Genomic DNA, 141,230 nt, shown 5'->3' on the forward strand with positions numbered 1-141,230 from the left:
ACTCCTCTCTCTGTGGAAATGGAACTGAGCTTAACCAAGGCAGTGGCAGGTAGGCATTCTAGCTGCCCTAGCAGGGTCACACTGCTTGGAGTTAATTCACCTGGGTCCTGGCCCCTCCTCTTCCCTCAGACTTGCTCTTGTCATCCTGGGTTACAAAAGTTACAAAAAGACTCTAGTTAAGAAGGCCCAGGGGCCAGGCTAAGGGGAGGTCACACCACTCCCTTCCTCCAGTGTGACGGATATCCTGTCATCCGTGTGCACATGCATGAACTCAAAGCACCTGTGGCCACCAGGTGACGCTGGTTCTCTGTGTTTCCCTTCTGGCTTCCCTGTGAGGACAGAAGGTATCGCAAGACAGGGAGTCCAGAGATACTACCACCCTCCTGGCCAGTAAGGGCAGAGATCCAGGAATCCCCACCCCTCCTTTTTGCCCAAAGTTTAGGAAGAAAAGTGAATAATTAGACACTTATTATTCATGAGATATGTACTGTCTACCTAGCTGGGGTGGGGGGAAAAGAGTGGGCACTGTGGATAGAATGTGAGTCATGTTGATGGTGACACTGCTCTGGCTGCATGTATCCCTTCCCTGCCCATAAGTCCATGGTTTGAGAGAACAATGTCCAGAGAGAAGATGAGAGCAGAAAGAACCATAGTCAGAGTAGACAAATTGATACCCTCACGTTCAACACACCTCCAGGGCCCAAGAGTCCTGCTTCCTAATAAGCAACATGTATTTTTGAGTGTCCTCCTTCCACAAAAATCACAGCAGCCTGTACTGAATCAAGTTCAGGTGACTGAGCTGGGGGTCCAGACAGGTAGGGGTGAACAGCAAGACCAATAAAGATCATTGGTCTGGGAGTATAGATACCAGGGCTCAAGTCAAGGCTCTCTGATAATTTGTTCTGTGAATTGGAGCAGGAACCTGAGTCATCTTGGACCTCAGGTTTTATCATCTGTACAAAGATGCAAGTGGGGATGCACTCTTACCATGCACCTTATACTGTCCTAAATCCTGTAAATATATTATTTTGCGTAATCTTCACAAAATTTACCATAAGGTATCTATTATAATGAGCTTCCCAGGTGGTGCCAGTGGTAAAGAATCCACCTGCCAATGCAGGAGATGTAAGAGACTCGAGTTCGATCCCCGGGTCGGGAAGATCCCCTGGAGGAGGAAATGGCACCCCACTTCAGTATTCTTGCCTGGAAAACCCCATGTACAGAGGAGCCTGGTGGGCTACAGTCCACGGGAGTCACAAAGAGTTGGACACGACTGAGCATCTGAGCATAACTATTATAATCTTTTGCTTAAAAAATAAATAAATAATGCACAAATAGGGCAAGCCATTTGTCTAAAGTCTAAGGGTTAGTAAGTGATATGACCATGATTTGAGAACTGAAAGTCTGACTTTAGTACCAGTCTACATGTCTAACCACAGTAAGACCGAAACTTTTCTATAACTAGAATCAAGTGATCAGATGACCCCTAAAAATCCTTCCTGCTCAGACCTTCTAAGATTCTCAAAGTTGAGAGTTCTCTGCAGGGGTTGTAAAAGGCTCCACTTTTCATATTATTTGAAGGCGATTCAAAAGCTTTGGCAAGTAGAAATGAGCAGCAATAAGGATTGAAGTTAGACCTCAGGAGGGACTTCCCAATCCTCAGTCACTGGAAAAAATGACTCAAGAGGACACGGGAAACCCTAGAGTCTGAGAACAAACGGGACACATCATAGCGAGAAAGTAACCCCCTCCTCTCTCACCCTCAACAGCCCCACACATATACCCCACCCCTAATCTCCATAGGCGCTGAGTGAGGGGAAAAGAGAAGGAAGATTATGCCTCAGGCTTGTTCTCTCTCTTGCGTGTGTGCACGGCGCGCGTGTCCACGCACGAGGTCCCTCGTGGTGCGGAGCTCACGCGTATCTCGGGCAAGTGTATGCATTTGTCTTGGGGAACTGTTTCACGGGGGCCCTCCTGAGGGTGTCAGTGTCGGTCTCTCTTTTTTTTCTTTATCTCTGTCAGTCTCCCGCCGGAGCCCCAGCTCTATCGCTGACTTTCTGACGCTATCTCGCAAGGCTTCTCTTTGTCTCTCTCCATCTGTCCGTCTCTCCTCTACGCTGTCTTCAGCGCTTGTACCTCCGTTATCGCCCTTTTTTCTCCGCAGCTCTTTCTCTCGCGCCTGCACCCAGCCCGCTCTCCCCCGCCCCCTCCCCTATCCCCCGCCCCTGCAGCTCTCGCTCGTACGCACACTCTCTCTCTTTCTCTGTCTCTTACAGGCAGATTTATGGTCAGCCCAGGGCCTTTCATTGGCCAAGCGCTGACAGGACTTGATTTAACGCCGCCTCTCATTGGCTGATCTTGACAGGCCGATTTACGAGTCACTCTACCATTGGCCAAACCGCCTTAGCTCTGATTTATGGCTCAGTGGCGGCGGGGAGAGGGGGGCGCTGCTTGGGGAGTGAGGACGCCCCTCCCCTCTGCACCGCTTCCGTCTCCCTCTACCCTGCTTTTTCTCTCCTTGCTCTCCCTCCCCTCCTGGAACCGCATTCCCTATACCTATTCCTCAAGCTTTCTCCTCCTCTTTCATCCATTGGGAGAGGAAAATGGGGTGTGGTGGTGGTAGTAACTGAAGCAGATGAGGGGGTCTGAAGGGGTAAATAGGACCTGAGGAATCCGCTGGGTAGGATGGGGTACAGTAGGGAGAGAAAAGAAGACTGGAGAGGGAGAGAGAATCCTGAGCTGAAGGGGAAACTGAGGAGGCGAAGTGAGTGACAGAGGAAAAGGAAGACTGAGGAGAAAGGAAGGCGGAAGGAGAGAAAGGGAGGGTGTGAGAAGACTGAAAAGGGCGCGTTTGAGGGAGCTAATGGGCAGAAGCGGGGAGATGGGGGCACAGAGGGGGACTTTTCTCTTCAAACCTCACTATCCAGACAGAACAAGGGATGAAAATTTTCTCTTCAAACCTCACTATCCAGACAGAACAAGAGATGAAAATTTCCTCTTCAGACAATGGTTCTGAAAAGGGAGAGACTTGGAGGAGCAAAGGCGTAGAGAAAAGCGCAGCAGAGAGGCAAGAGGGGCGCAGGAAAGAACTAGAAGGTAGTAGCAAGGAAAGCGGGATGGAGAACTAATCGAGAAGACAGAACTAAGTTTGGTTTTTATTTCGGGGCGGGGAGTGAGAAAAGGCTAATTCCTAGAGGAAATATTGAGAGCCGCAACTCCTCCTCTCAACGAAGACCCACAGGCGTCAGCCTGGGGATAAGTCAGACACCGCCCCCAGGAGATGTTCGGTTTCCTCAAGGCTGCAGTAGGCTCCCCTTCCCCACACCTCACTCCTCCCCTTGCCCACCTCCCCAGTTAAATTTATGAGTTCAGGGCTGGCCTTCAGGAATTAGGAATATTTATGCTTCTTTGAGAGTGAGGTTTGGAAGGTGATAAATAAGGGGCCGTTGGTGGGGGGTGCAGCTGGGGGCTCCTATTTTTAGAGTGGCCACTTTCCCAAGCCCCCCCACCTACCAGTTCTCTCTCATCCTGAGCCAGAGAAGGGAACACTGAGTGAGGTGGGGAGTGGGTTTCAGATATCAGGAAGGGGCTTTGACTATCCTGGAAAGCCCCTCAGAGGACTGCAGAGCTTTGCAGCAGAAAGGATTGAAGGCTGATGGGGGAGGAACTTTCCAATCATCCTGGCATTCTTATAGCCCCTGGAGTGCAGTTACAGCATTTTCTGTAGAAGATGGAGAGAAATGGGGAGAAGCCAGTTTCCCCTGTTACCCCCTAAACTCAGTTGCTGAGGAATAAAAAAGAGGAGCCAGTAAATGTGGAGGCAGCTTTCTCTGGCTTGTCATTTTCCTCACAGAGAGAGGAAGATTTGAAATGCCACCCCACCACCACCACCACAGCCTGGGTCCCTGGGAAAGGAGGCCAGGAATGTGGGGCTCAGGGCATCTCCTAGGAGTCTCAGCCTATCCACCCCCGCTGCTGGCTGAGAATTAAAAACAGCCAGTAATTCAGGATACCCCTTGCCCTGGGCCTCCAGGAAATGAGAGAGGGAGAGAGGATCTTCCCTGTGGATCTACATGACTTCTCCAGCCCTCAGCTTTAGGAGCCATGTCTGTGACTCTCAGCTCAACTGGAGGGCTTTCTCTGGGCTTGGGGAGGTAGTGAACAAAGATGGGGGTCCCTGATATAGAGGAACCTAAAGAGACCAGAGGGAGCTAGGGAAGAGCTGCCCCCTCCCTCCACATGTACACAGTGGGCCTCCCATCCACTCTGGCCTCAGCAAGGATGGCTGCACATAAACACACACACACACCCCCAGACTGTGCTGCCTGGAGTGTGAGAAGGGAGGGAGAGAAAGGTCTAGACTGGCCCTTTAAGAGCCACTTAGGGTCAGAAAGCCTGGGCTACAGAGAGGGGAAGGAGCTGATGTCAGAAGACGGATGGGCAGCAAGATGGGGATTGATGCTAATGGGGGAGTTAAAGCTAAGTACCCAGACACTCAGAGGGCAGAACTGCAGATCTGTCTTCCTTATGCTTACCCCCCTTCCCCAAACCAGGGCTGTAAATCTGCCTTCTCAATTGGGGGAAGGGGGAGCCAGGAAAAACGAGATGCTGGAGATGCTCACTTCTCCATTTTCCTATTTTTTTCCTTACCCTGTGCAAATCCTCCCACCCACCCACCCCTGCCCCGCCATTCTTTTGTCCTTTCCCAGTCTCTGCTCCCAACCCATGAGCCTTTCCCACTGAAATTTCCAAATTTGGGCTTTCCATTGAGAATTAAGAGGATGGTTTCAGCTTGCAGAATTTAAAAAGAAACCACGAGATGGTCTCCTTCATCAGCCCCTGGGTAGGAATGGTTTGGTGGGGCTGTGTTGAGAGACTGGTAGACAGACAAGAAGCTCCCAGTTGCCTTGGTTTCTCTTCCCTCCATCCTTTTTTCACTTGGAGGTAATTCATCCGAGCATCCTTCTCCTGAAACAGTGGGGTGAAGGCAGAAAGCAGGATGTCAGGGAGGGGGAACCAGGAGTTGGAAGTGGTGCAGCTTCAGAGTTGGGTTTTTGGAGGCCTCTGACATGCTGAGATTCTGGAGGGCTAGTGGGGCTCCAAGGGCGGCTAGGGAAGCTGCAGGAGCTGTCCACTGAAAAATATATGGTCTAGTTTCTCGGAAACTCCTGGATCACACCATTCCCTCTCCTTGAGCACACACCCTGCCTGCTGAGTAGAGACAGTTTCGGGCCAATAGTCTATTTACTGTAAAGGCAGGGTCCAGCTGCTCCGCATCCTCTCAGTAGGCAGTGGGGGATCTCAGGGAGGCAGGTCTTCTCAAAGGGACTGGAGCTAGCAAGTGTTAATTGCTCAGTCGTGTCCGACTCTGACTCTTTAGACTATAGCCCACCAGGCTCGTCCATAGAATTCTCCTGGCAAGAATACTGGAGTGGGTTGCCATTCCCTTCTCCAGGGGATCTTCCAGACCCAGAGACTGAACCCAGGTCTCCTGCTTTGCAGGCAGATTCTTTACTATCTGAGCCATCAGGAGCTAGTTACTCTTGGGGAATATTATTTCTTCCTTTGATTTCAGGTGAGATGGTATCTTCCATCTTTCAAGATCTACAGTCACCTTTATTCCCTCTTTGCTGGCAATCAGGGCCTGTTCTGGAGAAGTCCCTCTAGATTGGGGGATACGTCTCCATCTCATTTCATCTGTTGCATTACTAAACCTGAACTCCTTTCTAGTCCAGGAAATAATAGGAACCTGATTGCTGCCTGGTTTCCAGATCCTCCCCAGTATCCATAAGACATCCGTCTCCCGTCTTCTCTTCTCCCAGGTTGTTCTTCAAGGTCCTAAAATCACCTGAGGCCATCCTCTCTTTCCTCAATCTTCAAGAACAAAGGAGAAAGCAAGGTTTGAGTAGGGGAAAGGGTGAGGGGGCGAGTGTTGTGAGCAGGAGCCACTAGAACCCAGGCTTTCCACCTTCCAGCATCTGGCCAAGCACTCCCTCCCATCCAGGGAGGTCAGCCATTGCCCTCAGCCCTGGTCTCTGGCTGCTTCTCTATCCCGGTAATAAATCCTGTCTTTGTCTCCCCTCCAACCCAGGCCCCAGGCGGCTGGGGGTCAGAGGCTGGGGGAGGGGTCAGTGTGGAGGAGGGAGAGATACAAGGAGAGTGGGAGGAGAAGATGGACAGGAGCAGCTGGTGAGCAGGCATGGGGGTGGGCAGTGAGGTGATGGGGCCTCTTGATGCTACAGATCCTAACTGCACATTCCAGCAGGCCTGCATTCCAAGTGAAAAAGCCTGGATTCCTTGGAATCCTGGAAATACCTTGGGGATGGCTCCTGGAGCATCAGGAATACTGGTTGAGGGGTGTATAGGTATGGGGTGCCTCAAGGAAGGAGGCAGCTGAAAGAAATAGGAGAATAATATTGTGGGGATCATCTCTACCCTCACCAGACACCCCTCTACGCCTGTGCCCTGCACTCAGGCACACAGACGGACAGACAGACACACATGCACGCATACACAAGATTTATGGCCCAGCAGTGTGAGGGGGCCCAGGAGGGCCAGGCTGCTCCTTGCCTGGCCCCTCCCTAGCTGCCTTCTCTTGCTATGACTTTCCTGTCTCCATCTTTCCATTCCCCCTGCTCCCAGCTTTGCTCTCTTTGTGTGGGTTTCTCTTATGCAGTTTGCTATGCTGGCTTGCTGCTAACCCTCAACTCTCTTTGTGTCGCAGTCTTTTTCTCTTTCCATCTTTCTGTCCCATTCCTTCCACCTCTCCTACTTCCTTGGACCCTTCATCTGCCTGTCCTGCCTCTGCTGTTCTTCAACTCAGCCATCCTTTACCCAACCCCCACCTCAGAGCTCTCTGTCTGGCCCAGGGGGACTGTCAGATTGCAAAGAGGGATGGAAAGGAGAAATGAGTGACTTTGTATGAGTCTCTGCTTTGGTAGGAGGTCTGGGATCATATTGTGTTGTGATATGGGATGGATGGAGTTGGGAGAGGCCAGGTGACCGGGAGGGAAATTCAACAAATTGAAGAGGGTGAAATGGGAGGGAAGAGAGATTAATAGAAAAAAGATACTGAAGGGCAAACACTGAAGAGAGAAGGGTAAGGACTAAGGGTTCCCTTTAAGTGTGTTTTGGATAAGTCTGAAGGGGAGGAGCTGAAGGGCATTTACTGAGTCATATTGAGACACAGATCCAGACAAGATCTGGAGACCCAGCCGGAGACGTGATGTGATATCTACCAGGCAGCCACAATTCTGAGCTCTCCTGCCTACCTGGGGAGGTCTCACAGACCTCTGCAGTAAGTCTTGGAGTGCTAGTTCTCTCCCCGCTCACCCCCTCCTCCCCTCCCCACCTCACCAGTGAGAATGACATCAGCTCTGGCTGCCACTGTCCTCAGCCAAGCTGATGTACTCTCCCATGGGTGAAAAAGAGGCCAGTCACCTCTGCCCCACCCATTCATTCTCCAGTCCAGGAGCTGAAGCTTACCAGCTGAAGCTGAAGCCAGCACCCCGGGGTTGGGAGCAGGAGGAGGCTGTACCAGGTGGAAAAAAGTGGGAGCATGGGCACCAGGGGGAGAGCTAGGAACTGGAGGGGGCACTGAGGAAGAGGGGCTGCAGCACTAAATCACCCTGTAGGGGGGCTCCCTCTGCCTGAGCTCAGTGGGGTGGGGAAAGGATAGACATTTGGGGAGGAGGGAGAGAAGAATAGGGAATCGCCACATCTGGCAGGCAGGTGTCTGGCACTATTCAGGCTCTAGTCACTTTCCCAGCCAAAGGGGAGGAGGGGGAGACAGGAGGGAGGAGGGGTTCCCAGGATCCCCTGGGGAAGAGGGAAAGGCTCACAAACAGAGACAGAGGCCCAGAATCAGACAGAGAAAGACCAAGGGAAGGAGAGAATCAGACCCTACTCCTCAGTCTCTGCTTCAGTCAGTGTTGGGGGAGGGCTTGCTCATTGTTCTGAAAAAGCATTGTTGGCCAGAGGACTGTGTAGGCCAGGGCACCAGAGTTCCATTCCTAGTGCAAAACAGAAGGCAGGAAAAGTTCACAGCAGGCCAGGCTGGGAAAACAAGCTCAGAGAATTCCAAGTTTGAGAACTGGATAGAACAGTACTCTCCACACCATTGCTGATCTCGTGCATATTCAGTCGTGTCTGGCAGCCCCCAACTCCAGCAAGGTCCATGTTGGGTGATGAGTAGGAGGTTTAGGGTGAAAGTCGCTCAGTTGTGTCCAACTCTTTGGGACCCCACGGACAATTCTCCAGGCTCTTTGCAACCCCAGAGACAATTCTCCAGGCCAGAATACTAGAGTGGATAGCCCTTCCCTTCTCCAGGGGACCTTACCAACCCAGGGATCAAACCCAGGTCTCCCACATTGCAGGTGGACTCTTTACCAGCTGAGCCACAAGGGAAGCCCGGAGGATTAGGGTGGTAACTTTAATGCCTGAACACTGCTTTTCCCCCAGCTTAGATGGGCAAGACAAAAATCCCTAGCCTTAATCCAGCCCCCTGTACCCCAACTCTCAGTGCAGGATTGCAGAGTGCTATACCCAAGCATTTTTTTCTTCCCTCTTTGCTGAGGGGGACCCCGGGCCCTGGGGTCCCACAGTGGCTGAGCTGAATTGCTAGATTCTCAAAGAGCAGGCAAGACGACACCTCTATGTTTCAGGCATCATTGATGCTGGAGAGGCTTCTCCCTCTGGTTACCTTCCTTCCCTCAACCTTTCCTGTCTCTGTTGCCTAATCCTGAAGTTACAGGCCCATTCTCATGAGCAGTAGAGGTGACTGCAGAGACCCTTAAAATTGCAGTGCAGAGAAGGGCTCCCCACACTCCACCCCCCCTTCAAATCCTGCAGAGGAAGGGGGAAAGAAAACCAAAGCATTCTCCTGTCGCCGAGGCAACCATAAAACCCCCAGCTAAATCCATCTTGTGAGCTCACCGCCCCATTAAGATGCAGGGCCAGGCTCTGCGCCAGCCCAGCCACATTCATTTGTGCGAATAAAGGTGGAGGAGGGGGTGGGGAGCAGGCTCTGGAGGGATGGGGAAATGGCGAGGAGAGGTTATTTACACCACCGTCCTGACCTTCTGGAGCAGTGCTGGCTCCGATAAATAACCCGCTCAGCGCCATTTCGGAGCGGGAGAGGGAGGTGCAGGAAGGGAGCCGGGGCTGCAGGCGAGCCCCCACGCAGGTGCGCGTCTCCGGGTTACTAATGGCTGAGGCGGGAGCAGGCAGCTGGCTTTGGGGGTGGCGGGGGGAGCACTCCATTCCCTGGGACTCCCACTGAGAAAATACCATCCCCACCCCACCCCTGGCGCCAATTTCCAGGAGAGTGGACGGAGAGATGCCAAGGAGGCAAACAGCCCCGTAAATTAGGGATGGGGGCGCAGAATGCTGGGGAGTCTCTGAGGTAGGAAGGAAGAAATATTATAAGATGGGGAGCAAGGGGGGGTGGCGTTTAGAGGAACAGGAGCAGCTGCCAAAAAGAGAGGAAGGGGAACACAAACATCACACAAAGGCAGTTTGGAAAAAGAAATGTTTTATTCCTCTTTGCACAGAGCAGTATATGAAGGTGGCTACCATCCTGACTCCATGTATCTCTTACACAGAAATGCCCCCTCACGGATGGATGCCCAGTTATCCGCCCACACTCTTGGAGAATTGGCAGTTAGTCGGTGGGGCAGAACTCAAAGTCTCAGGAAGATTTCTTGAGACGTTTTTTGTGGAAAGTTCTGGGTCGGGGGAGAGATGAGACGAAACAGTGGCTGTTCCTTCCTCTGTCTTCCTGGGGGAATCCAAATCCCCAAGGTTTTCTGAAAAAAGGCGCCTCTCTCAGTGACCGAGGGAGGGGAGGCGCCCAGGCCTACTGCCTGGATGTAAGGCTGAGGCAGAGAGAGGACAGGGTTAAGCAGAAGACAGAGACTGCAGACCCAAGGCAGAGGAGTGAAATGCATGTGGGGGAGAGAAGGGGCTGAGAGAGCCCAGAGGCCCAAGTCATAAATTCCACCCTGTCCCTGTTCTGAGCAGAAACTCTCCTTCCCAAGACTAGAATGGAGTTTTAGTTCAGGGACTGGCTTTGCTCCAGGGCACAGAGAGAACAAGCCAGGCGGAGATCCCACGGGTAGTGAAGGTGGAGAGTTAAGGTACTGGCCCAAAAGACAGACCCTCCCACAACGGACACTCACAGACCACAGCAGTCTTGAAGTTACAAGCCAGGATCGGGGTAAAAAAAAACTCAGCTGTGTTTGAAATAAAGAATTTTATAGGCCCTCTCCAATAAAATTTAAATCACTGCTTCTTCCACGCTGTCCCCTGCCTATGAGTTGTTCCCAGTCTTTTTTCCCAAGGCTGGAGACCTGGGCAGTAAGAAGAAATGGGAGAAAATACCAAGCCCAGCCGGGCTGCGGCAGAGACCTGATATGCCTCTCCCCACCCTCACTCATTCTATAGAAAAGAATTCCCTTTCCCTCCCCTTGCTGGACATATGTGTTCGGATAGAGGCAAAGGGAGGAAAACACTCAGCACATTCTTTCTCCTGCTTTGAAGCGTAGCTGCAGCAAAGGGCACAGAAATGGAGGAGAAAATACAGGGGAGCCTAATCCAGGGGAGAAAGGAAGAGGGTGCTGCCCCTGCCCATGTCCAAATCCACTGAGAGCCTGATGGACTCCCAGAACTGCCAAAAGCAGGGAGAAGGAACGGGAAGTGCATATGGGTTTGGGGTGGGAATGAGGAGGTAACAACAGACGGGATGGAGATTTAAGGATCCCTGTGATCCCCGAGATGACCCTGAGAGCATCATTTGGGGGACTGCATGACAAGTCACAGCCGACGTGGATTTTTTGAGGGGGTGAGGAGCCAGGAACAGTGGGGTCTTCACCGAAGGAGGGACCACTTGATCTGTTCTTTGGCTGACTGTAGCACCTGCAGGGACAAGGGCGGCATTGAGGGGCTTGCTGAGGGGCAGGGTGGGGGTGGGGATGGGGCTCTCCTTCCCCTCACTTGCCTTCCCTGTCCTTAGAAGATTGGCAAATAGAAAATCCCCAAGGGTAGAGGGATGGGAAGAAGCTCTCTAAGGCCCTAGAGGACTGTCAGTTTGGGAAATTCCAAAAAAATTCAAGTCCACTGGGGGGATGAAGAGAGAAGAGGTATACCTGGGAGGAAAGAAAAAACTGGGGGTTACTGGATACATGTTAAAAGGAGGGGGGTTGCCACATCCAGATGGACTTCTTGGTGAGAATTCCAAGTGGGTAGAAAACAGAATCCCTCCCTGCCCCTCCCCCTCTGCCCCCATCAGGTAGACAATCTATCTGCAAAGTAGCAAGATGGATCTGCAAAACCTGCATGCATATTCTAGAGTATGCATTGCCAGCTTAGCCCTCATTTGAATAATAAGAGAAAGAGAGAGTGTGTGTGTGCATGCACACAGACCATCTGCTTAAGGCAAGCCTCTGCTGGGGAATAAATCACTGAATGAGGCATCAGGCAGGGAGGGTTTGAAGGGTGCAGAGCAAGGCTGACAGCCACTGCTCATAGGAAAAGTGGGATGGGAGTTGGGATGGGTAGGAAGCACTGGGCTGTATGAGCCATGAGCCCCAGTTCTCGGGATTAAGTGGGAGCCAAAGAAGATGTGTCTTCAGTCTCTAGTCTGCTGAGTTCAGGCCTGGTGGGCTGGGGTGGAATGCTACGCTGGCCTCTTTAGTGACCCGGTCCCTCTGGAGAGGAGGAAAGAAGAAAGTCATACCTGAGACACGGTCTGCTCCGTAAGGGGTACATCTTCTCCCTACAGCACAGCGAGACAAGCGTTCAGCGTGGAAAAAAGCTGGAGTGAGACCTGACTGAGGTTGGGGAGTGAGGAAGGAAGAGGTAGTCCTTTAAACTGAAGTGACGGGCACATGCCCTAACCTTCTCAGTCCCTCCTAGGGACTAGTTAGTGCAGCTACAATTTTACTTGGCTAGCCACAATTTTACTTGGCCAGAGGGACTGTGAGCAAAAAAAAAAAAAAAAAAAGGGTCATTTCATCCATCTTCTCTTTTAAGGCAGGAGGACTTCTTAAGATTTATTCCATTCCAGGTAATCAGCAGGTTATCTGATTCTCAACTTGGGGGTGGGAGACCTGATTCCCTAGTCAGAGAAGACCTTCCCTGAATATCAATATCGCTAGGGAGAGGATGAGGGGGAGCCCGGGGTAGTTTAATGGATCCCGCAAGGCCTGATGGGTAACGACAGCATGTTAATTTGAGAAATAAACTGCTGCAACAGCAGCCTGAGAAGGGAAAGGAGGGAGTCGGATGGGGGTGTGGGGGGACCTTCTCTCTTGCCACACAGAGACATATGTTAAAGGAGAAGATTAAACTATGCAAATGGAGCCCACGACAGTTAAGGGAGAAGATTTCCCATTACCCAGCACTGTCAGCCTTCACTCTGGAGGTCAGAGCCGGGACATTCTGTGAGTGGGGAGACTGGCTTTGCTCAGGCCTCCCTGTAGCCCTACAATTTGCTGGTGGGCTCTCTCTGCACCTCGATGACTTGAGGCTTTCTATGGTTAACTCAGAAGCCTCTTTCTGGTACCACTGGCACCAAAGAGGACAGAGGTTCCTGCAAATAAGTACTTCCTGATGGAGAGGTGCTGTCCTCAGTTTCCTGAGACTTTAAAAGACAAGGAAGACAAGCCTCTGCCTCAGATGATTGGATTCATTCCCCCAGGAAGAAGCAGCCAACCTCAAAGTCCTTTATCATTTTAGAACCATCAATATTCAAGTTCCCTTTATTTCATCTTTGATTTAAAAAGTATGTATTAAATGTCCACTCTGTGCAGACTATATGAGATGCTAGGTACCAGGTAAGGGACAGAAACACCTTCCTTCTGCTTCCCATCCTTGAGATAAGGACAATTTGAAAGGGAAGGAGACAGTTACATGTATTCTACCAGCCCCAACCCTTTAGATCATTGAGGAGGTTTGGTCCTGGAGGATGAGTGGATGGGGGCTGTGGGGAACAAGCACAGTCCTACTTACCCTTAATGCCACCCGGTGTACCACTTGCTGGGGATCGCTCTCTAGGATCACCCTGAAGAGACATAGAAAAGACCACTGTTCACTCTGTCCTGAAGGACCAACTTACTGTGGGGGAACTCTGGTCACTCAGCCCCCTTGCCTCAGGACAGGGGCAGTGGCCCCACCCGTCACCCCAGATCCAGGGAGGCCCGGGGAGGGCAGAGAACTCACCCTCCATCTACGATTTCATCCACAGCCAAGAAGAGCCCCTCCATGTTCTCCAGCAGAGCTCGCTTTTCTACATTTTTCCTGAGTCCCCAAGAGAAGAGAAAACCCAGCCTGGGTGTGAAAGGGATCCTAGGACATGGTCTGAGTTGCGGGAGCCTCAGCTAGACCAATGTATGTCTCCACTAAGCACACAAAGAAGTGAATAAGAACTTTCTGGCTAACCCATCCTAACACCCTTCCTACACTTCTTTGCTGAGTAAGGATCAGGAATGCCAAGAAAGAGATTCAAAATATACATACAGTCAATTTCTGCCTATTCGAGGGCTGATTTCCAGAGCTATGCTTTCTTTCCTATCTGCTATGATGCCGCTTACAACATTGCTCATGAACACTGACATTAGTGTGTGGAAAAAAGGAAATCCACAGAGCTAACACTCAATCTGGAGGTGGCAGGAGGTGAGGAGGGGCTGAGTGCAAACTCTATTCGCACTCAAGCTCTGACAAGCCTTCTAAGACTCTCCTTGCTCCCTCCCCTCCCCTGGTCTCCTTCCCCAGCTCTGCTCAGGCCTTGAAAAGAAGCCCAACTAGGGGGCTGGGAACCGCCAGGGCCCAGCATCCACCAGCCTCAGATCCGGTGGTTGGTGCACATGGCCAGTCACATCCGTCAGTTTGACTCTTTCACTAGATCACTGAAATGAAGCCTATTCATTCACCTGGCTGAGAAATAAATCATCCCCTTCCTGAGGAAATCTGAGCCATTCACCCTGCTGATTTTGTGGGGCTGAGAGCGCCTGCTGTTCTGCTCCGTCTGGATGGATGTCTGTACTGGGCTCACTGGGGAGCCCTGGATGTTTTCAGGAAAAGTATCTTATATCTCTTCTACGGCCCATCTACGTGGGGAGTAGAGGATGGCGGGGAGGTAGATGGGGAGGAGAGGGTAAAAGGCACATTCTTCCTGTTCTATAGAAGGAACAACTAAGGGCCGCATATGAAAAATTAGGAGTGGTGCCTCCATTCCCGAGGTGCTGATGTCGTATCCGGGACACTTCCCTTTCTCTATCTTGAATGTAAAGAATGAAGCCCAGGAGAACACTGTGAGGTGCTTGGAGCTCCGACAGAGCCACAGCAGGATGTGACAGGAGACACAGGGGCAAAGATTCTGCTCCCTCCCAATCCTTTCTCTCAGGAGAATTATTCCACAGGAGTAACACACTCCCCCATCCAGTCCTCCCCATCAGTGTAAATTACTCTGAAATAATAAGCCCAATTTCTCAAGGTAAATCAACTCCTTGCAGCCTCTGTTGAGCCCCCACAAATCCCTGGGCCCGAAGAAGAGCAACTTTCTCTCCCAAACAGATGTCAAGAATGGCCTGCTCACCTCAGCATCTGGCTCAATGAGTCGAAGAGGCAGTTCAGAACAGTCATGAGCATCAGCTATTTGGAGACAGAAGAAGCAGAAGGATAAAGTTCAAGGCCCCGAAAGCTGCTACCTGAAAACAAAACCCTCTAACTCATTAAGGATCAAAAGACACAGGCTTTCACAAAAGACCAGCAGCATATGGTGGAAGTGAGAGTAAAACAGGAAGAAGACAAAAATAAATTCTGCTTCATGATCTTGTAATTTGAGGTCTCTCTTTGACCAGACTGTTCAAACAACTTTCCTGTCAGTCTTCTGCGTGTATTTCCCAACTGTATATGTGTTACCCTATGTCTTAGAAAAATCATTAACCAAGCAATAGCTTAAGTCAGTTGTGCAGACAGCAAGGACTTTGGAGTCAGACAGATCTGGACGTGAATCCTCGCTGAAGCATTTCTAGATGTGTGACCCTGGGAAAGTTATCAGGTTGAACCACATGAAACAGCCACATCTGTAGTCCAACAGTGGTCAAATGTAAGTAATTTCATACAGTTCCTCAAGGTTTAGTTTAATCATCTATAAAACGAGGGCACTAGTGCCCAAAACTCACAGAGGTGCTACAAGGTTTAAATAACAATGCATTCTACAAAGCACTTACAGTGATAAGAATTCAGTAAGAACTGGTTTTCTCAAACTGTGACTTTTGCCTCAAATTATGTGGGGGCTTATTTTTACTTATCTACTCTCCTTAAAAGTTGTGACCTGAGGTAAATAGTTTTTCCTACATATGGGAAGAGGTTAGGGCTATACCCAGTCTTCAAAGAGCCACTCAGAATATATGGCTTCAATATGACCCGGAATATTGCCTAATTGGCCCAAACTCAGTCAGGTGTGGCTCATTCACAGGCGAACCCTGATCACAACTCAGAAATCCATCTTAAAAACACTAGGCAGGGAAGGCCATTGATAATGTATGTTAGTGTGTTATCAAAACATAGACGGTGTGTCCTAGGCGGACACAGAGAGAAAGCTGGGAAAGCTTGCGTTCCAGGTTGATTTAGTTGCTCGGCCATGTTTGTGAGGCTGACATGGATCTCGGACAACTTCATTAGCCAGTCAGAAGCCAAAGGCACACAGCAGTCCTTGGGCCCAGAACCAGTCACAAGGGCCTGCCAGCGGTTCAGGAGGTGAGAGCAGAGATGGCAGAGTGTGGGGATTCTCACCTCATTTTCATAGGAGCTGCCGATCACATAGAAATAGAGATCGATACTGCTTTTGTATACCACTGTCAGGCCTTCCAAGAGGGCAATTTCACCTGTGGGGATGGGTGGGGGGAACAAAGGTGGAAACAGTAGGTGGTCTGAGACTTGCAAGTAGGGCAGAGGCAGTTACCATGAATTAGTATTCAGCTATGTGGGGCTGAGAGAAGGTGGGTCTTAATGACCCCCACAAAGACCAAAGTTGACCTGCTTTTTATTTTCAGGTGATAGCAGAAGAAGGCAAGTATAAATGGGGGAGTCTAAGCATCTCCTTCTCTAACTGCTCCCCGCCCCTACTACCCTTATTTCCCTCCTTGTATATGAGACAGGATACTAGTCGATCCTTCGGAGGTGAAAATGCAGAGCGGTCACCTTTACAGACTTCCATTTACCTGCCCTAATGGATGCGGTACAATAAGCAGAGCTGCAGTTAAATTTGTCAAGTGAGGCTCATAAATCCAGGGACTAGACAGGTAGCTAACAGCCAACCTTCTAGCGCGGTATTCCCGCGTGAGGTACACTCACCTCCCCATTACATTTCTGAAGAGTTTATTATATGAGGGGAGGAGGAAAAAAAGAGAAAAAGGAGGCAGAGTCATTTCATCCTTCCTCCACAGTCCCATTGCTGCCCGCTTCCCGCTGTGGCTCCCCCCGGCCACCCACCATGGGGAGTAGGGAAAGGAAAACGACCTACTGTCAGTCCGATGGGTCTTGTTGAAAATGTTCTTCTCAAAGGCCTTTTGCTCCTTGACACTGGGGTAGGTGTCGTCATAGTACTGGTCAGAGGGAAGGAGACGGGTTGGGCTGTTAGAGCTGGAAGCCCAGGATGATTAGTGACTGTTTTGCCCTGGGTCTTGGATTGCTCCCCTTCAAGGGATGGGGTGAAGAGAAATACTGACAGGAAGAAGGGAGAACCACAGAGGTAGGGAATGGGCAGTGAGTAATCCGATAGAAAACAAATTTTTTAAGGACCCTGCTCTAAGCCACCCTACCTCATGGTTCCCAGGTTGGAAGGGCAAAAGGCCTAGAAGCCCTGTGAGGAGGCTCTGCCCCATCTGTACGCCAGGGCAGCAGCCCTGAGGCCATCCCAGGCGCCACCCCAGGTCAGGGAGCACTGCTAGAGAACACAGAAGGCACCAGCCCTCACTCACTGAGCAAGGCTAGGAATTGGGAAGGGCTGCAATACCCTCCTCTGTAGAAGGACAAGCTCTGCCTGGGCTCTCGGCTCTCTGGTATTTTAGCTTCCTTTCCAGCAAACTCAAAGAAGCGGGAGGCAAGCTAGCACACCATGGAGCCCACTCCCAAGCTCTCCCTGGCACGGGGGCGGAGACGCAGGCTGCTAAATCGCTCTGCTCTTTAGGGGCTAATCCGTCGCAGTCAGCTGAAGACCTATGACAGGTCTGGCATTTAGTAACTGGATAACTGTTTCAAAAGGTGTCCTGCATAGTTACATCCAATTACAGGGAGGAACAGCTGGTGAATTCTAAACTAATCTCTACCTGCTGATTGATTTATGCGATGCTTGCCCGGAGTTAATACACCAGGGACAGAAAAAATTTCTCTAGGAGGGGGAGAATATGGAGGGAGAGGAGAGGGGTGTCCTTCCTCTTCTCTTTCAATGGATTCAAAGTTAGAAACATTGGACCAGGAAAGTCAGGAAGTAGCAAGCTTGGTAGTGACTGTGGATGTAGGGCTGGAACTGTGGAACTGCACGAGAATTCCCCGGAAAAACTCAGGCAGGATGATGGGGTAGAAGGGAAAGGGACAGGGGTGATGGGCCTTTGTAAGAAGCAGGCTGCTTCTTACATCCATACACTTCTTTGTTCAGAAACCAAGCTCCAAAGCTTTTCTCTCTTCTGATGTTGATGACAAAGTCTAAGGATGGGCAGGTAGGGAAGCAGGGCAACTAACAGACAGGAGCAGTTTAGGTTTTATCTGGAGTAGTCAGATAGAAGAATTCTCAAAATTATTTGTGGATGAATAGGAGTGAGTGGGGCCAGTCCCAAGATCCAAAACTCTGTCTTGCTTCTCAACTAATCTGAAAGGGAATCTCACCTTGGCAAAAAGTCGATCTCCATCATTGTCCAGAATCAGGATGGCTTTGACGGTATACAGGGAGGGTTCCTGAAGAGATATGAACATAGCTTCAGTCCTGAAGGCTCTTGCCACCACTCACAAACCAGATACCTTCTCTTAATCCTACTGGGGCTGCAATGGGTTACAGAGATGCCTCTGTATGTCCCCTATCCCAACCTGGTTAGACTTTGACATTTCCCACTGAGAATGACTGAGCGACAAATGAACTGAATTGAGGGAGGGGACTTTTCAACAAAGGACCCGGAGCAGTGCCAGAGAAACAATTTCTATGAGCCAGACTCACAGAGGGCTTAATCAAAGTAGGTCATGCTGTTATTTCCAAATATTATGCTATAGTTATTTTCCAAATTACTCTCCCTCCTCCCTGGTCTCCTATGCACAGGTGGGTATGGAATGTGACCAGATTAATTAATAAGCACTGCACGGGGCTATAGGAAAACAGGGTTGAATGCCCTAGTGTACTTGGAAGTTGCTGCAGTGGCGATGCAGAGGCATAAAGCAAGCCCTCCCTAAACCACCCACTCACTGAGCAGAGGGGAAGGAGCAGGCATGCGCACACGTACACACTCACACACAGACACAACAGTTCTGAATGCAGCCCAGGGAGACATCCATCTTCTAAGACTTCTCCGAGGATCCCAACTCCTCTACTATACCCTGACCACCACCACTTAACTTGCCAAAACAAAAACCAATCTGAATTTGGGGTCGTTAAGAAGCAGTAAGAAGAGGCTCCATCTAAGAAACACTGTGAAACCTGCAGATAAGGAGCAGGAGAGGAGTGGTCCTTCACCACGAAGAATCAACCTTTGAGTAAACTGGCTCTCATAAAGAAATGAGGGACTTCCCTGGTGGCCCAGTGGTTAAGACTCCATGCTTCCACTGTAGAGGGTATGGGTTTGTCCCGGGTTGGGAAACTAAGATTCTGCATGCCACACGGCACGGCCACAAAAAAAAAAAAAAAAAAAGAAAGAAAGAAAGAAATCAAGTATCTCAGCCTTAATGGTTACACTCAAACTCAAAGCATGTCACTTTGTAAAAGCTCCTCCACTTCTGCAACTTCCAGGGAACCAACTAACAGGAAAGGAGAAGAAGGGAAGGGAGATAGCGGTACATGTATGAAAGTGTTTGCAGGCTCAGAGTCCTTGACTATCAATGTTACTTACCATACATATTCTTCCCCTGTGCTATGAGACAAGGCTGATGCTTTGCTACCTCCATTTCCTGATCCTACTTAGGAAACCCACAGCTCTCACAGGGCCAAAAATATTCTCTATTCTCCAAGCATACATTTAACAAAGACCCAAAGGTGAGGAGGAAAGAATCGCTGCCAAGGATCTGTAGCTTCTACCAAGGTAAACTATCCTATGAGGCGCCAGGAGGTTTATGGTTCCAAGCAAAGAACCAACCTGAGCTCAAGGAGTTAAGGAGGAGAGGAAAGGGAACCCAGTATTTTGAGAACAGAATGATGAAGAATGTAAGCTTTCCCCACTTGGATTCTTGAGGACAGAAAATTTTGTTTCATTCACTGATTTATTACAAGTGTCCAGAATAATACACATACTAAATTCTCAATATTTATTGAATGATTATGAGAATAAATGAAGTTTGAGAGTAAGGTAAAAATTTGTTGATGCAATAAGCACCTAGGGGATTTCTCTTATAATTAGGCTTCCTCATACAGGTAGATTTTCTGGTGTGGTCCTTTTGGGTGACATTACTACCAACTCATCCTCCTCTGACGAACACTCCTTAGAAATGCCCATGCTATACACATTACTTTCTGGAATACTCTCTCAAACTGAGACTCTGTCTAGAAGAAGGAAGTCCTCTAGAGTCTCATCTAAAAGGTCACAAATACAGCAGCTTTCCCAACTCCTAATTCCCCACAGAATGATCTTCCCATAAGCAGGCTCAATTCTGTAGAAACCTGGATCCTTGATTCACCAACAGGGAGACACTCAGGGATTCTTTCCTTAATGAAGGAAAAGAAGTCCATCCGGAAGGGAATTCAGAAGAAATCATTTTCCCCACAGCCTCTTCCCTGGAAATCCTTGGCTCTGTTCAGGCTATCTGCAACCTTAGAGAGCTTCCCAATGGCTTAAACGGGCATTGATCTGGCACAGGTAACTCGTGCTTGCAGCCGCAGGGTCTGGCATCTCTAGAAAGAACGGGATCCCAAAGCAGAGGAAAACGGTTACGGCCACCAGCCAAGTCAGAGAGCCAGACAATCCTCTGTGGCCAACAGGGAAAGAGAGTGCCTAAAACAACTGGCAAAGAGGGGACAGATGCCTGGGTCCTGCTCCCGGCTCTTTTCACTGGCTTCCTAGAAGGCGCCATCAAGGAAACCCCCAAAATAGAAACATGAATCTTCCTGGGAAGGATAAAAGACAGGGCAAAGGCAGGGGAAGGAGAAGACCAGATGTGACTGTAAGTCTGAAAGGGCTAAGAAGGCACTAGAGAAAAGGCTGGTCATTTCAAACTTCCAAAGGAATGACCACTCTAAATAAAGCCGAGAACTTGGCCAGAGCTTCCACGCTGCTTTAGTTCTCCACTCGGCTACAGCCAGCCCGGCAGCTTCTCCTTTACTTCTCCTGCCACCTCCTGACTACAGCTGGTTCCACTTCAGCCTGGGGCCTTTACCTCTCAGGACTGTGTGTGTGTGGGTGGGGAGGGGGTAGGCAGGGGAGGGCCTGAAGTTCCTCTCATATCATAAAACCAGGCTGTTTAAAGGGCCCAGAAGCCATTACTGATAATGTAATTTCATTTTAAGTTTTTTGCAAAGGGCAAGTTTATAAACAACTCCCAGCTACTGAGAAGCAGCATTCCTGGACAATGGACTAGGCCTGACCTTGTTAACACATTAAATGCTGATTATTGAGAAAGACCCTACATGCTTAGGGACACATTCAAAGGATTTTTAAAGGCCTGTTCTTCCCTCCCACTCCCAAATGGGTAGCTGCTAGAAAGCTTTCGAGACAAAGTTCTGTGATGCACTGACTTTCAGAGAGCCACAGCCTGAGTGTATAACAGAACTTCACCTCAAATGCTAACAGTGACTGGAAATGATATACAGGCAGATTGGTCTGTGGGAGGTTGGGTGGCTCGGATTTTCATGTCCCTTTTTATTATCAAGAAAACTAGACTGTACTCCTCAGGAGAGCTGAAACAACACTGAACAAGCAACGAGACTGCTACAAACAAATCTTTGATCTCAATCAGAGGCTTCTGAAGCTTGGTGAAAAACAACATCTCCTGGTACCCCCTACCCCATCACACAGAGGACTAAAAGGGAAGAGTCACTCCTAGTGCTGCCCCCTGTGGGTCTTCAGGTGACCTGCAGCCTCCTCAGAACTATAATTATTAGCAAAAATATTCAAAAGGCAGCACTGGAGAAAAGCTCTTATCCGTGTGTCTTTTAAGTCAAACTATAAGAAATGGGCCCTGAAAAAGCATGGAATTAAGTCTGTTCACAATGTACAGTAAAAGGATACTCTGGGATAAGATTGTGATATGCCACCAGAAGAGGACCAGGGTAGTGTTTGGAGCAGGCACAGGATATTTGGGGATTATGACTATTTTATTTGATCTTTGGTGGGGGCGGGGGGAGAAGGCAGAAGGGAGGGAGCCAAGAAGACTTTGCGGAGTTAGAGGATGAGATCCACAAAGCTGAAAGGACATAAGTAAAAAATCTGGTTGAGATTTCTAGAAAGTTCTTCATTCTCTACTTATAAAGAAATCTTTATGGCCATGCCAGAAAGTAGTGCCCTGGCTTGAAAATAGGTCTCAATCAACTAGAAACAAGATGCTCTTTCCTTAAATCTATTTTATAAAGTAAAACCAAGGCTATAAAAAAACTAGGAGAAATTTCTAGATACCACTCCAGCTCCACATGGCTGAGCAGGTATTTTGCTCCCTGATTCTGTGCCAATTTCTAAAATGAAAAGCTCCTGTAGGTTTGCAGGCTCCAGTTTGCCAGCCACAAGCCTAGGGACTTCAGATGAGAAGAACTAGCTAAAGGTTTTAGCCAGAGAAAAACCATTTTCACATCCTACCCAAGGGTTTACTTAGATTCAGACAACACAGCTCAGGAAAGAAGAGGAGCCACAGGTACCACAGAACATTCCCCAGCCGACATGAGACCAAATGTTGGTTATTAAGAGGAAAGTGAACCCAAGTGTCAGGAAGGAAGAACTGATGGTAGGAAGAGCCACCCGGAAAGACTCTTCGGATCTGACACAGAAACAAAACAGAAAACCATGGTCACCGGACGTCTGCCACTACAAGAAAAAATGTTTCGATAACCTGATGAAATCCATGGACCTTGTGACCAGGAAAACACACATTCACAAATTTTTATGAGTTCAAGGAGTTCATAGACCTAGATTTAGAATTACATGAGATTCTCTCTGCAGACAGAAAGATGGTGTGGAGAGGGGAGAAAAAAAGGATAAATGAGTGATACTTTTGTAAACCACCCCCTAGCCTCTGCCGGGCACCGAATAATGACTTCAATGAACATGCGTGTGGCCTTCATAAATAAATGATTGAGAAAACTAACACAGCCAGCAGGGGGAGCTAAGGTCAGCACCACACCCCTCCAGCTTTCAGTGAGTAAATCCAGCAGCTCTGAGACAGGCAGGACAAAGATAATCAGATCCCAAACTCTTCAGGAATGCAGTTTCAGGTCCTTTCTTAAAATTCTGAAAGCCCATCTGCCAGAGAATTTTTTGCACAGAGGTTACACAGTCCCTAATTCTTCAGCTATTCTGGAAATGGAAGAATTACAAAAATGAGAGTCAAAGCGAGGAGTACTGCTATGAAGAGATGAACTGACAAGCAGAAATAGAGTACTCCTCAGGTGTGAAATATCTGAACCCTGAGAGCAACATTAGAACTTCCTGCTTGCCCCGTTGGATAATCCAAGAGCCCTCATTTAAGTATCACACAGCAAAGGGAAAACTCAAATGGGGCTAGATCTATTTCTGATGAGTCCTTAGTCATGATTTGTATCGTGATTTATTCCCCCCACCCGTGTGCTCCTGAAAACAAAAAGCTAGTCTCTGAAAGACTGAACTGACAGCCTCTGTGTTCATCTTTCAAGCTACTTGCTCCCCCAAATCAACCCTGAGACAGAACTGCTATCTTCTCCCCTAGTTTCAGCCTCCCTCTAAAATCTACACAAATAAAAGAAGCTAGAGAAAATTGGTAGACAGAATTATCCAGGCCAAATGGCTGTGGATGGGGATACCTACTTTAATAGTGGGAAATTTTAAAAGCCAAGTAAGGAGACCAAGGTTTCATCTGCAGCATGTAAGACTTAGATTACACAATAGCAAAGACTTCCTGAAGAGATGGGGGTGGTCAAACATCAGAAAAGGTGACAGGCTTGGGAGTCTAAGAACAGAACTCCTCTAATAATCTGATCTAAGAGAAAGCATAAACTGTGTGGAATCAGCAGAGGGAGATATGAGGCTCTGGCCAGTACAGGTATCTCAACATGTGCATGGACTCAACCTCCCAATCCATCTTCATCAAAGCTGTCCATGGGCACGCTGCCTTCCATCTTACTAATTACTCTATCATAAGTGGGTAGGTAGGCACTGATTCTTTATCCCTGTTCCATCCTTTATTTGCTTCTCAGTTTTCTTGTCAGTATCCTGACTCTAACCAAGTCACGTTGACGGAGTAAAGCAAGAAAACAGTAGCAAGTATCTAGCTGAAAAAGAGACCCTAAATCTGCCACTAGGTTCCCTCAAATATCTGGATAATTGCATTCATCCTCCCAAGGAAGACCTGGCTTCTCAGGGGTCTGGCTTTCTTCACATGGAGGCCCCCTCCTCCTCCTTTGACCATGTGACAGCTCCCCTAGACCTCTGATATAATTTATACCTTGCCAGGGACCAACTCTTTCCCACCACTGTGAAGGAGAGGGAAAAAATATATATAAATACGTCGGAAATCTATAACGAGGTCTTCTTGGAGGGCAAGACATGGGGAGAGTTAGAAGCAGCGTCAATTGCTCTTTGGGGGTTTTAGTTCAAGCCGAGGTCTGCTTCCAGCAATCAACCATTAAAACAAGCCGGCCAGAGTAACAGCACAGTTTATTCTGATCATTTAATTTGAAGTGTCAATAAATTAAACTTCAATCAATTAAACTAGGTGTGCAATAACCCAGATGGACACCCCGACACCAACATAATCACAATAAAAATTTTTATGGCTGCCAGGGACCTCACCGGGGGCAGTGCTGGCACTGCTCACGCCCTAGCTGAGAAATATATCTCCACAGTGCAGGAATGAGGAGATTGCTTCTCCTAACGAAATGGACCAGCCAGGCACCGGCAAGGACGCAGCTGGGAGAGGGGCACAGGGGACTGCCAGGAATGAGATGGGAGTGCTTTGGGGGCTTAATGTAATTGATACCTTTGCCCAGAGCAGGGGAAGGGGGCATTTAGGCCAAGTACCTCTACTGTTAGTGCCAAAAGAATTTAACAAAAGCCCCATTAAGATGATTCAGGAAGCGAAGGCCATAGAGCAATATCAGCCTTTAAAAGTCATTGATGTATTCTGCATAGTTTCTTCCTCCAATATATACACATACTCCTGTGTGCACTCTGGATTCCCTGATTACTGAATGAGGCTTAGAATTCAGGATCTGGTCATTGTTTTAGGACAGAAATTTACAAAGGGGAGAGAAAGAATAGAATTAAGAAGTCTAGTCCATAAAGCACTGGAAAAGCTCTAAGAAAGTGAATCCAGAGAGGACTAAGAAAAATGAAACCTATGAGGAAGATTTAAAGATCTGGACTGCTAGAGTAATTCAGTTTTGATGAAAAAAAGGGTAAAAGAGGGAAGGAGGAAGGGGATACGTCATTATCTTTAAGATTCCAGAGGTTATTAATGGAGAATGGTGACCTGCAGAGATACCTCTCCATTCACAACAGAGAACCAACAGAAAAGAGCATGAAAGAGGAAGGTGTGTCCAGGCCAGGAGCATTAATATCAAGCACTAGGAATGGAAGATGAAAGGGTCTCTTTCCGTAGAAAAGAACCTGAGAAAGATTAGACAAATGTGCTTGAAAGGTAGGAACGGACCACTTAATTCAAGAAAGAAACGTGACCCATTGTAAAGTACATAAATGAAGGGAACGTATTAGCATCACTGACTCAATGGACCTGTTGTCGTTGCTGTTCAGTCCCTCAGTCGTCTCCAACTCTTTGCAGTCCCACGGACTGTAGCATGCTAGACGTGTGTGTCCTTCACTATCTTCCAGAGTTTGCTCAAGCTCTTGTCTATTGAGTCGGTAATGCCATCCAACCATCTCATCTACTGTCATCCCCTTTGCCTCCTGCCTTCAATCTTTCCCAGCATCAGGGTCTTTCCAATGAGTTGGCTCTTCATATCAGGTGGCCAAAGTACTAGAGCTTCAGCTTCAGCATCAGTCCTTTCAGTGAATATTCGGGGTTGATATCTTTTAGAATTGTCTGGTTTAATCTCCTTGCTCTCCAAGGGACTCTCAAGAGTCTTCTCCAGCACCACAGTTCGAAGGCATCAATTCTTTGGCACTCAGCCTTTTTTACTGTCCAGCTCTCACATCTGTATGTGACTCCTGGAGAAACCATAGCTTTGACTATATAGACCTTTGTTGGCAAAGTAATGTCTCTGCTTTTTAATACACTGTCTAGGGTTTTCATAGCTTTTCTTCCAAGGAGTAAGCTTCTTTTAATTTCATGGCTGCGGTCACCATCTGCAGTGATTTTGGAGCCCAAGAAAATAAAGTCTGTCACTGTTTCCATTGTTTCCCTATCTATTTGCCATGAAGTGACGGGACTAGATGCCACAACCTTCGTTTTTTGAATGTTGTGGACCTGAGTTTGAGCAAACTCCAGGAGATAGTGAAGGACAGTGAAGCCTGGTGTGCTGCAGTCCAAGGGGTCACAGAGTTGGACACAACTTAGCGACTAGACAACAACAACAATTGGTATTTAGAAATTTCCATAATCAGATCAAATTTCAAATGATGGTTCTTTTTGACACCTCCCCCCACTTTACTTACCCTTCTCCTTAGTATCCTATGGCTATGTGTCTTGTAAAGGTGAGGATTGAATACACTTTGATCAGATTTTCCCAGAGGGCCAGTCAAACCAGGAAACAGACATGTGAGAGGAAGTAGCCTAAAAGAACTTTAGAAGAGGTCTGCCTTCTCTAAGAAGCAGTTTGTTAAATACTGGTAGCTCAAACGGTAAAGAATCTGCCTGCAATGCAAGAGACCTAGGTTCAATCCTTGGGTCAGGAAGATCCCCTAGAGAAGGGCATGGCAACCCACTCCAGTATTCTTGCCTGGAGAATTCCATGGACAGAGGAGCTTGGCAGGATACAGTCCATGGGGTCACAAAAAGTCAGACACAACTGAGTGACTAATACTTTCACTTTCACCCAGATACAATCAACACTTTAGCTCAATAGGAAGCTCAGGTAAAAGTTCAGGGAATTCCTTATACTTTTCACAATGAAGATGGTGACCCAAGAATTAGAAGATGCCACTGAGCAGACAGAGAAGGGGATGAGATAAAAAGAACAGTGAGAAAGGGTGATTCTGAATCAGATGGAGCTGTATTTTGTGGATCAGAATGTGAGGGTAGTGAGAAGAGAAAAATTTAGGGAATACCACCTGATTCTCAACCAGGGTTCCACATCTGAAACACTGAATACTGAAAATTATTTAATACTATTTTTTTACTCCTCCCAAAGATAGTATTTAAAACTAGTGACACTGTGTATATAGAGAAGTTGATTCATTACATACAATGATGTCTTAGGGCATCAGGGCTTAATTCTCCCCTGGAACTCCAGTTGAGAAGGGCTGGAATGGTGAGAAAGATACATAAGTTCTTAATTGGGGGCCCAAAATATATTGAAAATAGTAAAGAGCACACACATTTAAAAATGTTGGGAAGCACAGACAAAGAGGAAAGAAATTACTAATATGATATTCTAAGAACTCTGGTGACCAAATCTAGCCATCTCATCCTCTGTCGTCCCCTTCTCCTCCTGCCTCCAATCCCTCCAAGCATCAGAGTCTTTTCCAATGAGTCAACTCTTCGCATGAGGTGGCCAGAAAGTGAAGAGGAACTAAAAAGCCTCTTGATGAAAGTGAAACAGGAGAGTGAAAAAGTTGGCTTAAAGCTCAACATTCAGAAAACTAAGATCATGGCATCTGGTCCCATCACTTCATGGCAAATAGATGGGAAACAGTGGAAACATGTCAGACTTTATTTTGGGGGGCTCCAAAATCACTGCAGATGGTGACTGCAGCCATGAAATTAAAAGATGCTTACTCCTTGGAAGGAAAGTTATGACCAACCTAGATAGCATATTCAAAAGCAGAGACATTACTTTGCTAACAAAGGTCCATCTAGTTAAGACTGGTTTTTCCAGTGGTCACTTATGGATGTGAGAACTGGACTGTGAAGAAAGCTGAGCACTGAAGAATTGATACTTTTAAACTGTGGTGTTGGAGAAGACTCTTGAGAGTCCCTTGGACTGCAAGGAGATCCAACCAGTCCATCCTAGAGGAGATCAGTCCTGGGTGTTCACTGGAAGGACTGATGCTGAAGCTGAAACTCCAATCCTTTGGCCACCTCATGCGAAGAGTTGACTCACTGGAAAAGACCCTGATGCTGGGAGGGATTGAGGGCAGGAGAAGGGGACGACAGAGGATGAGATGGCTGGATGGCATCACCGACTCGATGGACATGAGTTTGGGTAAACTCTGGGAGTTGGTGATGGACAGGGAGGCCTGGCGTGCTGCGATTCATGGGGTTGCAAAGAGTCGGACACGACTGAGCGACTGAACTGAATCCCTATATTTGCCATTTTGAAAGAGGGATATTGAAACCTGTTACTCTCTTTAACCCGATGAGGATCTGGAAGTGTACATGTGAAGAGCTGAAGGGGGGTAAAAAAGGCAAAAAATGAACATAGAGTTTATTCAATTAAGGAAGAAGCTGGGAGTTAAATTCCTATACATTACACATACATATATATGTTAACAACCCCACGTTTGAAACGGGTGGGGCACTTTTGAGTTTCTGCTCAGTTCTAAAGAAGAGGTAATAGTATTTTATTTTTTTGAACAAGCAAAAAGGATTATATGGACAGGGGATGTAACACGCCTCTTTAGTCACCAAAGTTCTTACATAACCAGAGAAGAGTTGGCATCCCAGATCCTACAGTAGTAAGAATTCCCAAAATTTAAATGAACCGGAAAAAAGAGAACAGAATAAGAAGTCTGAGAAAACATTCCACAATCCAACACTAACTCTTATCAGGTATTCCAGAACTCTAATGGAATACTGATTCCTTATGACGACAAAATCTACATAGTAGGAAATCGAAGAAGAAATAGTTTTAAGGTCTACGACAGGGAATTATCAACGGAGAGTTGCACTGTGACAAGTTGTTTGTGATGACAAACACCTGCACTCTATTCTTACAATTTGAGGCGAGTTTGGAGATTTGGGGGAACTCAAATCACAGTATCATCCACAATGCGCATAATCAGAGAGAATCTGAAGGACCCCAATGCAGTACGCTTATGATCCTATGTGTCCTAAGGACTCCATGTGCTCCCTTCAACTTTCCACCAACTCTGCCCTATCCCCGGCACAGCTTCCTACTCTAAACCGAGGCTTTAGCTCCGGCACTAGGCCACAGGCTTATTCCAGGGACCTGCAAAACGTTCGGACCCCGAGGATTACCCGGAACTCCCCTTTCTACCCCCTCCCACTCAGACTGAACCCCGACTCCCAGCCCCCCTGGACATTGCAGCATCTCGGCTGCCCCTCCAGCTCCTACCAAAATCAGCGCCTCCATCTTGCCCCGCAGCTGGTGCCGACGTGGAGCCACAGAGGCAACGCCGCCTCTGATTGGCCCTACGCCCTCATTAGATCCCGCCTAGAATGAAGGTTATTGGACGCCCAAATGTCATCTATTATTTTATTGGCCAATCAGTGTACTAGTTTGCTTAGCAGAAGCAAGGTGTCCAGCCAGAAGGCGCAGGTATTTGATTGTCAGTTTAAACATTCAATAAAACGACAAAACCTCACGGCTGAATGGAGCGGGAAGGTCAGAGGGGCGGGGTTGTTTCCATGGGGAACAGAGGAAGCGATTATTAATTTTCAATTGGCCTGGCGGAGGGCACGTGATATCGTCGGCCGGATTTAGTAACTTTAATTCGCACTCTCTTTAGGGGGCGCTGTGTCTCTTTGGCCCTTAACACTGGCAGGTCTTGATGTAATCCTACCGGAATCTTCATTCCGGAGCCTCCATTGGGTCCCCGATGTCCACGGTTGCTTTGGCAATCACTACTAGCTCTTCCTTCAGATTCTCTCAGATCACTTCAGTATACACAAAGTCTGCACAGTCATAAAGTAAAGCCACAAGACGACCAGCGTGTTACTTTGATAAAAGAAGGCCGCTAGAGGTTGATTGCTAACAGTAACAATCTACCCTAGGTGGAGTCCCAGACTTTGCTTGATCCAGAGAAGGACAAGAAGCTAGTGAGTTTTCTAAAAGCAGATTTTCTTTGGCCCGCCGTGAAACGGGCTTTGAGAGCTTTGGATACTGAGGGACACGGGGATAAAGGGTCCAGGATAAGGAACGATGTAGGGAACAGGGTATGCGGTTTTCCAGTAGGGACAAGCCGTTGCAAAATGAGAAAAGAGAAGTTTACTGTATGCAGAGATTTCACAATAGGGAGGGATTTTGATGAAGTTTAGCTTTCCTCACCCGTCAATTTCTTGGTCCCTGACGTTTCTTAGGTCAGGGACACCTTTATTTGCCTTATATGTGTGTTAGTCGCTAGTTGAGTCCAACTATTTGCAACCCCATAGGCTGTAACCCACCAGGCTTCTTTGTCTATGGAATTCTCCAGGCAACAATACTGGAGTGAGTAGCCATTCCCTTCTCTGAGGAATCTTCCTGGCCCAGGGATGGAACCTGGGTTTCCTGCATTACACTCGAATTCTTTACCATCTGAACTATCAGGGAAGCCCTTATTGCCTTATATTGTCCCTAAAGGTTTTTGTGGGTTTGGTTTTTTAAAATTCATCTCTAACAGTTATGTCTTTAGTAGCTCTCCAAAAAGAGTATCCAAACCCAGGAGTTTTTCTAAAAATTTCAGAGCAGAATCAGAGTGCCTAAGAGGAAAGTATGCTGCTGCTGTTAAGTCGCTTCAGTCATGTCAGACTCTGGGCGACCGCATAGACAGCAGCCCACCAGGCTCCCCTGTCCCTGGTATTCTCCAGGCAAGAACACTGGAGTGGGTTTCCATTTCCTTCTCCAAGAGAAAAGTATAAAGCAATACAAAACAAACTACAGAGCTAACATATGCTATGAAGGAAGGTGTCTGATTTTCTGGTAATGTCCCAGGAGACAAGCCCCAAATCTGGGAGAAGCAAAGGTTTAGCCTTTATCTATTTCCATGTGGAGTCATTCAAACATTTAGCATTGTGCCTGAAATCACAAGATAGTCTTTGGCTTGGCAGTTTAATGATATTAGTAACATTTACTGACTATGTACCAGGTACATCTACATCTTTAACTATGTTATTTAATATATTTTTTAAAAAACGTATAAAGTAGATGGTTACTACTCCCATTTTACAGATGAGAGAAGTGGAGCTCGGAGCAGTTAAGTAATTTACTTAAGGCCATACAACTATTAATTGGTAGCCATACATTTGATCAGGGGCTTCCCTGATGGCTCAGTGGTACAGAGTCTGCCTGCAATGCAGGAGTAACGGGTTCAATCCCTAGGTCAGGAAGATCCCCTGGAGAAGGAAATGGAAACCTACTCCAGAATTCTTGCCTGGGACATCCCATGGACAGAGGAGCCTTGTGGGCTACAGTTCATGGGGTCGCAAAGAGATGGACACAAATGAGTGACTAAACAGTGCATTCAAGCACAGGGGGTCTGGTTCTAAAACCGTGTTCTTATCCACGATCCACTCCTCTGACCTGTGATACAGCCTTTCTTGTAGCCTAGTCCTACCTAAAGTAGCCTATACCAGTGCCAGATGTTCTCTAGGGACCAAGAGGAAAAATATGTGATGTGGTTGGTTTGTGGGAGGTGGCTGACTCCTCTTTCTTTGTGGAGTAACTGACAAATTTTAACAGTTAGACATTGTTGCAGAAAATGGCTGATTCTTAGCTCTCCAGCCTCTTGAGTAACTGTGCTGCAGAGGGAAGACACCTACCTGGCTGGATGCGAGTCATTAGTTCTCGTCAGTGACTTTGTCTTAATAAAGTCCTTGTATCATCTCTGGACTATAGCTGCCACTTTGTAAAATGGCTCAGACCAGAGCTTTTTAGGGTCCAACATAGTGTTAAAGTTCTATGGTCATAGAACTTCGTGGTCATTGCTGTTCCTGCTTCCTCTCCTCTTTACCTGGAAAACCTTTAAGAACTAATCAAGTGGAAAATGCATGTTGCCCGCCCCCACACTCTCTCTATATATATGCATATAAAATCATGTATGCTGCTGCTGCTAAGTCGCTTCAGTCGTGTCCGACTCTGTGTGACCCCATAGATGGCAGCCTACGAGGCTCCCCCATCCCTGGGATTCTCCAGGCAAGAACACTGGAGTGGGTTGCCACTTCCTTCTCCAATGCATGAAAAAGTGAAAGTGAAGTTACTCAGTCGTGTCCGACCCTCAGCGACCCCATGGACTGCAGCCTTCCAGGCTCCTCCGTCCATGGGATTTTCCAGGCAAGAGTACTGGAGTGGGGTGCCATTGCTCCATGTTTTCTAGGTGTCCTAAAATGTGTGGGTGCTATTTTAAAAGGAGAAAAGTAAGCTATTGTATGTTTTTAAAGGGCAAAATCAACATCCTCTCCCCACATAGCCTTGCATGATATTCCTAGGTGAAGTTAGACACTTCCTCCTTGCCGCCATCCTTGGCTCTGGTCATAGTCATGTTGTAATGCATGCGTGTGTGTGTGTGTGTGTGTGTGTGTGTATGTTAGTCGCTCAGTGAGTCCAACTCTTTGCGACCCATGGACTGTAGCCTGCCAGGCCACTTTGTCCATGGAACCAATTCTCTAGTCAAGAGTAACTGGAGTGGGTTGACATTCCCTTCTTCAGGGGATTGTCCCAACTCAGGATTGAACCTCGGTCTTTGGCATTGCAGAGAGATTCTTTACCATTTGTGCCACCAGGGAAGCCCCCATATTGTAATACATCAATCTTACTCACCAGACTTGCCATCTAAGGCAGTGGTTTGTCCCATTCATTTTGTTTCCTTAGCATCTAGTCTTCAAATGGTAAATATTCCGTGTTTACCGAATAGAATGAATATTTGTGAAAATGCAAAAAACAAGGTTGAATGAGCAAGGTCAAAGGGGAGTTTACAATTAAATGCTGCTGGAAGAAGCACAAGCTGAAATCAAGATTGCCAGGAAAAATATCAATAACCTCAGATATGCAGATGAAACCACCCTTATGGCAGAAATTGAAGAAAAACTAAAGAGCCTCTTGATGAAAGTGAAAGAAGAGAGTGAAAAAGTTGGCTTAAAGCTCAACATTCAGAAAACGAAGACCATGGCATCTGATCCCATCACTTCATGGCAAATAGATGGGGAAACAGTGGAAACAGTGACTGACTTTATATTTTTGGGCTCCAAAATCACTGCAGATGGTGACTGCAGCCATGAAATTAAAAGACGCTTACTCCTTGGAAGGAAAGCTATGAACAACCTAGATAGCATATTAAAAAGCAGAGACATTACCTTGCCAACAAAAGTCCGTCTAGTCAAGACTATGGTTTTTCTAGTAGTCATGTATGGATGTGAGAGTTGGACTATAAAGAAAGCTGAGCGCCCAAGAATTGATGCTTTTGAACTGTGGTAGTGGAGAAGACTCTTGAGAGTCCCTTGGAATGCAAAGAGATCCAACCAGCCCATCCTAAAGAAAATCAATCCTGATTATTCATTGTAAGGACTGATGTTGAAGCTGAAACTCCAATCCTTTGGCCACCTGATGCTAAGAACTGACTCATTTGAAAAGACCCTGATGCTGGGAAAGATTGAAGGCAGGAGGAGAAGGGGACGACAGAGGATGAGATGGTTGGATGGCATCATGGACTCAATGGACATGAGTTTGAGTAGGCTCCGGGAGTTGGTGATGGACAGGAAGGCCTCGAGTGTTGCAGTCCATGGGGTCGAAAAGAGTTGGACACAACTGAGCAACTGAACTGAACTGAAGGAGCACAGATATTGAGAAGGAAGTGATCCCTAGGGATTTGGGGTTGAGGTCTTCAGGAGAGTTTCAGTGAGGTGTTCAGGATTTGGGGGTGAGGTTTTCAGGTGAGAGTTCAGGAGAAAAGGAGCTGTTGAGTTAGGACTTGATTCATTTATGCATTGATGGAGTGATAAGTAGGGTTTAGTGTGAATTAAGGGATAGAGGCTAAGACGTGTAAGAAATTTTTTTTTACTTTTTTAAATTTTAAAATAGGGGACTTCTTTGGCAGTCCAGTGGTTAAGAATCTACCTTCAAATGCAGGGGATATGGGTTTGATCTCTGGCTGGGTAAGTAAGATCTCACATGCCATGGAGCAATGACGCCTGAGTGCAGCAGCTAAGACCCAGTGAAGCCAAATAAATTAATTATTTTTAAATTGTAAAATACATGAAAATAGTTTATTTTTATTCATAATGTAAAATTTGCCATCTTAACCATTTTTAAATGGTTCAAGTTGAGTGGCATTAAGTATATTCATACTGTTACACAACCATCACCACTCTCCATCTCCAGAATTTTTATTATCACAAACTGAAATTCCTTAGCCATAAACAATGATTCTTCATTCTCTGTCATTCTCCCACCCCAGCCTTTGGTAACCACTGTTCTACTTTCTGTCTCTATGAATTTGATTATTCTAGTATCTTATATCAGAGAAGGCAATGGCACCCCACTCCAGTACTCTTGCCTGGCAAATCCCATGGATGGAGGAGCCTGGTAGGCTGCAGTCCATGGGGTCGATAGGAGTTGGACACGACTGAGTGACTTCACTTTCACTTTTCACTTTCATGCATTGGAGAAGGAAGTGGCAACCCACTCCAGTGTTCTTGCCTGGAGAATCCCAGGGACAGCGGAGCCTGGAGAGCTGCCGTCTCTGGGGTCGCACAGAGTCGGACACGACTGAAGCGACTTAGCAGCAGCAGCAGCAGCAGTATCTTATATAAATGAAATCGTATAATATTTGTCCTTGTATGCGGTTTATTTCACTAATATAGTGTCTTCATGATTGTGTAAATCTTTGAGGGGTTTATTTCATGGGACAGAAGATTCTAATAAAGAAATAAGAGAGAGGTCGGAGATGAAACTGGAAAGGTACCTTGTGGCCAGATTGTGAAATACCATGAATGCAAACCTAGATAGCTGATGTAGTGGAACCAGATGATTGTGCGAGTTGGGACTGTTATGCTCTTTGGGAAGTATTAGGGCAATATCCTTTAAAATTAAGCTTGGACACATCCTTTCCTAGAGAATTAAAAACACTGCCAGCACACAATGATACATACATAAGAAGGCTTATTGCTAAATTGTTTATAATGGTGAAAAAATTATTCTGTCAATAGGAGAATAGCTGAACAAATTATTGTATACCAGGACTGTGAAATAATATGCAGTTCATAAAAAAAGTATGTTAGAGCTATTGCATTTACCTAGAGAAATGCCAATGGCATGTTAAAGGACAAACATAAGTTGTAGAGGGGGACTTCCATGGTGGGCCAGTGGTTAAGACTCTGAGCTTCGTCTACAGGGAAATCAGATTCCATTTCTGGTCACGGATCCCACGTGCTGCTCAGTGCTGCCAAAAGGAAACAAAAATGCAGAGGAATTTCTGTGGTATGATTCCATTTTATTCACTAAAAAAGTATGGCTCTAATCATGAATAACTATGTTTGTAAATGTTTCTTTCTATTTATTCACTCATTCAGCAAACATTTATTGAATGCCATCCGTGGACCTGCCATTCATTCTGGAATACAAAAAAACAAGCATTCCTTGAATTCATGAAACTTGCATTCAAGTTAGGGAGCAGGAGCAGACAATAACCAAAGAAATAAGTAAACTATATAGGAGGTTAGGTAGTGATAAGTGTCATAGAGAAAATTAAAACTGAAAAAGAGGCTGGAGACAATCCCACTATGTTGCATAATTTGGAGTAGTACCACTCACATTTTGGAGACGCACCCTCACTTTTTTAATAGCCATATGAGTTGGGGGGCACACTGTGAGTCTTGTGGGATCTTAGTTCCCTCACCAGGGATTAAACCTGTACCTCTTGAAATGGAAGAGCAAAATTTTAACCACTGGACCGACAGGGAAATCCATGAAGTGGTGTTTCATTGTGATTTTGATTTGCATTTTCCTAATGACTAAGGCTCTGAGCATCTTTTCATGTGTTTGTTGGCCATTTGGATAATTTTATAGAAATGTACCCTACGTCCGAGGTAAGGAACAGCGGCTGTGCTTTGCTGGAGCAGCCATGAAGAGATACCCCACGTCCAAGGTAAGAGAAACCCCAGTAAGACCGTAAGCACTGAGAGGAGACATCAGAGGGCAGACGGACTGAAAATACAATCACAGAAAACTAGCCAATCTGTTCACATGGCCCACAGCCTTGTCTAACTCAATGAAACTAAGCCATGTCGTGTAGGGCCACCCAAGATGGTCAAGTCATGGTGGAGAGTTCTGACAAAGTGTGGTCCACTGGAGAAGGGAATGGCAAACCGCTTCAGTATTCTTACCTTGAGAATCCCATGAACAGTATGAAAAGGCAAAAAGATAGGACACTGAAAGATGAACTCCCCAGGTCAGTAGGTGCCCAATATGTCACTGGAGATCAGTGGAGAAGTAACTCCAGAAAGAATGAAGGGACGGAGCCAAAGCAAAAACAATACCCAGTTGTGGATGCGACAGGTGGTAGAAGCAAGGTCCAATACTGTAAAGAGCAATATTGCATAGGAACCTGGAATGTCAGGTCCATGAATCAAAGCAAATTGGAAGTGGTCAAACAAGAGATGGCAAGAGTGAACATTGACATTCTAGGAATCAGCGAACTAAAATGGACTGGAATGGGTGAATTTAACTCAGATGACCATTACATCCACTACTGTGGGCAGGAATCCCTTAGAAGAAATGGAGTAGCCATCATAGTCAACAAGAATCCAAAATGCAGTATTTGGATGCAATCTCAAAACAACAGAATGATTTCTGTTCGTTTCCAAGGCAAACTATTCAATATCATGGTAATGCAAGTCTATACCCTGACCAGTAACACTGAAGAAGCTAAAGTTGAACGGGTCTATGAAGACATACAAGACCTTTTAGAACTAACACCCAAAAAAGATGTCCTTTTCATTGCAGGGGGCTGGAATGCAAAAGTAGGAAGTCAAAAAACACCTGGAGTAACGGGCAAATTTGACATTGGAGTACAGAATGAAGCAGGGCAAAGGTTAATAGAGTTTTGCCAAGAAAACGCAGTGGTAATAGCAAATACCCTCTTCCAACAATACAAGAGAAGGTTATACACATGGACATCACCAGATGGTCAATACCAAAAGCAGATTGATTATATTCTTTGCAGCCAAAAATGGAGAAGCTCTATACAGTCAGCAAAAACAAGACTGGGAGCTGACTGGCTCAGATCATGAACTCCTTATTGCCAAATTCAGATTTAAATTGAAGAAAGTAGGGAAAACCACTAGACCATTCAGGTATGACCTAAATCAAATCCCTTATGATTACACAGGGGAAGTGAGAAATAGATTTAAGGGACTGATCTGATAGACAGAGTGCCTGATGAACTATGGACGTAGGTTCATGACATTGTACAGGAGACAGGGATCAAGACCATCCCCAAGAAAAAGAAGTGCAAAAAAGCAAAATGGCTGTCTGAGGAGGCTTTAAAAATAGCTGAGAAAAGAAAAGAAGTGAAAAGGAAAGATATACCAATTTGAATCCAGAGTTCCAAAAAATAGCAAGGAGAGATAAGAAAGCCTTCCTCAGTGATCAATGCAAATAGAGGAGAACAATAGGATGGGAAAGACTAGAGATCTCTTCAAGAAAATTAGAGATACCAAGGGAACATTTCATGCAAAGATGGGCTCAATAAAGGACAGAAATGGTATGGACCTAACAGAAGCAGAAGATATTAAGAAGAGGTGGCAAGAATACACAGAATAACTGTACAAAAAATTTCCTCATGACCCAGATAATCATAATGGTGTGATCGCTCACCTAGAGCCAGACATCCTGGAATGTGAAGTCAAGTGGGCCTTAGGAAGCATCACTACAAACAAAGCTAGTGGAGGTGATAGAATTCCAGTGGAGCTATTTCAAATCCTGAAAGATGATGCTGTGAAAGTGCTACACTCAATATGCCAGCAAATTTGGAAAACTCAGCAGTGGCCACAGGACTGGAAAAGGTCAGTTTTAATTCCAATCCCAAAGAAAGGCAATGCCAAAGAATGCTCAAACTATGACACAATTGAACTCATCTCACACGCTAGCAAAATAATGCTCAAAATTCTCCAAGCCAGGCTTTAGCAGTACGTGAACCATGAACTTCCTGATGTTCAAGCTGGATTTAGAAAAGGCAGAGGAACCAGAGATCAAATTGCCAATATCTGTTGGTTCATTGAAAAACCAAGACAGTTCCAGAAAAAACATCTATTTCTGCTTTATTGACTATGCCAAAGCCTTTGACTGTGTGGATCACAATAAACTGTGGAAAATTCTTAAAGAGATGGGAATAGCAGACCTGCCTCTTGAGAAACATGTATGCAGGTCAGGAAGCAACAGTTAGAACTGGACATGGAACAACAGACTGGTTCCAAATTGGGAAAGGAGTACGTCAAGGCTGTATGTTGTCACCCTGCTTATTGAACTTATACGCAGAGTACATCATGAGAAAAGCTGGGCTGGAAGAAGCACAAGCTGGAATCAAGATTGCCAGGAGAAATATCAATAACCTCAGATATGCAGATGACACCACCCTTATGGCAGAAATTGAAGAAAAACTAAAGAGCCTCTTGATGAAAGTGAAAGAGGAGACTGAAAAAGTTGATTTAAAGCTCAACATTCAGAAAACTAAGATCATGGCATCCGGTCCCACTACTTCATGGGAAATAGATGGGAAAACAGTGGAAACAATGACAGACTTTATTTTCTTGGGCTCCAAAATCACTGCAGATGGTGACAGCAGCCATGAAATTAAAAGACACTAGCTCCTTGGAAGGAAAGTTATGACCAACCTAGACAGCATATAAAAAGCAGAGACATTACTTTGCCAACAAAGGTCTAGTCAAGGCTATGGTTTTTCCAGTAGTCATGTGTGGATGTGAGAGTTGTACCATAAATAAAGCTGAGCACTGAAGAATTGATGCTTTTGAACTGTGGTGTTGGAGAAGACTCTTGAGAGTCCCTTGGACTGTAAGGATATCCAATCAGTCCCTCCTAAAGGAGATCAGTCCTGGGTCTTCATTGGAAGGACTGATGTTGAGGCTGAAACTCCAGTCCTTTGGCCACCTGATGTGAAGAGCTGACTCATTTGAAGAGACTCTGATCCTGGAAAGATTGAAGCCGGGAGGAGAAGGGGATGACAGAGGATGAGATGGTTGGATGGCATCACGGACTCAATGGACATGAGTTTGAGTAGGCTCTGTGAGTTGGTGATGGACAGGGAGGCCTGGCATGCTGCAGTTCATGGGGTTGCAAAGATTTGTACATGACTGAGTGACTGAACTGAACTGAACTGATTTAAGACATTTACCCGTTTTTGGTTTTTTTTTCTGATTTGTAACTTTAATTGAATCGTTGCTAATCATTTTTAAAGTCTTTCCTCATAAGCACCAAATTTTAATATCTATATCAATTTGGGTGGGAAAGAAACTCCATGAAGAACTCCCCTCCAGAAGAAAACAATGATGTTCACTCCTCCAAACAACCAAATTCAAATTCAAAGTCTACCAAAATGAAAACAAAACAAACAAACAAGAAAAAGTCCACACAGAAAAACAGAAACAAAAACAAAAATCACATTCTAGGGGTTCAGTGCATTTAGCAGCCTTCACTGTGCTGTCTAATCATCCTAGTTCATCAAAATATACATTTTTCCATTTGATTTTTAAATTAAAAAAATAATTAAAAACAGGAAACATGAAGGAATTCACAATCAATTGCCTGACTTGTTTCGATTTCACGTACAGCATAGAAAGGTCAGGAAGGCTATTTGCAGCACACGTGACTCGGGGACACTGATTTTCAAGGTTTAGCTTTCTTCCAAACAGTGTAAAATACCCACAATTCCAAGTACGAAGGGACACAGACGATCTCCTTCGAGAATTCCACAGGACAATACAGGCACCCCAGCTGTTCTTCATAGAGCGACAGGGCTTCTGTCAAATTGACACAGTTTCCCTGTGTAAAGTATTTCCCATCCTGTTTCAATACTTTAATTGAGAGGTCAAGAATCAGTCTGAGAAACTCCCATGTGGAATCTTCTTCCAGAGATGTGGAGATTGGAACAGCTGTCAAATCATTAATCACATAATCAAACTCTCTCCTTTCTTTGGCGTACCTCTTCAGTACTGGAATACAGTCTTCTATTAGAACCTGATAGCAAAAAAAAAAAGAACCTGATAGCAGTCTCCTTTAAGATTGTCTAAGACATCACCACACGTTTTTCACATGTATTTCTTACATCCGTCAATCACCATTTGGTCAATCTCTACCATAGTCACCATCTTTGGTTTCAGTTTGACTATTTCACATAATATGCCCCCATCTCCACCTCCCAGAATTAGTACATCTTTGCCACTGTAATCTTCTTTGCCACTGCCCATGATGGCCCGGGTATACGCTAAATCACTTTCCACCAAATTAACATCCCCACTGAGGATGATAATATTCCCAAATTGCTTTGAGAGTAAAATTTTAATGTTCTGGTAAGGTGAGTCTTCGTCATACACCACTTTATCTATGTCGTACTCAACCAGGCGACCATCCGCAGTGGGCCAGTATCTGTCAATGGCCCCTCCTCGAACTATGGGTGGTAATCGCTTTACCCGCTCAGTACTGTCCTGACTCAATTCTTTCATTCTTTCTTCTACTTTGTTCAAAAGACTATCGACTTCTTTGCCTTGTGCGTCGCCGTCGTAGCTCTGAAGATCCAGCAACACCAATCCATGCGGGTAGATTCTCAAATTGGCAAAGCTGCCGTTTTTGTTTATGTACGTCGCTAAATAGCCATGGTCCTGCCAGGTGTGCACTGACTTCGTCATCCCCTGCTCCTGGAAAATGGACTGGAGGCCTTTCAGAATGGTCTCACCATCAGCTTTGGCGCCGAGCATGAAGTCGAGGGTGCTGTGCCGTGCTGCTGCCATAGTGAGGCGAGGCCCTGGGCCATGCCTGGGGGAGACGGCCGGAGAGACTGGGGGCGCCGCGCGGCGTGTCAGGCTGCGGCCGGCGGGGAGTGCGCCGCGCCGGGGAGGCCGAGCTTTACCCGTTTTTTAATTGGATTGTTTGTCTTTTTGTTGGTGAGCTCTAAGAGTTCTTTATATAGTCCAGATACTAGACCCTTATCAGATATATGAGTTGCAAGTATTTTCTCCTATGTTGTAGGATGTTTGAAACAGATTTTAAGATAACTGATTTGACAACTGTGTGTACAGGAAAGATTGGAGGAGAAATGAAAGGCAGAAGGACCAACTAGGAAGCCATTGCATTTCTTCAGGTTGCAGTTAACCTGCAAAATAGTAACAGTAGGATAATGTACTCAAAAGATTGTGTACCACAAGTGAAATAAGGAAAAGTCAAAGTGTAATGGATGCGATCAGCCTTATTAGAAGTAGCAAATAACCTGGTGTAGTTTCAGGAAAGCATAATTCTATCAATATATCTAAAGCTGTAGCAGCCTAATCACTTAAAGTAAAATGGTTGAAGCCCTAACACAATCAAACTCTAACCCAATCAATTATAATAAAATGGCTGAAGGGAACAGAAACAGAATCAATTATATTAACTTGGCTGGAGCTGAAACCCAATCAGTTGAATTGCACCTTGTCTTCCTAGAAAGGGTAGATAGTCTGCAGAGAATTACCTCTCTCCAACCAAATAAAAAAAAAGTTGTCACTATTTCTCTTGTGATGTTTAGGGAGGAACATTCCCTGTTTGGCCAAGGGAATATCATATATTTACAAAGGTGAGAGATACAATTCTATTAGCCATCAAAATTATCCAGCTAATTTGAATCACTTGTTCACTAAACAACTTCTAATTATAACATTTGACTTCCAAATTGTCAACTGTTTTCATCAGTCAATAGGATTGCCTAGGCTACTGTAAGTTCTATGTCAAACTATGTAAATCCATGTAAAGTTTTCATTCCAATCCCAAAGAAAGGCAATGCCAAAGAATATTCAAACTACTGTGCAACTGCACTCATTTTACACGCTAGCAAGATAATGCTCAAAATCCTCCAAGCTAGGTGTCAACAGAACGTGAACCAAGAACTTCCAGATGGATTTAGAAAAGGCAGAGGAACCAGAGATTAAACTGCCAACATCCATTGGATCATAGAAAAAGCAAGCGAATCCCAGAAAAACATCTACTTTGGCTTCATCGACTATGCTAAAGCCTTTAACTGTGTGGATCACAACAAACTGTGGAAAATTCTTCAAGAGATGGGAATACCAGACCACCTTACCTGTCTCCTGAGAAACCTGTAGGCAGAACAAGAAGCAACAATTAGAACTGGACATCGAACAATGGACTGATTCAAAATCGGGAAAGGAGTATGTCAAGGCTATATATTGTCACCCTGCTTATTTAACTTATATGCAGAGTACATCATGCAAAATGCTGGGCTGGATGACTCACAAGCTGGAATGAAGATTGCTGGGAGAAATATCAACAACCTCAGATATGCAGATGATACCACTCTAATGGCAGAAAGTGAAGAGGAACTAAAGAGCCTCTTAATGAGGGTGAAAGAGGAGAGTGAAAAAGTTGGCTTAAAACTCAACTTTCAAATAACTAAGATCATGGCATCTGATTCCATCAGTTCAGTTCAGTTCAGTTGCTCAGTCATGTCCAACTCTTTGCAACCCCATGGACTGCAGCATGCCAGGCCTTCCTGTCCATCACCAACTCCCGGAGCCTACTCAAACTCATGTCCATCGAGTCGGTGATGCCATCCAAGTATCTCATCCTCTGTCGTCCCCTTCTCCTCCCACCTTCAATCTTTCCCAGCATCAGGGTCTTTTCAAATGAGTCAGTTCTTAGCATCAAGTGGCCAAAGGATTGGAGTTTCAGCTCTAGCATCAGTCCTTCCAATGAACAGTCAGGACTGATCTCCTTTAGGATGGACTGGTTGGATCTCTTTGCATTCCAAGGGACTTTCAAGAGTCTTCTCCAATACCACAGTTCAAAAGCATCAATTTTTGGGCGCTCAGCTCTCTTTATAGTCCAATTCTCACATCCATACATGGCTACTGGGAAAACCATAGCTTTGACTAGACAGACCTTTGTAGGCAAAGTAATGTCTCTGCTTTTTAATATGCTGTCTAGGTTGGTCATAGCTTTTCTTTCAAGGAGCAAGCGTCTTTTAATTTCATGGCTGCAGTCACCATCTGCAGCGATTTTGAAGCCCAAGAAAATAAAGTCTGTCACTGTTTCCATTGTTTCCCCATCTATTTGCCATGAAGGACCGAATGCAATGATTTTAGTTTTCTGAATGGCAAACAGATGAGGAAAAAGTGACAGATTTTATTCTCTTGGGCTCCAAAATCACTGTGAACAGTGACTGAAGTTGAAAATCATGAAATAAAAGATTGCTCCTTAGAAGAAAAGCTATGGCAAACCTAGGCGGCATATTAAAAAGCAGAAACATCACTTTGCTGACAAAGGTCCATACAGTCAAAGCTATGTTTTTTCCAGTAGTCATGGATGGATATTAAAGTTGGACCATAAAGAAGGCTGAGTGCTAAAGAACTGATGCTTTTGAATTGCAGTGCTGGAGAAGACTCTTGAGAGTCCCTTGGACTGCAAGGAGATCAAAACAGTCAATTCTAAGGAAATCAACCCTGAATATTCATTGGAAGGACTGATACTGAAGCTGAAGCTCCAATACTTCAGCCCCCTGCTGCAAAGAGGCAACTCTTTGAAAAAGACCCTGATGCTGGGAAAGATTGAAGGCAGGAGGAGAAGGCGACAACAGAGGATGAGATGGTTGGATGGCATCATTGACTTAATGGACATGAGTTTGCACAAACTCCAGGAGATGGTGAAGGACGGGAAAGCCTGGTGTGCTGCAGTTCATGGAGTTGCAAAAAGTCAGACATGACTCAGCAACTGAACAACAACGAACAATGTAAATCAGCTGTATGGCTTATGTTATGCTCTATTAAGTTTAGTCAGCATGAATGGGCTCTCCCAACGTGAATTAATTGACCAAGATCAACCTCTGGGCAAGCAAGTTGAGGTTTGGATCATCTTAAAGAAAAAAGTCAACAGTGTTTCTATCTCTTGTCACTCTAAGATCAACCTAGGCATGGAAGGAACTGTATTTCATGTACTCAGAGATATTGAGAGGGGTTTTTCGTTGTGCTTTTCCATTCTAGAATGGAACCAGAGACTCAGAAAAGTGATTGGAATTGCCTTAGATACAGCTCACGTAGACTGACTGAAGCTAAAACCCAATCATTTGAATTGTACTTTGTCTTCGTGGGAGGAGGCAGTCTGCACAGAATTCGCCTTCTCAACAACAACAAAAAGCTGTAAATATTTCTCCAGTGATGTTTAGGAAAGAAGATTCTCTGTTTGGTACATGAAAAGATGCTCAGCATTGCTAATTATTAGAGAAATGCAATTCAAAACTACCATGAGGTATCACTTCACACCAGTCAGAGTGACCATTATCAGAAAGTCTACAGATAATAAATGTGGGAGAGGGTGTGGAGAAAAGGGAACCCTTCTACATTGTTGGTGTGACTATAAATTGGTATATCTGCTATGGAAAACAGTATGGAGGTTCCTTAAAAAACTAAAAATTGAGTTAGTTACCACATATATTTCTGCAATCCCACTCCTGGGCAAATATCCAAAGAAAACTATAATTCAAAAAGATACTGCACCCCAGTGCTCATCACAGCACTGTTTACAGTACAAAAGTCAAGACATGGGAGCAACCTAAATGTTTATTGACAGATAAATGGATAAAGAAGATGTGGTACATAAATGCAATGGAATATTACTCAATCACAAAAAGAATGAAATAATGCCATTTGCAGCAACACGGATGAGAGATTATCATATTAAGTGAAGTAAATCAGACAGAGAAAGATAGTATCAGTTATGATATCGCTTATATGTGGAATCTAAAAAAATGAGACAAATGAACTTATGTACAAAACAGAAATAGACTCACAGACAGAGAAAACAAACGTATGGTTATCAAAGGGAAAAGGAGGTGGGGGAAAGGATAAATTAAGAGTTTGGAATTAGCATGTACACATTACTATACACATTAATAAAACAGATAACTGACAAGGACCTACTGTATAGCACAGGGAACTATATTCTTAAAAAGAAAGAAAAAAATTTAAAAATAAATAAGGGAATTCCCTGGTTGTCCAGTAATTAGCACTTTCACTGCTGTGGCCTGGGTTCAATCCCTGTTAGGGAACTAAGATCTCACAAGTCTCTCGAGGCCAAACACACACACACACACAAAGAAAATGAATGTAATTCTATCAGCTCAGCACTTTAACTCCAAGCCCAGGGCTTGTTCTGCCTCTTGCTAAAGCAATCATAGACTGCTTCTACTGCAGCCACTGCAGAATGGGAAACAGTACAAACTGCAGTAATCATGGAGAACAGTGTTGGCAGCTCCAGCTGTTGGCTAGATATGTGGGCACATGCCCTCCACAGGGTGACTGGTGAGGACACGTCACTTAAGTCTTGGGTGCTCAGTGAAGCAGGTCTTAAGGAGACAACAGAAGAAGGTAGCATCTTTCTGACCTAATAACAGTCTGGCTTTGTCTCCGACGTATAGGAAGTGTCTCCCCAACATACAGCTATGATGAAACGTAAGACCACAAAGATGAAGCTTCCTAGGGTTATATAACTCCTGCTTTCATCCAAGAGAATGGGTGGGGAGTTCTACCTGGGTGAACTCTTAAGACTACCACCTTGTGATTCAGCCCTGCCTCTGAATTATTTTATCAGTCTTCTCAGGACTGATCCATGCAGTCGGCTGCACTTTGCTATGGAGCAGAACTGAATTTTGCTATGCACCCAGAGGAATCTAATTTTCTCATCTTTTCAGAGAACTGAGAGGGGATGGCCTTACTTAGGAACAAGGGTACTTCTTTCATTTTAATGACGTAGAATGTCAAGCATGTAGATGCAAGTAAGCTGGAGGATTTCGTATTGGAAAAATAGGGAAGTCTCATCAGATTACATCTATGTTATCAATGAAATATAGGCAAGGTCAAAAGTGGAGGTGGTGTTAGAGATTTTAAAAGAGAGAAAGCTTGAAATAGTTATTGAACAGAGTAGAGTAGAAAAGAAAATTTACCACACACACAAAAAAGAAAAAACAAAAGAGGAATTTACCAGGTAAATATAGAATTAGTTGGCAACTAGTTGAATTTTGGAGGCATAACTTTGAATTAGTTGAGTTATAGGGCCATAAATTTGAAATATACTACTTAACAAGATTCTGGAATTTCCTCCATCAATATATATATTTTAAAATATGTATTATTTATTTGGCTGTACTGAGTCTTAGTTGCAGCATAAGGGATCTTCGATCTTCATGGTGACATGCAGTATCTTTAGTTGAGGTATGTGGGATCTAGTTCCCTAACCAGGACCTGAACCCTGGCCCCCTGGCCCCCCTGCCCCTCCCCCCTCCCCCCAACCTACATTGGTAGCAGAGTCTTCGCCACTGGACCACCCAGTAAGTCCTTCTTCCATCCATATTTAGCTGCCCAGGTATAGATGTGAAGAAGCTGAATCATTGGATTTAACCAAAAATGTTTTGTTTTGCAGGAAAGTTCAGTGGAGATTGAGAGGGGTAAGGAAGTTTACAGTGTCTGCAAGTTTATAGTTCTGGATATGAAGGGAAGTGGACGGATTATTTTAGAAATAAAATTGAGGTACTTCCCTGGTGGTCCAGGGGTTAAGACCACATTTCCAATGCAGTAAGTGCAGGTTGGATCTCTGATTGGGGAACTAAGATCCCCCACATGCCTTGTGGCATATCAAAAAAAAAATTTTTCTTTTTTAAATAAAGTTAAAATTAAAAGATAGTACTAATGGTTTATTGGTTCTTGAGGCAGGAGGGTATTAGGATGGGAGGAGGAGTGTTAGGGTATGAGAAGGAAAGGCAGATGGTAAACAGAGGATGATTCTTTCCTTTTTTTTTTTTTTTGGCTGCTCTGAGCAGCTTGAAGGATCTTAGTTCAAACCTAGGCCCTGAAAGTGAAAGTGCCGAGTCCTAAACCACTGGACCACCAGGGAATAAGTACTTTCAATTTCAGAGGATTTTGTCTGCATTGAATTGCTCCAGCTCTATCTTCTTTTCTAACCCTTGGTTTCCCCTTATTTCTTCTTTCCACTTCTCCTAACCCAAGAGAGAGAGAAGTGATGGAGTCCTCTTTTCATTTCCTGTCTGGACAACTGAGATGCTGGCTCTGCACCAATCAGATGGGTCTCTGTCTCTCCTTCTCTCTCTCCATTCTCAAAAAGGGAAGTTGATAGTTGGGGGATGATGGGGCCCATGAGCCCTCCACCTTCCTCCTTGTGGATATCTAATTCTCTGGCAAGTGATCTTGTTGAGGGAAAAAAAGGCCAGAGACTGCAGACACCAGCCTATGGGCATGGTTTTAGCTGCAACCAGAAAGAACACAGACAATAACCAGGGAAAGTCGGAGGCCCTGGTGTGGAGACAGCCTTCATGGGAAGAGCTTTCAACACAAGAGAATTTGGGAAGTGATCCAGAGACAGTGGGGCTTCCCAAGTGGCAAAGTGGTAAAGAACCCATCTGCCAATGCAGGAGACACGGGAGACTTGGGTTTGATCCCTGGGTCGGGAAGATCCCCTGAAGGAGGAAATGGCAACCCATTCCAGTATTCTAGCCTGGAAAATCCCATGGACAGAGGAGCCTGGTGGGCTATAGTTCATGGGGTCGTGAAGAGTCAGACATGACTGAGCGACTGAGCACAGAGACCAGACACTGAGCAAATTAGACAGTGCTCATCCTGGTTCTTCATCACCATACATAAGATATGGGGACTCAAAGGGACAACAGGGGAGAGAATCCCAGGATGCCCCCATCTTGTCGGTTTTGGCCAGAATAGTCACTCCAAGAGACTGGAAGCAATTTGGGAAAAACCCTCAGTGCTCCCAGGGGAGGTCAGCCAAACCTACCTCAGGGTCCTTGGAGGGAGAGGACTATCCCAAGAACTTTGATAGGCAGCTAGACTGCTGGCAGGGAGGGGGCCCTGGGCTTGGTCACCACGACCTACCCTACTTTCCCAGGAAAGTTCAGGAAACTACCCCTCCACCCAGATCTCCTTAAAAACACCCTTGGACCCCTAGACTCTGTAACTGACCAAAACTTTATATACTTCCCCCACCACTGTGTTTTACACATGATGTTTCTTCTTCCCAGAATGCTGTCCCCCATTTTTCTCCCTAGCAAATTCATATTCTTCTGTTTCTCAAGACTAGTTGAAAGGTTACCTCCTCTCTGAGGCCTTTCCTCTGAGGCTGCTTTTCCTTTGTTCCCCCTGAAATTAGCCATTCTTACTTCACATCACCATTTATCTGTTTATACATGTGTCTGCCCAAAGGCAAGGCTCACTCCTCAGTTATCTTGGTATCCTTCAAATTTAGCAATCTGTTAAATACTCTCAAAATATTTGATGAGTGGGTGACAGTATGCTGTACTCAGAAATAGACACCTTGAGATATATATACAAAAGACAAAACATGGGACTTCCTTGGCAGGCCAGTGGTTAAGACTCTGCCTTCCAGTGCAGGGGGCGCAGGTTCAATCCTTGGTGGATTTCACATGCTGTGGAGTATGGTTTAAAAAAAAAAAAAAAACTTAAAATGCAATCCCTCACAAGAAGTTTACCTATTAGTTAACAATAATTTAATTTAATATATTTAATATTTATTTTATAATAATAGATGTACCATATATGTGCTATTTAATAGTGTTTATTATATCCCAGGCATTGAATCACTAAATTAAACATACATCAGATCAGATCAGTCACTCAGTTGTGTCTGACTCTTTGCGACCCCATGAATCGAAGCACGCCAGGCCTCCCTGTCCATCACAAACTCCCGGAGTTCACTCAGACTCACGTCCATCGAGTCGGTGATGCCATCCAGCCATCTCATCCTCTGTCGTCCCCTTCTCTTCTTGCCCCCAATCCCTCCCAGCATCAGAGTCTTTTCCAATGAGTCAGCTCTTCGCATGAGGTGGCCAAAGTACTGGAGTTTCAGCTTCAGCATCATTCCTTCCAAAGAAATCCCAGGGCTGATCTCCTTCAGAATGGACTGGCTGGATCTCCTTGCAGTCCAAGGGACTCTCAAGAGTCTTCTCCAACACCACAGTTCAAAAGCATCAATTCTTCAGCACTCAGCCTTCTTCACAGTCCAACTCTCACATCCATACATGACCACAGGAGAAACCATAGCCTTGACTAGATGGACCTTTGTTGGCAAAGTAATGTCTCTGCTTAGTTGTTAACTTCTCACAATAATATGTAAGATAAGTATTGTAATTATCCCCAAATTACAGATGGATAAAATTAGGCTCAGAGAGATTAAAGAATTTGCTTGAGATCTCAAAGTGACTGTCAGACCCAAGGTTTGAATGAAGGCATTTCTGACTCTAAAACTTGTCTTCTTAACCATTATACTATGATGCTTGAGACAGGTTTTGTATAATACAGTTTTCATGCATGCGTGCTAAGTTCCATTAGTCTCTTTGTGACTCTGTGGATTGTAGCTCACCAGGCTCCTCTGTCCATGGGATTCTCCAGGCAGAATACTGGAGTGTGTTGCCAGGTACTCTCCAGGGGATCTTCCTGACCTAGGGATCTAACCCATGTCTCTTATGTCTTCTGCACTGGCAGGTGGGTTCTTTACCACCAGCGCCACCTGGGAAGCCCGCTAATATAGTTATATTATCACTATTACAGAATGATATAACAACACACAAAATCATATAGTTCAACTGGAAAACATTTATATGAGATTATTAGTTCTCTGGTACATAAAATAATTGCAAAAGGAGTTAGACAAAAAATTATGGGTAAGGGTTAAAGTAGCCCAAGAAAGTGGCGTGGAGACAGAACTTGAATGAAGCTGGATCTTGGACAGTGGATCAGAGGAAGGGATCCAACACTAAAGTCTTTCTGTATAAGCACTATATGTACATTTTCTTACATCCCTCACAAGAAGCTCAGTTCTCCCCACTTACCAAGGGGAAACCAAGGCTCAAGGAGGTTATATAATTTGCCCAAGTCTGAACTTTTAAGTGTGAACTGAGACTCAAACCCAGATCTCTCTTCCACTTTGTACTGCATCTGGTTGGTAGAAAGGTCCAAGGAGAGCATTCTGGTGCAAGGGAGCAGGTGGAGCAGAGAGAGGAGGCTGGAATGAGCAGGATGCCTGTTTGAAGGAGGAAATGAATAGTGAGGCCTCAAGCCTTCCATCCTCTTGAGGAGCAGAGGGTGGGACTTCCCAGGAAGCTCCGCCCACTGCAAAGGATTGCAACAGGGTGAGGTGAGGGGGAGGGTTCTGGGGTTCCTGGAAGGTGACTGAAGCTCATAAAGCTGGCACTGTGCCCATTGCGTGGCTAAAACTGGCCCTGCCCAATAGTGCTGGGGTGGGAAAGCCATGGCTCCAGAGCTAGTTCCTGAAAGTCTACCACCCAGCCCCACAAACACTGCTGCATTCTAGTCCTGGTTCTCTCCCAGAACCAGACTGCCTCCTGGCTTCAGTTCTGTTCCAGTTATCTCTCCACCAGAGTCTGACTTCCAGATAAGTAGACTCTTCTCAATTCCCAAGCCTCTGAAACACTCTGGTTTCCAGGTTTCTAAGCTTCTGAAGAATACACCTGCAGAGATGTGGGTTCGATTCCTGGGTTGGGAAGATTCCCTGGAGGAGGACATGGCAACTCAGCCCAGTATTTTTGCCTGGAGAATCCCATGGACAGAGGAGCCTGGTGAGCTATTGTCCATAGGGTCGCACAGAGTCAGACACAACTGAAGCTACTTAGCCTAGCCTGTCATTCCCCAGCCTTGCTTATTGATCTCCTTTAATCTTCCCCCAAACTTCACTGAATAGGTATTATCATCCTTATCTCCATTTTCCCTTGTAAAGAAACAAGGCTTAGGAAGGTTGAGTTGCCCAAAGTCATGTAACCAGTGAATGCAGGGACTCAAGTCCAGGTCTTAAGATTCAAGATCTGAACAACAACAACATCATTCTACTTACTCTACACCACAAAAAGGTGCAGAAGTCAAAGGTCAATACTGAAATCAGCTTGATTATATTCTTTGCAGCCAAAGATGGAGAAGCTCCATCAGCAGTCAGCAAAAAAAAAAAAAAAAAAAAAAAATTGGGAGCTGACTATGGCTCAGATCATGAACTCCTTATTGCCAAATTCAGACTTAAATTGAAGAAAGTAGGGAAAACCACTAGACCATTCAGGTATGACCTAAATCAAATCCCTTACAATTATATAGTGGAAGTGACAAATAGATTCAAGGGATTAGATATGATAGACAAGAGTGCCTGAAGAACTATGGATGAAGGTTCGTGACATTGTATAAGAGGCAGTGATCAAGACCATCCCCAAGAAAAAGAAAGGCAAAATGGTTGTCTGAGGAGGCCTTACAAATAGCTGAGAAAAGAAGAGAAGCTAAAGCCAAAGGAGAAAAGGAAAGATATACCAGTTTGAATACAGAGTTCCAAAGAATAGCAAGGAGAGATAAGAAAGCCTTCCTCAGCGATCAATGCAAAGAAATAGAGGAAAATAATAGAATGAGAAAGACCAGAGATCTCTTCAAGAAAATTAAAGATACCAAGGGAACATTTCATACAAAGATGGGCATAATAAAGGACAGAAATGGTATGGACCTAACAGAAGCAGAAGATATTAAGAAGAGGTGGCAAGAATACACAGAAGAACTATACAAAGAAGATCTTCATGACCCAGATAACCATGATGGCATGATCACTCACCTAGAGCCAGACATCCTGGAATGTGAAGTCAAGTGAGCCTTAGGAAGCATCACTATGAACAAAGCTAGTGGAGGTGATGGAATTCCACTTGAGCTATTTCAAATCCTAAAAGATGATGCTGTGAAAGTGCTACACTCAATATGCCAGCAAATTTGGAAAACTCAGCAGTGGCCACAGGACTGGAAAAGGCCAGTTTTCACTCCAATCCCAAAAAAAGGCAATGCCAAATAATGTTCAAACTACCACACAATTGCACATATCTCACATGCTAGCAAAGTAATACTCAAAATTCTTCAAGCCAGGCTTCAACAGTATGTGAAACGAGAACTTCCAGATGTTCAAGCTGGATTTAGAAAAGGCAGAGGAACCAGAGATCAAATTGCCAATATCTGTTGGTTCATTGAAAAACCAAGACAGTTCCAGAAAAAAATATCTATTTCTGCTTTTTTGACTACGCCAAAGCCTTTGACTTTATGGATCACAATAAACTGTGGAAAATTCTGAAAGAGATGGGAATACCAGACCACCCGACTTGCCTCCTGAAAAATCTGTATGCAGGTCAGGAAGCAACAGTTAGAACTGGACATGGAACAACAGACTGGTTCCAAATCGGGAAAGGAGTACATCAAGGCTGTATATTGTCACCCTGCTTATTTAACTTCTATGCAGAGTACATCATGAGAAATGCCAGGCTGGATGAAGCACAAGCTGGAATCAAGATTTCTGGAAGAAATATCAATAACCTCAGATATGCAGATGACACCACCCTAATGGCAGAAAGCGAAGAGGAATTAAAGAGCCTCTTGATGAAGGTGAAAGAAGAGAGTAAAAAAGCTGGCTTACAACTCAACATTCAAAAAATGAAGATTGTGGCATCCTTTTCCATCACTTCACAGCAAATGGATGGGGAAACAATGGAAACAGTGACAGACTTTATTTTCTTGGGCTCCAAAATCACTGCAGATGGTGACTGCAGCCATGAAATTAAAAGATGTTTGCTCCTTCAAAGAAAAGCTATGACCAACTTAGCATATTAAAAAGCAGAGACATTACTTTGCCAACAAAAGTCCATCTAGTCAAAGCTATGGTTTTTCCAGTAGTCATGTATGGATGTGAGAGTTGGTCTATAAGGAAAGCTGAGCACCCACGAATTGATGCTTTTGAACTGTGGTGCTAGAGAAGACTCTTGAGAGTCCCTTGGAATTCAAAGAGATCCAACCAGTCCATCCTAAAGGAAATCAGTCCTGAATATTCATTGGAAGGACTGATGTTGAAGCTCAAACTCCAATCCTTTGGCCACCTGATGCTAAGAACTGACTCATTTGAAAAGACCCTGATGCTGGGAAAGATTGAAGGCGGGAGGAGAAAGGGACGACAGAGGGTGAAATGGTTGGATGGCATCACCGACTCTATGGAGATGAGTTTGAGTAGGCTCTGGGAATTGGTGATAGACAGGGAAGCCTGGCGTGCTGCAGTCCATGGGGTCGCAAAGAGTCGGACACGACTGAGCGACAACTGAACTGAATACCACACAACATACTCCCCTTTCTAGATTTAGAATTAAGCTCCAGGGGTTATGCTGGACTATTCTGGACTCATCTATCAGCCTTCATGTGTCTTAGGTTAGGTGTGGAGCTCTGCTACCTGGGAATAACCCACAGATGCCAGGACTGGGAACCTCAGTCCTCCCCAACACTCTGGACCCTTGAGAGCCACAAGCTCTTTAGAGCTGATAGTGGGGCTCAGTGTCCTGACTCCTGAGTCAATTCTCTTAGAATTCTTATATATGGAAAGGAACCTCTTCAGAGACCTTTTTTTTTAATCCTATCCTCATCCAAACTGGAACACAAGGAAAAACCAGTGGATGGCTTAGGACATCTGGCTCCACCATCTGGGCCTCAGTTTATATCTCCCTTTCCTTACTTGAGTAAGAGGGGCCTCACTATTCCCTGGTCCCAGACCCCCTCCAACACCTCCCCCAGCCATCCGGGGTAACCGCCAGGCTCTGCAGCCTAGGATAACGCCCAGCCCTCCCTTGCACCCTGTGGCTGCCTCCCCTTTCCGTCTGTTGAGAGAGGAAGCCAGGGGGTGGCGGGTGCAATCCTGCAGGGCACTGATAAAAGGGCCAGCCCTGCCCCCGCCCCCTGGGGCCACTGCGGTCAGCCCAGCAGGCAAGCAGGCCAGGCAGCCAGCTCCCTCTGGGACCTGTGGCCCTCCCCTGGTTTCACCTCTACCCACCCCGCCCTACTCGGGAAGCTGGTTGCATAACCCGGTAGGGTGTTTGGCAACACGGCTGTGGCTTGCCCTGATGCTGATGGTGGTGTGCACACACACTGGGGTGAGGGTGGGGTGAATTGACCAGAGGTGACAATAAGACAGCCTTTTGGGGGTGCGTGAGCAGCATGGATGAAGAACGGTATAAGAGTAAAGATATGTGGCCATGTTTTTCTCCACACTCTGTCTCTGCCACTTTGGTTGACGCAGGAGGATCTTGGGGCTAGGAAAATCTTAGGTATTCTGCCTTGCCTAGCTGCAGGCACTGTCCAACCCATTCAGGCTCCTAATACCCTGTTAATCTTACATCAAGCAAAGGAGATTTAAGATAGAAGGAGGTTGACTCTAGACAGCAGGAATCTGAAAGGAGGGGACTAAAGGAACCATCCAGACCCCTGGGGGGCTGTAAAGAGTGTTCTTGGACTGCCCTTGAGGTACAGTGGATAGGAATCCGCCTGCCAATGCAGGGGACATGGGTTCGATCCCCATTCTAGGAAGATTCCACATGCCACGAAGCAACCAAGCCCATGTACCACAACTACTGAGCCTGCATTCAGAGCCCAAGAGCCACAACTACCGAAGCCCATGTGCACCTAGAACCTGTGCTCCGCAACAAGAGAAGCCACTGTAATGAGAAGACCACACACTGCAAGAAAGAGTAGATCCCACTCTCTGCAACTGGAGGAAGTCCGTGTGCAGCAACAAAGACCCAGTGCAACCAAAAATAATAAATAAATACATTAAAAAAAAAAAAAGAATGTTCTAGAGGCAGAACACAGCCTGCTAATCCCAGTAACAGCCTCTTCCTATGGGAGGGGAATAGGGTGAGGTGGGAGAGATATCCTGGCCAGCCGCCTAAATGAAGGCTGTCTGTTGACTTAGCTCAGCCTGTACGACCATGTCTGTCCCCGAAAACAAGTAAACTGCTTCAAACATGCCTTTGACTCGCACATGGGATGAAACACAACCTCCCTAGTTTGACTTTCAAGACTTTTACATCTAGCCCCAATCTCCCCAAGCTTATTTTTCACTACTTCCTTCCCCACACTCCACCCTAGGAAACCCTGAGTACTCTTCTCAGTCTGATGCCTCTGGGCTTTCACACCTCAGCTTGGAATACCCTTCTCCCCTCTTTTCCTGATGAACCCTGAGTCATTCTCCACAGCCCAGATCAATTGTCACCTCCTCTGTGAAGCCTGCTCTGAATTTCCCCAACAGTAGTTCAGCTCCATAGGACCTTTTTTTCGTTTTTTTGATGTGGATCATTTTTGAAGTCTTTATTGAATTTGTTACGATATTGCTTCTGTTGTTAATGTTCTAGTTTTCTGGCCACAAGGCATGTGAGGTCTTACCTCTCCAGCCAGGGATCAAACCAGTACCCCTGAATCGGAAGGAGAAGTCTTAACCACTGGCCCTCCAGGGAAGTCCCTCCATAGTACTTTTTATAGACCTTTATTACTGTATCTGACTCTTTGTGGCCCCATGGACTGTATTCTGCCAGGCTCCTCTGTCCATGGGATTTTCCAGGCAAAAATACAGGAGTGGGTTGCCATTTCTTTCTCCAGAGGCTCTTCCCAACCCAAAGACTGAACCCGCATCTCCTGAGTCTTCTGCACTGGCAGGCAGATTCTTTACTACTAGTGCCGCCTGAAAAACCCCAAATTCCCTGCATAGGCTGTTAATAAGGACACAGACTGTTCTTATTCATCTTTGTGTGGTTCTGGAGTGGGAAACATAGTAGACCCACAACAAATATTTGTTGAATGAATGAATGATAAGTAGACACTCCATAAATATCCATTCATTCACTGGATAACTTGTGTTATAATTGTATGTGCGATGCCACAAATAGTGTCCTGAACTGGTAGCTTTCATTCAGCAAATGTTTGTTGACTATCTGATACCATTGACTATCTGACTAAACTGATACCATTACTGAATCAGCCACAAGTATGACTATCACCACCTCTCATCTCCTCCAATGGGCCCAAATAAATACATAAGCTACCTGAGTGTTCATGTTTGTGACCTAAATTCATACCCAGGTCATCAAGAGATTCTGAACCTGCATGTAACATGCAGTGAAGCCATGGGTCACCTCCTGCCCCACACAGATCATGTATGTAGAATTATGATCTCCTGGGGTAGAGATTCAAATCACTGAACTATGGGTTTGGCATGGGTGTTGATCAAACCCATACACACAGGCTGCAGGTATCACATTGCCTCTTGAGTTGCTTGCTTGTGTTATTGGGTTGGGGGCATCCTGAGAGAGAACTGGGGTGGCTGACATAGTACTGTAATGATGGGGAATACTTGGAAGACTCCCAGAAGCTATTCTTTACCAAGTGGGATAGAATGTTTTCATTATTTTTATAGTGAACACAAGCCTATCACAGAATGCTGGCTGAATGCCAGTCATGTCTTAGGGTGGCACCTGCCTACCTCCCCAGTCAATAACTGCTTCCAATTTAACTTGAATATCATAAGAAAAAAAAAAAAAAATAGAAAAAAGTGCAAGCTGCAGCTGTAAGGAGTGAAGCTAGACATAGGAAAGACTTTCCTTAGAGCTGAAAGCTACTAAAAGCTAGGAGGAAGCCAGACTTTTCTCCTAGTCTCTGGAGAAAGATCTGTTTGGCCTGGAACTTGGGTTGTGGCTTGGAGGCAAATGGATGAATGAGTGACTTCCAGGGGTACTTCCTGGCCTGCCCCAGAGCTGCTGTGAATGCTGGCGGGGGGAGGGGACCTGACACCCTACACACATGTCCTGTTCTGTCCAGAGTATGTGGCTGCCCTGTGACTGGGGGGACTGCCTGGAAGAAAGGACAGAGGGCATCCAGGGTCCCCTTTAAGGCAGGTGAATAATGTCCCTGCCAGGCGGCTCTCCCCTACCCCAACTCCCCTCACACACTGACAACAAACCTGGCCAAGAAAGAGGCCTTTGTCCTAGGACATCTGAGGCTGCAGAGGGAGGGGAGAAGGCTACAGGTGAAAGGACACATCAAAGCGGCTGGGCCCCCCTCCCCTGAAAGCTCCCCTACCCCTTTCCCAGAGCCCAGGCTTTCCTGAAATAAAAGAAGTGTCCCGAAGGCCTACCTGCCTAACGACTGGGATGCTAGACATCTGGTCCTTTTCTCCAGCTGCTCTCCACCCTGCCAGGACTCAGTTTCCCTGTCCTGAAGACAGTCAAAGGGGCAAAGGGCAGGGGGTACAACTTGTATGAAGTTTAGAGGTCGCTCTGTCGCTTAGATCATCAGGTTGGAATTCATCATACGCATGGGAGAAACGCAGAGCTGGCTGGACTCCTGGGCTCACACGGAGGGCTGGGAGCCATGTGTGCCCCATGCTGGCCGGGAGCAAGTTGGGGGCGGGGTGTGGGCAGAAACCACACCGGGCTCAAGTTTCCTCTCTTCGCCAGAAGGGGCAGGAGGAGAGGAGGGCCACGGGGAAAGGGGAGGGTTGGAGGAAGGACGGAGAACTCTGGCCGAGGGCTTCAGAGAAGAGGCTGGTGCGCCAGCCCGGAGCTCCCCGCACTCCACACTGGGCGCTCAGCGACCGCCTGGAGCTCCCGGAGCCTTCACACTGGGCGCTCAGAGATGGCCGGGGGGCGGGGCACGGCCCTCCGCGGCTCTCAGAGGTAGCAGGGATCCTCAGCCAGGAGGTGTCAGCCCAGACCGGCCTCATCTCTCTCATCGCTCTCCTCACCTCGCTGGGACCCTGCCACAGGTGCTTGCGGGGCGGGCGGGGAGAACTGCAGTGGATCTGGGGACAGGCTGGGGAGGTGGAGGAGGCAAAGGGAAAGAAGAATCAACTCGCAGGGCGATCCTAGGAGGTCGCAGACCTTACCAGGCTGCCCCTGGTCGAGGAATTTGACAGGTGTGGGAGACCTACGTGGCTTCTTGAGCCCTTTGGGATTCTTGGGGCAAAACGCTATGGATGGGGACCAGACAGTGGTTCCCCGAGGGATGCCTCAGGGGCTGGGGAGTGACCCTGAGTAACCCTTGGGCAGACTGGCTGTCGCTGGACTCTCAGGTATGCGGTACCATCCTTTCACCTACTCCATCCCATCACGCTGCCCTGCCCAGCCATCTGGGGAGGTCTAAGGGAAGTTGAGGAATCTGAAACAGTGGACACCTGGGCCGCTGAGAAGTGTTGTTGCACCAGGATGGGCTGCTAGGGCTTGGAGGTGCTGAGTTCTCGCCTCTCTGTGTGCCTTCTCTTCTCTGGGCCTGGGGCAGTGGGGATCAGCTCGAAGTGGGAGGGAGAGGAAGGCATCCCACTGCAGCATAGTTGCTTCTGACTGGAAATCTTGGCAGCTGAGGAGACAGTCGGCTGGGGACAGTGGCAGAGAGATCACCTGTCACAGCTGCTGGAGCTGAGATTCTCTATCATTGGGCTTCCTAAGGACTGAGGTTGGGGTCTAGTGACTGGGTGATGGGACGGCAGAAACTCGTCCCTCTTTCCCTTGTTCCCATGCACCTGTTTGAGTCATGTGTGACCCCACATATCTTACTGTGCTCAAATCTCTCTCCACACCCTCAACTCCCTCTCCCTCCCCATGGCTCCCTCCACCCACCCCCTTTCCCCTCCATTCTGTTGCTTTCTCTCACTTCTGTGTGCCTCCCTCTCTTTGGAGATTCTTTCTAATCTTTCTAAGCTGCAGGCTGCTCACACATCACTCCACACCCCAGGTTTTACTGATCCCTCCCCATCCTTTCACTGCTTCTGTTGACACCTGGAGAGGAGAGGGAAGTCTAGTAAGCCTCAGAACCCCCTTGTCAAGGTGTTAGAGACCTGGGGCAGCAGATGGGGCCGAATACCTTCCTCTCCACAGCATCCCTCCCCAAATGGTCCTCAGTCTGTATCCTGAAACATAAAGCTCCATGTCATTCTGTGTGTACTCAGGGATTGTGATAAAATCTCTTTGGGTAAGCCAGAATGGTTTAGGATGAGAGTAAAGAGGGTGGATTATATTCCCTGGAGATGGTGTCCATCCTACATGATATGCAGTGTTGGGGAGCAAGATGGGTGTGTGACCTCAAAGTGTGGGCTAAACTGGAAAGTGAGGACCATTTGCTGTAAAAGAAAAGGGACACAGGGAGGCAGGCTGCACTTTCCCAGGACCTCTTCACCTTCTGTACCCTTCGTGATGTTCTATTTGATCTGATTCCTTCTCTCTAAGCTATACCACTGGCTGCCAGCTCCCTGGCCTGTCTTCAGGAAGGTAGGCTCCTAAGACCCAGAGGAGCCTACAGCTGGTGTATAGACCACCACCCATCTCTGAGTGTCTAGGGAAGAACACACTACTCCCTTTTGGCCTGGCACAGACTTGTACCAAAGAGCAGGCTGGAGTTGATCCTGAGGTTCTCCTTAACTGCCTCTTTCCTTACTTCCTGTCTCCCCCAGTGACCCTTCTGGATTCTCATTTCCCTGTCCTAGGGTAAAGGGAGAATTAAATTCCTGGTCTTTATGAGAAGGGGCTGATATCTAGTTTCAGAGACCAGGGCAGCCTAGAACCCAGCCTTGCCTGGATCGAGGTTGTGAAAGAGAAGTCTGGAGATTACTTGCCAGACTTTCTGGCTTTGTGTTCTTTCAAGTAAATCCATATGGTTGGACTGGTTAACAGTTTTCAAAGTACAGTGGGCCTCTGGCACAGAAACACCTACCCAGGCCACTTGTTAAAGTGCTGATTGCCAGGTACCTGTACCTATGAACTCAGTTTTGATGGATCTGGGACAGCTTTCAGAATTCTGTGTTTTCACAAGCACCCCAGGTGAATGCAACCCACAATAAAGTTTGTGATTGCTTGAGCCAGATACAATCTACTGTAAGGAGGTTCTCCAGGTCTGTCTCCATTTAATGGCAGAGAATGAATAGAAAGCAATTTACCTCAGATCATGCATGTGGAATGCCAGAGAACCTGGTCTCCTGCCTCCTAGGGCAGGATCTTTGTATTGCACTTAAGAGTCAGATCCGGGAAATTATACAGAGGGACAAAACGGGATGTGTGTGTGTGTGTGAGAAGGACTATGAGGCAAGAGTCATTGTCCCTGCCCCCTAAACCCCTTCTCCATTCACTTTGCCTTTGGGCAATTTCCGCCAGAACCTGGGTGGAGAAGGTGGGGTTCCGGTGTTGAAATGGCATCCTGGACAGACATAAACACCCCGCCCTCTGCCCACTGGCCAAGGGCCTGTGGCAACTCCCAGCTCTAGGGATGGCCATGCAACAAGGAGTGGGCAGGCAGGGACTTGGGGTGATCCTCCTTCGAAAGGACAGTTTGCAGCTCTCGTGAATTTTGTGGTGAGTCAGAGTGGATTCCATATTAAATACCTGTGATAGGCCATCCTTGTGGTGATCTAAGGTCATCCAACCCTGTACTCTGTCTGTCCTTCTGTAAGTCTCCCCCACCCACCCAGTCTGCCTGCCTTTATTTCTACAGCAAACATAGGGTACAGTGCGTGGCCCTAAGAGATCAGAGGGCCCCTGCCAAATCTTTTTGGAGTGTCTTGCCAAAGGAAGGGAGAACAGATGAGGGTGAGATGGGTGTCAGGGAATAGGGAGGTGGAGTGAGGAGAAAGGGTGACAGAAAGGAGAAGATGAAGGCAGGGCTGAGGGATTGCTGAGAATGTTGAACTGTCCAAGCAGAGAGGGAGGGACCTCCAAATTCAACTTGTCTCACTCTCTGGTTTTACAAATGAGGAAACAGAGGCTCAGAGAAAGGCGACGGCTTGCCCGACATCTTGCTGCTGCGCAGGTCTGCAACTCCAGCCCAGATCCAAAGCAAAGGGGCTGGAGGGGAGTGAGTATTCAAGTCTCTAAAGAAATATTCCCTAGAAGAGAAAAGAGGCCAAGATTCCACAGAAGGAGCTGACTGAAGCTGCCTGCCAGTAGAGTCTCGGCGTAGCAAGACACGGGAGCAGCACTGGGAAGGCGCCTGGAAGGTGGGACAGGCAGTAGAGTCAGCAACCCTAGGTACCAGACCTGCTCTGCTATTGAGCAGCTTGAGTCTCAGCTTCAGAATGGACCTTATAGGATCTTTGTGAAAATCAATCTCATAAATTAATGCCTATAGACTCCCAGGCTCAGTTCTCAACAAATGCCAAGTAAGTCTTTGCTGTGGTTACTATATGACCTGGTTTGTGGGGTGGGGTATAGCCAAGAGGACCCTTCAGGACACAGGGCAGAGGTCCAGTGTCTCCAGAGACCATTCCTCCTCTGCTGCCTGCCACTGATAAACTTCTTATCTGGCCCAGGCAGGGGAGCCCAGGACCAGGATAGGAGGCGAGGGCAGGGCTGCTATCAGCCAGCAGGCCTGGGCCCTATCTTAGAGAAAGGGAGGGGCTGTCTGCTTGGCTCTTCCCACAACACGCTCCTTGGGGATCCCCAGGCACTCACTCTCAACTTGGAAGGAAAAGACTGAGATCCTAAAACTGAGGGCAGAGGAGGAGATCAGGAGTGATCCCTGATGCTGCTGTAGGAGACAGGAAAAATAAAACCACGACCCTAGGTGATGTGGCTTCTCTCCTGGCCTGTGATACAGTCCTGAGGAGTTAAGCAGTAGGGGAAAGAGAAGGCATCTTATCTGAAAAGAAGATAAAACCTACTGTGCTCCCAGAGGAACTGCCTACAGCCATAGCAGGTGAGGTAGAGATAACACAGCAGAAAAAGGCTTTCTAGCTTAAGGAGTTGTTGATGAGTCCAGCATGAATGGGGGGGTGAGGCGTCTCCTTCCCTCAGGTGAAGCTGGAGGGAGCCGCTCCGTGCATGCGCGCGTGTTCAGTCGCTCAGTCGTGTCAGACTCTTGGTGACCCCATGGACTGTAGCCCGCCAGGGTCCTCTGTCCATGGGATTTTCCAGGCAAGAATACTGGAGTGAGTTGCCATTTACTCCTCCAGGGGATCTTCCCCACACAATGATCATACCCAAGTCTCCTGCATTGGCAGGTGGATTCCTTACCACTGCGCCACCTGGGAAGCCCAGCTGCTCAATGAAGAAGGACAAAACTGCTGACCCGTGGCAGGAGAGGCCCTAACCCTTGTTTCTCCTTTGATACAGGTTGCTGGGACCATCTGGGCTCTCGGGACCTCGGACCAGGCCCTGGCCCAGTAGGATGTCCCCGTGTCCTCCACAGCAGAGCAGGAACAGGGTAACACAGCTGCCCATTCCGGAGCCAGGTGAGATGGAACTGACTTGGCAGGAGATCATGTCCATCACTGAGCTGCAGGTAAGCCAGGTAGTGGGGAATGAGGTGGTAGGGGGAGGAAAAAGCAACAAAACAGGGAGTCTGGCTGGGATTGAGGCCCTGGGTGTGCGTGGCAGGGGCTGGCGCTGGAGCAAGCAGAGCCCAGGGTCTCAAGATAGAGATTTTCTGGACACTGTGAAAAGAAGGGCTGGAGTCGAAGAGATCTGGAGGGAGGGCCAGAGCGTTGAGGGGGAGGGGTGCGGATGAGCAGGAGATAGCAGTGGTGGGAAGGAAGGATCTGATTGGGGGTGCAAGCTCTCTGGGCAGCCACTCTGCTCACGTCTCTCTACCTCACCTCCTGCCCCGCCTTCCCTTCTTCACCTTCCTCTGTTCTGCCCTCTTCCAACCCTGCCCATCTTCGTTCCTCATTTCCCCCCACTGTCCTCAGCAGCTGGGCCCCTTTCCCTCAGGTAGCAGAGCTGTAGTTCAGGGGCCTCAGGAAGGTGGGGGGTGGGGTCAGGCTATGCCGGGGTCCTTTCCTCCTGCTACTTGGACAAAGGGGTGTCTGTTGGCCTAACAATGATGCCTTTGTCCCCAGCTGGGCTGGAGCAGGGTGGCTCCCCGATGTGGGTTGGGGGCCCAGTTCTCCCCGGCATGTTCTCTCCTCCTCTCTGCACCTGGGCAGGGACAGAGAGACTGGAGGGGAAAGGGCAGAGCTGACGGAGGCTCCCTGAAGTAACTCTCTGCCCCAGACCTGGCACTGTGCCCACTCCATTCTCTCCTGCCGCCAGCCTGGGCCCTCAGGATCTGCCCTAAGCCCTCTTCCCACACAGCAGCTCCCTCTGCTGGGCACCCGGGGCATGGCCAGGGTCCGAACTTGACCCTTTGACCCTAGATAATGGCAGCAGGAAAAGGGTTCCAAGGGTCATCGTGGAGTGACTCCTTGTCTTCCTGAAGGAAATAAAGGGACAAGAGACATCTCGAGCCAGTAAGAACTTCTCCCAAAGAGGAGGGGATTCCACAACTGTTGCGGCATTAGGTAGTCCTTTCTGAAGTCTGACTTCAGCGAGTGCCCTTCCTGTTTAAGCCGCTTTCTTCATGAACTTACTCTGTCACAACTTTGCCAGAAGCTTTCAATGATTATTAGCAACTTTCTGTTCCCTTGTGATTATCTCACTGGTTTTTTCAGTGGGACTCAGATTGGTTCTGAGAGAGAGATGGTTTCTTCTTTTCCTCAGCCCATCTACAAACCTCTTGGTGTCTTTTCTTGCAGGGTCTGAATGCTCCAAGTGAGCCATCGTTCGAGCCCCCAGCCCCTGTCCCATACCCAGGGCCCCCACCGCCTCCAAGTTACTGCCCCTGCTCTATCCACTCGGAGCCTGGCTTTCCCCTTCCTGCACCACCTTATGAGCTCCCAGCACCCACGTCTCATGTCCCAGACCCTCCGTACTCCTATGGCAGCAACATGACTGTACCAGTCTCCAAGCCACTGACCCTCTCGGGCCTGCTCAGTGACCCCCTCCCAGACCCCTTGGCCCTCCTGGACATTGGGTTGTCAGCGGGGCCATCCAAGCCCCAAGAAGACCCAGAATCTGACTCAGGATTATCCCTCAACTATAGCGACGCTGAATCTCTTGAGTTGGAGGGGACGGAGGCTGGCCGGCGTCGCAGCGAGTATGTAGAGATGTACCCAGTGGAGTACCCCTACTCACTAATGCCCAACTCCTTGACCCACCCCAACTATGCCTTGCCACCTGCCGAGACCCCCTTAGCCTTAGAACCCTCCTCTGGCCCTGTGCGGGCCAAGCCCACTGCACGGGGGGAGGCAGGGAGTCGGGATGAGCGGCGGGCCCTGGCCATGAAGATCCCCTTCCCTACGGACAAGATTGTCAACCTGCCAGTAGACGACTTTAACGAGCTGCTGGCGCGGTACCCGCTGACAGAGAGCCAGCTGGCCCTGGTCCGGGACATCCGAAGGCGGGGCAAGAACAAGGTGGCTGCCCAGAACTGTCGCAAGAGAAAGCTGGAGACCATCGTGCAGCTGGAGCGGGAACTGGAGCGGCTGGGCAGCGAGCGGGAGCGGCTTCTCCGGGCCCGAGGCGAAGCCGACCGGACCCTAGAGGTCATGCGCCAACAGCTGACGGACCTGTACCGTGACATTTTCCAGCACTTACGGGATGAAGCAGGCAACAGCTACTCCCCTGAAGACTATGCGCTACACCAGGCTGCTGATGGGGCCATCTTCCTGGTGCCCCGGGGGACCAAGATGGAGGCCACAGACTGAGCTGGCCCGAGGGGATGGGACTGGTAATGGGGGTTTCCTTCATTCTCTTCTGATAAAGGTCCTCCCCATCCATGAGGCCCAGTGGGAGCTGAGTTCTGTAGACCAGGAGGGGACCACAGCTGGAAACCCGGCATTTGGAAGGTCCGAGGTGTGTTCAGTGAGACTTGCCTGGAGGCAAGGATGTGAGGGGAGGGCTGGAATCTCTCTTCAGTGGTTCAGTTTTCTAGGTTTCCAGTCTCGATTGAGCTTTGGTATATAAAGCACTCTATGGAAATGGCCTTGTGCTGTCTTCTTTTTCGAGGGAGGGTGATGAAGTGGGGTGCTCCTCAGACCTCACTGCCTGTTGGTGGTGGGGAGGGTGTTCTGCTGAGCTTGCTCCTCTCTCTCCCCTATGACTGTAGGAGACGGGACATACGACAGTTAGGCCTGAGCAGTGTGATCTACCACTTTTAAACCCCTTCTCAGAGCCAGAGGCCATGATTTGAGGAACCCCATCTTCTTCAGTGGCCCCCTATTTATAGAGCTAGGATTGCTGCTGGAGCTGGCTAGACCCTCTGTAAGAGGTTCCCGAGTGTTAGGACTGAAAAGCCTAGAATGCCCACAGGACAGGCCTTTCTTGATTGGAACAAGAGAATTGGATTGGAACCCAACTTTCACCCTGATACTGGGAAAGACTGAGTGTAAGAGAAGGGGGTGACAGGGGAGGGGGTGGTTGGATGGCATTACGGGCTCAATGGACATGAGTTTGAACAAATTCCAGGGGTGAAAGACAGGGAAGCCTGGCGTGCTGTAGTTCACAGGGTCTGAGCCGAACACCACTGAGTGACTGATCAAGTTTTAGAGGACTTCACACACCCAGGACTGGTAAAACTTGCTCCACAGCAACATACCATGTGCATTTTGGTTAAATCATCCATCTCCCTGGTTATGTTAGATATTACCCAATTCTTGTTTTAGTGTGCTGCCCTTCCCCCACCCCCTACTTCCCCTTCTATATCTTTAAAGATCTAGGGCCTTTTGCTAGTATGTTTTTTAGAACAAATAAGTTTCAAACTCCCTCCACACACCTTTGTCCTGTTGCTTGGATTTGGGGCAGTTCCCAATCTTCCTGATCACTAGATTATATAAATTACCTCTTTGGAGTATTTTACTTCTATTTAACATTTCTATTCCATTTCACTAGACAAACCTTACTTCCAAGTTCTTGATACTCATTACAGTTTTAAGACAAAAAAAAAATCAGAAGTGATTGAAATAAAAACTTAACGGCTACAGATTCAGAAAAAGTTGGTCTCCAGTGAACGAAAACTTCCTAATAGATCTGAAGACAGTCCAACTTGTCAACTTTCTCAAAAACTTGAAAATGTGAGGTCAGGTAGTTTGAGATAGCAGACTCAAGTTTTTTCATTCAAATCAAAGCCACAAAAATGGTAATTGAGACTAGACATTTATTCAACAAATTATTTAATAGGCACATAATAAGCTCCAGGTATTGTTCTAGGCACTGGAGATACTGCTCATGGAGGTACACTAGTGGGAAAGACTTCTCAGACACATATATTCATCAATAAGTACTTCAGGTGAAAGATGGAAGGGTGGGTCACAAAAACTGGTTATTTCATATAAAAAATGGGGAATTTCCTTACTCGTAATTCTGGTTAATAATGGACCCATGGATTCACAAGCTTTCTTTTACCAAAGATGGAAACAGGCTAGAGAAAAATACAAGCACTTGCTCAGAGTTAAACTACTGCTTTCAAACACATTTCTAGGCTTATTACCTTTGTGAAGGTGAAGTACCTCCTTTACTTGTGGCTCTTTTTGAAGCTGGAAATAATTGACCAATAAAAGCTTGTTCACTCCTGGATGAGGTCCACTATGCTCAAGAACTTAACACTAATAAAGAATGAGGGTCCAATTCTGGTGTACCAGACACCTGGCTATCATTAATTCCTCTATTTCCCATTCTCAAACTTCATCTGGTAAAGAACAGGCAGCATCAAGTTATTTACCGTAAATATCATGAAGGAAGACAAAGAAAACAAGGCACAAAACCAAGTTAAATGCATTTTATTTTTTAAGTTCATTCACAAAACTGAATGATTGATTCAAGCTGCACAGCAGGTAGTAAATAACTGCATGGCAGTGACAAATCAAGCACCAAGAGGCTCAGATAAAGGTCCTCATAAGGATGTTTCTGCAAAAAGAAAAAAGAAAAGTACATAAGCAGATGAAAGAATCTACCATTATACCCATTCTCTTCACTGAGAACCCCATTGTTTTAATAGTGTTTGCTGGCTAGTCTATTAGGTAGATAACAGATCAAGCTATGAGACCTCTCTAGTCTATGAGGGACAGCTTGTCATTTTTCTTTGGGAATACTAAACACTGTTGCTTTATAAAAGCTTACCTTTTTATCCATGAGCTTGGCCTGAAGTTTCTGGATTTTTTAAAGAGTTGATATGCCTGTGATAGCAGAGTCCTCCCTAGAAAAGTAAACAGCCTTTAGAACTAGCTTTTTTTCTGAGACAAGTTCCATCTCAGGCTAACCCCCCACCTCCCACTAACGGCCCACCCAACCTCCCACAAGCATTTGGGGGAAGATTCTAATATTACTTTGAGCCATTGTTTTAAGGAAATAGATCAAAGGAAGGTAAGAAATATAGAAATTAAAGGGTAAATATATATCACAGTAGAGGTAATTTAAAAAAGTGCTCACTTCCTTCATTTGGGAGCCACCAAGAGTAGGGTGTCAATTTAAAGCAACTCAGTTCCAGAAAAACCAAGTTCAGCTTAACTGGACTAGTTTTGGCTCAATATATTAAGGAAAATGAGAAGGCTGGATTTTAGAGAGCTATATGGATGTAAGTAAAATCTGTTCTTACCTATCAGCATAGCAATAAAACCTTTTCTCCTGGTTCTGACTGCTAGTCCTAAGAGTCAGGTGTGCCTTACTCTTGTCTGCCTCCTTCCTTGCGATGGTCACTGAAACTTCTCTCTCCTAGCTTTCATGGAGTGCCGTGGCCTGCCCCTGGCTTATCTGTACTCCACATACCACAAGTGTCTACTCTCAGCTGTAGAGTGTCTGGGCTCGGAGCCATTCGCGCTATACTTGCTAGCAGTTCCTAGTAGCTGAAACATCTCTCCTGGATCTTTAAAGGCATTGTCACGAATCCTGAGGTATCTGCAAACTCCCTCAATAGTTAAGGTTCCACCTGCCATTGCAAACTCAGCCAATATCAAGCCCATGGAACTATTACCCATGCTTTCCCACCCACCTCCACCTCCCACCCAACCCCACCCCAACCCCACCCCCCAACTTCCAGGTAACACACCCATGGGATGGAGTACACAATCCTAGTGGTAAACAATTATCTATACTACTAGGTACAATGGCACTGAAATTGAGGGCACCAAAGCGAGGGCTCAAAGGAAGCTATGTACAAATAACAATGATTGGATAATAACGTTATAAAGATTTTAAAAGTCATTTTCTATACAAGCAACATTTTAGGATGGTTGTGTGATCTTGTGCTGTATTTAAAGGAAAACTGCAGTTAGCATGTATTTAAGTAGACAATATGGTTTCTTACCACATGAAATTCTAATCTCCATATAGTAAGTGGTCAATCCATAAACCTCTATAAAGACCCACCCAACCAGGACAGAAACTGCAGTTTTCCTTTAATGTAAGCCTTTTTTTTGTGTTGAATAAAATTCTTAATGGCACTAGTCAGTTTTAAAAAAGGTCTTCCCCCAAACTTCTAATTTGTGGATTTACGAGGTGGCATTAGCCAGCAGCTGGTTTCTATTCTCTGGCAGAGTTTTGAACTTGAATTGATAGAAGCATTCAACATCAGGGGTAGAGGGTAGGGAAGGTCCAAAACTCTGCCAGTCCCGAATCCATACAGTTGTCATTCCATTCAAGAGGGTATTAAATCTTTTATTGATTACACATGATAATGGATGATACACAAGCTTCATTCCCATCTATAACTTTATCTGGTACCATAATTCAATTTAGATATATTGCATAGGATGTGCCAACAATCATTAATAACCAAAAAAAATAAAAAAAAAACTCCATGACTTTGCATGGGTGACCCTTTTAATGGTGGACTCCAGGTCACAACACAGTAACTGTCAGTTCAACTACACCAAGGTTCTGAAGACAACAGCTTCTCCACCAAGCAGGTTGTAAATAAATTTCAAATGGAACCTGGCATCACCCTGAAGGAATTCTAACTTCACACTGTTGGGGTAGTTTACCAAAATGGCTTCAGAGTAGACTAACTTTACACAGCACATTAAAAAAAAAAAAAAGACATTTATTCAGCGTCATGATCAGACTATTACATTTAGCAATCAACAGCATGGGTGCAAAAAAAAAATCTACATTAAAACCCTTTGTTGGAATGCTTTACACTTTCCACAGAACAGAAACTAAAATAACCTGTTATACAATTAGTCACAAGTACAGTCCTCGAGTTTTTTGCCCATACACATGAGTATTGTCTAAAACATGTCTTCTTTGTAGCAGCTAGGCCCTGCCACCACTGTGCTTGGCTGAGTTCACAAATCTGTTGTAACCTGTAGCTTCCCTGTCACTTCTCTGGCTCTCCTCTCCTGCTAAGCTTTGTTTCCTGTTGAACAATATGGAATAAAGTTGTTAATCTAAACATATTAAGACTCAAGGCTACAATCCAATAGCAAGTTGTTTCCCACAAATTTTGCTGATCTGAATATTAACTTAATATCCACAATTTTACTGTAATTATAATGTTAACTATGTTGCACTGCTCAGCTATATTAGGGTTACTGGGTTCATTATAAATTACAATTAAGTGAGAATAACAACAAAAAAAGGTGTTCACTTACCTGGCAGTAATTAAAACCTTCTGCCACTGCCATAGCTACTGCTGCTGCTGGAGCCACCATAGCCACCTAAGAACAAAATTTATTCTCTTAAGCTTTAGAAGTACGAATAGTAACGATGTTTTTATAGTTGGGGCTTAACCTATTTACATTGTTTAAGTTGAAAATCACAGGTTGGGGGAGCCCAACTCAAACTATTTTAACTCAGTCATTTAAAATTTCCTCAACGTTTTAAATTGTCAGCATTTTGTTTTCCACATTTCCTAAACAATATTCGTTTAGCCCTCCAATACCACATATATACCATACCTTGGTTTCGTGGTTTGGCAAAGTATTGGCCTCCACCACCATAGGGGCCAGAACTTCTGCCTCCAAAGTTTCCTCCTTTCATGGGTCCAAAATTTGAAGATTGATTGTTGTAATTGCCAAAATCATTGTAGCTTCCGCCACCTCCAAAATTGCTTCCTAAGAATGGAAAAGAGGACCTTTATATGTTATTCAGGGAAAATGAGAAATCCTAGTGTTCAGGGTAAAAAAGTTGCTTGATCTGCCTTGCTCCCAAACTTCTGTGGCTCCAATTTCAATCATCTTTGTATTTCATGTGCAAGGCACTCAATTGAATAATCCAATTAACTAAAACTTCACCCAACTCACCATGGCATAACAAAAGGTACACATTCTCTCGCCTTTAAGGCCTTCACCCAGCCAGGGGCACAGCAAACACATGCTGGATACATCAACTAAGCGCCTAAGATCCCAAGAGTTAACACTAAATCCTGCTAGACGCTAATCTAATTCCAATTGAAGACACCACTATCCACTTAACCATCTATCTATTTGGGAGTGAGGCGGCCCCAGCTTAAAGCTAGGAGGAGGTAGCATTGCAAGCCCATTAAAAAAAAGTACCATGCAGCACAACACACAATGCTTTAAAACCATCAAATCCTCCTAAGGATAAACTCTAAAAGGCTAATCTAGCTATTGCACCAAGTACTTGGATCACTGGATACCTACCACTACCACCGCCAAAGCCGCCTCCGCCTCCACCGTTGTTATAGCTGTCATAGCTGCCACTCCCGCCATAGCCACTGCCCTGGTTTCCATAACCCTGTCCACCACTTCCATAGCCTCTGCTTCCTCCAGAGTAACCAGGGCCGCCTCCTCCATAACCACCTACAAGAATACAAGTCTTCTCAATAAGACAAAAGTATTCAGCAGTCAAATTCTGTGCAAGCATGGCTAAAGGCCTGCTCACAACATGCTATTAGATCATTGTTGAGCTTATCATGCACTAGGGTTTTAGTCTCTACTAACCTATTCTAAAGGTTGCCAAAATTTTTTACCTGTGGTTCTTTAAAAAAACTTACCGTCATTACCAAATCCATTATATCCATCCCCACTGCCACCATATCCGCCACCACCACGGCTGCCACCAAAGCCACCTAGAAGAAAATGGAATTTAAAAACCAGGTCTAAAGTATGTGGACTGCATACAAGTTACCTTATATTAAGTATAAATTTAAGGAAGCATTCAATTAGAACTATTCCCATATTTAACAGTTACTGGTTAGAGAGGAGCCAGAACTATATCTGGATTAAAATGTAACTTTCAACAAGTCATCAGGAGATCATTACAATTTTACCATTAACTCTTTATTAGTAAACTATAGCCAAACATACCTCGACCACTGAAGTTTCCTCCACGACCAAAGTTGTCATTCCCACCAAAACCACCTCCACGACCGCCACCAAAGTTTCCAGAACCACTTCGACCTGAAGAATCAAGATGAGGTGTTGGGCTATACAGACAGACTGTAATTATTCAAAGTTATGTTTACGGTTTAGTTAAGTAGCAAACTCACCTCTCTGGCTGGATGAAGCACTAGCCATCTCTTGCTTAGACAGGGCTTTTCTCACTTCACAGTTGTGGCCATTCACAGTGTGGTATTTCTGAACTACACGATTTTGGAAATAAACAGGTCATCTCAGAATTCAGTATACAGCATAGATTTCAGAACCGTTAACAAATGCCAGCCACCTGATACTTACTGACAATCTTGTCTACGGAGTCATGGTCATCAAAGGTTACAAAAGCAAAGCCTCTCTTTTTGCCACTGCCTCGGTCAGTCATGATTTCAATTACTTCAATTTTCCCGTACTGTTCAAAATAATCTCTCAGGTGATGTTCTTCAGTGTCTTCTTTAATGCCACCAACAAAAATCTTTTTCACAGTTAAGTGGGCACCAGGTCTTTGAGAATCCTAATGTAAGAAAAATTAACCTATGTTATTGAAACCTATTTAAGTTAGGAATATTAAGTCTATTATACCCCCACATGTAAAGTCCTCCTAGTGGAAATCCTTCAAATGACTAATGCAAGAAGGAAAAAGGTACTTACTTCTCTTGAGACGGCCCTCTTTGGTTCCACAACTCTTCCGTCCACCTTGTGTGGCCTTGCATTCATGGCCGCATCCACCTCCTCCACCGTGGCGTACGTGACAAACCCGAAGCCTCTGGAGCGCTTGGTGTTTGGATCCCTCATTACCTTAAAATGTTTAATACGTGTTAAGACCCCCGAAATGGTTGACTTTTCTACCTTGACTAAGGTTAACAAGAAACTTTATTACCAACAGTTTATCTCAAGTCCTTCCTTTTCCCATTAACCATCTGCAGTAAATTAGTTGGGTGCTTTTTTACTCAGTTAAAGCCACTCCATACTTACAGCTACCATCCTATTAGCATTCAAACAACAACCGCAGCAACTTAAGCCAAGGAAACCAACTAGTTCTACAGCCCTTTGTCTCTTTCGAGTCTTACCACACAGTCTGTGAGCGTTCCCCATTGCTCAAAATGGCTCCTCAGACTCTCATCGGTTGTTTCAAAGCTCAATCCTCCGATGAAGAGCTTCCGCAGCTGTTCGGGCTCTTTGGGAGACTAGGAGAGGAGGAGGGGAAGAATTAAGCAGGGCTATAACGCAAATTATCTTTCAGTTGCAAGAAAACAGATAGCAACGTACGAAGCACTTATTGTTCCTTTGGGGCGCAACAAACCACGTGTTTCTCCCCACTGGGGGAGGCAAGATGTTGGGGGCTGGGTGGGCTCGGAGGCTCTGAGCGCATGCGTCCCTTACTCTCCCTCCGACGCACGCGCAACAAAAGGACTAAGAAAGAAAACTACATGGCCCACATCCGTCTGTAGCTGCTCTTTTAAAAAGCAGCCCATTGGGACAAGGTAAAAAGCAGACTAAATGTGCCTAAGAGTTTTGCAAGGGGCACCGAGCAGGCGTGATTGCTAAGGGTCGCAAGACAGCAGCCTCATGGCGACGAGGACAAAATGGCGACCTCAACTTAGGGAGGGGGAGGCCCGGGCAGCGATCGAAGAACCGTCGACAGGGCTGGGGCAAGCAGGCAAACAAACTGCACCCTGCTAAACTCAGGAAAGGAAGAGGAAAGGATATTCAGCTGGAGAGGGCGTCTTACCCACCTCTGATTTAGACATGATGGCAGTGGAGGCGGGGAACACTTCAACGATGCTTTCTCGGCGGCGTCCACGGGCAGAAAGGAGTAACCTCACGAATGTATCTGCCAGCCTACCTTCGGCCTCCCTTTTTTATCCCGCCTCCGCGCTTTCGGCATTGGTAGACTCCGCCCCCGAATACCTCTGATTGGATATTTGAAACAGCTTTCCCCTACCATTGGTCTCTGGTGTTGCATTGCTGTGTAACGTCATCCATTTGGGCGTTCTACGCAGTCTCCACCCCTCGGGGTCTATTGGCTCTCGAGTAATATTATTCTTAACTAGTGTGATTGGCTAGTAATTCAATCATTCATGTTCGAATGTACTTAAGTTATTTAAAGAAACTTTAATCCTCTACGGCCTTAAATGTTATATTCAGTTTACCTGGCAAACCATGATTAATACTATACATCAGAAAAGCAGTTAGCAAGTTACAATATTTTCTTTTTTTGACAACGACTGCCTGCTGAGCGCATGTGTAGGAAAATGGCGAGTTTACGCAGGCGCGTAAGAAGTTCCGTTTGGCGCTAGGAACACGTGAAATGGCGGGCAGAAGACGGCGGCGAACCTAAGGCGCCTGCGTAGTGGCGGGAGTTGGGCCCCTTTTGCGCAGGCGTAATGGGCGGGGAAAGGGTCCGGTCTCAGGATTGGTCGCGCAGGCGCAGGGAAGGATCCGTTTTGGCGGGCGGTTGGCGTTGCGCAGAAGGCGGCAGCGGCGGTGGCTTGTGGTCTCACCACAGAAGAACAGGGGAGACGTTAGCGTGAGTGGTCGGTCTCGATCCCGGGTAAGTGGCGGACAGTCTTGCCTACGCATACGAGGTCTTGAACCGACTCCAACTGGTCCCGTTATTGTGTGTAATGAATGGACCGCGGGGTGGGGGATCGTGAAGGGGGAGCGGTGGGTCCACCCAACCAATGGAAGAACAGGGGCGGGATGTTTTATCCCCGTAGGTTCTGTGGAGCTTTGCAGCCGAAGAGTTTGACTGGCGAGTGTATAGGCCAATTGGGTCTGCCTTTAGCTGCCGACTGACCGGTCCTTGGGCCATCGGTATGTAGGAGGAGGGCTTGCTCCTCCTGAGCAGCGGCTCACTGAGCCAATGAGCACGAAGCGCGCGGTAGGTTGGGCTCCTCGGAGAGGCAGCGGTTTGACTCCAGTGGGGGATGCGGGAGTCGAGCGCTTAAATGGATAGACCAAATCTGGAGCCAGTAGGCACACAGCCTATTGAAAGCGCTCGGGCTGACTGCCCAATCAGCGCTCCAGCAGAGGGAGGTCTTAGATTTGGGGATGCGAGGATGAGGAGTCACTGCCTGCGATGTCGCGTGGGGGTGGGTATTTTATCCACAATGGTTTGAACGAAGCCTTTGAGCTTCCAGGCCACACACTTATCTGGTAGGGAAGCTGTAAGTTTGGTACTGAATGCCTGAATTTTGGCTTTTGTTTTCCCACATCGGTACATCCCACAATCCCACATTTTTAGGTTGGGGGGTGGGGACAAGGAATGTTTTTTGACTTTGAGAACTTCTTTACGAAGACTGCCTTGAAATATTAGAAAGTGTAGGATAAATCTCTTTGTACTGTTGCGGAAAGGTACCCAGGAAAAGTCAACATAATAGTAATAATGCATATTTCCACGGACAAAGAGATTTGTAAATCCATAGAAAAAGTTTTGGCAAGCTAACATAACAAAGGGTGTTACCTCCAGGGTTACAGTGGGATGGAGACAGGTTGGATCTCCAGTGTTTAAATCTTTGCAGGGATAATAATTTGTAATTAACGTTAAAATTTAAAGCCAATTGTTTTTGTGTTTTTTAGTTACAAGCAAGTACTTCTCACCTCAAAAAAGTGCTGTTTTTCTGTTAAGAACTAAGGTGACCCTCGATTTTAAAATGCAAATTTTGAAAAGGTGACTCTGAGTACTTGCTAGGCATCATGCTAAATGTTTTACAAGCATTGCCCATGTCTCCAGAGTCTTTTAAGTTCTTCTCTGAGCATCTTTTCTCTGCATCTGTATCTCTCTCTTTAATCCATTACAGATCTCCTAAGCCCTTTCTGCTGTTCCTTTGAGGACATCTGGATTTAGATAAAAAAAACAAGTTGCTTAAGGAGGTTAATGCTTAGGATGTTGGAGATAGGACTCATTCATCACCTGGGTTGGTTTTTTTTTTTTGCCTTTTGATTTTATTTCCTTCAAAGTATTTTATAAGTAGTCCATATCGTGTTGGTAATGGCCATTCTACTCTGTCCAGTATTTTTTAGTAAAATATTTTAATTACATATTGACTGTATCAGAGTCTATACTGCTCTATTATTTACTGATTTATTGTCAAAGAGAAAATCTTTAAATATTGTAATAAATTCAGATCCACATGAAATACTGTTATGAGTAGAGACTTTTCTGATATACAAAAGGAAGATGATTTTAACTGAGCTTATTGTGAACAGAGGAGAGATTTTCCTGTTTGGCACTTGCAAAAGGAAAACCTATTTTGTACTTGCTTGTAAGCTGTTTGTAGGTATTCTAATAATGTAACTACTTCATTTATAACATTTATAAGAACTAAAGTGATAACAGATTAAGGGTGAAAAAAAGTGAAAGCTTTGGTTGTTCAGTCCTGTCTGACTCTTGCAACCCCATAGACTGTAGCCTGCCAGACTTCTCTGTCCATGGAATTGTCCAGGCAAGAATACTGGAGTGGGTAGTTATTCCTTTTTCCAGGGGATCTTCCCGAACCAGGGATCGAACTCGGGTCTCCTGCATTACAGGCAGACTACCGTCTGAGCCACCAGGGAAGCCCCATCTGTCCCTGATTTATTTAGGTTTGAAAGGAATACAGTTTTGATCTACTACAGAGTTTTTCAGTCTCAGCGATATTGACATTTTGAGCTTAATAAATGCATCTCACCTCCCCCACACCTCTTCTTGGGACAGTCAGAATGTCACCAAATGTCCTTTGAGGGAAGAGTGCAAAATCTCCACTTGAAAACCATTAATCTGAAATGACAGATGGTAGAATCAATTATCTTGTCAAAATCTTTTATTTTACCAATTGGAATTTAGAGATAAGATGGGTGAAGTGTTTAGGAAATGTTGATTCTCTCTTCAGATGTAGAGTGATCACTGTTTGATTGGGTAAAAGGAAAGCTACATTAACGTTTTTACCATTTCTTTCCATTTAAACACTGATTGCATCTTGTGTTTGGCTTCCTAAAATAATGGCAAATAAGTTTTTGGAGAGGTAGACTTTGCTTCAGATGCTTCTTACATTCTCATCTGACTTAATCCTCTTTCCTTTAAAGTTTCACTATACAAACATACGCAAAGCATTCTGACATTTTCTCATTTATAGTACTCTATTTCATTTTTTTAAAAACACAGGTTGATTTCTGCTGAACTGATTTTTCAGCTGTTTAGAGACCCATACTTTGGGGGAAAAGAATTACTGACTTGAAGAACAGGTAAACCAAAACATGCCTCCCTAGGTTACTCTCTGAGTAGATTCCTTTCATCTCCAGCCCTGCCTACTTTGGTCTATAAACAAATTAATCAGTTATCCTTAATTTGATGTTTTTTAATGGTATGTTTTTATTTGAAAAATTTCAGGAATTGTACCTAGACTTTTTGGTTTACTGTGATGTGTGAATAAAAGTTGCTTGTTTTATTGTAAGTTCTCTTACACTGTCATAGTTAATAGGTCTGATAAACATTTCTCTCTGGTGGGGAAATTTTGGTGAGTAGTTTTTAATTGAAATCTGAGACTATCATATTGAAAATCCTAAGTTTAGACTTATTTCTTGCTTTTGGAGAACTTGGTTTGATTGTTAACTTGTACACTCTGTTAACAATACAAAATGCTGAGTCTGTGTTACACAAATTTCAGACACTTGTGCTTAGAACTTAGAGGCATATCCTGTTGCATCCAAACATAAAATGATTGTTGCTGCTGCTGCTACTAAGTCGCTTCAGTCGTGTCCGACTCTGTGCGACTCCAGAGATGGCAGCTCACCAGGCTCCCCTGTCCCTGGGGTTCTCCAGGCAAGAACACTGGAGTGTGTTGCCATTTCCTTCTTCAATAAAATGATTGTTATCTAAAAGGAAAATGAAATCCAATAGGTAGAAAGCTTCTCTCAGGTAGGAGGTGAGCAGGATGATAACTGGGGAAAGACAAAGACAGAGCATACCTTTGAATTGACTGGATTTTTATATATCTAGGAAAGTTCTGGTGATTTTCAGAGCCCTTGACAGTATTTCTGGAAAAGAGATAACGGTATCCAGGATACAGAGGTTTCTGAGGAAGACTAGTATTTTTTGCTTTTACCATTTATTTAACCACATAGCATAATTTTTATATCTTATTGAAATAGCTCATATCACATCTCCTGGTAAAGCATTTTTTTCTTGTCCTTTTATTTTGTCTGTTTTTATTTCCAGTCACCTAACATGAAATTGGGCCTAAATGCTCTGGATGTTGACTTTAAAAGCAATAAATTATAGTGCTAGATATCACTTATAACTGACTCAGTGTGGCTGATATTTACACATTGTTATTGATGACCTTAGACTCTGGGCAGTTGTCTTTTTTCTCTGACATAAATTGATTTCCCTTCCCTCCTTGTAGAGGATGGCTTTAACTGATCATTGTACTAATGGGAAGGAGTCCAGGTCATCCTGAGAAGAGTTGGCTTGTGCAGAGTCCAGGACACAGATTTGTTGGATTTCTGTAAGCCACTCGAAGCCACATATTCATTTCTGATGACAACTTTACACTTGTGTTGGCAGAACACCCACAGTGACAACTGTTGCCTATGTTTAGTCTGCCCGGGAGCTCTACCAGCTAGCATGTTTGGGGGAAAACCTACACTGTTCTTGTTAGCAGCTATGTAAATATTAGACCTTTCTGAATTTGTCTTCTCAGATCTGCCATCCTTTTAAGTAAATTGCATCCTCTGATTGCCTCAACTTACCTTTAAAATGAAAGATTAAAGGATTTAGGCATTCTTTGGGTCATTTAAAGCACAGTTCTTTTTGCATCAGTAATTAGTTTTATAAATGTTTGGTTTATTATTTTTAAAATTTTATTTCCCCTGTGTCTTAGTTTCTTGTGGCTGCAATTACCACAAACCTGGTGGCTTCAAACAACAAGAGTTTATTCTTTCACAATTCTGAAGGCCAGAAGTCTGCAATCAAGGTGTTGAGCCGGTTCTGGAGGCCCTAGGGGAGAATCCCTTCCTTGCCTTTCTAGCTCCTGGTGGTTGTCTGTTTTCCTTGCCTCCTCACTTCCTGCTCAGTCTTCACGTTACTTTCTCTATATGTCTCTCTCAGAACTCCTGCCTCTCTTAAAAAGATATGTGTGATGGCATTTAAGGCCCACCTAATAATCTGGGATAAATTTCTCCTTTCACATCTTTAAAGCACATCTTTTGCCATATAAAGTAATAGTCACAACTTTGAGGGATTAGGTCATGTATATCTTTGCGGGGTGGAGGGAGGCATCATTCAGGCTACTGTACCCTGGTTCTTTAATCCCTACCCAAATAAATATTACCTAATTCAAAAAAGAAAAGGTTATTTTTTAAAATGAGGAGCAAGTGGTGGGGAGAGTAGGCAAAGGCACAGGAAACTCAAAGTGAGCAATTTGCCTTCTTTGGTCCTTAGTTTCTTATGGAAGGAATTGGCTAGGTGATAACTTAGAGTTCTCTAGCCCTAAAATTTTTTATGAAGTGACTCCTACATTGTCTTGGGAGTTTATTTTTGAAGTCAATTTTAAATGCAAATCAATAACTCGTTCTTATATTTTGGGCCAATATAGTCCAACTGGTTTTCCCTAGAACTTGAGGGACAGAAAACTGAGTTGTTGACTGGTTGTCAATTTCTCAGGGTATTAACACGTGATAACAAACCTGTACTTGGGTGTGATTTTCTAAAACGAGTGTAATAGACTAGCTGAACCACTTTTCAGTCATTCCAATGAGGCTGAGGACTGTGTAGTCTGGATTTCCTACCCAGTAAGAATAGTTCATCAAACTTAAACACTTAAAGTCAATTTTACCTCAGTTAAGATAAGTTTTTTTTTTTAAAGAGAGGGGAGTAAGCAGAATTTTAAGGGGGAGAAAGAACTGACAGAGTTTTCTACCTGAAACTAGGTCATGGACCTAGATTTAAAATTTTTCACTTGCAGTCTTTTTTTCTTTTGGCTGTGCGGCATGCAGGATCTTAGTCCCTGCAGTGGAAGCTCTTAACCATTGGACCTTCAGGGAAGTTCTGATGTGCAGTCTTACTCTTCAGACTTACGGAGTGCCTGTGGCATCATGTTTCACTGCTAGGAAGCACACCAGAAATCATGGGATTGAGATGGTGTCATTGAAAGGACTGCTTCAAGATCAAGTTTTATAACACACTATTTATTTCTTCCAGGGAGTGGAGGAACCAAATTGAATTCAAGTGTTTCTCTGATTGTAATCTACAATTCTTAGAATAAAACAAGTTCATATCTGAGCCAACGGGCATAATTATGTCGGAATAAAATGCCCTGTACAAAGAGGTCAACCCAACAGGCTAGGAAATCTATCTTTGGTTTCTGAGGCAAATCCTTGAACTCCATGTGCCTTGTTTCGCATCCCTAAATCAGTAAGACTCAACTCACCTCACAGGGAGTTGTGGAGGGTAATATACTGCTAATTTGTTCAGTATTTCACAACAATAAATTATATCTAGTAATCTGATAAACATAGGCAAGCCTCATTTATGCATGTAGTTGGAGACAAGGATAGATAAAACTTACAGATAGTTCAGAAAATTCATTAAAGTTATTTTTAACTACTACTGTTATCAAACATTTTATCTTTTGTTTCCTGTGTACTTTGCAAAGTTTTCTTATTCTTTTTCCATAACAGACATGGGGTAAGTAGGGCAAAGAGTTAACACTAATGTAGATGATGAAGGGATCAATTCATCAAGAGGAAACAATAATTCTAAAATTTACACAACTAATAATCATCAAAATACAAGAAAGAAAACAATAGAACCTTAACACCTTTTAGTTTAAAAAAACAAAACGGAAATAATGTGTGCTCTGGGGTCAGTCGTGTCCGACTCTGCAACCCCATGGACTTAGCCTGCTAGGCTTCTCTGCCCATGGCATTTTCCAGGCAAGAATACTGGAATGGGTTGCCATTCTTACTCCAGGGGATCTTCCCAACCCAGGGATCAAACAGAGTCTCCTGCATTGGCAAGCAGATTCTTTACCACTGTGCCGCCTGAGAAGCCCATTAATAGAACAGGTAGACAGCAAAGCAGTAAAGACTTGAATAGCACTGTCAGTGAGCCTGATACCATAGACATTCATAGGATATTCCACCCAACAGTAGCAGAATATACATTATTTTCAAGTGCATAGCAGTAGTTAACAAGTCAGACCATCTATCATAAATCTCAAAAGGATTTGATTATACAAAGTATGTTTTCTGGCTGTAATGGAATTAGAAATCAGTAACTGTAAGACACCTGGAAAATACCCCAAATAATTGAAACTAAACAATATACTTCTGAGTAACCCATGGATCAAAGACAAGATCACACACAAAATTGGAAAATATTTTGAACTGAATAAAAATGATGACATAACGTGTGGGATATAGCCAAGGCAATGCTTAGAGGTAAATTTATAGTATTAAATGCTTTAATTAAAAAGACAACGTTTGAGATTGACATGGACACACTGCTATGTTTAAAATGGATAAACAAGGTCCTACCATATAGCACAGGGAGTGCTGGTAGATGTTACATGGTGGCCTGGGTGGGAGGGGGTTTGAGGGGAGAATGGACATGTGTAGATGAAGGGCTGAGTCCCTTAGCTGTTTACCTGAAACTATCACAACATTGTTAATCTGCTGTACCCCAATACAAATACAAGGTTTTTTTTAAAAGGTGGAAAGATCTAGAGTCTTTCTATCTTAACTCAGAAAAAGGGATAAGAATGATGATGTTTAAGGGTACAGAGTTGGAGTAAGTAGTAAATAAACTCTAAAGACCTAATGCAGGACTTCCTGGTGACACAGTGGATAAGAATCCACCACTAATGCAGGGGGCGTGAATTCAATCTCTGGTCTGTGAAGGTTCCACGTGATGCACCGCAGCCACTGAGCCCATGCTCTAGAGCCCGCAAGCTGCAACTACTGGAGCAAGTGTACCTGAAGCCCGTGCTCTGCAAAAAGAGAAGTTCGTGCACTGCAGCGAAGAGCAGCCCCTGTTTGCCACAACTCGAGAAAGCCCTCACACAGCAGTGAAGACCCAGTGCAGCCAAAAATAAAATTATTTTTAAAAATAATAAATCAAAAAATACCTAATGCATGGTATCATGAATATGGATAATATTGTACTGTAATTATATAATGTGATAAATATGACTACACTGTCTACTATATTACAATATATAAATGTATCAAAGATATACATGCTGTATACCTTAAAATATTACATGACAAATTCAATTTTTAAAAATCAAGCCCAAAGTAAGCAGAAGAAATAGTGAAAGTAACAGTAAGCAGAAGAAAGGAAATAGTGAAAGTAAAAGCAGTGAATAGTTGATGAAATATAAAACAAAACCTGTAGAGAATAAAATCAGTGAAAAAGTTGGTTTTTTGGGAGAAGATAATGTAGTGAGCAAGTTTGATCAGTGAAAAAAAGACGAATTAGTAACATCAGGAATAAGGGATATCACTACTAATCCTATAGACACTGTAAGAGTTATAAGGGAGAATTATGAACAATTATGCCAGTGCATTTAATGTCTAGGATAAAATGAATGGCTTCCTTGAAAGACTACCAAAGCTCACTTCAGAAGAAACTAAGAACCTCACTATTCCTAAGTGTATTAAGGAAATGGAATTTGTAGTTAAAAGCCTTCCCACAGAGAAAAACTCTTGGTCCAAATGGCTTGACAGGTGAATTTCCCCAACTTCTATGGAAGAAATAACATCAATTCTACGCAAACTCTTCCAGAAGATAGAAGTGTATTTTTAACTTCATCTACTATCAGACATTTAACTTCTCTGCTTTATATATTTAAAAGTGTTTTCTAATTTTTTTATTCCCCCACAGCAGACCTGTGAGATAAGCAGGGCAAAGTGCTAACACCTTAGGTTAAGTGGCCTGTGTAGTTCAACTTTTCAGTGATCTAGTTGGGATAGGACTCCTATCTTATTCCTAGTTCTGATACTGCTACTGTTAACTAGTTGCCCTTTTAGTAGCTTTTTTTTACAGCAGCGTTTGGGATGCGCTAGCCACTGATGAGTGAACCAGGGAGAGACTTGGTGATACTTCAGCTTAGTTCTTAAGTTGAAGACGGGCTTAAACTCAGTGCTCATGCAATATTTGACACTTACTTGGCTCTCAATAAATATATAACCAACTAGAGAATTTTAGAGCAAGGGTCAGTATTACTGTATCATCCTTTTGGCATAGGCTCTGAGTTGGGATGATGGTTGGAAGCTGGACAAAAAGAAACATCTTATTTGGCTTAAGCAATGTGTCAGAATGCTCAGTGGAAGAGCTGGGTGGTCTGAGATTGGCCATCCCTTAAGCCATTTATCTGATGGTGGCCTTTCTTTGCATTTAACTGTCAATATATCTAAAGTGTAGAGCACACTTTTATGATATTGTAGCATAGTAACTCACACTTATATGTCAATAGAGACACTTGGAAAGATGTACAAGGTTCAATAATTTCTGGTGTGGGTTTGTTTCTCCTGTCATCACCCATTATGTGTTTTTTTACAGCTTTTAAATTGCCACAGAGAGAAATTGGTCAGCATCTTAATAGATGGCCAAGGAGCTGCCAAGGATACCGTTGTATGGGATGGGAAAAAGTTCAATACTGGGTTGATTTTATTTATCTAAATTGTAGGCTGTGACTTCAATATAATTCATGTTGCTAATACACCAAGGTAATGGCAGAGCACAAAACTATGCCATATGTTGAAGGAATGCTCTCTTACTCCTGGAAGTTTTACAGTCTGAGATACCTTTCTTATTCCAATTATAAAAACTTATTGTCAGGATGTGTTAATCAGATTTTAGCATACTGATTTAAAGTCTAATACCATCTCAATAGTTACATTAGAGATTTTAGTTTATGGTTATGCAAATTAATTTTTATGACTCTTGAATGTCTTTGCTAAACTAAGACTGTGGTAGAATGTAAATTGTTAGGCATAGTAGAAGCTCTTCCTTCTAATAGAGGATATGTTGAAATGACTTGAAGAAACCATTGTAACTTAAGCTGCTGATAACCAAAATCTGTACAAGCTAGATAAGTTTGAATCTTAAAGTTTACGACTATTTGAGAAATGCTTTATGACTGTAATTTTAATTGGGGATGTGCACTTCAGTTTTCTTTTAACTCCTCCATATTTTGTGAACATGATTTGCCAAAGTGGTATGTAAAAATCTGAGATTCGCAGTCATCTACTCAAATGGTACTCTTATCCATTTTTCTTAAAATTTATGGAGAAATTGCCAGGTTCCTCATGAAAGGTGACAAGCTCTACTAGTTCATGCTTCATCATATTTAATTAGTAGAGAGGAGTGGGTGTGAGGTAACACTTGCCAGAGACTGTGGTGCTTTGAGAAATTCAGTACATTCCAAGGATAGAGGTGTTCAGAGGCACCATCTGGAAGACATTTCCCCTTAGTGGTACCAAATTCTACTTTCTCTTGAATCGAAAAACAATTGAATAGCTAACCTCTTGCCCATGATGGCTTTAGGTGTGCCCTAACTAAATTTAGAGAAAGCAGACACTTGGGAGACGAAGCACAGTAGATTTGAATGTAGGAAAAAAACAAATCCCATGTAAGATTATTTTGTGGGATTGTGATCTGGTAATGAGATATCAAGAATTTGTGTGTTACTGCTAAATATACCAATGAACCAAACATAAAACAGTTGTTCTGAGAACTGCTGTAGTACACATTCATTTATATTTTTTAATGGGGTCAGAGCTTGGAGGACAATACAGTGAAATTTATAGGGTAGCCTTTATCTCCATTTATAATGTATATGTTTTAATCTAAAAGAAGAAAAGACTCTACTCCCTTGCTTGCTGGCACAGGAGGGTTAGATAATCAGCAAATAGGATACTTTGCCCCAGAATAATTCTGTGACTGGTGGATGCAGTGCCTTGGCCTGATTTTTTAAAGGATGGAGAACTGGAGCTCTGCTAGCCAAGGGAGGAGCATTTCCTCTTTCCACACTCCTCTCTATTAATAAAGTTTGTGTTGCCTATATGTGGCTTGTTAATGATAGGGGTGTTAACGACCACAGTTAATCTTCCTCCTCAACTCTTTCCTAATCCAGTCTCTTAAATAGACATTTAAAAAGCTTTTAACTCCTCTTGAATTGGGTGCTCATGGGCTTTTGGTGGATGTGGAGTGATAGTTATCAGCCCATTTAACAAAACCTGAGAGAGCCAGGACAGCTGTAATGTGCATCTCTATGCTGTGTTTTTGTTAAGATGCCACATGGCTAATACTTTGGAAATCATAAATCTAGTGGAAGAAAACATCTTTATAGAGGGTATTTTAGTTTTATGCTGTATGTGTGGCAAACCTAAAACCATTGGTACTTCTAGATCTATGAAGAGCAAAGAATACAGACCAGATTAAAACGGTTCTGTAAATTTGGTTTCTTTTCATCTTTTTATTTGCTACAGTGGGCTATAAAGAGGACGCCTTGAAGACAACGCTGTAGCTGACAGTTTAATCTTCACATAAGCCAACAGCTTTCCCCAAGGGCCTTAGGGGAGACTTGGGAGTTTCTCAAGCCTGGACCAACGGAAGTCTCCTGTCAGTGGCATATTTAATTAATACATGTGAGAGGGACCTTTGCATATGCCCTTGCCCTTTTCTGCTCTTTAGAATGACTTTTTTTATAGAAGATTTGCGTTCTTAGTGTGCTTATAAAATTTATATTAAAATTCTATAAAAGAGCTCATTGATTAATGCATTTTGACACTTGGTTTGACTACCCACAATAGTTCAGCGGGTAGTTCAGTGAGGCAACTTAGCAGTTGCTTTTGTTACTTTTTAAACAATACAAAGAAAGCTTAGAGAAAGACTTAGGATTATTATATATAGGCATGTGTGTGTATTTTGGCTGCCCTGGGTCTTCACTGCTACGCACAGGCTTTCTCTGGTTGTGGTCAGTGGGGGCTTCTCTTCATCGTGGTGCGTGGCCTTCTCATTGCGGTGGTTTCTCTTGTGGAGGAGCACAGACTCCAGGTGTACAGGCTCAGTAGTTGTTACTTGTGGCTTCTGGGCTTCAAAGTGTGGGTTCAGTAGCGGTGAGTGCCTGGGCGTAGTTGCCCTGCGCATGTGGAATCGTCCTGGACCAGTGATCGAACCTGTGTCCCCTACATTAGCAGGTGGATGGATTCTTAACCACTGCACCACCAGGGAAGTCCTAGTTTATATATATATATATATATATATATATACACACACACACACACACACACACGCACACTGTGTATACATAAGTATATACAGTGTGTGTGTGTGTGTGTGTGTGTGTGTGTGTGTGTGTATGTATATGCTTTTGCTTGTAAGTCGTCATGAAAATGCAAAAGCCACCAGGACAACTGACATTGATAAGCAGTGAATGGAGGGATTGGGCAGAGTACAGAAACCAACGGTCTCATGTGAGTGGTTCTCTGCTTCCAGTATTGATCTCTTAATGCAAACAGTTAATCATGACATCTGTTGTTCTTCTGGGTTGCCCCAGCTTTCTGTGATGCCCTCTCTAATTTCTGGGGACTGGCAGTTTTTACCTTTTTTTTTACTCTTTTACCCTTACAATGTGTGGGATTTTTGGGTCCCTCTCTGCTTCACCTCCTCACCTCTTCCCATTTTCTCTTTTTTTTTTTTTCTGGAAGATTTCATCTGTTAAAGAAGTTCCCTGTCATCGACTTGGAATGTACGTTCTGACTGCCTGACCGCAAAGGTCTTTGATGTTTGTCCAAGGCTGAATTCTCACCAGATTCCCTGGCTTAGGTGTTTTCCCCCAGCACACAGGGGCTTGCCTGTAAGATGAATTTGCCTTGTATCATTGATATGAAGGGTTGGTGGGGCCTGCTCTTTCTCGTGATCGGATGGGCACTTAAATTGCTGGACTCTGTCTGTAGTTGTTGATGCCTTTACCAGAGAGTTCCTGTGTGTGTTCAAGAAAAGGCTGAGATATGTTATGTCTGAAAGACGGGACTTGAGAAGCTCACCGCTTCCCATGGAGATTTCCATACGGATAATAAGGTTGTGCTCAAGAGGCTCGGCCTCTCTTCCTCCGGCATGGTATCAGGATTCTACCTTAATCTCTCCATCATCCTGCCAGCCATGTCTCATTTCTCACACTGGAGCACTCCCTGCTCCCAAGCTCAGCGTGAACCACCAGTCTAGATGCTTTATCTGGTCCAGGCTCTAGCCCTTAAATTGTCCGTCTGGCTTTGTGTTTCATTTGACCCTAATACACTGGGTCGCACTGTCTAAAAGAGAATTATGTCCCCTCCGATGTCTGAGTGCATTTCTCATTTCTTACTGCTGCTCCTGAGCAGATCTGTAACTTCAAGGTTAAGATAAGACACATTCCATCAGAACTATGTCGTCATCCTTGCCAGCTTCTGATCTGTGACTGTCCAGGAGATTTACAAGACAGTTGCATGCCATTCTTTACAGAATATTATGGTTGGACTCTGACTCCTGGCATCAGGCCCAATTTGATTTGTCAGCTGTTGCAAAACCCATTTCCCAAAGAGAAAGGGATCTTAGCCATGTGCATTTTAGCCAGTTCTTAAGAGTGGGAAAGGGGGAATTGATTTGGTTCTTTATTTCTTGATGTTTTAAGGAGAAAGATGGGACACCAGAATGTTTTTGTCCGTTTCCTCATTGGATTCCCTTGTTTTCCCTGAAAGGTTTCACTAAAATCTTACTATTGCTGTCATTCTTTCCTGTCCCTTATCCCTTCACAGAACTGCTATTTTTTCATTCTGCCGTCTCCAATGTTTTCCTGAGTTTTAAGGACTAAGAATTTTGCCCTTGAGAGAAAAGGTTACCTGCCTTTTCTCTGAAAGTTTATTGGTTTACCAGCAGCAGGTTAACAAAGACAATGTTCCTCCTTTCTTGCTCTCTAACATGTTGAACTGCAGGAGTTACTCCATGTAATATGGCTTAATGGCTTAGGAATTTGGAAGGTCACGTATTTCCTGCTGCTGTTGTATTAGGCCCTGTAATATTTTATAAACGCTTCTCTTGGGGGACTTAACAGCCTTTGGTTTCAACATAAACTCACCCTTTCCCTTGGAGGTAGGCAGTGGGGATTTATTTGGCCCCCTTTAGTGATTCTGGGGTTAGACCTAAAATTTATTTACTCAGGATCACACATGGGAAGTTAATCACAGAATCACAACTCTGATATAATTCCTTTGGCATTGTTTTCATATCCCTTAACTATGAAAAGTTTTAAAAACTTAGAGAGTTGAGAAAGGCAGATTTTACTAAGATTTCCTGATGAGTCTATTCAAAGTTAAAGAAATTCTTATAGTTGAAAACTGCCCATTGTGCTCTCATACCCTACAGTTTCTTATTTGATAGGCAGAATAATCACCATTCTTTTTTTTTTTTCCCCCTCAGTTGGGTTCTTTGCTTTTGATTGTCCCTTATTCATACTCTCTTGTGGCAGCAGCCTTTGTCTCTAAAAGACTCATCTGTAAAGAGAGCAGAGTTGTGGAGCTCTCTAAAATGTTCTTTAAGGCCAGCAGAAAGGAATATTCACAGGACTGCAAGTCTCTTAAGTCTCTTTTCTTTATCTCAGTCCTCCTTTTCTCAAGTATTAGGAATTTTTAATACACGGGGTTTTTATTATTATATTGTATAATTAATGTTCCAAGTGGGTAATTATTTTAAAATGTGTTTTATAATACTACAAAAACAACTAATGAGAAGTGGTTTTCAATTAACAGTAATGGTTGTGACTGGACTGTTCCTTTCCCTTCTGTTTTTTAAAACTACTGGAGAATTAAATTGTTTTCTGTCTATAATTTCAGTTGAAATTCGGTAGTGCTTCAAGTCTCTAGATTCTGTTTCTGAATCTAGCAATCCCCCAAGAAGGAAAGTTGTATAGTATCTTTGAAATACTTCTCCCTTTCCTGTTACTCCCTGCACCTCCCCCGCCTCCCAGTTTTAATTAACTGTTCAGTGACAGATGGTAGAAAAGGCCTCGCCTAAAGTGTTCCTGGCGGGCTGGATTAGGGGGTCGTAGTTTGTCCTGATCTTGTTGTAGAAGGATCTAGCCTTTCCCCGCCCCCACTTCCAGTTGAGCGATAATCCTGTTAGATCTTAAAATGCTATTGATTAAATTCCCAGTGCTCTTAGAGAAATAAGCACAAGTTCTGGATTTAAAAACCCAAGAGCCAATTCCCTGGAGCTCTGAATGCCTTAGACTTGAGGCCAAGGGAGGTACCTTCCAACTTCTCCACCCTGCCTTCACTGAAAAGGAAAGTTAAGCCTTTTAACTTTTCCGTTTGCTTCTCTCCCCCCTTAGTCTAGTAAGGCTGCCAGTTGCCATGGCAACGGACTGGGACAGCTGCGCAGTGGCGCCTAGGCAGCTGGGTGGGGGCGGGGGAGCTGCCAGCCCGCCAAGCCCCAGACCTGGGAGGGGAGGCCCCTCCTGTTAGCCCAGAGGGAAAGAAAGAACTGGGGCGATCCGGTAGGTAAAGGAGGGAACCCCCATTCATCTTCTACCTTTGGGGCTCCTCTTCTGCATGAAGGTATAAAGGGAGATTGTCCTCTTTCCTCCCTGAAACTGAAGAACACATATGTAAATCCTTGTTTTTCCTCGTGAGGCAGGGGAGGCCATAGTCACAATGCTTAACTGCATGCATGTAACCCGGGGCTGGTTTTAACCCTGGCGCTCTGACCTAAACTGCTCAGCTCCCGGAAATTCCAAGGTGAGTGGGGGTGGGGTGGGGTATTCTCCCTGGAATATGACATTTCCTGTCTCTGGTGAGGTTGGAGGCTGCTTTTATTTTAAATAAATCAGATTTTTTTTCCTTGAAGCTAAAGGACTTTCGTCTGAATTCGTGGAAAAATTATTTTGAAACTCCTTACCTTACATTCCCCCCACTCCCACTCCCTCATCCAAACGAAGTATTTTGATAAAAAGAGTTTTTTGGGTGGGCACACCTATTGCTAGTAAGTTCTGGAGGTATGATTTACAACTATATATCCTTGGAATTCCCTAAATTTTGCTAGTTTGCAGTAAATTGATTAATGCAACTTTTTATGGTACTCAAAGACAAAATTCTGAGATTAGTAGTGACCTTTCCTATTCCTGGGGTGGTCATCTGATCAGAAAGAAAATGTTTTTAGAATGCTGAAAAAAAAGCTTTAAGGTTTACAGCAAAATAAAATGGAGTTCACCTAAGAAAACAATCCCTGCTACTCTATAATCCAGACTCTAGGCACCATTTAACAAGGTTATGGAAGAATTCTTAAAAATGATTGTGGTGACAACAAGGAGAGAATTTTAAAACACTAGAGTCTCTGCTGTATACCCCCTGGTTGTGCATATTTCTGAGCTTAACTCAATTTCCATTTGTGTTGCCTTGCTTCAGCTTTCCTTGGGCCTATGAATGGTTCTTCTGTGTTTGGAGGCTTCATGTTGCTGTGAGTCTGGGACCAGACCTCTGTTTTCCTCCTCCTCTTCCTTTGGCCCAAAGTCAGCTCCAGTTAAGAGGAGAGGTACCTCCTTAATATTTGGATTAGTTGAGCCTTAAGAATTACTGAACAGCCCAATGACTAGTTTTGATTTTTAGGACAAAAAAATATTTTTCTCCTCCCTGCCTCCCTCCTATCCCCAAATGAAAGATGAGGCTTAATATATTTGAGGTGTCAGCCTTGCTTTTGTGAGCTGATGGATGCTCTGAAGGGACAAGCTCAATTTGTTGAAGGGAAATGTACCGAGTCACTGAAAATGTGGTGAAACATGCCAGAGCAGGCCTTTTTTGTCCTGCTAAGAGACTGCTCAGAATGCTCAGAGCAGGGGAAAGTTAGATTTTGGTGGCTTTTCTTTTTTTTTTTCTCTCATTTTTATAGAAAATCTTAAATAGAAGGTTTTCCATATTTCTCTTCCAGTTTATGACTTGTAGACAGTTGTAGAGGTACCAGGAGTAAAATACCACACACTACTTGTTTTATGGAATCTGAAATTAGAGTTAGATAATTGTGGCCATCTAATAATTTTGATCTTGTGAGCCAAAGAGAAAGTTGTAATTAAGAAAGTGGGGATCTGCCCATTTTTGGTTACATTCTTAGGACTCATCTGTAGAATGTTTCAAAACCCAAGAGAAAGGTACAGGGCAGCTTTGTGTACACCCGCTGCATCCCATCAAGAAGAGACTGAACATTTTAACTGCCCACATGGATTCTGACCATTTTTGTCCTTTCCATTTGCAGGAACCCGGTGGCCTTAGTCCTTCAGGTGAATCAGCGTGAGACATGGGAAAGAAAACCAAGCGGACAGCTGACAGTTCTTCTTCAGAAGATGAGGAGGAGTATGTTGTGGAGAAGGTGCTAGACAGGCGTGTGGTTAAGGGGCAAGTGGAATATCTACTGAAGTGGAAAGGCTTTTCCGAGTAAGTACTTTCTGTCATGCTTTGGGACTCAGGCAGGTAGACAGCTTTGGTTCATTTCCCTGTGAGCCATCACCATCTTTGTCTTGTTCTTTCCTCGCCTGTACTCCTTTCTAAGAGTTGCAAGACACTGCAGTAAACTAAGCAAAGTCTCCGCTTCTTGGAGCTGATGTTCTAATGAGACTGCTTTTGAGAGGCAGTGTAATGAACTGGTTAGAAGCGTAGATTAGGGGCCAGATTGCCTGGGTCCAGATTCTTGCTCCCACCACTTACAGTATGAGCTGGGTGACCTTGGTGACGTTCCTTAATCTTCTTTCCTCCTCAATAAAATAGGGATAAGAAATAGTATATATCGTAGAGATGTTGGGGAAATGTATAGAGTCAGACACATAAGGTCAGTTTAAGTGTAAGCTGTTATTCTTTTGGATGTAACCAAACTAAAATACATACATTTAAGTAGAAGTTGTAGTTGATCCCATAGCTCTCCATAATGACCCTTGGCCCTCACAAGTGTCCTAGGATGAAACACTCATCTTCATTATTTTTTTTAACACTCATCCTAATAAGAGACTTAAATCTGAGACCCAATATTTATTTTTAAAAATTTAAATTATATATATATAAAACTGACGCAAAAGAAATTGAGTGAACACTCAAATACATTCCACCTCTTTTCTACAATAACACTTTTTAATATAATCTTTATTCCTCAATCTGTCTTTTTTACTATTATTTATTTTAAAGACCTTAAAACCCCTCTTTCACGTCAGTGAGCTTTAAGAATGATACTGAAGTGTTGAGTATTCAGAGTTAGGCAGTAACTGACTTTAAGTGCTGAAGTAAATATACACATACTGAAGCATAGAAGAGGTAGCTTGAAAAGTGAATTACATGAAGCTGTGTAATCATTAGGCATTTTGCCTTAATTTCTCATTAATTCTCTTCCCAGGATGCCTGATAACAAAGAATGGATTTCTCTGAACAGCAGTGAGCTGATAGGAACTGGTTTAGGCTCCTAGGAGTGTTCAATAGAAATGGAATGCAAGCCAGATGTAATTTTAAATTTTATGGTGGCTACATTAAGGAAAAGTGGAATTAATTTTAATAATATATTTTATTAGACACTCCCATCAAAATGCTATTTCCAAATTAATACAAAAATTATTAATGAAATTTTATATTTTCATGCTAAGAATTTAAAATCTGTTATATATTTTTCATTCTACAGCACATCTCAGTTCATACTAGCCACATTTCAAATGTTCATTTACCATATGTGGCTAGTAGTTACCATATTGAACATCACAACTTTAAAGTGTGAGACTTTAATAAAAAATTGAATGCTTTGTCAGTACCTTGGGACAAAGGTGTGATCAGGAGCCTTTGGAATATAGTCAAGGTTATTATGGGAATCAAGTTTCTCATCTGGAGCGTTGTTGGGGTTTTAGGCGGGACGGCTCATGCACTGCAGGATGCTTAGCATTTGTAGCACAGACAGAACTAAATGTGGGTCGCACGGCAGTCAGAATATGCCCTCCATATTTCTAAAGAAGTGTGGTATCATGGCATCCTCTAGAGTTGAGCATACAGATTTGAGAGGCCTAGAGCATCATGAGCTAGGAATTAAAATACACCTTCATGAAGGGGGCTTCCCTGGTAGTCCATGGGTTGAGAATCTGCCTTGCGATGGAGGGGACACTGGTGTGATCCCTGGTCCAGGAAGATCCCACATGCTTCAGAGCAGCTAAGCCCTGTGTACCACAACTGAGCCAGCGCTCTAGAGCCTGTGCTCTGCAACAGGAGGAGCCAACGCAATGAGAAGCCTGTACACCGCAATGAAGAGTAGCCCCTGCTTGCTGCAAGTAGAGAAAGCTTGAGTGTAACAGTGAAGATCACCACAGCCAAAAAATAAATGTTTAAAAAACAAAAATACACCTGAAGACTTTAAGGGTGTTTATTTGGCCCATTGAATCATCACTGGAAATTGTTGGGTGTTTTGAAGAATTTGAAGACTGTGTAGTTGAGCTATTGGTACCTTACATAGATAAAAGAGGTAAAGAAAAGATTTAGGGTAGATGGATTAACATTTGTCCTGAGTTTTTCAAAAGTATCTAGAGTTTCATTAAAGACTGAGACAGATTGTGCCCCTTCAACATTGTCCACAACTAAGTACCTGCTGTTTGCTAGGCAGTGGTTATATCCTACCTCATGTGTTCTCTATAATTCTCGTAACAGCCTTTAGAGGTATTTTCAGTTTACAGACGAGGAAATTAATTGTTTACCAGAGATAACATACCTGATACATGCTAAAACAAGGATCCAGCATCACATTTCTTCGGTGCTAAAATCCAGATTCTTTGTAAGTTATACCATGTTGTCTTTTGGGAAAACTGATTGTTGTAGAAATAATACTAACCTGGTGGGGAAGGGATAATCCCGTTAGAAGATTGGCTTTCCTTGGAGGCAACAGAGATTCTTCTCCTACCTCCGCATCTTCGCTTGCGTACTGTACTACAGTGTTGGCATGCCTCTTGGATTTGGTGCCTTAACTCTCCTGGGATAGTAAACTATATATATCTGTGAATTTGGGAGAAGTTATTGTACGAGGATTTTTTTTTTTTTTTTTTTTTGGCTGAAAGAAGAGCTGTGAGGGAGAGGCTTTCCAGTTTTAGCTCAAATGATTTAGAAATAAACTTTGTTTCATTCTTAAGCTCTTTTTGCAGAAAGCTGAAGTCTAGAGTAAATATCTCAGATTTTTCCATCATTATTAAGTTACAGCATGTGTTCAAACCATTCTTATTTAAAGATACTACATTGTTTTTGTTTTTAATAAAGTATCTAAAATAAATTGTGCATAAATGTAAAAAATATTTCCTAAGTCAGTGAAGGGATTATAGAAACTGTGTCTGTGATATATGTACAGATATATCTTGATGTAGCTAGTTCTTAATGAAAGAACCTCTGCCACTGGCTAGGAGTGAAGAGGATGCCTGGTCTAGTTTTTCCCAAAGAAGATAAATGTCTTGCTTTCATTACATAACCTGCTATTGGTATTGGTGTTTTGCACTTCTAAAATCCATGCTGGGAATACAGAGAACAAGTTTGTGAATGCAAACTTATTTTCCTCATAGAAGGACTCCCCTTGATCCAAGTTTAATTAGACACAGTTATTTAACTTGAATTATTTTTGCTTATTAATATAGAGATGCGTTTTGATTACCTAGTGACAGTAGACTTGAATCCAGAGCAATGAATGAATGCACTCCAAATCCCAGTTTTGAGTCTTTTCCTTTTTATGGTTTGCTTATATTCTAATGATTTAACCCCTTACTGCCTTTTTTTTTCTAATTAACTACTTAAGCCTTCCAACAATTTGTTGGCATTTCTTGGAAATATAAGTAACATAATTAAGACATAATTAATTGTCCTCTCTTCAGGATTTACATAGATGATGTATGAAATCACATTTGCCACTTAGAAAGCAGAACTTATATTTGAATGTTTAACAGGTTTATTGATATACAGTTTACATACCATAAAATTCATTTATTGAAAGTATACAATTCAGTGATTTCTGGTAAATTTTTAGAGTTGTGCAACCATCAGCATAGTCCAGTTTTAGAACATTTCCGTAACCTCCCCAAATTCCCTTGAACATTTTTGTATTTAATTGCAAGCTCCAGCCACAAGGAACTACTGATCAGCTTTCTGTTTTTAAATGTCTTTCCTAGACATTTCATATAAATGGAATCAGACAGTGTATGGTGTTTTGCATCTGTTTAGTTTTAACTTAGCACAGTCTTGACGTTCTTCCATGTTGTAGCATATATTAGTATTATGTTCCTTTTTTGTTGCTGAATAGTATTTCATTGTATGGATATACCATGTTATGTTTATCTGTTCGCCTGTTGGTAGGTATTTGAATTGTTTTCTGTCTTTGACTACTAAAATGCTGCTATAATTGTGTGCAAGTTTTTGTGTGTGTGTGTGTCGATATATTAGATAGATTTCTAGAATCAAATTTATTATCTCCTTTAAGCATAGGGATTCTATTCCCTTTTTGCCTACTTGTCTTCTGTGAAGTAAAGTATTGGATTCCCTCTTACCCCAAAACTTCTTCATTTCTTTCCTTTTTTCTCCATTCTTGCCCAGGGAGCACAATACTTGGGAACCTGAGAAAAACTTGGATTGCCCTGAGCTAATTTCTGAGTTTATGAAAAAGTATAAGAAGATGAAGGAGGGTGAAAATAACAAACCCAGGGAGAAATCAGAAAGTAACAAGAGGAAATCCAATTTCTCAAACAGTGCTGATGATATCAAATCCAAAAAAAAGAGAGAGGTAAGCTTTATTTCTCCTGTCCTCCCCCCCTCCATCCCCCACTCTTCTTCCCGTGCTTCCTCCTCGCTCCACCCAAAAAAAGGGGGCACTGTTTTGGTTGGTTTTATTCTGAGGATGGCCTGTAAGGTAGATTGTTGAACACGAGAGTTCACTGGGGAGGGTTGTTGATCCACTACAGCGCCCCCTCCTGGCTGAGTAAGAAATGTAATATGTGTCCACTGAATTGTGCTAAGGTGGCAAAATTAAATCCCTGTAAAACATTCAGCCACTCTGTGCCTTTTTTGTGAATAGGTGGCTGAGTTGTCTTACAGAGAGTCTTTAGTGAATTTTTTAGGGATAGAAAGAAGCTTTAAAATATCTACCACTTCATTTTTTTCTTTTATTCCAAAGATAGCACTTAACTTTAACCCTTTATAGTCTTTCTTTTTTAACTAAGGTGAAATCACATAACATACAACTAACCATTTTATTTTATTTTTAAATTATTTATTTATGGCCACACCAACACATGTGGGATCTTAATTCCCTGACCAGAATCAAACCCACGCCCCCTGCATTGGGAGTGCATAGTCTTAACCACTGGACCGTCAGGAAAGTCCCCAATTAACCATTTTAAAGTGAACAGTTTAGTGGCATGTATAGTCTCTCTTGATCCTATTGTATTTTTACATGTTTCAAATTAATTTTCATCTTCCTTTGGAATCTTTTTATTCAGTTTTGAAAATGTGTTTATGAAATTTTGGTTTGATTCAGTTTTTTTAATCCTGATATTTAGCTGTTAAGTAGCCATAACCACTGTTCCTGTCTTTTTTTTCTCATCTATATCTTTTCCATCTGTGCTTCCATTCCTTTCATTAATTTCAAGGTTGTGAAGTCTTTTGTGGTGAAGGATATATCATACCCTTAAAGTTTAATACAATAGAAGTGTAAGTCTGCTTCTGAATCTTCTAGCATCCCTGCCATAAGCATCCATATTTATCTTCATTCTCCTTGGATACCCGTCTTGGTAGAGCATTAGTTCCCAGCCCTGGCTGCATATTAGACTCATGGCAGGGGGGCAGCCGGGTGTTTCAAAAGCCTCCGGTGCCCAAGATGCACTCTAGACCAATAAAATTCAAATTTCTGTGGGTTGGACCTGTGCATTAGTATTTTCTAGAGACTTACACAGGTGATTCCTGGTCTCTAGAGGAGAGAAAATGGGAGAACAACTTTCCAAAAAGAATTGAAATAAGAATGAAAGATTGGAGGCTGTCAGTGAAAGTGGACGCTAGTATTTTGTTTGTTTCCCTGATTAATTTTATTTTTTGCAATCTTATTTTTTAAAACTGCCCTGTTCTGGTGAGATGTGTATATCATTATGATATAGCATACTAGTAAATAATTTGAAAATGCCTTCCCTTCTCTAAGGAGCTAAGACTTGGGTCTATCTTTCTTTTTACTTTTTTATTAGTCCTTTGTATTCTGGTTTTTGTCATTTGATGCATTTTCCAGCTAAGTAAAGAGACCAAGAAACAACACAACATGACTTCTGTAGCCATTTTTGACATACAGTATGTATTTCCTCAACCTAAGGTTTCTGTTCTTTTAAAAAGGAGCAGTCTGGGGGAGGGGGGCAAAAAAAAAAAAGGATCAATCTGACTTTGAGACACTGGCCAGTGCAGAGTTTGGTTCCTAGGCCAGGTTTTGATGCTGCCGACCTTGAAAACCAGCCCCCCACACACATGTCCCTTACATTGTAATGTTCATCTGGGGCCCCTGGCAGCGTTCTCAGCAGTCCTGATGGCTGTCATGTAGGCAGCTGGGAAGATAGGTGATTGTATATTTTAAAGGTGCAGGAGGGGATTTCGTTTCTTTCTTTAGACCACTGCAGAAAAATTTGTTAGTCGGCATTATGCCTGATTTAAGATTACTGCCTGTGTGATGATTTTAGCATTTTCCTCGCCTCGGCTCCTTTTCAGCAGCTTGAACATTTTTCTTCTCTTCCCTCCCTATGTGGCAAACTGTTTTCAGCCGCCAGCTATGATTTACGACTTGGTTGCTGTGCCAGCATTCCAGCTGTGAGCAGCTGTGTGCACATCTGGGAACCTCCTCCCTTTAAGCGCCCCCAAAAGAGGCTGTGCTTTTGAGCCTGTATGTCCCCTGATTCATGCATGGGATTTCCTGCTCAGTGTGGGCCCTGGTATCTTTGGGACCACCTGGATGCTGAAGGCTTTGTATCTCTCAGAAGAAAGCAAAGTGAACGGCAGATCAGAGATTTTATCATGAAAATCAGACATTGGCGATTTAGTTCATTTGGGCAGTCTTTCTAAGTCTTTTTTGTGTTACCATTAGATAAGCTGGCATTATCTTCCATAGTAAGGTTGTTTAAATTACCTGGTTTGTATAAAATTTCACCATTTTGCTCTCACCAGTGCCATCGCACCTGAATCAAATCCTATGCTCCTTATCTAGATTGCATGATTGCAATTTGACCAAGTTTGAATAATCCCCTACAGAATTTTTTTTGTTTTAAATCCCTCTCCAGTTTACTCTATAAAGCTAATGACCTATCTCCATCAGGAGGGGACAGGCACAGATCAGGGCCTCTTCCCCAGTGCATGGGGATTATAATATGTGATCTCTGAAAGAAATTTGCTATTTTACAGTAGTTCTTTGAATCCCTTCTTAATCTTAATCACTGTTCATTTGTAAGTACAGATGGCTATGTGAAAAGAAGTATTAAAAGTACTGGTCATTGTTAGGTGAACTGCAAGTCCAGAGAATAAACTCCAGATTGAGAGGTGGTATACTTGAAGTTTATAAAATGAAAAAGGATTTAGTTCACCTGGACTTGTTTATCATCTGAGAAGCAAGTTTAAGGATATTAGATTAGGGGATGAGAGGAGTTCCTAGATGATGACTCCAGAATATTTAAGGGATATTAAGCAGTTTTAGGGGCCACTCCCAGTCCTTTGACGGAATACTAAAAAGACAGCTGCATCTTCCTGCAAAATAGCTCTTAGCATCTCTGTTACTGGCTGACGCAGTATTGTATTTCTGCAGTTCTAAGAACTTTATGAATTGAGTGACCAAAATGGTATCCAGTAATATTAACTTAGGTTGTGCTTTATTGAGCTGAGAAACAGGGAGGTTTTTCACTCTTACCTCCAAGCTGTAACCTTTCTTCATCTTCTATTTATAGCAGAGCAATGATATCGCTCGGGGCTTTGAGAGAGGACTGGAACCAGAAAAGATCATTGGGGCGACAGATTCCTGTGGCGACTTAATGTTCCTAATGAAATGGTGAGAGAGATTGGGCCTCCCTCTGCAATTGTGTTTCTTTGCAGTGACTTGAATTCGTATGGAAGATAGGGAGGGAAGACTGAGTATTCCCCAACTAAGAATTGTGATCTAAATTTTTAACTGATACCAGCTGTCAGTATTAAATGGGAATTGTGGTTCAGAGTGGATTTAAGATTGTAAAACTTTGGTATTAAGCCAAATTACATTAGCCCACATACCAGAAAATGGTAGAATTGAGGTAGGAAACATATAAACATGATCTAACCATTTATTTACACAGTTCTGAATCATTTACCGTTAACACCATGAGCCTGTGGCCATGGGATAGAAATTGAGTGAGGCTTTCTGCCACCACTGAAGACCAAGACCGCTGAATAATGTCTAAAAGAGAAAAGTAATCTTAACAAAAAGCATTAAGGATAATACTAGCCAAAGCACAGGTTATTTCATCCGGTAGAGGGAATAGCTCTCAGAGAAAAGTGTAGTTGCTTCCCCTCAGCTTGGTTTCTTAAAGTCAGAGTGATTTATGGTGCAGCCCCCCTGCCTTTCTGTTTCCATGTGTTCTGGCTTGTGATTTAAGTTTGATCTCTAAATAGAGGGTTCCTGCTACAGTGCCACTAAGGAAACTAATTAGCTTAAAAGTTGGATAGTCAGGAGGTTTAATATTTTATCTGATCGAAATTTTGAGGTAAATTACCCAGAAGCCTGTATTTGAAGACTCACTATAATCTGTCCAAAGTCAGGAGCTGTATTGACTGCTTTTCCCACTTAGCCATATGTGGAACTTAACGATTTACATTCACATATTAACTACCTTTTTCCACCACAGTCCAAATTTGGGTAGCTGCTCTAAGCTGTGTGTTTTCCCCCTCCTCTTCCTACCCATAATGCTTACCTCCATGAGTTCAGTATCTCCATTTTCTAGAAAAGGAGTTAGGTGGAGGGGGAAAAAAAGAAGTTAGTTGTCTTTTTCCACATCTCAGTGGAATGTTAATTAAAAAATTTTTTTTCTTCTTGATTTGGAATCCTGGTTAAGGAACTTGCTAGATTTTTGTTGTTTTTGTTACACTGGATAGTAAAAAGTGTAACTTGGATAATTGAAATTTGCAGCTAATTCCTGCATTTCATTTTAGTGACTAGGTTCTACATTCTTTGTTGACTTAAATTTCTATTTTCTTATTGTTCCAACCTACAGTTCTGACCAAAAGGATGAGTGTTTAAAAGGCCAGAAGATGAGAAGGGTTAGGACCCTTTCATGATCCAGATGATCCAGAAACTGGATTGAGCAATTTATGCGTAATCAATAGGGCTGAATGTAGCTTTGATTGTGTGTTCACTCACGTGCTCATACACACAAATAAAACTTATGAAAGCAGAATTTATATAGTAGTTTAATTTTCAGCCTTTTAATTAAACCCTCTATGTGTTCCATCTATTCTAGCTGAAGTCTTCTGTTTCTTCCTGATGTAGTCGTTAAACAGTGTTTACTAACAATTTGATTCATTGACTTAAATTTCTCCTTGAAATTGTGGAGCTGTTAGGATCCTTTTCCCTTTGATGGAGAGGAAATCAAGTCAGCTAATTCATAATTCAGTAACACAAACCAGTGTTTGGACAGACTCTCATTCTTCCTCTCTTCTAAGTCTCATATTCTTTCTCTCCAGGAAAGACACGGATGAAGCAGACCTGGTTCTTGCAAAAGAAGCTAATGTTAAATGTCCACAAATTGTGATAGCATTTTATGAAGAGAGACTGACGTGGCATGCATATCCTGAGGATGCGGAAAACAAAGAGAAAGAAACAGCAAAGAGCTAAAGGAGGGGGTGGTCTCTGTCATTTCTCTTTGTACATAATACATTCAGCTCCCTGCCTCCTCTCCTTTCTACCCACCCCCTTCTATCCTAAACACATCCATAAAAAATGTGCTTATCACTGTGCTCCACAGGAGAAATGTTGGTATTGGTTCTCTTGTAACATAACTGATGGTCTGATTCATGATAAGTGTCTCTCTGTGAAGACCAGGCATTTACATACTGTGTGTAATTCCCACCATTTTTTCCTTTGCCCTGCTCTCTCTCCCTTCTGCTCCCCTGTGACCTCAAGATGAAGTTTAACTTTTTAGTCACCTTAGAGTCTTGATCTTTCAGGGTTGGTTGCTTTTTAGGTGGGGGATTTTGTTATAATGATGTTGAATTTTGGTTTCTTGCTTTGGCTCTTAGAACATATTGATGACCAGCTAGCCTTTGTTTTGAGATGTTGGGATGGAAAAGATGTTGCCCGTCTTTTAAAAAAGCCAACAGCAACTGCCTACCTGTTGGGGCTTCCCCAACCTCATTCAGCTCTACCCAGGAGAATACAGGGTTCCTGATGTGGTCTTCTGGGCCACCCTCTGTTGTTCATCCTCACCATCCTCCCAGAAGAGCGGCATCCTTTGGAGGGCTTGAAATTTTCCATTCAGATTTGTCAAGGCACTCCTTCTAGCCCCAGGACTTTTGGCCTTATTTCTTAGCAATCCCTGATTCGGCTTCTGCAAGTTGGTGAAGTCTGTTATAAAATGACAAGATTATTAACTGTGGAAATTTGTAGCTATTAGTACATGAGGATGATGGGGTAGGATACAACTGTCTTTATTATCACATTTGGTATGTATGTATTATTTCCTTCCATCTCTCTCATTTGGATTATATATTTATGTAGGTGTGAGTGACTGCCTGGTGCTTGTGCCAAGGTGCTAGGCACCCTCCAACCCTGCCAACTTTTGTGGCCTCCCAAAGCAGTCGTGTTACCAAAGAGGCTTCAGACTTCTCAGTGGACCCCACTTTCCCCTCCATGCCATTATTTTCAGTGGGGAATTCTTGGAGGGGAGCCACTGGCCACAGTATCAATTTTAAATATTCATAGCATTTATAATCATAAATTCCTTGCTTTGTTGACTTCTGGATTTGCCACCAAGAGTCCCCAAAGTGTTAATGCCCTTCCCTTTTTCCACCATCAAATTCTTAGTTGGATCTTTTTTTTTTTTTTAATTTCTATAGAAGACTATCGACCTCCGAGAATGACAGGCCCCGGCATGTTGACACAGCCTCTTCCCAACTCAGCAAAGTATTTCTTTTTTGGCTTCTTCCTGCTTTGCCATTATGTTGAGAGGTTATTTTTCTGATTATAGCCTTCAGCCTTTGTTCCCCAAGGAACACCCTACTTCTCTTTTCCCTTTTTTTCTCGTAGTTAAAGGGGGCTAGAGAATCAAGACTAAAAGTCAGGAAATAGCAGGGTTTTGAGCATCCTTGTCCCAGCCTGAAGCTGAGGAAATAAGAATAAATGTTTAAAATAGCCTTAACTCTAGAGTTCACCAGCCATTGAGGTTGTTTTTGTGGTTGCTTTTGATTTTTAAAACATATAGCTGTCTGGCCAGGAGCATTCAACCATCTCTAGATTTTTCAGAGTAATGAGGGAAATGGAAAGATTGCTCCAGTTCACAGATGAGCCAAATAATATGCAAATCATATACCCGTTCATAGCATTTGTTAACATTGCTTCCCTGCTCAGCTGCTGATTGAATTCCGTGTGCTTGTATAAATTATGTCAAAGATTATACTGCACAGTTGAGAAGACAGCTGTTGCAGTGACATGACGGACTGGAACAATGAAGCTTTTGGTTTTAGCCATCCAGGAAAATCCTTCTGAATGGTAATGTGATTGGGTGAGAACTCATAACCCACACCTCAAATGGGTAGGAGTTTAATCTCCATCTTCTTTAACTAAAGGAATTAAAGGCCTAGATCAAGTGCTGGATAATTGACAGTTGTTAGTACTGATCTGATGGGCATGTGAAAGAAAGGATGGTCAGAAAAGAGGTCTTTCATGCGAGTAACTAAGGATATCAATTAGGATGTGCTAGAACAGAACAAATAGGCCAGAGCTGCCGAGAAGACCATCCGGGTCTCTCAATTTCCAGGTGGAGAAAATGACAGCTCATCCATGTGGCTAGTGTCTGTCTCCCAGGAGGAGTGGGCATGTAAACAGAGTCCAGTGACCATGTTTTTAGAGCGAAAATCTAGGCCATGGACAAAAAGCAGCCCAATGATTTGGTACTGAGATTGGTCTTGAGAAACCTGGGGCACATGGTTGCCAGGGTTACGGGTAATGTTTACGACATTCATCAAAACCTGATTTCTTTCAGCAAAAACCCCAGGATTGTCTACTATTCATCACTGCTTTAATACTTTAGTTTTCACTCCATTCATCTTTTTCTGTCCACAGTTATTGAAATCAAGGTCTTATACTATGTGCTGCCCAAACAACTTGTTCTCTCCCTGCCTATCCACAGCCAGTTCTGTAGGAATAGAGGGAGCCAGCCGCCAGTACTCATCTCAGCCCTTCAGAAGAAAGGAAACTAGACGCCTGTCTGTGCCTTCGGCATTTGATGGTGTCAAGTAGCTGTCCAGGCCCTTGGAGAATTGCAGCCTGGAACAGAAACCTGCTTTCGTGGGGCTTTCTCCTCTCAAAAGAGTTAGTAGCCCTGGGCTAAGCAGTCTTAAATACCTAGGTCTCAGGTGCTCAAAGTGTGTTTTTCCTGTTAGTCCTCTTTCAAAACATCTTCCTATTGCTGAGTTTTTTCTTGTAATCAGCATTCAAAGATTTCTCCTTCCACAGAATGTAGCGGAGCTGTGAGCACCAGAGTCTACCAAGTCAGCATAGCTGCTTGCCTGAGCCCTGGGCTGGGCAGAAGCCCTCATGTTAAGATTAGCTGTTAGAGAATGTCAGCCCTGATGGAAGCACCCGTTTTTAACCTGGAGAGGGCCATATCATTTTTCCTTCTGCACTCCAGCTTTCCTGTGCGTTCTAACACTCGAAAGTCTAGATGGTTCTTGGCAGTCCCTCAGCCATATATCTGTACTACTATTGTTGAAGAAAAGCTGGTCTTGTTCTTGGGCAGTTTTCAATTATTCTTAACTCTTTGTTCCTGTGCTGTAGCCTCCCTGCAGTTCAATTTCCTTATTTTTAGGCCAAATCCTGGGGCCTGGAGGAAAGTGCTTGTGATTTTCATCTTGTGATTTGGTTGGATCTCTGTTTAACCCAGCTTAGCTAAAGTGCAGAGGGGTCAGAGGAATCCAGCGAGTGATTGTCTTTGCCCTTAGGGTTTGAATTCTGGGGCCTAAAATAAGTTCACGGTGGCACAAGAACCTCAGGAAGGGTTATGTCATTAGATTTGAGATGTGGAAATGGTTTCTCACAAACGGGGTCAAAGGAAAAGCTCATTTGGCAGCCATAACTCCATCCTTTTGGTTTAGGTTTTTAGAGTGAAGGTTAAGAGTGCCGAGATGTGTACTATTGTAATTAGACCACCAAGCAAGCATACCTGTCAGGGCAGAGAGAGGAAAGGTCTGAACCCAGTGTATTTATTTTTTTCATTTTGGCTCTACCACTAATCATAAAAGTTAGGTTTTTCAAAACTAGAGGTGTTACCTGGCTTGCCCCTAAGAGCATATGCTCAGAATTGGGGCCCCCACCCGCCCAGTTAGTCACAGTGGGTTTGTATTGAGCTGTCCAGTTCCTATCACATTAGTGTACACCAGCATTTACTTCATTCAGTGGACATTATTTTGGCCCTGGGGATACAAAGTTCAAAAAGATGCAGTCTCTGACCTCAAAGAATTTCCATACTGCTGCATAGTGTAATAAATGTTACAAGTGGGCACATATTTTACATTTGGGGGCAGAGACCACTGGTTGGTGTAGTTTGTGGTTCTAGAGTAGTCGGGTGATGGTTAGGTTCGTGTGTAGAAAAGATCTGTGACCTTGGATGAACCAAGGTAACTGGCCATAGATGAACTGCAAGGGCTTGTTTTAGCCCAGAAAGTAAAGATAACAGGTTTACTTAGAAATGCTACTCCTGAGAGAGAACAACAGGTTAAGTGGGGGTTGAGAACCCCTGGCTCTGGTCCCTAGGTTGTTTGCCGAAGTATTTAATAGTATAGTTAATCCTCGCTTGTGGAAAGCATCAACTATGTTGCACGGCCAGTTTTGTGTTGTTATCATTGTAGATTCTGTAAAATGTATTCCTTGCAAATCAAGAGTTGCTCACACCCTTTTCAGTTTCTCATGCTTTTTGAAGGAATTAACATGAGGCTGACTTGGAGCCTAAAACAGGGACATACTTTCCAATGTGCTGAAAAGAAGGCTTGGGCCCATCTGGTGATACCTGGGCCTCTGTTCTGGACAGTGTAGTTTCATTTCATGCTGCAAAATGGTGATTTCTAAGCAGATACTGTGTCAGTTATGCGGAAACCTCCCAGAAATACATGTGACCTGGAGTTTTTGACTTAATCCGTCTGGGGAGGTCCAGGATGAGGCCGAGCCATGCTAAGAGAGCCCTGCTGAGAAACAGTCTGACCTTAAGAAATGTCCTAGTTCTGACCATGTGACCACAGGAAAAATGATACTTTTCTCTGCCTGCATAATTGAGAGTTGGATAATTGAAAGTTGACTTAAAGGTGAAGGTTCTTTGGATAGCTTCATAAAAATTCTAGTTTCTTTTTGCTTGCGCTGAATTTCTTGAATTTTAAACTACCTCATCTTGTCTTTTTAGAGTTTCCTCAGCTTGTCGTTTGCCACTTTAACATCGTGCTTTACTCTGACTGTTTTCTCAGATGGAGTATTTCCTCTTTGTTGAGAGCATGTTTTCTAGCCTTTCGTTCTGATCCTTATTTCACCTAACATCTCATGTTGCTCCTCTGTCAGAGAAATGTCTTAAGATAGTTTAAAATCTTGGTTCCTTGGAATAAAGTGATCCTCCTGCTGTTTGTCTCTGAGGCCAGTAGGAGAAGGAGTTAAAACAAGGTGGGAGGGGAGGGGACAGACCCTGCACTGGAGGCGGCCAACGAGGGAAGAGCCATTAATTAAGACAATTTCAAAGTCAACTGATTGTGATCATTAATGTCACAATAGATCAAAACCTAATTATCACAGCCTAGGTAAGAGCCATCAGTATTAATCAGAAAATCTAATAGGAAACTATTATCAAGAAATTAGGCCAAATTGAATGCAGTGAACTTGTTATCTTGTCATCCTCTCCTCTCCTTTTTCTCTTTTTCTTTTTTAATTTGGTGATGTCCTCCGGCATTGGTGAGTGTGACCCTCACAGTTGACCCAGGCCCCGCTGGCCAGTTTGTCATGCTTTTTGAGGAATTCTGATGCAGGCTGACCCTGAACTGTCACCGCTGCTTTAATCAGTCTTGAACTTGCGCATCACCTGGCCTTACCCAGTGTGATCAGCAATCAATGAGGAAAGGTTATATTTAGGTCTTGCAGTGGTTGGTCCTTCCTGGAACTAGAGTATCCCTGGTGGACATGATGCTGTGTGTGTTAACTCACTGTTTGAGCTTCTGATGCGCATAGGATCCTGTTGCTCTGGCTACTGCAAGTGGGTATGGAGGAAAGGAGGTGCTTCCTGCCTGGAGATTCTTCAAAAAGACCTTGGAAGAGGTTGAGTGTCATCATATCATGGCACTTTTAAAGGTTCAAGTCAGTGTTTTGCAGTTTCCAGTAGCTTCCGGTTTGATTCTAAACCAGGACTGGCTGTGGGTTTAGTTTAGTTTATCCTCTAGTTTTAGGATAACAGTCATAGTGATTTCTACCAGAATCCAGTATAAATCCAAAGGGGGTGGGGATATGTTTTTCTTTTGCTTTTTGTTAAAGATTTAGGCCTCTGGCAGGAGGTAGGAATATTACAAGAGTCTCTGACTAGTTAATAGAGATCACTTCGTACCACTTCATACCCTCTCCCTAAATGGAAAAATAAGTGTCACCATCTGTCTCCATCTTGAACTGATGTGAAGATACCACAACTCCTGGGGTTGAGCTGAGGCAGAAAGGGTGGAAAGCTGCCACCCCTGGGTGTCATGGGGGAAGGACGAGTGGCACCAGCGGGTTGGTGCCAGGGTTCCCAGGGGAGCCTGTAGAGAAAGCTGCCACTGCTGTTGCTGGCCTTTCCCCACCAGCATGGAGGTTAGAGCACTCCCCACCGCCACTGAGGAAGTGGTTCTTAGCTTTCTGCTTGAGCGTGGTCTTGCTTCATTCTGAATTTCAGGATTTGGGTTACTCAGTATAGAACTTTGAGAAATCAGTGTGACTTAGTCCTTCACATATGGTACACTGAGTATTTCTTTATAAAAGAATTCATGCCCTTAATGTTTAAAATGTAACTTTATTTTCGCATGACTTTCAGAAGTAGTTTCTTCTCCAAGACTCCTTGCATATGCTGGATAAATAATAGGCCATCAGTTAATACTTGTGGGTTGATTGAGTTCATCTGGTTTGCAGAGAGAGATCTGCCTACCGACTTCTTTTGCTCTCAAGTGTACTCTGAGAAAAAAAACACTCCAGGGTGTGGAACAAGAACTGAGTGGATGCTGACTGTGTGTGCCAAGCTCCTCCTCTGATTCATAATGGCTGACCTTGGGCAAGTCACTCCTTTCAATGCCTCAGTTCCCCATCTGTCAAATGGGGGTAATAATACTGACCTACCTCACAGGGGTGTTGTGAGGCATTGTAAATCATAGTTGACAGAATGCTTCAGGGTCCTCGATGGAGGATGCCTTGAGCCGAAGTCTAGGTTTTTGTCCTCACTGAGTTGTCCCAAGGTTGGAACTACTTAGTGACCTCGGCAAGTTCTCTGCCCCCCACCCCTCATCAAAGCTGCTAGTTCAGATGTTGACAGTGTTTTCATGAATGTTGGAATCTTAATAGTCCAGACTTACTTAGGATGTTATGGGGGACGGCACAGTATTTTCTGTCTTGCATCCACAAAAAGAGGCTGTTTGAGACTGAGAGCATTGGATTAAGGAGTCAGGTGCTACTGCTTGTTTCCCTGCAGGTTGGGAGCTAAGGCTTGGAACGTACTGGAGCTGTCTCAGGAGCAAAGTGCACACCGTGGGTGTGACTTAACGTTTCTCCCTCCCTGAACTGATCCCAGGACAGCTGGGTCACTTCACCTCTTCTAGGTATCTGTCCTCGAGCCGCCGCCTCCCCATAGGAACCAGCTGGTTCAATAAACATAACTGCTTCCTCCATCCCCCACCAAAAAGCCACGGTGGAAATTTTTTTTTCTAGGGACATGATTAACACTCCAAATTGGGCATTGATACTCCTGAGAGCTTCATCCAGTTCACGGGTTTCAGCATCTGTCATCTCTTTCTCAGTGTCCACTCTGAACCTGACTTTGACCTTTTTCCTTCTGGTTCGGGAAAACTCTCAGACACTATTTGCCCAGGTGTGGGCTCAAGAGCCTTACTCTCCATCTCAGTTTAGGGGCTCAGCCAGCTCCTCTTCTTCCCAATAGGGCTCTTTCTGTCCCTCTCCTTGGCCCTAGATGTGTAACCCACGAAAAAGCACAAGGTCCTGGCCCCTTGCTGCAGTCACATTCCAGTTCTTGGTCTTTTGTGGACTGCTCTGTTCACAGCACCGGCAGCACCAGGCAGTTCTGGGGAGGCGTGGAGGGTGGAGAGAGCACGTCTGCCATCCTGCCAAGTAGTCAGGAGCTGGTTCGTCCGCAGCCCACAGGCCTCCCCACCCCTTCCCACAGGGTGGGCTCTGAGAGACTCCAGGAGCTGGCTTTCTTTCAGCACTCAGTACCATCGTGAGCAGCAAAACAAATCACACTTTGTAGCCAGATTTCTGAATGGAAAAATGGGAAATTGAACTCTCTACGGACCTTTTTGATTTGTGGGGGAGTTTTGGTTGTTTCTTGGTTATATTTCAGCCAAACATGTTTGCTTTTGATTTTTTTTTTTTTTTTAGGATAAGTGATATATATATATGTTCGCCTTTTAAATGTAAATGTTTCAAAGTAGGCAATTTACGTGTTTCCACACCTGACATCTGATGCAGACCTCATTCTCTCCCCCCTTCCACCCACCCCCTTTCCCTCTTTTCATACTCTTGTATTGGTTCTAATAAATGGTTGCTTTTCAAGTACGGATCCTGAGTGGTGGTTTGAAGATGTGGGTCTTACCCTCCTTCCTTAATTTGGGCTTAAGCTCAGCCAGTAGCAGCACATGGGTTCCTGAAAGAGCTGGGAGAACAAGGGCTTTTTTCTAAGCACTCTTGGTCTCTGACTTTCTGCAAACAGCCACAGGGTGGCGCAAGCCTAAGGGAATAAGAGAAAGTGGACCCTGCTCCCTGCTCCTCCCCTTAACCCCTTCAGATTCTGTGCCTGCGTGGCTGGAAGAATAAACGTTAACTTTCAGGGACCCCTAGAAACGTCAGCTCTTAGTTACTGAATTTGTGGAAAACCACATGGACAAACAGGTTTGAAAATCCCAATACATGTGAGTTTATAAATAATGACTATGAGCTTTTTGATTTGCTTCATAAAAACCAAAGGAATTGAGCATCTGATGATGGTGGGGCGGTGGGGGGGGGGGCAATTGGAAGTTGGATTAGAAAGAAAACGTAGATAATCAACGTAGATAGAACATTTGCTGGGTAACGTAAGCCTGTCGCAGTTTTGAATCTCATAGGAACGTGGGCAGAACCTCGGGAGCGAGCAGTGAAGACGGAGGGATGCCAGAACCCAGACCTGCTGAGAGGCGCCTCCTCTCCTTTTCCACCATCTCTTATCTGCAATTCCCCTCCTGTTTTCCCTTCTTGCTGCTGAGTTATAGGGTCTCCCCAGTCTAATCTCGTAAAGTCTCATGAAGACATCTGTAGGTTGGCTGGTTTAATGGTCCATGACCTCATAAACATGGGACAGGAGAGCCATTTGGTCCACTTCAGAGCCAGACCCTTCTGGACATTATTTATTTCCTACCTCTGAAGCTGGGGACTGCTTGCCCCCTTCCCTTTCCATCTCTTTCTAGTTCTCTCACCATCACGCACTTTATCTCTGCCTTGGGCCCGTCAGAAAGCGCGACTGGAGTTTTGACACTCGCTCCCACTCCTAAACAGCTTCCCTCCGGTGGGTCAGGGTATGCCGGCCTGGCACTCAGCTAAGCTCTTTGCCGCTCATCACTCTTCTCCCGGGAACCCTGGCTCTCAGCATGCCAGCAGACGAGCCCTCGGCCGGCCGGCCAGTCGTGCCTCCCCCTTTGTCTCCACTGAAGGGCTGCGGAGCTTGCAAAATCAATGCAGCCCCGACAGCTTGGGGAAGATGGAGGGCCGCCGCGTGGGAGTCTGTGCTTAGCCGGATGACTGAGTGCATAGCTTGAAATCGCCCTGTTAAGAGGAAGCAGCCCCCCAGGCAGCCTCCTGCTTTTGGAAGGAAGTGGGAGAGGAGCCCCAGAGCCCCCGTGCTAGGAGCTGCTGCACCAGAGTGTGTGCAGAAAGCAGCCCATTACAGCCTGTGGATAGGCCAAGAGGCTCTCCAGGCCCGGGGTGTGACCTGTGGTGGTGGGTGGGGGACAGATAAGGCAAAGCCTGGCCAACTGGTGTGTGAGCACGCCACATGGGCACAGTGTGGAGGATAAAGGGGCCGGGGAGAACCCACACAGACTCGCCTGCATAAAGTTGTGAACCCGGTGAAGACATGAATGCAAGGGTCTGGTTGTTTCCTCCTCCCAGGGTTCTCCTCCTCCCACAACCCCCTCTGCAGCTGTAACATCTTGCTTTTCAGGTGCCAGCTCCCTCCTCTCGCAGCTTCTGTCTTTATTTGTGCGTCGGTATTTTTTATGGTTTCTCCCTTTTGTCTGCTCCATCGTGTGTGTTTTTCTCTTTCTTTATTTTTTTTTTCTTCTCATTCTGGTCTCTGCACCCCATGTTCTCTCCACCCCCTTCAAAGTCCATAAGCAGCTTCAATTTGGACATTTAATTTCAACCCCATCAAATTATTATCTTTCTTGCAACAACCTGGGACTCTTTATGAGCTCTTTCTACCCCACGCCACCGCTGGAAACAGGTGCATCTCTTTCTCCGTATAATGTGGTGCCCCCCACTCCCTCCCACCCCCCAGACTGGGAGAGGCGATGCCGGCTCAGTGGCCTCATGCTTCCTCTCAGCAAAGCCTTGTGTGATCATTTGGTCATGAGCCAAGGAGAGAGAAAGAGCTGCTGAGAATTGAGCTTACTGATAAATATGGAGGCTGCTGAGATGAAAAGGTTTGGGGTTATTATTGCACCCTTTCCTCTCTCCCCCTCCACCCCTTCCTCCTGCTGCTGCTCTCTTCTGGGGAAGGAAGCTGGTGAGGAGTGGAGGCACTGGCCACAGCTGCTGCAGCTTATGAAATTCTGCTCCTACATCTGCAGCAAGGGTGGGAGCGGGGCAGGTGAGCTCTGCTGGGAGAGGGAGGGGGGCAGGGATGCTGAACCCCCTGCCTGAGCTGTGCAGGAATGTGATGGGCCACTCCTGCGACTCCCAAGACCATGCAGCCCTCTCCATGCAGCCTGTTTCTGCCTTACTTCTCAGCCCCGACTGTAACCCGCTGCTGCTTTCCATTTCAACTCTCCTGGCAAGAAGTGGGAGAGTCAGCTCCCAGAGACCTGGCCCCTGTCTCAGCCCCCCTGCCTCTAGTCCCTGTCTCACTCCTCCACTCCGGTCTGCACCTGGAGCTGGGAGGTGGAGGGCATGGAACTGCCGCTTTGATCCTGGGCGAGAGCAGGAGCTGTCTGCTCCTCAGGGTGTCATTGGGGAGAATGCAGGCATGTCCACCGCTAGACTGGGACACCAGCTCTCTCCACGTGTTCTCCACCCTCCCTGCCTCTCCTCCACCGCCTGCCCCTCTGACTTTTTCTCCTGTTCGTCACCCTCTGTCAGTTTCTGTTTTTCCCTTTTAAAATATTTTTAAAAATTTGTTTTTCCCTTTTTTCTCTCCCTGTTCTTTTATTTTCATGTTAGTAAGAGGGCTTGAGGGAAGAGGTTGAGAGGAAATGTAAAGTACACTTTTTTCCCCCACTTCCTTGAAGGAATGGGAAAGAGTATCACCCGTTTTCCTTTTTCTGGGGATTGGAGCATCTCTACCCTCAGCCCTTCTGATTTTCTCAGCAATAATGTCTAAAACGGATTTTCGTAACCTTGTAAAACCATTTATATTTTTATTGGTTTCTTTATGATTTTGTAGGGGAGAGAAAACCTTGCCATCCCTACAAAGTCAGTTCACTGTGTGATACTTTTTCCGTGAGAATTTTTAAGATAATCGCTTTTGAGAATTTCATAACCCTCCTTGAGATGACTGGAGTCTTGGGTGTTGTAACAAGGCTGGAAAACACTGATCTTTAGTGTCCAGCTAAGCCAATTGGATACTTATTTCTGTATGAATTTGTTGCAGCCTTTCATCATGGGAGTAAAAACTTTCTTCATCAGGGACTCCTGTTGCCCCCATTCGTCAGCTTAGGGGGTCAAGGACAAGTCAAAACAGTTCTCAGATTCCCGCCCTCACCCCAGAAGGCCGGCCCAGCCTGCCTTGTAGAGGGAGGTGAGGGACAGCGATCTGATCTCTCATCCCCTCCCCTTTATTTCACCCCACGCTTTTTTCACTCATTGCGGGTTTGTGGGTTTGGATCAGAGAAGGTTTCTGGTTTGGATTAAGGAGCTGAGTTAGACAGGACTGGGGAAGAACTTGCAAGCTTGGATTGGAGGAGGTGTAGCAGGGAAGGGAGAGAAACGGGGGTACAAGATGTCCCTGCAAAGGACTGGGAGACCAGAATTAAATGAGGAAGGATGGGAGAGAGGAGGCTTGCTGCTGCTACTGCTAAGTCATTTCAGTCGTGTCCGACTCTGTGAGACCCCAGAGATGGCAGCCCACCAGGCTCCCCCGACCCTGGGACTCTCCAGGCAAGAACACTGGAGTGGATTGCCATTTCCTTCTCCAATGCATGAAAGTGAAAAGTGAAAGGGAAGTCGCTCAGTCGTGTCCGACTCTTAGCGACCCCATGGACTGCAGCCTACCAGGCTCCTCCATCCATGGGATTTTCCAGGCAAGAGTACTGGAGTGGGGTGCCATTGCCTTCTCCGGAGAGGAGGCTTGGAAAACCATTCTGTGCTGGGGGCATGTGCGCATGCGCGTATGCACGTATGCGCTAACGCAGATAGGAGGAAAGAGGCTCATCGCGGAGCCCGCAAGGCCCTTCAAGACTGAATCCTCTGCGTCCAGGCATAATATATTCTCCTTCACCCGACGCAGCGGGCTGGAACTTCACTTCTGAAGAGTTGTGGGCGGTGAATCAATGTAGTGTTTACCCTCATGTGTCCTGAGTTAGAATCATCTTTGCTGTGGACTGGATGACCACCCAGAAAATCTAGAAACTTTAAAATTTGGAACGTCCTTCTGCATCCTGAATGACTTCAATTTCCACCCTAGTGTAGGAGGTGGAGTGCCTAGAATCCTGATATTTCTTCCTTCAATCCCCAATTTTGCTTCCAGCATCCCAGGAAGGGTCTGAGAGGAGAGGGTGTTGGGTGCTGTGGAGTGGCTGTACAGGGGTCCCATTGACTGAAGGCAAGGGTCTGCTAATGTGCATTAGAGATTTCTCAGAACAAAATAGTTGTTGCTATCCCCCCAAAATGGATGAGGCAAACAGCTCCCCTTTTGCCACCAAGGAAATGGCAGGTCTGTGTGTGTATGAGAGTTGAAGGGGTGTGTTAATGTGAGTATAATCAATCCTGAATATTTATTGGAAGGACTGATGTTGAAGCTGAAGCCCCAATACTTTGGCCACCTGATGTGAAGAAGTGACTCATTGGAAAAGACCCTGATGCTGGGAAAGGAGGAGAAGGGGACAGAGAATAAGATGGTTTGATGGCATCACCGACTAAATGGACATGAGTTTGAGCAGACTCCAGGAGGTGGTGATGGACAGGGAGGCCTGGTGTGCTGCCGTCCATGGGATCACAAAGAGTCGGACACGACTGAGAGACAGAACAACAATTCTTAAATATATGTTTTTGCTCATTTGAATATGTTAAATTCCATGGAGTCCAAGTCGAGTCACTCTAATGGAGGGAATGCAATAGCCTAGGTAATTCAGGGAGAAGATCATCCCCAAACCCTTCATGAATATGGTTGAGAGGTGCTTCGAACTGTGCTCGGGACAGGCTCTGGAAGATGCCTTGTGGGCCAAGGGGAGGAAGGCATTAATGGTGGCAAAGGAAAGCTGCTCGTAGCTCTGTACCAGGACAGCCATACAGATCAGAAGCAGAAAATTGCAGGCACTGTGTCTATTCAGGTGGAAAGGCAGAGAGGCCAGAAAGGGCCTCAGGGGCAGCCTGCTACTGCAAGGCTAGCAAGCACATGGGAAGGTCAAGGGCACAAAGAGAGGCAGGATAAAGTGGGGTTGGAGAGAAATTAGGAAAGAATAGACGCTCACAACTGACCTTGCTCCAGAATTAGCCAAAGCACGAGCCCAGAACAGCCCGGGAAACTGGGAAAAAAATCATCAGATGAGAATTCAAGTCCGGTTTTGTCATTCATAGGCTGCATGATATTGGTTAAATTAATTTCCCGTGCTGGCTGTCAGTTTCCTGAGGGAAGTCAGCTCAAATGTTGAATAATTATTTCATTTTTCACGAAATATTTTATCTTTTATTATAACCATAACAAAAAGTTGATAAAAGGAAAAAGTGGAAAAACCATAATCCTATCATATTAATATATAATACATATTTTTATATTTATGTGCTTGATCAGATTTTTGCCCATAGAAGACAAATTCATATTTTTACATTGTGTGCCATTGGCGCAGTGGTAAAGAATCTTCCTGCAGATGCAGGAGACACAAGAGATGTGGGTTTGATCCCTGGGTCAGGAAGAGCCCCTGGAGGAGGAAATGGCAACCCACTCCAATATTCTTGCCTGGGAAATCCCATGGACAGAGGAGCCTGGTGGGTCTTTAAGTCCATGGGTTCTTAAAAATAGGACATGACTGAGTGAGCACTCAGCACTCACCATTTTGTATGTTTTTGCTTATCATAAAATAGTTCCATAGCACTATATATATATTTTTTTTAACCCCAGGTGAAACACAAATAGCAGTATATATTCTTAACAATTATTGCTTAAAATTAATATGCATGTACTACATGTGGATTCTACCAGGACCTGGGGTCTGGAAGGCCCCCTCCTACCTCTCTGGCTGTTTTAACTCAGCCTCGTACCTTTGAACTAGTGATGGTCCCAGTGTTCCACTCTCAGCTCTGGTTCTCATCCCTGGGTTCCCTCCTCCTGAGATAGCTTGACCACTCATCATTTCAGCCAAGACGTACTGATAAAGCTCATGAGTCCCAGACCTGTCACTCTGGGCCTCTGTGTCCATGTGCCTTCTGCTGCCGCCTCCCGAGCATCCTGGAGGCTTCTCCAAGCAAAGAGCTTTATAGATGGAGTTACATCTTATTTCTTCCTTCTGAGCTCACAGTCTAGGATATAGTTGGTGCTGGGGGATGGTCATTACAGACTTTCTGAGAGATGGACAGTGAACAAGGATGTGAACATAATTTAAAGAATGACATGCAACGCTGTGGTCCGGGTTCAATCCCTGGTTAGGGAAATAAAATCCCATAAACCATGCTTCATGGCCTAAAAAAAAAAAAAATGACATCAAGGGAGGTTGGATTTGTCTCCCTCATTACCTTCTCCAGAGGATCTCTTCAACTCAGGAATCAAACTGAGGTCTCCTGCATTGCAGGCAGATTCTTTACCATCTGAGCTATCAGGGAAGTCCTCTCTTATTACCAGCAAGTGTGAAACTCACCAAGAACACTAATGTGGTTGACAAGACCTTCCCTGCCCAAACACTCTGGCCTCAGCTCCAGGGCTCCCTCCCGCCCTCCTGCTTTCTGCATGGCATGGTCTGGGTCTCAATACCCTTATCAGTGAGGCTGGCCCTTGAAGCACAGAAGATGTTCGATGGGTATTGAAAGGGGATGCTGGAGAGCTCGCCTAGGAGAGCAGGGCAAACATCTACGATGGAGAGAGAAGAGGGTTTCTAGAGGATGAGAGGATGGGAAGAAACCAAGGCTCAGAAGAAAGAGGAGAGAGGAAATGGAAATGGTGGGTGCATAAAAAGAGACAAAAAGAAAAGAGAGTCAAAAGAAAGGGGAGAAGGATGAGGTATGGTGGAGAGTGAAGGAAGAAGCATTACGGCAGGGAAGGGCAGCTGAGTTGTGTCCAGGCACCTCCTGGTCACCATCTCCATGAAAGAAAGGTGAGGAGAGTCTTGACAGGGACAACTTTAGCTAGCCTCCTGTCTGTGAGATGGGGCGGCAGAGGGCTGTGTAACCAGGAATGTCTTAGCGGGTGGATGGGTCTTGTCACAAGCTCAGAGAGGTCGAGACCAGACCGGAAATAGGGCTGGTATGAGGGAGGCTCTGGCCTGAGCAAGGGTAGGGTGAACCGTGGGTGGAGACAGAGGGATCGACATTGAGCAGCAAAGTAGAGCTGGCCATGCAATGAATGTACCGACACGCCCTTCGTGGTCTGCCTGAGGTGTCATGGTTGATTGGTGACAGAGTCGGGCCTGGAACCCAGGTCTGTCCTCCCCAGAACTTTTGCTGTGCTCTGCTCCCAGAGGCTTTAACTGTACCCTCCTCAATCCTGGGGTGCCTGCTTAGGGCAAGACTGGCCATGATTGAGGGGAGGCTGGGCATTGAGGAGGCCTGCTGCTGCTGCTAAGTCGCTTCAGTCGTGTCCGACTCTGTGCAACCCCATAGACGGCAGCCTACCAGGCTCCCCCATCCCTGGGATTCTCCAGGCAAGAACGCTGGAGTGGGTTGCCATTTCCTTCTCCAATGCATGAAAGTGAAAAGTGAAAGTGAAGTCGCTCAGTCATGTCCCACCCTCAGCGACCCCATGGACTGCAGCCTACCAGGCTCCTCCGTCCATGGGATTTTCCAGGCAAGAGTACTGGAGTGAGGTGCCATTGCCTTCTCTGTTGAGGAGGCCAAGGGAACAAAAAAGCAGCAGAAAAAGCAGGAGGCATTGGGCGAGGGGTGGGGGTGGGAGAGTCACCAAGACCTGCCTGGGAGGGGATGGTAGAAATAGACTAGGGAGTCAGGGACCAGGACTCAGTCCTGAGAATGGCCCAGAAGGTACCTGCCACTAGTGGTCAGGCAGCCTGAGGTGATTTGGGGGTTTGTGCTGCCCCCTGGTGGCCATTAGGGGAACAGCAGTGAGGACTATCAGCGGACAGGCAGGTGTGACCTCCACCACCCTGGGTAAATGTCTTGCTATCCCATGCATTTCTGTAGAATGCAGACTGCTGAAATTGGAGGTCCTGGAAACCTCAGGCCCTTAAGCATCTTGGCTTGGACTGTGAGTGGAGATGCTCTCTTGCCCAGAGGGTGGGGGGCAAGATGGATCCTCACGTCATCTGCCTGGAATCTCAAGAAATCCAACACTTTTTGATATGGAGCAAGCATACACGAGGCCTTCCCCTGTGACTCAATGGAAAAGAACCTGCCTGCAGCGCAAGAGATGCAGGAGACACTGGTTCGATCCCTGGGTTGGGAAGATCCCCTGGAGGAGGGCATGGCAACCCACTGCAGCATTCTTGCCTGGAGAATCCCATGGACAGAGGACCCTGGCGGGCTACAGTCCATAGGGTTGCAAAAAATCGGACAGGACTGAAGTGACTAAGCAGGCACTCAGGCATTTCATGAACTATTTCATTCAATCATTATGAAGTCCCTTTTAAGTGGTCAATACTCTTCCCATTATTCTCAGTTGAGAAAACAGCCTCAGTGGGAGGAAGTAACTTTTCCGAGGTGATGCAGCCCTAGGCCTCATGACTCTGAGTCTCTCACTCCTCATATCTTTCCAGTGGAGAGGTGCTTGGACCAAAAGGGAATGGGGTTGGGGTAGGAACTCTCCTGTGGCCTCACAAATGTCTTGTAAAGGATGCTTGGAGCCAGAATAATGTTTCAGATGTGTGTTCTACTCTGGGTGCCTAGGGGAACTATAACTGCATTCATTCAGTATTTCTGAACATCTCCTGGTGGGAGAGCCAGGACATAGCAACAAACAGTCCCTGTCTTAACAATTTGGTGGGTGCAACTGACCAAACGTTTATATTGTGAGTGTTAACAGATGTCATTACAGGTTGCCAGGGATAAGAAAAATTAGGGTGGGAACAAATTTCTCCCAGAGGAAGAAATGTTTTAGCATGGATTTAAGGATGTGTTGAGCCAGCAGACAAAAGGGAGGGGCAGTCTAGGTGAAAACAAGGAGCAGGTACAGGTCAGGCAGAGGGAGAGGGCTCTGGGAGAGTTAAATACTCTCCTGCAGTTTTGTGTTGTTGAAGCACATGCTGTTATGTGCCTGGGTCTGGCTGTGATGCAAGGGACAAGGCTAAAGATAAAGAAGAGAGATGCTGGCGAAATGTGAGGGGCTTTCCTTGGTGAGAGTGAACAATACACGGTTTATTCTGCAAGCCTGGGGAGTCCATGGAATTTAAAACGCTGACCATGATTAGACCTGTGTTTTGGCAAGGGGCTTCCGGAGGCAGGACTACCACCTAGAAGGCTACGCGTTAGTCCTGGCAGGAAAATCTGCCCTGAAATCCCTGGCCTGAAGCGTCAGAGCAAGAGGAATACGTTGCATGACCCAGAGAGACGAAGAACGGGGATCTGGGCTTTTAGGCCTGGCCTGCGGCTGGCCGAGGCAGACAGACGCCCGGAAGGTGGCGCGAACCGGGGGAGGCGGCTCGGGGAGGCGTGAGACCCCGCTAGCGCCCGAGGCGTGAACAGACCCGGCAGAGGCGCGCGGAGAGAGAGCTCCCGCCGCGCGGGGCCCGCTGGCCAGGAGCCACCCGCCACGAATTTATGGTCCAAAACCGGATGCAGCTGTGCGCAGCTGGCGATGCAAATATATGCAAATTCACGCTGCCCAGACAGGGCTCTGTCGCCGGCAGCGTCAAAGGGGGATGGGGTGGGGAGTGGCGCAACCTAGTAAGTACTCTGCCGCTGAGTTCACACAGGGTGTGTGGGGTGCATCATCCCTGCCCTGACGGTCCCCTCTCAGGACTGTGACAATCTACTGTGACGAACATGGAGTTCCCTTCCTGTTCCCGATGACCCTGTGCACCCCACCCCTCAACCCTCAACCCTCACCCCTAGGATGCGGGCAAAGGGACGGCCCCGGCTCCAACGCTCTCTGAGCATCCCGGCTGGTGAGAGCTTCCTTCTCCGAGCGGAGGCAGCCGCACCGCAGGGGCTGATAATCCCACACTCGCCTCAGCCTCAAAAACGAATTTCTCCTCACCGCCTGGGGAGGGTCGGAAGGCCTGTTTCTTTTCATCCTTTCATTGCGATGAGTTGAGTCCTCCCAACCGCTTCTAGAAAAGTCCGTCCAGATGTCTAACCACAGTCACACGTGCTACTGTTTCAGACATTTTTCCCTGTGATTTGGTAAGAACACTATTCCCGAAGTGCCGGTGGTTGGGTTTTGAGGGTGTGGAAGCGGGATGAAGGATTGCCGGGCACGGCTAGCCACTGAGCACCCCCTCGCCTCCCCCACACCACCCCCCGCCAGGCAAGACCTAGAAGGGAGTCTGGCTGGGGACTGTCATCTCCCGGCTGTTGCCCTGTTTTCTTGCCTGCTCTTCCCACAACGGCCACAAGGGGTCTTCCTTGCGCTAAGAATGGGAAATCCTTGCGCCAGGTCAGAACGCTGGGAGGCTCCGGCGCCTGGCGCAGTGTCCTCTCTGCGGTCCCCGAGCATTCAGACCCGCAGGCGTCCGGCTAGCCCCGCCCTACCTTCGTGGCTTCACCCGGTTGTAGATGACCTTCAGCTCTCTTGACTCGAGCTCCGGACTGGAGATCGGCACTCTAAGATCTCCTGCTCCTTCCTCCAAGCTTAGGAAGCAGCAGAAGGCTAGGAGTGAGTCGAGGGGAGGAACTCAGGCCGGACACATAGTAGGCGCTCAATAAATATTTTTGAGATGAATGAAAGAACGTGGCGGTGTCCTGTTCAGAAGCTGGGGGAGGGGACCTCAAAAAACCGAAGGGCACCATAGAGGCAGCGCACTCAACGCCCTACTGGGGAAACTGAGCCCGTCTGTGGACCCTGGCGAGTGGGACTTGGACATCAGCACAGCCCGGGAGGTCCAGTACAGAGAGGGGATATTGGAAGGGAGAGGACAACCAATCAGAAAACACTTTGGGTTATTTTGACCAGGAAAGGCAAGAGAGACGAAGATCACGAGGGTCCCTAAAAAGAAGCCTTGTCAGGAGGGGGAAATAGGATGTGGAAAAGGGGCTGGAGGCTTGGATGCTTTAGCTAAAATGAGGAAAGTTAAAGCACCTACTTTCTCCCATGAGGACAGAGCTTGTTAGGTTTAGCTGCAGCAGGCAGAATGGTGGCCAGACACCAGGAAGGACTTCCCCATTTGGAGTCAGACCTGCGGGGTATAGTGTAAGGGGGTAATGATTCCCTGTTATCAGGAGCTGGAGGCGAGTTACCCGAAACCACGGAAGTCCGTCAAGGGTGGTTGGGGTGGGAAAAGTAATATAGTTTCAGAGTTAGACGCAGTTGGCAGAAGCCTAGGTGGAGGCGGCCGCCCTTCCCCCACGGAAGCGGCTGAAGGACCCAAGGGGTTGGCGGAGTCTGACCAGGTGCGCTCACTCTGATCGCCCACTGGGAGAGACTCTGGGTGGCCCTGCTACCCGCCCCCCGCCTGGGGCTTGCTGGGAGCCCTTCCCCAGCCGGGAGGGGCGAGCTGTCTCGGGATGAGCCCAGGCTTCGAGTCTCGGACCTCATGCTGGCGGCACAGATCTCCACGAAGGTCTGCACACTGGCTCTTGCTGCACCTCGGCCCCCCGCGCCCCGCCCTTTGGTGCGCTCAGAGTACTTCCTTAAGTGGCTTCTCTGTACCCCTGGGAAACGGGAGCTTGTCCTGCGCGCGCCAGCCCGACTAGTCTTCCTCTTGGCCCTCTAGTTTGTTTCCCTGGGTGATCCTTCATCTGTGAACAGTGACCACACGTTGACTAGCACATAGTAGGGACATGAATGGAAAAGGAAATGGCAACCCACTCCAGTATTCTTGCCTGGAAAATCCTATGGACAACGGAGCCTGGCGGGCTACAGTCCGTAGAGTCGCAAAAGTCAGACACTACTTAGCGACTAAACCACCACCACCACCACCAGGAACATCAAATATAGCCTTGGGGTGGAGGCCTGGATTTAAGTCGTGTACATACTAACCATGTGACCTCGGTTTGAAGCTTCCATTTCCCCATCTCTGAAATGGGGATGTACCCCTGTCTTGTTCACTTTCCAGACGGCTGGAAAGAAGAATGGATGAGAAAGTATTATTTTACGTAAATTGTGAGCTATGGAGGTTCAACCCAGAACTGGCTGTCTCAGACCTAGAATCCATTATTCCAGGGCGAGACCCGAGGTTCCTGCGGAATTCTGGGTGTAGCCCAGCGGGAGTGATGGAAGACTACCCCACTGCTGCAGCCGCGGGTCCGGGTCTCCAGGAGAGGCCCCCAGCAGAGGGCGCCCGGGCCCGCGAGGCCAACTCAATACGGCTACCTCCAGATCGGGCCTGCCTCCTGCGCGCCCTCTGCTGGCGACAGGGAAAACCGCCGCGCGGCCCCTCCCCTGTACCCACCCATTGGGCGGGTTTCTGCTTGTCTCTGGTCTCTTGTCCACGCCCCCTGCTGAAGCCTTGCTGAACACAGACATCTGACCCTCCAGCCAGGCCTGGCTCAAAATTCCCCTATTCCTCAGCTCTGTGGAGGAGGGTCTGGCTCTTCCCCACCCCTCAAAATTGTGGCTGGATCAAAGTCCCAGTTCCAGGCTTCCTGCCCTTCTCTATACCCGGCTGGTGGGATGGTTGTGGGTGGTGAGGAAAATCACTGCAGCCTGAGGCTTAGACTCTCTATTCTCAGACTCATGGAGGCTTGAAATCTAAACTGCCTGCTCCCAGCTTCCAGACCACTGCCTGGTCCTGATTTGTCAGACCTTCGGGATCTCTCAGCCAGGACATGCTTCATTCACCCTTCTAACTGGACCCTCTGCTATCATCTGTCTTCTGCACCTTCCATATTCTCTTTCCAAAGGGCAGGTCACTATCCTACTTAAACCTCTCCTAGCTCCTCACTGCCTGCAAGAAAAGGTTTAGACTCCTGTTCAGGCCACTTCCATCCTTGATAACTCTCCAAGCACCTCTCGCTCTTCCATGTCTCTGCACTACTTTCCATCCACACTTGGGGAGAGTAGGAACTCTCCCCTCAAGGCTGAGTTCAGATGTCCCCTCTTTGGATTGCTTTTCTCTGACACCCCCAGGCAGGATGTTTCTGTGCTCCTGTGGATTTTATATACTTTTTTTTTTTTTTTAATGGCACTAAGGCAGAGGGAATTATCTATTTACAAGTCTGTTTTCCCCCTTAGGAAATTGAGTGCCTCTAGGGCAAGGTTTGGTTATTTGTCCTTGCACATACTGGCAGCCTACCACAGGTCTGAACTCACAGTGAATGGCTGGCTGACAGGTAGCTCAGCCCCAGACATCAGAGAATTGGTGTCTTGTGTATGCCCCTCTGCCTGGAATGTGGCAGATAGCTCTGCCTGTTTAAAGACTGGCTGGATATGCCAATCATCTCCCTCACTGGAGCCAGATTCTGCCTCCCTTCCCAGCCCCCAGGAGATCAGCTGTTCCTATTTTCTCCCTATTCTTTGCTCCCATCCCTATTGGGAGGGGGGTGGTCCAGACTCTGTAGGTTCTAGAAACTCAATTCTAAGTCCTGTGCAGAGCTTTGTTTATCAAGAAATTGATGATAGAGGGAGACTTCTCCCTTCTGCAGAGTACTGGAGACACCCCACAGATTCTTGGACCTCACCTCAAGTCAGCCCCCTCCCTACCCCAGGACTCACCGGATCCTTGCTTGTCTAGCCTGGGGCTTGGGGGCAACATCATAAATTTGGGAGACAAGAGGCGAGATAAAGATCATTTGTTGAAAATGGTGTCATCCATCATGTGCTGGAAAGAATACATCCAAGAATTCCCCAAACCTGGGTGTTTGGCTCCCCACCCCCAACTCCCTGTTATGGTCTCCTCTCCCCCCCCCCCAAAAAAAAGTGTCCTCCCCCTCTCCCACAGCCCCAGCCTCCCTAGTCAGCTCCTTCCAGGGCTTGAGGTTGCCTGGTCAGTCTGTTGCAGCCCTTCGCATCTGCACTCAGCCTGTCTCTTCTCCTACCTTGGGAGGATCTCAGGGTGACGAGGTCCCATCCCCCCATCCTTCCTTACTCGCATTAATGATCACATTTCTGAAAGAGCCTGGAGGGGAGATTCCCAAACTCCTGGTTGCAGAGTTTCAGGTTGAGAATGAACAGATAAATAATGACTTGCCAAATTAATTAATTATTTTATTAGCCTGAGTAATTATTAATCAGGTCATTAATCACCCAGCTGTGCACTATGAATAGTAATTGTGTGGTGGAGGGTAGGGGCGCAAGCAGCAGTGAAGCAGGTTATGGCTTTAAGGGCTGATGATGTCTGGACCTTCTCCTGGTCCTTGGAAGATTTGGGGAGGTTTATAGGCCCCATCATTCCCCACCCCCCTGGCCCCCACTCATGCTTACAGATTAGGAGTTGAACGGGATCTACCTGGATTCCTTTTTTGGCAAGGGCAGGTGCCAACTTCATCCTTCTCTTCCTGATTTCCAGAGTTCAGATGGATGCAGGACATGGCAGCCAGGACGTGCACACAGAGATGAAAGGAAGATGAAGAGAACTTACACTTATGAGGGTGTGTGAGTGTGAGTGCGTGTGAGTGTGAGTGCCTGTGAGTGCGTGTGGACAGGGTGAAAATGTGGAGAGACCAGTAGGGAGATGGAGAGACAGAGAGACAGAGACAAGTCCTGAATGTGCTGGGGGTCCCTGCAGTGTCAGTCTGCTGGGTCAGCTGATACAGAAGAGTGATGCTGGGATTGACTCTGAGTTTTGGAATGATGCTTTGGAATGGGGTGGATGCTGCGGGAGAGGAGGGGAAATAGAGGAGGAAGAGACCAGAGGAGGGAGAAAGGGAAGGTGAGACAGTAAGGAGAATGGGGCAGAAAGGAGGGGAGGATGCAAAGGGCTGGCTCTTTGAATTTGGAGCCCTGCTGACTCCAGTATTTCATATTTTTTTCTTGCTGAGGTATCTGAGGATTCCTTCTGTGCCGTCTGTTCCATACCACCCACCCTACTCAGGTGCTTCTCTCTCCTGAGGTTTGGAGTGGGCCTCAGCTTCTGGATCTTCCCCCTCGGCTATTTCCTGGGATTCTGCCCACTGCCCTGTGGGGCTGGAGGGAGGGGAGATGCGAGGATCAACAGAAAAGGCAAAGTGGGGTAGACGACCCTTGCCCTTGACACCAGCAAGCCATTCTGTAAGTTTCACTTCCGTCTTTCTTGCTCCATCAACTCACATCCGTGGTGGCGCCCCATCAGTTAGCAGTCAGCTCTCATCCCTCGTGCTGTCCCTTTCCCAGGCCTCCTTCTCCCGGGGCCAGGTGTTCCCAGGGCCCCTTCCCTTCATGGCTTACTTGGGAAGGGGTCAGTGCTCATGTTTTTAACTGCCCCAGGTCCCTCTGGCATAGTCTATTTCACTTTCTGTTTATGGTGGATTTCACTCTTTATTTACTGTAGTCCTGCTTTGTTTATGACCTGCTTAGGGTCAGTTTCAGCTCTGTGGCTCCAGTTTCTCCCCCATGCCCTGTGTTTATTCCTGCTCTTGACATCCTCTTTGCAGGCCCTTCCTCAAGACTCTACTCTGAAACGGGTGGGGAGGGGGCCCTCACAGGCTCAGCTCCACCTGTCTGGGGCCCAGGCTGCTCTGAGGATATGGAACCCACACTCCCGAGGCCCCGGCCTGTGGGCATCCCTGCTCAGTATATCCTCCCAGCAGGGCTCTGGGGGTGGGCAGGGGGTCAGGCACAGGGGCAGCTTCTGACAAGACAGAGCCTGTCATGAGATAAACACAAACACGGGGCCTGGAACCCAGCCTCTTGTTTGGAATTCTTGACAGTTGGGTTGGTGGTGGGATAGGGAGGGGGTAGTTGGTGGGAAAGGAATTGAAAGAGGGGAGAGCAGACCTCCTGGAGTGTCTGGAGACTCAGAAAAAGGGTACTGTGGCCCCGCAGCCCTTGACATTGCTCGAGGACTCCTTGCTGATGACTTTGAGGAAAGGTCTAGCGTCCAGAGTCCCTGGAGGTTGAGTTCCCTTCTTAGGAAATTGCCCAGTGGTGGGCATGGGCCAATGAGCTAGAGGAGGGGGGATCCATAAATGTTCAGTGCCTGGGGGCCAGGAAGGGTAATGCTATGCTACCTTAGCTGTGATTGCAAGTTCTTCCTCTGGCCCGACTTCTGTAAAGGACTGGGGGAGTGGACAGGAGGAAGGGAGAGCGGAGAAGGCCGGGCTCCTGGGTCTCCCCTCCTGATCTCCCTGGGAGTTGTTCATCTTCAGCCAGGTTCTGAGAGTTATCTGGAAGACACTCCAGACTTGCCTGCAGACAGATTAACCTCTTCCCATCCTTGGAGTGTGCGAGAGGGCGTCCTTCTCCCATCCCTAGCATCCCCTTTCTGTGTGTCTCTGGAGGTATGTGGTCCCCTAGCCCTCCCTGTCTTTGTCAGGTGGGCATGTCTCTGGAAAGGACCTGTCTTACACTTTCCCTTGCTCCCTTCCCATCAACTCTCCCTGCATCACTGGGAAGCCCTTCTAGAAAGCCTTCCTTCATCCCTCTTCCATTCAGTTTCATCCGCCCAAACTTTTCCCTAGAATACAGAGGTTCTAGTCCTTGACTCCTGCTCCGAGCCCTCTCTGGGTCCTATTGCCCTTGGTGTTTTTCTGGGTTCCATAGAGGTTGTCCCTGTACTTCCTGCACCGGGAACAACCTCTCCACCTTCCTTCCTGGTGGCTCTTTGCTCCCAAAGCCTCTGCTTTCTAGGCCCCAGGTAGGGGAGGAGACTGCAGTTCTGCCCACTGCCAGCAGAGGGCAACACACCCAAGCCCAGGCAGAAGGTGTGGAGGCTGAACAGCCTGGGATGGGGCCCAACCTGCTGAGCCCTGGGAGCTAGTAGCGCAGGGACTGGCTTGAGAGTAGAATTAGTGGAATTTTCTAGGACCACTGAACGGGGTGGGACTCTCTAGTTCTTGCCTCATTTACAAATTCTGTAATAGCTAATAATATCGGCTACCATTTGGAGCAGATGCTTTATTTATAATATGTCAAGTTCTGAAAATAACCGTGAAGTAATATTATTTTCACTTTACATAATGGTGAACTGAGGCTGGGGAAGGTTAAATCATGGGAAATCATGTGTCCAAGGAATTGGCAGAGCTGGGACTTGGTCCTAGTGGGGTGGCCCAGGCCCAGGAGACTGCTTCCTCCCCACAGACATGCAGTAAGGAGCCTGGAAGGAGCCTGGAAGGGGCCCTTGTGGCGCCCACCCAGCCCCCTCCTTCCGGCGCCCAGCAGGGTTCAAAGGAGGGGTTGGGAGGCTGGGCGGGGGACCCCCGCCCTCACAAGCCTCCCTCAGCCTGGCCAGATGCCTTTGGGGCCTGGAGACAAGGGTTGGAGAATGGGGCTGCCATAAACAGTGTCCAGCAGCCGAGAGGCTGTAAAACCAGCCCGGCAGAGGCTGGAATGTGGAGGGATCCAGGAAGGATTTTCCGGCGGGTCTGGCATGATAGCATCTTTGGGGCCCTGGGGTCAAAGGGGAGCCCGCCCTCCACCCCTCCCTCTCCGGGCCATCCTGCTGCTCTTTCCTTCCCCCCTCCCCACCGCCTCCTCGCCCACGTTTCTGTAGCTGCCTCCACGAGTCTGAGTCTCTCCCTCTACTTGGTCCTTCTCAGCTCCTTCCTCTGAGGGGTGGGTCAGGCTCTATGTGAGCCCGTTGGCTGTGTAATGAGGTGACTTTGCCTTGTTCCCCAACTGTGAAGTGGGGGATCATGCTAGATGGGGTAATATGTGTAAAGCACTTATGACCCTGCCAGGCTCATATGAAGTGTCATCTATCTGTCTGCTAATATAATAAATATTAGTGTGTCTGGTATTTATTTCTGTTTCCTGTCTCTGTTCCTCACCCAGGGGTCCGAATTAGCCAATGGGTTTTCTTGTCCTCATTTTTTTCTCAAGCTTTCATCTGGATCCTGGAAGGGAAGCAACTGAAGGGGAGTTGACTTTAAGGACAGGGTGCCTGCTGGACCTCCACCTCCCACCCCTGCAGGCCCTCAGTCTGGCTCCGCAGGCCAGGCAGCCATCCCCTCTTTGGCCAGGAGGGGGCAGCAGACACTTTACTGTGCTGCCTGGGAAGGGGTATGCCCCAGCTCACCTGGCCCTGTGGAGGGAAGGGGTGGGAGGGGCCTTGAGAAGAGCCCAGCGTCTGTGGCAAGGCTAGGCTGATTCCAGAGTGCCTCCATCTGGCCTCTGGTCCTGTGTGTGTGTGTGTGTGTGTGTGTGTGTGTGTGTATGTGTGTGAGGGTGAGGGTGAGGTGGGGAGAGGAGCGTGCTGGCTGCCCTGTGGTTACCCATTTTGCGACGTGTACGGGGGGGCAGGTGTGTTTTTCAATGTACCAGAACCACGGAATCAGAATGTTACAAGAGATTGTTTAATGGTCTGATCCTTTTCTCTAGATGAGGAGGCTGAGGGCACAGAGAAGGCAAGCTACTTATTAAGGCTCGCACAGCAAGTTTGTGGCAAAGCTTTCAGACTCTTGCATGCTAAGTCGCTTCAGTCGTGTCTGACTCTTTATGACCCTGTGGACAGTAGCCCTCCCAGGCAAGAATACTGGAGTGGGTTGCCATGCCCTCCTCTGGTGGATCTTCCTGATCCTGCGACTCCTGCTTTGTAAGTGGACTCTATCCGTGAGCCACCAGGGAAGCCCCCTGAGACTCTTGCTGCTGCTGCTGCCAAGTTGCTTCAGTCCTGTCCGACTCTGTGTGACCCCATAGACGGCAGCCCACCAGGCTCCCCCATCCCTGGGATTCTCCAGGCAAGAACACTGGAGGGGGTTGCCATTTCCTTCTCCAATGCATGAAAGTGAAACGTGAAAGTGAAGTAGCTCAGTCGTGTCCGACTCATAGCAACCCCATGGACTGCAGCCTACCAGACTCCTCCATCCATGGGATTTTTCCAGGCAAGAGTACTGGAGTGGGGTGCCATTGCCTTCTCCGCTTGAGACTCTTACCCTGGTGCTATTATTAGTGGGTGTTTGTGTGTCATGATCTAGGTGCACATATGGTCTCATTCAGAAATGGGGCTTTGGAACGAGTGCCTGCTCCGTCCCTGGGCACAGCAGCTGCTGGCAGTGGTCCTGTCCTCCCCTTCCTGACTCCCCTTCCAAGAGGTTCTGCCCCAGCCTCTTCCTCATGACCCAGCGGGTAAAGAAAGCTAGGTTTCTGGACGTCAGAGCTCTCACAATAATAGCAGTAGAAATATTTGCTGAGGGACTTTCCAAGTGGCCCAGTGGTTAGGACTCCTTGCTCCCAGTGCAGGGGGCACAGGTTTGATTACTGGTTGGGGAGCTAAGATCCTGCATGCTGCACAGTGGCCAAAAAAAGATTGTCGAATAAAAAAATGAAAAAAAATTATCGAGTTGCCACATGCATCAGATCATTCAATTACTTAATCCTTCAATAACTACAAGGGAGGTACTCTGGCTACTCTTAATCTACATGTGAGGCAATGGAGGCACAGAAAGGTTGAGTGCCTTGCCTGAGATCACACAGCCAGCAGGTAACCAGGCTGTCCCGAGAAAGCTCCAAGCACCAAGGATAATGGATCACAGAATGGTGCGAGCCCTAGTTCCAGTGACCTGACTGCTTCCTGAGGGCTCACCACAGGCCGAGCACTGTGCCAAACGCTTCTCATTCCATGTGGACCCCAGTCCTCCTGATGACCCTGTGAAGGAAGTTTTGTCATCACTTTGCAGGGGAGGGAACAGTAAACAGAGGAGCTGGGCCTGAGTAGATCCATGTGAAACCCACGTGCTTGGCCATCTGCTACTCTCAAACCTTACATCACTTGGGGATCTTGTTAAAATGCAGATTCTTGGGAATTCCCTGGCGGTCCAGTGGGTAGGACTCCATGCTTTCACTGCCGAGGGCCCCGGTTCAATCCTTGGTTGGGGATCCAAAATCCCACAGGCCACTTGGCATGGCCAAAATAATGCAGATTCTGGTCCAGTCAGTCTGGGGATGGGCCTGAGATGTAGCATTTCTGTAAGCTCCTTACCGCAGTGTTGAGGCTGCTGATGCACGATCACATGTCAATCACTAAGGGTCTGTGGGTCCTCGAAGTCCTGGCACAATGGGCTCGCTCTGGGCTTCAGTGTCCCCATCTGAGAAGAAGAAGAGACACGTATGCATCTGGACTCTTAGTGCAGGCTCTTTTCCTCCCCCCGCCCACTGCCTTATGCCATCTCTATGCACCTGGCATCACCATCTCTCGGGGTGGAGGTGGAGGTGATCTTCAAGTCCTCCCGGTGTGCCCCCTCTGCTTTAACAGGGCCCTAGTGAGGGTAGGTTCTTTCTGACAATTACAAAGCACATTCATGGCAGATCCGTAACAAGAACCCACATGCCTGCCTTTGTCAGGTACCCCGCACTTCTCCTGGAGGGTGTCCTCGGTGCTCTGGGAATCTGCAGGGAGGCCCAGCTGCTGGGCAGTGGCTGTGTGATGAGTGATGAGTCCGTATGGTGTGTCAAAGGGGAAACTGAGGCAGATGGAGGCAAGTTGCCCTCCTTGCATGGGTGCCATTGTGTATGTTTTGCTCTCTCTCCTTCTCTCTTCTCACCCCCTTTCTGTCCCTTGCTGTCTTTGCTGTCACTGAGCCCTGGGGGTTCCTAAGCTCACCCCAGCTCTAGTTGACTGTCTCCAGTCTATCACCAGCCTATGCTATGCTATGCTATGCTATGCTAAGTCACTTCAGTCGTGTCTGACTCTGTTCGACCCCATAGACGGCAGCCCAACAGGCTCCCCCGTCCCTGGGATTCTCTAGGCAAGAACACTGGAGTGGGTTGCCATTTCCTTCTCCAATGCATGAAAGTGAAAAGTGAAAGTGAAGTTGTTCAGTCGTGTCCGACTCCTAGCGACCCCATGAACTGCAGCCTACCAGGCTCCTCTGTCCATGGGATTTTCCAGGCAAGAGTACTGGAGTGAGGTGCCATTGCCATCACCAGCCTGCCAGTGCACAATTGCAGAGTAACAGTGGATGGTGCTGACTTGCTTGCTTGGACCACCCTAGTGTCCACTTCTGCTCAGTTGGATCTTTCCACAGTCTGTGTCCACCTGGCCTTCTGCAGCAGGAGACCTTCAGCGTGGACAGACCCCCTGAGGCGGACCACGTGGGACTTGCCTTCAAGTTGCACCACTGGCATTCAGGTTGGTCTCTCTCTTGGCCTTTGGCTGGGGAGTAGGGGTGGAGCACCCATAACCCTTTGTCTTTTTATGCCACCAGCCTTGCCTGGTCTCCCGAGGAGGCTCCTGACCTCACGTGTTTACCTGGAGGACAAATAGACCAGTTGCTCACGGAGCAAGCCCCGGAAGCAGAGCTGGGTCCTGCCGCTCTCCTGGCCCTGGTTGGCACTGGCTCCGGGTGGGGCTGGCTCTGGAAGACTGGGGGCAAGGGAGCTGGTCCCCGCTCCCTCTAAGACCCAGACTGGAGGGAACAGAAGCCAGCGGATTACTTCCTGGCCTCTTCCCAGGGACTCCGAGGAAGTTCCTGCCCCCAGGGTGGAGGTTAGGAAGGACTGACTAATGGTGTTGTTCATTCTACAAAATGTCTGTTGAACGCTTCTTGTATGTTAGGTGCTGGGATGGACATCAGAAACTCGGACCCAACTCAGGTCCTAGTGAAGCCGGAGCCCCTGGACACAGGTCAGAGAGGGGACAGAGGCCCCCGTGAGTCAGCACGGAGAGGCAAGGCCAGGAAGACCTTTCCTGGAGTCTGGAGCCAGAAAGAAACAAGAAGCTCTCCATGACTGATGTGTGGGGACTGTGGAGGTGTGCAGATGGCAACCTGGGCAGGTTGCTTGGCCTCTCGGAGCCCCATTTCCCTCCCCTGAAAAATGACAGTGTGAGGTAAATCAGCAGTTCTCAGATGTTGACTCAGAATGACCTGCGGGATGGTCAGAATTCACATTCCTGGGTCCCTCTGATCCATGGGCTATGGGGTCAGCACCTACCTTGTTCCCCTAAGGCCATAATGGTTTGATGGGTGGACAGGTGATGGGGGGCTTCCCTGGTGGCTCAGGGGTAAAGAATCCACCTGCCTATGCAGGAGATGCAAGAGACGTGGGTTTGATACCTGGGTCAGGAAAATCTCTCTGGAGTAGGAAGTGGCAACCCATTCCAGTATTCTTGCCTGGGAAATCAATCCCATGGACAGAGGAGCTTGGTGGGCTACAGTCCATGGGGTCAAAGAGTTGGACATGACTTAGTGAGTAAACAGCAACAACAACAGGTGATGAGAGTGGAGCTGGAAGGCTTCGGGGTCTCCCAGGGCCCCTCCTGCCCTTTGCTCTGATTCAGTGACCAGCTGGCACCTGGGAGGAAGCCACCTTGCCAGGCACTGGGCTGCGTTCACTGAGAGTCCAGGCAGGTACTGTCACTCCCATCTTGGTGCCCAGGGCAGTTAAGATCAACAGTCCTATTGCAGGTCCTCACCGCAGCAGGTCTGCCGCCCTTGTCTCCACTCTCTGTTCATTTTTCTTCTTTTTCATGGATAAGATGTTTCCCTTTTCCATTTCCTGACCTTTTCTCTTGCTCTGCCTTCCCTCTCTCTCCCTATCATCTGCAGTTTGTAATAATCTAAAATATTTTGAGACTCATCAGTCTTTTTCGGCAAAGTCCTCCCTGTCTTCTGCCCCAAGTGCCTCCTTCAAAGGGAGTTCATAATCTCCATTCCTTCCTCATGGATGGGAGGAGAGTCATAAACCCCACCTTCCTGATGGCCACCTGTCCCACCTACCTCCCCCTTGCCTGAGGCGCTCTCCCTCTCATTCATTACCAACCCCCTTCCCCACCCCTGCTTCCTCCTGAGGTTTCAGAAGTGTTTGGTTCATAACAGAGGCAAAAAGCCAGGGAGAAATCTTCTCTGATCCCAGCAGAAAGGATCAAAGTTAGATGCTTGGAAGGACTTCCAACTAGCTAAAGAGAACAGACCTGAAAGAAGGCTGTGGATCCAAGGGGTTAGTCTGGTCTCCATCCGGGCTTATGACGCTCTCTCTCCCTCTCCCCACTTCCCCGTCTTCACACCCCCCAAGCCCCTGTTAGGCTGAGTCTGTCCCCATCCTCTGACCTCTTCATTGACACTGGTGTGGGGGTGGTAGTGGTCTTGGGCTCCTCAGGGTCCCATTGATGATGAGGGTTGGGCCAGGGCACCCTCCCAACCTGGTCTTGGGCATCGTCTTTGCTCTGGACCTATGCCCTCACCACCCACTCCAATCGCCCTCTCTTTCTCAGGACAGGGGCAACAGAGAATCTGCGGGAGCCACCTCTTGGGAGACCCCTGTGTGTGCTGTTACATCTGTGGAGCCAGGAGTGTGTGTGGCTGTTCATGTGTGTGTGCCTGACTGGACTTATGAGGTTTTGCGTCAGCCCTTGACACAGGGTTGTGGAGACACTTTGGTCTCTGTCCACACCTTGTCCCTGGGGTTAACTGGGGGGTGTGATGAGCTCAGGGCTGCAGAGTGGGTCTGTCTCCAGAGATGGGGCACTGGGAGCTGCCTCCCAGAGTCAGGGCTTCAAGGTCTCCCACCCCGCCATCCCCGGCGGGGTCTGCGTGTTGGGTGGTGGTGGGTGTGCAGCGGCAGGCAGAGCTGCCTGTCCTGCCTGCGTGTGACCACAAGGGGGCTCTGGGATCAGATTTTTCTCCTTTCCGGCGGAGCCGCAGGGATTCCCAGCAGCGTCGGCGCACTGAGCTTTTCTGGAAGTGCCGACCTTTCCCCTGCAGCTGCCGCTAAGGGGTCTCTGCCAGGCTGGGAGGCCACTGGAGGAGCACACTGCCTTTGCCCTTCATCATCCAATTCTGTCAGGAAGTCTTCAGCCGTCTACCCGCCATTCCTCTTGTTTTGAGGCGTAGAGATGGGGCTGAGAGAGTGAACCCCATTTTCCTTTTTCCTTTTTTTTTTTTTGTATTACCACTCCTCCCTTCGCAGGCTTAAAGTGAAGAACTTCCTCTCCTCCCCATCCCCTGATCATTAGAGCGCAGACTCTGCTCTATCACAGCTGAGCACCAGACAGGCAGCAGCAGCAAAGATGTAAGCTAGACATCAGGAGGGACTTCCTGACTAAGAAAGGCACAAGCCACTGGGTTGGATATCTGAGGGAGGCTAGACACAGGGAAGTTGCCTGTTCATCTGGGAGGAGGCTCTGGTTCTGTGGGAAAGGGGGACGTCCTCTGTGATCCCACGCTCCCACCTCTACTTCCCCAGTGAGGCTTAGAGAGGAGGGCTGGGTACCAGTGCCTGCCCCTGGGCAGAGACCCACAAAAGTTGCTGGATCCTTGGACTTTGGGGGTGGGGAAGAGCCCTGTGAGGGGTCATTCAGAGGAAAGCACCTGAGCTGGTCTCTCCACTGCCATGATCATTGACAGGGGAAAGAAAAAATGACAGCAGATTAAACATGCTAGGCAGACTTCACTGACGCAAGGGGGTGGGGAACGGCGGGGGGAGGTGCTTCCTGCAGTGGGAGATGGCCCTGCACTTCAAGCTCCTCCATGGAATGTGGAGGTGACTGCTACCCCCTGTCCTCTGCACCTCGACTTTCCAAGTGGGGCGTGAAATGTCACCTGCCCCTCTTTCTTGTGTGTCTTCAACACCGAGAGGGCCCTGGGGTTGTGGAGAGAGCAGAGTTTTGGGGTTCGACCCCACAGCATGAAGGCAAATGGGGTACCTCTCTGCTTCAGTACCCCCATCTGTAGGATGAGCTTTGTGAGACAAGGCCCCTCCCACCAGCCTCACCGGTTCTTGGGCAGGAGAGATGTTCCTGGCTGGGAAAAAGGGACCACACATGATGCCAGGGCCACAGGCGGGGTCTGTGTTGGACATGCTTGAGGATCAAAGGCTTGGTCTCCCCGCTTCTCCTCCCTGCTCCTCTCCCCTTTGCCCCCTCACCCCACCTCTTTTCTTCCTGTTCCCCGTTCTCTCCTCAGCTCTATTTCTCTCTTCCTCCACCTTCCTCTCTCCTTGAGGCATTAAGCTAGGTGAAAGGATTGTTTAGAAAACTAAGAAACACACATCCTGTACTCCTGGACCGTCTCCTGGGACTTCTCTTGCATGTGGTTCCAACTTCTTGGTCTTTTTTGTTGACCTCCCCAAGAGGTTGATGCTTCTGTTCATGGGCCTGGGCTGGGGAAGGAAGGCAGTGGGGAAATCTGGTCCAGTAAACACTGTGTGCTCTGGGGAAAGAGCTGAACAGGATGTGGTGACCCCTGCCCTGGAAGGACTCGCAGTTAAGGAGGGAGGCTGGGATGTCAGCCTGAGTATGGCAAGTACTGCCTCGGAGGCTTCAATATGGTGCTAGGGAGCCATGGAGGACAATCAGGGAAGGCTTCACTGAGGAGGTGATTAGTTGAGCTGGGTTTTGAGGGAGGAGCTGGAATTTTCCTACTTCATAAAGGGGTGGAAATAAAGCCAGACCTTTCAGAGGGACTCAACATGGGCAAAGACATATTGCTAGGAAAGGGCATGGAGGATTCAGGGAACTACAGTAGTTCTCTGTGGTGGAACCCCGGAAGATTTTGGGAGACCAAAATCCCAATCTAGGAGAAGTTAAGCAATAAGATCCAATGGTTTGCTCACTGGCCAGAAAAGAAGGTTCCCAGAACACGGCATTGCTCCCAGGTAAATGAATGACAAGGAGAGGGTATGACAAGGAACACTGAGAGAGTGTCCTGGGCTCAAACTCCCTCCCTGCTTGCTGCCTATACTGCCTATACTGGGAAACTTAACTGATTCTGTGTCTCAGTTGCCTCTTCTATAAAATGGGGATAGTGATGCATTGTCTACCTGAAAACCAGTAAGACAAACCATAGGGTTTCTTGAAGTGCCTTCCAGTACTGAGAAATGCAATTTTATGATCCTTCTGGGCTGTGTGATCAGGGAGGTCTTCATGGAAGAGGAGGGCTTAGTGATTGGCCTTGAAGGATGCTAATGTGGAGTTAAACACAGAGGGGTGGGGAAGGCTGGGGCACATGTGGGGACAAAGGTCAGAGGCAGGACAGTGAAAGTCATGTCTGGAAGACGATGTGTGGCTGGCAAATGGGGTTGAGAGGGTAGCTCTAAAGTAGGAGGAGAATTGCCCATTGGCTGGGCAGAAATGTGACTTGTGCTGGCAGGAGGTGTGGGAGGGAAGACTGGCAGGCACCAGTGTGTGAGCCCCACCCTCTCTCCGCCCCCAGCCCTCCTAGGGACAGATTGAGCTGGAGAGAGCCTGCAATTGGAGAGACAGGGTGTGTGAGATAAGTGGGAATCGGGACATGCAAATGAGATGCAAACAATATGCAAATCGGCCACTCCCCCCAGACCCACTGCCTAAGGTCTGTTTTGTCTGAGGTTGAGGCACTGGAGGGGGGAGGGGAGAGGGTCCTTTCCGGCCCCGTTGGCTAAGCATGGCCAGACGTGAGGACACATGCCATGCTGCACTTTCCCTTCTGCAGGCCTGGGAGCTGTCCCCCGAGCTGGAGCCCTGCTTTTCCTGTCCATCCCTGGAGGACTGGCTGGGTTCCTATGGGAACCTCCCAAAGCCCACAGGAAGTGTCTGAGTCTCCCTGAGATGGAGAGTGAAGGGCAGGTCAGAAAGATGACCTGGGAGAGAAGGAGTGACAGGGATGGGGCATGGCTAGGGAGGCTGAAGGGTAAGGGACAAGGCGTGGAAAGGCCCGAGGAGAACCCACACTCCTGGGAAAGTGGATAGCTGTGGACCCCGTGGGCGACAAGCCCGAGACCCTGATAGATAGAGACAGACGAAGAGAGCCCTTCCCATGTGTCCAGCCTGGGCCACGCCGCACCCAGTGCCTCTGTTGGCTTCCTCTGGCCTGTCTGCCTGTCCCAGGCTGATGGTCCCTTTGTCTGTCTAGCTCTTTGTTTGTTTGTTTCTTTGTTTGCCTGTCTCTCTCCCGGCTCCTCCTTTTTTCCCCTCCGCTGTCTGTCGGTTGGTCTAGACCTCGCTATCTGCTGCTGCCCTCTGCCTTGTCCATCCCTCTGTGGAGAGAAGACTGCTCCCTGGGACTGTGGGATCCCTGAGTCCTTGTCTCTTGGTCTCAGACAGGTTCTCGCCTTTCCTCTTCCTGAATTTGGGTCTCAGTTTCCTCTTGTCTAGGGTGGGTCCCATGGGTCCCACGCTCTGCCTCTTATTGCCTCTATAGGACCCAGGGATGTGGGCTGGTGACTGTATTTATGTTTGTTCGGGCATTGGAACAAAAGGTTTACTTCACTTGAGAGGAAATATTGTTTTTCAGCCTTCTAAGGACAAAGCAAGACGAAAATAATGACTGCAGCATGAGGAACACTGGTTAGATATTCAGAGGGACTTCCCGATAGGTATGGGAAATACTAGTATAGGTCAGCTAAAAGAGGTTAAGCAACCACCTTCATAATCTCCTGTGGAGGAGCCCCTGTGGAGGAAGGAGGGGTGTTGGGCAACGTGGACTTCCCTAGTCTGTGCAGTCTAAGGAAAGGTCTTTCGATGTTGTGACATAGCAGGGACTCACATGAGGAGGCTAGGTTACCAACCTGCACAACCTTCCAGGTGGCTGGGGAGAGGGTCCAAGGGGAAAGGGGTGGAGAGGAAGTGCCATCTATCTCCCCAACTCTCCCTGTTTCCCCACCATCTACCCAAGCTCAGGACCACCCCGCCCCCCCACCCCAATCCATGAGAGATGGCTGCTGGGGACGGAGTGATGTATGTAATGTAGATAAAATGTCAGCAATTCTAAATGGGTCCGGAGATCCAGCCGTGGGGGGTGGGGAGGGAGAGAGGGCGGAGCAGGGGGGAGAGAGGAAGGGAAAATGAGATGTGGGTCCTCACCAGGATGGCGGCAGGGGCAGACACCCCCTCCTCCCAGCAAAGGCCAGAGGAGGGGTGGGCCCAGGCGGCAGGAACCCAAATGAGATTTTGAAGAGGGAGCTGGAGGGTGGGGGGTGGAGGAGAGGAGGCGGCGGGCGGGGGCAGTGGGGCCGGAGCTGCTGATGTATAGCGGTTTCATAACTTCCTCAGTATTAAAGGCAGGTTCATGGGGAGGGCAGCGCCATTAATCACCAGGCTGAATGGGGCTGGGATTTGCTGAGAGCCGCGCTTGCTGTCTGCTGTGCCCGCCCGGCTCAGGGCGGGAGGGGGCAGGCAGGGATGTCCCTCCTGAACTGAGGGGTAAGACCCCAGGAGTCTATTTTGGATGTGGGACAAGTGGGTCCTAGCGGGTAAGGAAGGGACCGGGCTGGGGACCCTGGCAGGAAGGAGGAAAAGGATGAGGTGGGTTGTGGCAGGGGTCAGGGGAAGAAGGACAGGGGCTGCGGGAGATGATGGGGGCAGTGCCTGAGGGGACCCTGAGGGAGAAAAACTGGGGCGGGAGGATTGTGCATTTGAACATGAAATTGATCACATGTAAATATAATGCAAATGACATGCAAACGAGCACAGGATTTCTCTGAGTCCATAGCTCAGACATTCTCTTCCTTGGGCTGAGAATTGGGGCCAATTTGCATCCAGTTCCATGCCCAGTGCCTTGTTTCTTTATTATTAATATGTTCAGAGGGAAAACACAAGGTCTCACTTCTTAAGGGGGAGAGGGAGCCAAGGTGAGCCTGGTCCACTGGGTTCCCTGGGAGAGGGTGAGACCATCTCCCCTCCCTCTAGGGAATGGTAGCATCAGGAAAATCGACATGCCTGAGAGACAGGGAGGGAGATGTGGTAGGACTCCTGGGCTATGGGCCTGAACTGATGGGGGCCTGAGAGGCAGAGGCTCAGTGGTGAGGCAGAAAGATGGAGAGAGACAGACAGATCCCCACAGCTCATAGACAGATATGCAAATAAGACGAGGATGCCTCACATGTCCTGCCTTCTAGGTGAAGAATGAAATGCCCAGCCCAAGGTCCAGAGAGGTGGTGATCTTCCTAAGGTCACACTGCTGGTAAGTGCCAAACCCTCAACTCTGCGATTCCTTGAAGATTTAGTGATCCTTTCAAACCACCATAAAAGCATCTCCAAATGAGATAAAAACAGAGAACAGACATTCATATTTTCAACAGATATTTATTGAGCACCTACTAGGTACAAGGCGGAAAAGGAACTGGCAACCCACTCCAGTATTCTTGCCTGGAGATTCCCTATGGACAGAGGAGCCTGGCGGGCTACAGTCCATGGGATCACGAAGAGTCGGACACGACTGAGTGACTTAGCATGGTACTAGGTACAAGGCAGTGGGCCTGTGCTCAGGAGAGAAAACTTAAGTGTCGATCTGTAGCAGGGTTCATGAGACATTTTTAGCAATAAGTGAAACTGAACAGTTGGTGACAAGGGTCACCAGAGAGGTATAGGCTAAGGGAGGATCAGGGAATGCTTGCAGAGGGAGGTGGCGTTTGATGTGAGCCTTGGGGAGCAGGTAGAATGTTTTCAGTGGCAGAAATGGGGAGGGAAGAATGTTCCAGGCAAGGCGGGGCAAGATGGGCCATTGTGCGAAGGCAGGAGCAGGTGAGGGGGTCAGGCTGTCTGATGCGTGGGAGCACAGAGTGTATGGAGAGGTGTGAGGGAGCTCCAGCTGTGATGGGGAGGGGAGGGGGGTCAGGACAGGAGCGAGCTGGGACGGGGATGGAACCCGGCTGGAGGTCAGCCAGAAGTAGAGGAGAGGGTGAATCATTCATTCAATCATGACTTCAGTAAACAGATGTTGACTGTATGTGAGCCACACACCAGGGCTATCCTGGTAGCTTGGGATGCCAAGACCAGGTGTGGTCCCTCCTTCAGGAAGCTGGGTCAGCAGCAGTGTCCTCATCAGCACACGGGGACATGAGAGCATGTCCCTCATGGTTGTAGCGTGAGGATTAGATGGGAGAATCCACATCAAGTTCTTAGGGTGCTGTCTTGTCTAGAAGGGGCACTCAGTAAAGGCGGCTTCTTGCTATCACCCTCATCACCGCTCTGGAAGGTGTGGGACGGAGGACAGAGGCAGGGAGAGGGCTCAACAGTCCCCTGCAAAACTTGGGGAGAGATGGAGCGGGGGCGGCAGGGTGGTTAGGAAGGAGGGGGCAGATAGAAGGCTGTGGGACCAGAGAGAGCAAGTGTCAGAGCCAGAGGCAAAGGGAGGAAAGTGATCTGGAAGCACTGTAGGGAGAGGAGCTGGGCTGGAAGACTCGGTCAAGTCCCTGCCCTGTGGCTGGTATACTGGGAGGGCAAGGCAGGACAGGGCCTGGGTCGGGGGTAGATTGGAAGCTGGGGTTCTTGGGTCGTCTTCTCATTTGGCCACTTGGTCCCTCTTCCAGACTCTTCTTGACCTCTCTTCTCAGTTGCTCAATTTGGCTCAATCTGTGGGAGATATACCTCCCACTTTGCCCGAAGTGCAACTTCCATCTCTTGTTGCAAGGCGCTGCGATGGGACGAGTTGCCTTGGCTGTCTGTCTGTCTGATATCGTGTGGTTGCCTCAGAATTGCTCTGGACAACTCTCACACCACTCAGACAGATTGTCCAGCCTCCTGGCCCCGACATCTCCCACCACTGCATCAAGCCAAATTACTCAGCCACCCCCACCCCCACCCCTGCCAGCCCCAGGCTCTGGTGAAATCCGATTAGTGAGGAGAGCACTGCGCTGAGCTGACAGCTCCTCCGATAATTGCTTCCCAAGTAAGCCATGCAAATCAACCCATCCAGCCAGTCCCTGCTCCTGAGGACCCAGGCGTCCAGGCCCCAGGAGAGGGAGAGCACCTGAGTTGGAGAGACTTTGGAAGCTGTCACCTGCCTCCAGCAAAGGGCCATCAATCTATAAAGCTGGTCTGTGCTGCCTTGGGGCTGAGGAGGGGGTGATGGAGTGGTGAGCCTGGACTAGGGACCCCACTGGCTCTGTGTTTCTGTCTTAACTTAGAGGGTATCATTCTGCCCCTCTTTCTTGCCCCTTGGAAAAGAATTCTATGTACCCATTTTCCAGTAAGGTAGATAAAGGCAGAGATACAGAAGACACAGAGACAGGGAGATGACTAAACCTGTTAAGAAACAAATGGACGGATTCACCACCAAAGCTCCCCCTGGTTCTTCAGGTCCAGGAATGAGGTGGGAGCAGAACCCGTGGGACCTGCGGATGGCTTTCTCCATTTGTGAGTCCCCTCCCCCACCCCACCAGCCTGGGGGAGAAAGCGTGAAGTCCTTGCAAGCTCTCGGATGTGGCTGTGATATGATGTGTCTTTGGAGGCGTGGGGAGCCTGATCAAACCCTGAGACTTTGCAGCCTGTACCAAGGAGGACAGGTCGTTGCGGAGCAGTGGTCCTTGCTCACCCCATGCATCAGAGACTCCTCGAAAGTGTCAGTGAAAGTGTTAGTCACTCAGTCTTGCCTGACTCTTTGTGACCCAGACCCCATGGATTGTAGCCTGCCAGACTCAAAGAGTCCATGGGATTCTCCAGGCAAGAATACTGGAGTGGGTAGCCATTTTCTTATCCAAGGGATCTTCCTTACCCAGGGATTGAACCTGAGTCTCCCACTTGTGGGCAGATTCTTTACCATTTGAACCACCAGGGAAGCCCAGCGACTCCTTGCCACCTCTCTAAATCAAGGTCCTTTAAAGGGCTTGTTCATGCCTCTTCTTTAATGCCTTTCCTTCCTCCGGTTTCCCCTCATCCCATCTCCTGTTGACTTTGGTGACCTGAAACCACTTTCCTTGCAATCCTGAACTTCCAGCCCCCAAATCTAGCTCATTTCTTTGTGGAAATATCCAGGGATGAGTTGCCTAGTCTTGTCCTCATGTCTGTGTGTCTGATGTGGCTCTGTGGCCTGGATCTGGGGTCCTCAGACTAGCATCTGCCTGAGATCCTGGCATATGGCCATAATAAAGCAACAACAACTATGGATCTTTATGGATCTCCAATCCTGTGCTACCCACTGTACTAAGCACCTTACGTAATTAAGTCATTTAATTATCACAAAAGAAGACATGGATTACAATGATCATCCCATTTTACAGTTGTGCTAACTGAGGCAGAAAGAAATAAAGCCACTTGCCCCAAGTCACCACTAGTAAGTGGCAGAGCTGAGATTCAAATTCAGGCGGTCTGAGTCCAGAGCCCACACTCTAAAGTCCTCTGCTACATCACCTCTCCACACCAATGCCTTTAAATGTTTATTGGGCAACTGAGACAGCCTCCAGTGCATTGAGGCAGAGGGACACTAAAAGTCAAACGCCTGAAGCTTTTGGGGTTGCCAAGGACACAGGTGGCAGGAGCTAACAGGGTGATACCTGGTGCTTGGGGAGGGGGAAACATGGCCCTCACCTTCTCCAATCCCCATAGCTATTTTTTGCACTGGAGCCCTGCAACTAGACAGCTCCCTGCTCCTCCCCTAGGAGCCTGGAGATAGCAGGGAAAGGGCTGAAAGATCAGCATAGAAGCCCAAGTGAGCTGGGTGTCAGAGCTAGGACCTCCAGAGGCCGATAGATGGCGCTCGTGGCCCAATACAACCCAGCCAGCCCAAGAAAACCAAAGGAAAACAAGCCAGCAGGTTAACCCCTTACCACCTGGGCTCCAGCTCCAGAAGCAGGCTGGTGGGCAGCTGAGGACCCTGTCCCAAACCCGGCTGGCCCCTAGAGAGTGAGTCAACTCTCTAGGCTCTGCCCAAGCCACAGCTTGGGTCTGCTTCTGCTCCTTCCCCACAAGCTCCATCCATGGATGCCAGCCAGCCCCTTGGAGACTTCCCAGAGGGCCAGGAGACTGACATGGACAAGGCAGGGTGGGAGGCCCCACCCCAGCCCAAGTTTCATCTCTCAGGCTCCATCTCTTAAAAGTCTGTGGATCTCTGTTTCTCATCACCCCCACTTTGGGAGAGCTCCTCACATCCATCTTTCCTGAGAGGGACTCACCAGGTGGGGAGGAGTAGCGTGGACCAGAGACAGAGAAGGCCTTCAGGTGCCTCTAGGATCAGCTACAGGGACTGCAGGTTGCCCAGGACTTAGTTTCTCCCCATATCCCCATGTCGGGACTCCCTATCTTTGGGTTCCCAGGGGTGAATGGGCTTACAGGGACAGAAACAGTTATGTAGCCCGTCCAGGAAGATGGAATCATGGGTCGGGGCCCTGGGGATCTCTGCTTGCCTGTCAGTCACTTCACTCATCACTGTCCTGACAGCTGACCTGGAGTGTGGAGAGGCTGCTCTAATGGCAACCTGGTGGTGCTTGGCAGCAAGGGGTGATGGGTGGGGCGGCAGGAAGGTTGTCAAAGGGATGGTGACGTTCCTAGACGTTTTAAAAAAATTTTGGCAAAGCCGTGCAGTTTGTGGGATCTTAGTTCCCTGACCAGGGGCTGAATCTGGGACCACAACAGTGAAAGCACTGAGTCATAACCACTGGACCATCAGGGAATTCCCTCCTAGAATTCTTAAGCAATAAGATAATACCACCAGCATGGTTCCCCTCCCTGCCTAATTTTT

At 46.5% G+C, this 141,230-nt stretch overlaps 4 protein-coding genes and 1 pseudogene across 15 annotated transcripts; 2 read left to right on the plus strand and 3 right to left on the minus strand.

Moving 5' to 3' along the window:
• Positions 1–9,515: 9,515 nt before the first annotated feature.
• Positions 9,516–28,900, minus strand: COPZ1 (COPI coat complex subunit zeta 1). 4 transcript variants are annotated; one of them, XR_002180692.2, is made up of 10 exons: positions 28,790–28,900; positions 17,887–17,955; positions 16,526–16,607; positions 15,796–15,887; positions 14,594–14,649; positions 13,219–13,296; positions 13,009–13,060; positions 11,735–11,828; positions 10,997–11,144; positions 10,701–10,914 (listed from the first exon to the last, which is right to left on the minus strand). XR_002180692.2 is itself a non-coding variant. In XM_019960385.2 (9 exons), exons 1-9 carry the CDS (start codon positions 28,805–28,807, stop codon positions 10,589–10,591), a joined length of 867 nt encoding a protein of 288 aa, XP_019815944.1. In that variant the 5' UTR covers positions 28,808–28,899; the 3' UTR covers positions 9,516–10,588. The 4 variants fall into 4 exon arrangements, 2 of the variants coding, with proteins under 2 accessions (XP_019815944.1, XP_019815945.1); XR_002180693.2 differs by having other exon boundaries at positions 11,735–11,773; positions 28,790–28,899; XM_019960385.2 differs by lacking the exon at positions 10,997–11,144 and having other exon boundaries at positions 9,516–10,914; positions 28,790–28,899.
• A 9,877-nt stretch (positions 28,901–38,777) lies between these two features.
• Positions 38,778–40,484, minus strand: LOC109559006 (spermine synthase pseudogene; annotated as a pseudogene).
• A 16,515-nt stretch (positions 40,485–56,999) lies between these two features.
• Positions 57,000–64,292, plus strand: NFE2 (nuclear factor, erythroid 2). Of its 4 annotated transcripts, none has more exons than XM_019960388.2 (3): positions 57,000–57,277; positions 61,608–61,776; positions 63,008–64,292. In XM_019960388.2, the coding sequence occupies exons 2-3, from the start codon at positions 61,663–61,665 to the stop codon at positions 64,016–64,018; spliced, it is 1,125 nt and encodes a 374-aa protein (XP_019815947.1). In that variant the 5' UTR covers positions 57,000–57,277; positions 61,608–61,662; the 3' UTR covers positions 64,019–64,292. The 4 variants fall into 4 exon arrangements, with proteins under 4 accessions (XP_019815947.1, XP_019815948.1, XP_070645089.1 ...); XM_019960389.2 differs by lacking the exon at positions 57,000–57,277 and adding an exon at positions 57,326–59,852; XM_070788988.1 differs by lacking the exon at positions 57,000–57,277 and adding an exon at positions 59,859–60,655.
• A 1,780-nt stretch (positions 64,293–66,072) lies between these two features.
• On the minus strand, positions 66,073–72,510 carry HNRNPA1 (heterogeneous nuclear ribonucleoprotein A1). 3 transcript variants are annotated; one of them, XR_002180695.2, is made up of 12 exons: positions 72,376–72,510; positions 71,710–71,826; positions 71,291–71,437; positions 70,943–71,153; positions 70,756–70,848; positions 70,574–70,666; positions 70,261–70,335; positions 69,908–70,066; positions 69,203–69,358; positions 68,897–68,962; positions 66,429–66,504; positions 66,073–66,215 (listed from the first exon to the last, which is right to left on the minus strand). XR_002180695.2 is itself a non-coding variant. In XM_019960390.2 (11 exons), the coding sequence occupies exons 1-10, from the start codon at positions 72,388–72,390 to the stop codon at positions 68,907–68,909; spliced, it is 1,122 nt and encodes a 373-aa protein (XP_019815949.2). In that variant the 5' UTR covers positions 72,391–72,510; the 3' UTR covers positions 67,941–68,661; positions 68,897–68,906. The 3 variants fall into 3 exon arrangements, 2 of the variants coding, with proteins under 2 accessions (XP_019815949.2, XP_019815950.2); XM_019960390.2 differs by lacking the exons at positions 66,073–66,215; positions 66,429–66,504 and adding an exon at positions 67,941–68,661; XM_019960391.2 differs by lacking the exons at positions 66,073–66,215; positions 66,429–66,504; positions 69,908–70,066 and adding an exon at positions 67,941–68,661 and having other exon boundaries at positions 72,376–72,509.
• A 530-nt stretch (positions 72,511–73,040) lies between these two features.
• CBX5 (chromobox 5) lies at positions 73,041–107,678 on the plus strand. Of its 4 annotated transcripts, XM_019960393.2 has the most exons (6): positions 73,058–73,193; positions 73,360–73,456; positions 89,907–90,085; positions 94,235–94,421; positions 97,603–97,703; positions 99,368–107,678. In XM_019960393.2, exons 3-6 carry the CDS (start codon positions 89,949–89,951, stop codon positions 99,516–99,518), a joined length of 576 nt encoding a protein of 191 aa, XP_019815952.1. In that variant the 5' UTR covers positions 73,058–73,193; positions 73,360–73,456; positions 89,907–89,948; the 3' UTR covers positions 99,519–107,678. The 4 variants fall into 4 exon arrangements, with proteins under 4 accessions (XP_019815951.1, XP_019815952.1, XP_019815954.1 ...); XM_019960392.2 differs by lacking the exon at positions 73,360–73,456 and having other exon boundaries at positions 73,041–73,193; XM_019960395.2 differs by lacking the exons at positions 73,058–73,193; positions 73,360–73,456 and adding an exon at positions 88,057–88,158.
• Positions 107,679–141,230: the final 33,552 nt, after the last annotated feature.

The sequence above is a fragment of the Bos indicus genome, chromosome 5, assembly GCF_029378745.1.
Source record: "Bos indicus isolate NIAB-ARS_2022 breed Sahiwal x Tharparkar chromosome 5, NIAB-ARS_B.indTharparkar_mat_pri_1.0, whole genome shotgun sequence".
NCBI lineage: Eukaryota > Metazoa > Chordata > Mammalia > Artiodactyla > Bovidae > Bos > Bos indicus.

Bases quoted from the DNA above. Each gene is read 5' to 3' on its own strand.
- CBX5 (XM_019960392.2), top strand. From the start codon at position 89,949: ATGGGAAAGAAAACCAAGCGGACAGCTGACAGTTCTTCTTCAGAAGAT. The intron at 94,422-97,602 runs GTAAGCTTTATT...TTCTATTTATAG, and splicing joins AATCCAAAAAAAAGAGAGAG to CAGAGCAATGATATCGCTCG. The intron at 97,704-99,367 runs GTGAGAGAGATT...CTTTCTCTCCAG, and splicing joins TTAATGTTCCTAATGAAATG to GAAAGACACGGATGAAGCAG.
- COPZ1 (XM_019960385.2), bottom strand. The intron at 16,608-17,886 runs GTGAGATTCCCT...CCCTCTGACCAG, and splicing joins GAGATCGACTTTTTGCCAAG to TACTATGACGACACCTACCC. The intron at 10,915-11,734 runs GTATGACTTTCT...TTGTCCCTGCAG, and splicing joins CGGAGCAGACCGTGTCTCAG to GTGCTACAGTCAGCCAAAGA.
- NFE2 (XM_070788988.1), top strand. From the start codon at position 60,615: ATGCCTATAGACTCCCAGGCTCAGTTCTCAACAAATGCCAA. The intron at 60,656-61,607 runs GTAAGTCTTTGC...CCTTTGATACAG, and splicing joins CAGTTCTCAACAAATGCCAA to GTTGCTGGGACCATCTGGGC. The intron at 61,777-63,007 runs GTAAGCCAGGTA...CTTTTCTTGCAG, and splicing joins TGTCCATCACTGAGCTGCAG to GGTCTGAATGCTCCAAGTGA.
- HNRNPA1 (XM_019960390.2), bottom strand. The intron at 71,438-71,709 runs GTAAGACTCGAA...AAACATTTTAAG, and splicing joins GAACGCTCACAGACTGTGTG to GTAATGAGGGATCCAAACAC. The intron at 70,849-70,942 runs GTAAGTATCAGG...AAAATCGTGTAG, and splicing joins CTCCGTAGACAAGATTGTCA to TTCAGAAATACCACACTGTG.